The sequence below is a fragment of the Hemiscyllium ocellatum genome, chromosome 33 (genome assembly GCF_020745735.1).
Source record: "Hemiscyllium ocellatum isolate sHemOce1 chromosome 33, sHemOce1.pat.X.cur, whole genome shotgun sequence".
NCBI classification, from domain to species: domain Eukaryota; kingdom Metazoa; phylum Chordata; class Chondrichthyes; order Orectolobiformes; family Hemiscylliidae; genus Hemiscyllium; species Hemiscyllium ocellatum.
In genome coordinates this window covers 8,074,597-8,194,105 of record NC_083433.1, presented here as the reverse complement: position 1 = coordinate 8,194,105, position 119,509 = coordinate 8,074,597, and the positions used below count along the sequence as shown (strand labels likewise).

The 119,509-nt window shown below is 45.1% G+C and overlaps 3 protein-coding genes across 3 annotated transcripts; 1 reads left to right on the top strand and 2 right to left on the bottom strand.

The window, feature by feature from the left end:
- Window positions 1–53,851: 53,851 nt before the first annotated feature.
- ruvbl2 (RuvB-like AAA ATPase 2) lies at window positions 53,852–82,248 on the top strand. Its single transcript, XM_060849333.1, has 15 exons — window positions 53,852–53,914; window positions 55,736–55,790; window positions 56,601–56,656; window positions 58,159–58,300; window positions 59,771–59,900; window positions 60,926–60,992; window positions 61,525–61,631; window positions 62,514–62,607; window positions 69,072–69,195; window positions 71,155–71,249; window positions 71,396–71,514; window positions 72,927–73,046; window positions 77,714–77,843; window positions 78,564–78,678; window positions 82,091–82,248. The coding sequence occupies exons 1-15, from the start codon at window positions 53,906–53,908 to the stop codon at window positions 82,114–82,116; spliced, it is 1,389 nt and encodes a 462-aa protein (XP_060705316.1). The 5' UTR covers window positions 53,852–53,905; the 3' UTR covers window positions 82,117–82,248.
- Window positions 82,249–84,693: 2,445 nt separating this feature from the next.
- On the bottom strand, window positions 84,694–90,137 carry LOC132831464 (lutropin subunit beta-like). Its single transcript, XM_060849625.1, has 2 exons — window positions 89,976–90,137; window positions 84,694–84,924 (listed from the first exon to the last, which is right to left on the bottom strand). Exons 1-2 carry the CDS (start codon window positions 90,135–90,137, stop codon window positions 84,694–84,696), a joined length of 393 nt encoding a protein of 130 aa, XP_060705608.1.
- A 14,734-nt stretch (window positions 90,138–104,871) lies between these two features.
- LOC132831196 (stabilizer of axonemal microtubules 3-like) lies at window positions 104,872–116,292 on the bottom strand. Its single transcript, XM_060849210.1, has 5 exons — window positions 116,194–116,292; window positions 110,402–110,602; window positions 108,993–109,154; window positions 107,420–107,547; window positions 104,872–105,280 (listed from the first exon to the last, which is right to left on the bottom strand). The coding sequence occupies exons 1-5, from the start codon at window positions 116,290–116,292 to the stop codon at window positions 104,872–104,874; spliced, it is 999 nt and encodes a 332-aa protein (XP_060705193.1).
- Window positions 116,293–119,509: the final 3,217 nt, after the last annotated feature.

Below are 119,509 nucleotides of genomic sequence, written 5' to 3'. Positions count from 1 at the left end.
ACATGCTTCTTGACATTTAAGGACCTTGTCCCATACATGGGAGCGAGAAGAGTTTTAATTTCATTCAGAATTTACCAAAGGCATCAAGAAATCTTGACAAACACCACACCAATTAAAGTAACTCCCACAGAGGGCAGCACCCCGTCACCGAGTCCCCCTGTATTTACACATGGAGAGTCCTTAACACTGCTCCAACTCCCTCAGAGCCAGCTCTCAGAGTGAACAGAACCTCTGACACTCCTGTTTATTAAAATTTAACCCCCACACTACCGCCTAACTGCGGCAGTGCTTATTTTTCCCCAGCACCCACGGTGTGTGTGTGCAGGTGTGAGACACAGTGATAGACACAAAGTGCACAAATCTTTATTCAATTTTCACCATCAGGAAGAAAGGAAAACACCCGAGTAGCCAGTGACAAGCCGTGCCCTTCACAAAGGGCAATGCTGTGTGATCAAACAGTGAAGGGGAGGGCAGAGACTAAATCAAAATAGAGTTGGAGGGGGAAATAATGCACTCCACTCCCTGCGGCGCCCACCTCTCCCTGAACAACTCCAGGGTGTTGGTGAACACCGCGTGCTCCTTCTCCAGGGACCCCCAGGCCCTAACATAACTGCGGAAGAGGGGCAGGCAGTCGGCTCTAACGACCCCCTCCAATGCCCGCTGCCTGGACCTGTTTATGGCCAGTTTGGACAGGCCCAGGAGCAGACCAAGAGGAGATCCTCTGACGTATCCTTTCCTGATGGGCCAGGTTAACAACCCCAATCAAGGACTTCATAGTCAACAAAGTTTACCTGGTTCCAATCACTACAGTTGGCCTTGAACTGAGAGACTCACTGTCATTATACAATCAGTTCTGCAATAACTAGTGTTTCTTCAATGTGAATTGGCTTTAATGCAATCAACATTATTTGTAGAACGCGGACTTTCCTCACTCTATTGGCTACAGGGCGATTCCAGTCCCATTGGTTTAAATGGTGCAGTTATGATGTGATTTTCTTACAACGTGGGATTGCATGGGAATGGAACTATTGCATTATATCAGAACAGGCTGCAGAGGGTGGTGGAGAATCACCCACATTGCTGTGGGTCTGGAGTCACATAGGAATCAGACCAGGTATGGGTGACAGATTTCATTCCCTAAAAGGAACGAGAGATCTCGTTGGGTTTTAATGACAATTGACAATGGTCACACACTCACCATTGGGGCTGCCTTTTACTTCCAGGTTTCTAAAGCTGGCATCCAAACCCACGTCCCCAGCACCTTCGCCCGCGGCTCTGGATGACTGTAACCCTATTGGAGTTGTTACTTTGCCACAGTTGCTCTTTTTTCCACACGCTGCCCCAGTTAGTTGGGAGCTACAGAACAGATGGGGAAATGAATAATCAGATAACGAGTGACAAACGTGACAGCAAACAGATTGCACAGCCCTCCTCAGGCAGGGGCTGTGTGAACTCCAGACAAGTACGGAAATGTGTCACATTTCTTCAAAGATGTAAAAGTCTTTCTCTCTTCAAAACACAAATAACATGTACACTGACTGAAAGACATGAGCACTGCAGCTGGGTGTGATAAAACGCTTCCCTTTCCCCAAAATAAATGATAAAAATAAAGGAATTTTATTTTTTCTCTCTTCAGCTCCACTCTTTCACATTTTACATCTCTTTGTCTCCTCCTCACGCACCATCCTTCCATTTTCTCCCTATTTTTGAGTTTCCGTCTCAGTCTTTTCCCTGACTTTCCTTTGTATGTTTTTCCCAGCCTTCTCTTAATTTTTCAATTGCCTCCCGTGTGATTTTATTTCTCTTTTTCCCCACCAACTCCCCCCCCCCACCCCCCACCACCACCACCCCCCCCCCCCCACCCTGAGCTCTTCTCTCTTTCCTTCCTTCTATCCTCTGAGGGCTCATGGAGCTGTCTCAACAATAATAACTTGCATTTATATAGCGTATGAAGTGGCCCGACAGGATGCTTGACATGAGCATGATGAAACAAAATTTGATTCCAGGATATAGATGGGGGGGGGGAGCACAGTAAGTGAACAGTTGAACATGAGATTGGGCAAAATTTTGGATTTAAAAGAGGGCCAAGAGATAGAAAGGTTTGCAGGGAATGTCAAGAGCTTGGGACTGCGGTAGCTGACGGTAAGCTGCCTATAGTGTATTGAGATGTTTCCAAATTTTTTAAAGGACCACCATAGAAAGCATCCTATCTGGATACATCGCAGTGTGGTACAGCAGCTGCTGTTCCCAGCCCCATAAGAAACTACAGAGAGTTGTGAACACAACACAGTCCTTCACACAAACCAGCCTTCCACCCATTGACTCCATCTACACTTTCTGCTGCCGAGGAATCAAACAGCCCTCCCCATCAGCTATACTCTCTTCCACTCTCTTCTGTTGGGTAGAAAATATAAATGTTCGTACACACCGACAAACAGATTCAGGTACATTTCTTCCTCGTTGTTATCAGACTTTTGAACAGGTCCCTTTAGTGTTAATGTTGACCCCTCTCTCTCTGGAGGAGAAAGTGAGGTCTGCAGATGCTGGAGATCAGAGCCGAAAATGTGCCGCTGAAAAAGCGCAGCAGGTCAGACAGCGTCCAAGGAACAGGAGACTCGGGCACAATTCCTGAAGAAGGGCTTATGCTCGAAACGTCAAGTCTCCTGTTCCCTGGATGCTGCCTGACCTGCTGCGCTTTTTCAGCGGCACATTTTCGGCCCTCTCTCTCTGCACCTTCTTGGCAGCTGTGATATTGTATCCCGCACTTTGTTCTGTTACCCTGATAGGAGAAGTCCTGAAGAAGGGCTTATGCCCGAAACGTCAAATCTCCTGTCCCTTGGATGCTGCCTGACCTGCTGCACTTTTCCAGCAACACATTTTCAGCTCTGTTACCCTGACACACTTATATAGTACGATCTGCCTGTAAAACACGTAAGAAAACCCTTTTCACTTTACCTTGGTACAGGGTGACATGGTGGCTCAGTGGTTTACACTGCTGCCTCACAGCATCAAGGACCCAGGTTCATTTCTAGTATCAGGTGACTGTGTGGAGTTTGCACATTCTCCCAGTGTCTGTGTGGGTTTCTTCTGGGTGCTCCGGTTTCCTCCTACAATCTAAAGATGTGCTGGCCAGGTGAATTGGCCATGCTACATTGCCCATGGTGTTTAGGGATGTGTAGGCTAGGTGCATTAGTCAGGGATAAATTTAGGGTAGGGGAATGAGATAACTTAAAGTATTATCAGTATATAAAAAAAAGTGACATCTCAGCTCAGACAATGCATTAAAGGTGGGAGCTTAGATTCTGTATGTATCCCAACCTCTAATCCTTAGACTCTAACCTCACATCTTTAATGCTTTGTCTGAGTTGAGATGTTACCTTTATTATATATACTGATAAAACCTCAAGTTATCTTGAGAGGGTCAGTGTGGACATGTTGGGCCAAAGGGCCTGTTTCCACATTGTAGGGATTCTATGACATGTGATAGTAATAAATTAATTCAATTAAAATTGGGTAGCAAAAAAAGGTGTTGAGGCTGGAGATCAATCAAAAAATTTCAGTGTTTAAAAGTCACACAACACCAGGTTATAGTCCAACAGGTTTATTTGAAAATGCAAGCTTTTGGAGTGCCGCTCTTTCATCAGGTAGCTAGTGGGGCAGGATCATTGGACACAGAATTTATAGTAAAAGATCAAGATATCGTACAGCTGACACGATGTACTGAACAAACCTAGATTGCCATGAAGGCTTTAATCACTTAGAATGGCGATGCAGGTTTCAATTAATTAATATGTAAATCCCAGAACTATTTTCAAATCACATTCCCGAGATAACTTAAAGTATTATCAGTATATAAAAAATGTGACATCTTAGCTCAGACAATGCATTAAAGGTGTGAGCTTAGATTCTGTATGTATCCCAACCTCTAATCCTCAGACTCTAACCTCACATCTTTAATGCTTTGTCAGAGTTGAGATGCCACCTTTTTTATATATACTGATAAAACCTCAAGTTATCTTGGGATTCAGGTTTGATTCCACCTTCAGGCAACTGTGTGGAGTTTGCACATTCTCCCCGTGTCTGTGTGGGTTTCCTCCAGGTGCTCTGGTTTCCCCCCACAGTCCAAAGACATGCAGGTTAGGGTGGATTAGCGGTGCTAAATTGCCCATAGAGTCCAGGAATGTGCAAGTTAGATGGATTAGCTATGGAAAATGCAGGGTTACAGGGATAGGATGGGGTGGGGGGTGTCTAGTGAGATGCTTCCCAGAGGGCCAGTGTGGACTCAGTGGTCCGAATGCCCTGCCTCCTCGCTCTAAGAATTCTATAGTTAACCTCCCGTCATGAGGTAATGTTTTGACGTCTTTCTTTCCCAGTGTTATGGGGGGAGGGGGGGAAGGGGGCAGGGAGGGGGTGGGGGGGAGGGTGATCCAGTGGATGTTGCTCCAAAAACAGTGTGGAAGACTTCTCAAAGCATTCACTCCACAATTCAGAAAACAAGCCTGTGTCCACGAAACCATGCACATCGCGAGACCTCAACAACAACGACTTGCATTTATATAGCACCTGCGACTTGCATTAGGAAGATCCAAAGAAGGAGAAAGTTTGACCCGTTGGAAGGGTTATCAGAGCAAGCAGCCAAATGTCCAACCAAAGTTGAAGGCTTTAAGACAAAGAGAGAGACAGAGACAGACAGAGCGGTTTAGACAGGGATTTCCAGACATTATTGGCTTTGCAACTGAAAAAAATTTTTTAAATCAAATATGCGTTGCAGGTTATTACCTCCCAGCATGAGTTTACTATAAAATCATGGTAACCTTAATCCCAGAGGGAAAGTTGCCAGGTTGTACAGACCATTTATCTGAACTTCACTTATTTATCAAAGTCATAATGCTGGCCATTTCTACAAATTATTCTTTATGTAAGAAGGGGTAAGCCTACAGTAATTGACGGCATTATGTTTACAGTTCAGCCAGAAAGTCCAGGTTGCCGTGGCAACCTGCACGTTGACGGCCATGTTGGAGTCTGGAGTTACAGATAGTGATGGTGGAGGCAGCAATTCTGTCCCCATGAGTCTCTCCCACCAGTATATGTTGCAAGAATTGGCTGGCTGGTGTTCAATCTCCTGGACCATGTTATAACACTTCCTTCCATGACCACCAATTCTTGGGAGTGTGTGACAATCACCTCAAATCAGGAAAGTCTGGATCCTGTGCCAGGGCCACCTTCAAGTTCCTGGGACAGGATGGATATACAAATGCCCAAATTAGAAACAGGAATAGGCCCTGCAGCCCTTTGAGCCTACTCTATCATTCTACAAGATCATAGCTGATCTGATGGGTGGCACGTTGGCTCAGTGGATAACACTGCAGCCTCACAGCACCAAGGACCTTGGTTCAATTCCAACCTCAGGTAACTGTCTGTATGGAGTTTGCACGTTCTCCCCGTGTCTGCGTGGGTTTTACCCAGGTGCTTTGGTTTCTTCCCACCATCCAATGGCGTACAGGTTAGGGAGGATTGGCCATGGGAAATTGCCCCTCGTGTCCTGGAACGTGCAAGCTAGGTGGAGAGTGCTAGCCATAGGAAATACAAGGTTACAGGGATAGGCTGGAGGGTGGGTTTGGAGGGTCGGTGAGGACTTGCCAGGCCGAATGGCCTGCTTCCACACTTAGGGCTCCTATGACCGGTCATTCTATGACCATGGGCTCAACTCTTCCCAGTCATGCCTCATCCAATGAAGACTCTCTCCACTTCTCACCGAAAAATATTTGGTGACCCCCACCTCAACTGCCATCTGGGAACATGAGTTCACAAACGTACACTGCTCTGCAAAAGGTTTCTGGATCAGAAGCTGAAATGCGAATGAGTATACCACCAGACTTCCCCCAAGATTAGTCATTAGATTTAATTAAGAAATAAGAGCAATCGCTGAGCTACTCAGTTTATTGTCAGTTAACAAGCCAGATATTAGTGGGCAGCACGGTGGCACAGTGGTTAGCACTGCTGTCTCACTGCGCCTGAGACCCAGGTTCAATTCCCAACTCAGGCGACTGACTGTGTGGAGTTTGCACATTCTCCCCGTGTCTGCGTGGGTTTCCTCCGGGTGCTCCGGTTTCCTCCCACAGTCCAAAGATGTGTGGGTCAGGTGAATTGGCCATGCTAAATTGCCCGTAGTGTTAGGTAAGGGGTAAATGTAGGGGTATGGGTGGGTGATGGGTCCGTTTGGACTTGTTGGGCCGAAGGGCCTGTTTCCACGCTGTAAGTAATCTAATCTAATCTAATATTATTAACATGTCGGGCTCCCCATTGTTCCTTAGCTGTGCCAACTACTGTGTTCAAAGGTAGCCCTGTGTCCCCAACTGCATTGATTGCGACTCAGCGGTTTGTCCTCATTCAGAAGCCTCTTGAGTCACAATAACCCGAGACTGCAGCTCATGATGTCGCCTGATGCCCCTCATTGCAATACTGAGGCAGCGCTGCCCATCGAGAGGTACCATCTCACGAATGAGATGCTTAGCTTTGATAAGCACCGGAGGTTAAAATGTGGGTTTGAGTCCATAAGACCACAAGAATCAGGAACAGGAGTAGGCCATTTCGCCCCTCAAGGCTGCTCCACCATTCAACAGGATTGTGGTTGATCCAACATTCCTCGCATCCACTTTCCTGCCATTTTCCCATAAGCCTTAATTCCCCAAATCAAAGACTATAAAACTATAAGACCACAAGAAATAGGAATATGAGTAGGCCATTCAGCCCCTTGGGCCAGCTCCTTCATTCAGTAGAATCATGGCTGATCCAACATTCCTCACGTCTGCCTTCCTGCCCTTTCCCTGTAACCCTCGTTTCTCTGACTGATTGAGAATCTATCGATCCCAGTCTTAAATATATACACAAACTCTGCCCCAACAGCGCTCTGTGGCAAGGAACTCCGAAGACTCTCAACCCTCTGAGAGAAGAGATTCCTCCTCATCTTAGTCTTAAATTGATGCCACTTTATTCTGAGGCTGTGCCCTCTTGACCGAGACGAAAGTGAGGACTGCAGATGCTGGAGATCAGAGTCGAGATTAGAGTGGTGCTGGAAAAGCACAGCAGGTCAGGCAGCATCTGAGGAACAGGAGAATCGACATTTCAGGCAAAAGCCTTTCATCAGGAAACCTCTGGTCCTCGACTCTCCCATGAGGGGAAACATCCTTTTAGCATTGGGCCTGTCAAACTCCTCAAGAATACGTTTCAGTGACAGCAACTCTCATTCTTCCTTACTCTAGTAAGTAGATTTCCAAAACATTTAACCTTTGCTCATAAGTCAATCCTTCCATTGGGGATCATCCTGATGAACCATCTTTTGAATCAATATCTTTCCTTAAATAAGGGGAGCAAAACTACTCACAGTGTACCCGGCATACACTTTTCTGATTGGGGTTTTATTTTGTCCCAGACGTCTTCAAAATCTCAACAGACCTGTTCCCAAATCATCAGCCAATTATCCCTTAATTTTCATCTACTGTCTAGTCCATAGTTTCCTCTCATCTCAGGCATCCCTGCCAGACCCTGTTCAATGACAATAAAACTCTTCACTGAACGTTAGGAAATCGTCTGCATGACAATGTTCCTTTAACAAGGTTAAGTTGTCTTTGGTTTTTTTTCAAAGGGTTGTAAAGGCAGAGGTTCCAATTAATCTGGGTAAGGGGCTTTGCTAATGGCTAACAGATACTGCCTGAGGCAATAATCAGGAAAAAGGGCTTTTAGGTTTGGTGTGTTTTTTTAAAACACTTGCACAATGAAAGGGGAGTGGCCGGTTCTCCCAGTTCCAGGATTTTCCTAGTTTGGTTTAGTTTTCAGTTTGAAACTGCTGATCAACTAAAACTGCCGGGGAGAAAGGTTCCCAGATTTTTAAAAATTCATTCACGGGACAAGGGCGTCTCTGGCTAGGCAGCGTTTATTGCCTGGTCTGGAGTCACGTGTAGGACAGACCAGATAAGGATGGCAGCTTCCTTCCCTGAAGGACATTTGTGATTAAACGGAGGTTTTCTGACTGACTCTCTCTCTCTCTGACATCTCTCCTGTAAGAATTTATTTTACCTTTTTGCCAAGGGGTGTATGTCTGGAATGTTGCAGGAAATCTGGACAGCTCCTTGTTAAAGTTACAGGGGATATCACATCAGCCAGGTTTTCAGATAGGTTATGCTATTCTATATTATGTTCTCTTTTGTTCATGTTTCATTCGGTAGTCCAAAGATAAATACTGTTTTGTTTAAAACTGAGTGGTTTGACCAGCTGTATCTCTCCTGGAATATTAACCTTCCAGCAGCTTAAAACAATTAGAAAAGCTAGGGTCTCAGCTACCCTCTTGAAATGTTTGGAGGGGGTTCTGGCCTGGTTTAAAACACCTGGCAGCTGCTTCAAAGAGCAGACGGAGAATTTTCTCTTGTTTCCTGGGCCCATGTCATTCTCTCAATCAGAAACACACTCGTCATGACCACACTGCAGTTTGAAAGACTCTGGTGTATTTACCCAGATTACCAGATGTCTTACATAACTCGAAAAAGCTTAAAAATCACACAACACCAGGTTATAGTCCAACAGGTTTAATTGGAAGCACTAGCTTTCAGAGTACTGCTCCTTCACAACGTGGTTCATCAGACAACCCCCTGATGAAGGAGCGTCACTCCGAAAGCTAGTGCTTCCAAATAAACCTGTGGGTCTATAACCTGGTGTTGTCTGATTTTTAACTTTGTACATCCCAGTCCAATACCAGCATCTCCAAATCTTGAGAAAGCTTGTTAGGAGGACAAAGAAGAGAAATTGAGTTTTCTTTTGGTTTGGAATTATGGATGTATTTATTAATTTTTAAATAAGCACCAACAAGTATCTGCAACTGACCTGGACTAAGGGTGACTACTCCACAAATGCTACACACACACACACACACACACACACACACACACACACACACACACACACACACACACACACACACACACACACACACACACACACACACACACACACACACACACACACACACACTCCACATCTGAAACTCCCAGATTTGACTAAAATATTGGTGGTGGAGAACCTCAGCTGCTGAATTTGCCTGACACCCATATTAGCAACATGGTGTTATAGCAGAATCACACAATGTGGAGTCCTGTAACTTCCAGTTGCTGGGTGATACAATCTATAGGGCAAGTTACCTTTCAGAACAACACAAGGAACTCTAGTAAGCTATGGGGACAAAAGCATCTTATATAGATACAACACTTCTTTGAGGCAAACTATAGGGATATAGTACATCATTTAGAGATTCATTATATGCTTCATGTTGACTATGGAAGTAAGGCTCTGGAGTAATTATAGCATGCACGTGCATCCTGTAGAGGCTAATTGTGTGGTATCGCAACACATACCATTGATGTACATTTGTTGTGGACTAGAGACGCATGAGACGTTTGAGAAATCTATGTGTAACAGAGTCTTATAGTGATACTCCAGTAACTAACCTTTCACCACCCTCAAGATATCTTGGATGAGTTTCCATTGGCTTTGGTTAGAGGGGTACTTATTCTCCCACTCTCTCTCTCCCTCTCTATCTATCTCTATCTCTCTCTCTATCTATCTCTCTATCTCTCTATCTATCTCTCTCTATTTTACAGAGCATACAATTTACAAATGAAGGCTCCTGTGGTGCAGTGGGAGCGTCCCTGCCTCTGGGACAGAAGGCCTGTGTTGAACTCCTACCTGCTCCAGAGGTATGGACAGGTTGAAGAGCTATGAGCATTAGAACAGCTGGAATACACAAATGGGAGTTACGGTGACAGATAGATAGTGTCCCTACCTCTGAGCCAGGAGGCCCACCTGCTCCAGAGATACAGACATTAAAATTGAGAGGCTGATTAAAAAAAAATCTTTATTGTACAAATGGGGGTTCTGGTGGTCATGTCCCTACCTCTGAGCTAGGAGGCCTGGCTTCAAGGTCTACCTGCTCCAGAGACATGAACAGGTTGAAGACGAGTGAACATTGAAATGACTATAATTTACAAGTGGGGATTCTGGCGATAGAGTGTTAATGTGGCCAGAGGCTTGGCTTCAGTTGCCAGCTGGGCACTGAGCAGGTGGATAAAAGTCTGGCACTAAAAATCACCAGTAATTGTACCCGCTGCTGTCGGCTGGGTAATACATGGGGAAGTTGTTGTTATATACAGGCCCTGTGCGCCCAGAACTGAACCTGGTGGCTGCCATGTTGGACTCCAGGTAACCGTAGGCTGGCTGGAAGAGGCACTGGGGACCGTCGCCCGCCATTGGGGGAGGGGGGTTGTTGTTGCTGTTGTTGCCACCAGGTCCTCCCCCGGGCCCCCCTCCGACCGGGGTGAGGGGCTTGGGCGGGTTCCGCGCAGTGTACGAGTACTCAGGCACAAAGGACCAGTAACCGACCAACGGCGCGTACGTGGCCCGGATGTAGGCCTGGCGTGGCACGTACTCCTGTGCCATTTGGCTGTAGTTGTAGGGATTGGTGGGCCGCACAAAGCAGCCAGCCTGCTGATAGGCTGCGGGTTGCTGGTGGGCCACCCGCATGGCACGAGGCTGGTAGAATGGTTGGTGCTGGGCGTAGCCGGGGGTGGATGGTGGGCCAGCTGTGGGCCCGGGGGCAACCGGTGGGTAGTTAATCAGCGGAGGCCGACTAGGCAGTGGCAAGGTGCCACCGGGGAAGCGGCCGGGGTATATGTATTTGCCACCTCCACAGTCGTACGGGGCCCCGAGCTGTGGCGGCTGTGCATTTGTGCCGCCCCCCGTCGAAGCCACGCTCTTGTCTGGGTAGGCCCCATGCTCCATGCCTGCACTCTCTGCCTCAGGCAGCAGGCCGCAGCCAAGGCCCCGGACCTCGACCTCCTTCAGCCCTGGCGGAGGCTGTAGGCCCTGCCCGCAAACGGGGTCCTCGTTCCCACCGCCAGCCACGCCCTCTGAACCGGACGCATCCAAGATGGCACGGATTGGAGGCACTGGTTCACCATCTTGGTTGTCCGCTTTCTCCGGGCCCGGGCCGTCCCTCTTGCCAGCCTTGGTGCACTCCTCGTTGTGAGTGAAGGCCATCATCTTGTGAGCTGATTCCTTCCCTGCTTCGCCGCACTTGGCCAAACCGAACTCTTCCCTGAGCTTGGCCGCCGAGACATCTCTCGCCTTGCCCGATTCCTTGGCATTTCCCATCCTAGCAGACGGCACCGTGCCCTTCAGAGCATGGCGCGACGTGCTGTAGCTGTGCTCGGACTTGACATATGTGGCACCCGGCGCCCTCTCCCTTGGCTCTGGAGAGCTGGTGCCGGTTGATTCCTGTCCTCCCGGCTCCTTAGGGTAGGCCTCCCTCTGCCCCGTGCACAGCAGCTTGACCAAGTCGCTGCCAGCCTCAGGGAGCTCCTGAATCCGGGCGTCCGAAGGGGTAGCGCGGCTCCCCGCCCTCAGGGGGAGCTCATTGTGACGCTCGAGCGAGACAGATTGGCGGCTCTCCACCTTCGAGGATGGCACCAGCTCCTCACACAACTTGGCAAAGACAGGCAGCTGCCTTCGGGCCTGCTCGTCCTGGCTCTCGCCCGAGCTCAGGGGTGGGGGCGATGCTTCCCCTTTCTTGTCTCCGGCAGAGCTGAACATGTTGTTCTGGAGGAAATCCTTAATGATCTGAGCCTCCTCCATCACGACCTTGTTGTCGGGAGCCTCAGCCTCGTTGATGTGCTTTAGGGAGAACTGGGCCAGGAGTTGGCAGATCTCTTTGTTGGAGGCCACTGATTCCCCCGTGCTCACTTCGAGCTGAAGAACGTCCTTCGGACCGCACTGGGTGGGTCTCGGTTCAGCCCCTTCCTCCTTGACCGGGCTGCCTCTCTTGGGCAACTGCTCCGCTCCGCTGACAGTCTGCAAAATATTGTTGAGGAAGTTGTCCTTGTCCATCAGTTCCACACCGGAGCCTTGTAGCTCCTTGTCCCTCCTGACTGAGTGGTCCACGGTAGACGTTGCCTGGCATTTCTCGTATGGCTTGGGTTGTTGGAGACCCATGTTGGCGTTCTCTCCCATGATACTCAAGTATTCCAGATGCACTAGGAGAGATACGTCATCCTTACCACTGCTGTCTGACACCTTCTCGTCCGGGGTGCCCTTGGCGGTTTCATCGCCACCCTCCATCTCCAGGTCAACCTCGGTCTGGTCAGGCTCGGGCTCCTTCGTCTCCTTTTGGTTGGCATCGAGTTGGGCCGAGAGTTGTTGGACACGTTTCCAGATCTCATAGCACGTTTTGTCCAGGCCGTCCTCGGGAGTGTCCTCGTGAATCCAGGTGTAGCGCGGGTACGGCCCCAGGGGGAAAGAACACTTGGCATCTTTCTGGGCGTGGACCACCTCGAGCTTCGCTAGCATAATGCAGGGGGGTGCCCTCCAGGGGGGCTGTGCGGCCAGTGGGCTATGAGCCAGGGGAACCACGGCAGGTAATCCGTCTGCGTTTGCTTAACAGGCCTACTGTTACTGAGCAACAGCCTTAAAACTGTAAATAAATAGGTACGACCTCACAATCTTGCACTCTGCTACAGGGTTCCGTGTCTGCAGAGCTCAGAATGTTAATGAAGGTCTTGCCGTTTGTGACGAGGGTGATTTTGTCACTGCATTTAAAAGGATGCTGTCAGTGAGGTCACAGTGAACATTAAAGAGATTGGGGAATGGCTCCTTCGGAGAATTTGGAAAATACCTGTGTTAATACCCTGTGGCACACCTGATGTCATTGAAATGGGTGTCTAATCGGTTGTAAGGTGAAAAATAGGAGTAGCACTAGGCCATTCGGCCCTTCAAGCATTCTCGGCCATTCAATGTGATGATGGCTGATTATCCAACTCAGTAACAACCATGGAGAATGCTGGAGAAACTCACCAGGTCTGGCAGCATCTGTGGAGAGAGAGAGAGAGAGAGAGAGAAAGGGAGAAAGAGAGAGAGAGAGAGAGAGAGTTAATGTTTTGGGTCCAGTCTGTCTCTTCTTCAGAACTCAGATCCAACTCAGGAGGAGTCTCTTCATCCAGATTATAGCTCCTGAGGTCTAGGAACATGGCCCATGAGGGTAAAAACCTCATAGGGGCCATGCAGGTGCCAACACAGGCCATTTGACTTATCGAGTCCATGCCAGCTCACTGGAGAGCAGCCCAGATCTATCTCCCGAGCCCCTGCACATTCATTTTCCTCAACTTCCCATCGAGTTTCCATTTGAAATCATTCAATGTTTTCACTCCCATCCACAGCAAGTTCCAGGGCATTAGCACTCAATGTGTGGAAGAAAGGTTCTTCCTCATATTGCCTCCAAAGTAAACTAACCCTATGACTCCTCCGTCCTGACATTCTCATTTAACATTCTCCCATTTCTGGAGGCATTCCAGTAACTCTCCTGAACACCTTCTCAAGGACACTCACATCCTTCCTAAACCATGACCAGAACTGAATGCAACATACAGTTTGGGCCTGAGCACAGCTTTATAAAGGCTCTGTGTCATGTCCCTCAATGCCTCCGTTTATGAAGTCCAAGGTCCCATACTAACCTAAGAATTGACTCTTCAAGTCTGCTCCTCCACTGAATAGAATCTGATTGTGGCCTTGACTCCAATTTCCTGTCTTCCCATAACCTTTGACCAGGTCAACCTTGACTATGCCATAGCCATGGCTAACCACTCCTTCAGTACGATCTGCTATCTTCAAATGTCTCCAGACCCACAGCAATGTGGTTGAATCTTAACAGCCCTCTGAAACAGTCCAGCAAACCATTCAGTACAAGGGCTATTAAGGATGAGCAACAGATAATGCCCTTGTCAATGATACCCACATCCTATGAAGGAGTAAAGAAGACTAGTCTGTTCTCAATAACCCACCTACTATTGAAAATGTTTCCTCCCTACTTGCTCTATCAATGAGGAGCACCACGTTAAATACCTTCTTAACCCTGTTTATTCAAAAGGGAACCAACTCAGACTCTCCCGTCTTTCCGTGTAGTTGAAGTCCTCCATTCCAAAGATCATCCCGGAAAATCTTCTTTGCACCTTTTCCAAGATCTTGATGTCAGAGAGCCCCCTACAGTGGAAGCAGGACATTCGGCCCATTGAGTCCACACTGCCCTTCCAAAGAGCATACCATCTATCCTATGTGCTTTCCAGCTAATGTGCAGTTCTCTAGAATGGGACATAATGATGTAACTAGTGATTTATTAAGGTTTATCACAAAGCTAGTCTCTTTTTTTTCTAAAAGCTGTTTGTTGGCTCAAGGAGACTCAGTCCTTGATTTTTTTCAGATGGGCAATAAACAGGGCCAGGCTCCAATCAGTCTGGTTTGGTACAGAGGTGAAAGGGATTTTGAAAGGCCTTTTGTTTAAATGTAAACAGATGAGACTTCAGGCCAAGGTGGTCATGCTTTAGAAGTGACCTGTATAAAGAGAGGGGAGTGGTCAGCTCTTTAGCTGATCTGAGCTGTTTTTGGTTCAAATTCAACAGGGAGCAGTGTGGAAACGCTCTCCCTTTCTGCCCTTCAACTTCAACCTGTAAACATGTGTTCCATTTATACTGGTGTTTGCTTATTGGGACTGTTGTGTATATTTAGAACACCATAATTAAGTCTAGTTGGATAGACTGAGTTCTGTAGGGGTTCTTTATTCTGTTCTTTGTTTCTCATTGTGTAATTTTGTGAATAATTTTTTTTGTCTCTTTTAAAATCTAGTAGTCAACCTAGCTATCTTACTCAGGGTAATTTTCACTGTACACTTACCAGAACAAATTGCAAAGTTAAGTCTAGGGCTTCCTGCTTAAGAATGTTTTGAGTGGTCTGGCCTAGTTTATAACACTCCCTTGATTTTAATCTTGATACCTCTGTTTAGTCAGCACCAAAATGTTTGAAGAATTTTGGAGACTTAACTAAAGTTGTACCACATTTCTTTCAGCTGACCTTATAATGGACTAAAATCAAAACCCTTTCCTTTGTAAAATTGATCCCATGGTTACTTTTTGCCTGGGTCACTCATTACAGTGATCTCACTGTTGCTAAATCCTCCATCTTCAACATCTGGGGTCACCATTGACCATAAGTCTAACTAGGAGAAAGTGACAACTGCAGATGCTGGAGATCAGAGTCGAAAAGCGTGGTGCTGGAAAACCACAGCAGGTCAGGCAGCATCCGGGGAGCAGGAGAGTCGACATTTCAAGCATACGCTCTTCATCAGGAAGTCTAATTGGACGAAGCACATAAAACCTGTTATGACAAGAGCAATTTAGAGGGTGAGAATTCCAATGCAAGAGAACACCTCCCAATTCCCCAAACCAATCCCCTCATTACAAAGTACAATCAGGAAAACTCTCCATTTGCCCAGACGTTGCAACAACATTCAAGAACCTCAACATTCTACAGGTAAAAGCAATCCACTTGGATCAGCTTCACATTCCCCACTTTCAACACTCACTCCTTTCACAGTCAGCACACGATAGCAGAATGTGTACCATCAGAAACTCACCAAGACATCTTGACAGCATCTTTCAAACCTATGGCCTCTACAGCTAAAACGATGAAGATGACAGATGCATGGGAACATCACTACCTCCAAATTCGCATCCAAGTCACCTACCATCCTAATTTGGAGCTGTTTTCCTGCTCCTTCAATGTCACTGAGTCAAAATCCATCTCTAAATGCTGTAAAAGGTAATGTGAAGAGGTTAAAATTCAAATTGCATCGCCTCAACTCCTTCAACTGATGTTTCATGCACACAGTGTGTGGAGATAACAAGTTCTATGTAGCTTTTGGAGGAAGCAGATACAAGTGTACCATCTCCCTAAAGTCCTAGTCATTATGCCTGACCAAACATGGTCATACTTTTTGGTTTTTTTTTCTTTATTCTTTCATGAGCAACACTGGCAAGGCCAACATTTAGTGTCATAGAGCTGTACGGCACAGAAACAGACCCTTTGGTCCAACTTGTCCATGCCGACCAGATATCCTAAAGTAATCATTGGCCAGCGTCTGACCCATGTCCCTCTAAACCTTCCAATTCACATATCCATCCAGATGCCTTTTAAATGCTGTAATTGTACCACCCTCCACCACTTCCTCTGGCAGCTCATTCCATACACACACCACCCTCTGGTGAGAAAACATCGCCTCTCACATCTCTTTCAAATCTTTCACCTCTCACCTTAAACCTTTGCCCTCTATTTATGGGCTCCCCTACTATGGAAAAAAATACCTAATCTATTTACCCTATCCATGCCCTTCATGATTTTATACACCTCCACATGGTCATTCCTCAATCCCCAACGCTCCAGGGAAAACAGCCCCAGCTTATTCAGCTTCTCCCTATATCTCAAACCCTCCAACTCTGGCAGCATCCTTGTAAAACTTTTCTGCACCCTTTCAAGTTTCACAAAATCTTTCCTTTAGCACGGTGACCAGAATGGAATGCAGTATTCCAAAAGTAATCTAACCAATGTCCTGTGCAGTTGCAACATGACATCCCGACTCCTATACTCAATGCACTGACCAACAAAGACAAGTATCCCAAATGCATTCTACATGATCCTGTTTATCTGTGACTCCATCTTCAAGAAACTATGAACTTGCACTCCAAAGTCTCTTTCATCAGCAACATACCCCAGGACCCCAACATTAAGTGTATAAGTCCTGCCCTGATTTGCCTTACCATTTCCTAATCGTTCTTGAACTGAGAGACTTGCTAGGGCTTTTCAGAGAGCAGATAAGAATCAGTCACACAGGTGGAGCCTGGAGTTACAAGTACGCCAGATCAAGTAAGGACGGCAGATTTCCTCCTACAAAGGGCATTATTGAACCAAATGGGTTTAAATGTCATGCACTAAACCTTTTTATTATCTATAAATGGTGCCTCTTCTGTAGATACCCTACAGTGTTGAATCCGCCACCACCAATCACTAGATAGCTTGCAAAGACAAAGGAGGATTGGTGGCAGTGAACTGCTTCAAATAGCCCTTACCGCTCCCCCCCCATCACCGCGCCCCCCCCCCCCCCCCCAAGGGATAACACACTGGTAGATGTGACAAATGTCACATGGCACCAGGAATGGTCACCTGGAAATCTACCACCTTAACAGCATTGGGGGTTAACCTACACCACATGGACTACAGCAGTTCAATACCTTTCCAAGGGGACAATTAGGGACAGGCAACAAGTGAATAAATAGATATAGGCTTTTGCCAAAAACACTTGCATTCTAGGAACATGCAAAAAAAACAACGTAACGCCCAAGGAATGAATTTTCTGAATTTTGATTTGATTTATTATTGTCATGTGTACTTAGGTACAGTGAAAAGTTTTGTTTTGCATGCAGTACAGCAGATCATATCATACAGAGTGCAATGAGGGTATCAGAACAGAGTGAGGCACCATTGAGGCTGAAGAGAGCAGAACGACCATACGAAATGCAAGAATAAGATCTACTGCAGAGAGACGTCGCAAAGAGACGTCATGCATCAGCGTTCTTTCGAATCCAGGCCCCAGGAAATGTGCATCAGGCAGTGTGTGCTCCCCTGAAGTGGTGCGAGTAATTACGCTTGTCAAGTGCAAGACAGGGTCTTCAGCAAGCTGAGGTTGGCTGGTGGAATCGAGTGGGGAGGCAGTGGGTGGGACAGAGTGTCATTTGCTGACAGACGGTTCCACCACTTGCCAGAGGAGTGACAGGTGAGGAATAAGCAACGAAACGTGAGCACAGTGGCTGGCATTATTCACGCAGTGTGTGTGCATGATTAAGCTGGGAGAAGGCTTGCTGAGAGGAATCTCATTAAAACACAAACCAGTGAAACTTCCAAGAACATGTCCGACCATTTGCGTCACTCACTCTCTCTTTGATGACTCTCTGATCATCACAGTGCCCTCCTGCCTCACTCTATCCACCTGAGATAGTTCATGTCTGAGAGGAAAAGGTTACCTTGTGAGGAACGGAGAGTTCTAGCAATTAAGGACTCTTACTGCATAACGTCACTGCCCACTCACTCAAGTTGAACCATTTTCAAATCATATAGCGTTTTCTTTCTTTCGATAAATTGTCTCCCTGGTTCATTCACCAAGAATGCGCTGACATTTTTCTTTCCCCCCCCCCACCACAATGGCAACTTCAAGGATAATCCTATTTTTTAGAATGAACCCAAGAGACATAGAATGGAGGCAGAGATTGGGCACATGCTGGGGGGGAGGAGGCAGCATGGATAATGCAGCAAGGATGAATTTAATTTTCTGGCTGCTAAGTCTCTCTGACTATTGCTGCTGAAGCCAAGCCTTAAGGCTATGGGTCATCTTGGAACCTTCTTGGTCATTAGATACAGCCACCATCAGCCTGGGAGGACCATTCTGTCATTAGACAGAGACAACATGGCAGTACGGTGGCTCAGTGGTTAGCACTGCTGCCTCACAGTGCTAGAGACCTGGGTTCAATTCCAGCCTCAGTTGCTGTCTATGGGGAGTTTGCATATTCTCCCCGTGTTTGCATGGGTTTCCTCCAGGTGCTCAAATTTCCCCCCCACTGCCCAGGGATGTGCAGGTTAGGTGGGTTGGTCATGCTAAATTGTCCCATCTTGTCCAGGGATGTGCAGGCTAGGTGGGTAATCATGGGAAATGCAGTGTTACAGGGATAAGGTAGAGAGGTGGGTCTGGGTGAAATGCTGTTGGTGGGTCGGTGTGGACAGAATGGGCCAAATGGCCTACTTTCACATTGTCGGAATTCTTTGAGCTGGCTGTGAGTTTAAGTTGAGGGTCAACATGCTTCAGCTGGGGGTCAAGCAGAACGTAAGTGGTAACCTCAGCTGGGTGGGAACTGTACCAACGTTGTTGGCATCACTCCATATTGCAAACTCAGCCAATTGCATTACTCGACCCCCATTGTTAGGGAACCTCCTGGCCATCATCACAAGCCTGACACACCTACCACTTGTCATTTCCTTGTATCAGTTGCTCAAGGGTCATGCATATCCTTCACCAGGCAAGTAAGTGGTTCGAGAGACATACTGCAAAAGGTAACAGGTCGGGGTGGCCCTTTGTGGCTTTGCCAGGACTAGGCCAATCAGCCCCTCGCACCTGCCCTATCGTCCATTTACCCAACTTAATTCCCTAAGTCAGCATGGCCCCTTCTGGCTAAGGTCATCTTTCTCACCGCGCTCACTCCCAAGTTGTTTAACACTCAATGGAATGCAAGGATGCTCATCATAACTAGAGCTGTCCCAACACACCTCACCTCATTTCCTGTCTTCACAGATCTCATTGCCCCACACATGAAAGACCTACAAAAACCCATGGGTTGGTTGAAACTGTTTGTGCTGCCCCTCCCTTCCCCCGCTGTATGGTCATCCCTTCAACCCACCCACTGCTTGCCTCCCATGTCAGTGCCCCCTATAGAGCAAGATCCCACCTTCAGGCATCCGTTGGATCTAGGAAACGTGGGAAGTCACTGAGACGTTCTTTGTAGCTATCTCCATCTGCCGAATAGTGCGTTTTGAAATACCACAATGAGCATAATCCCTGATAAAGGGCTTTTGCCTGAAACATTGATTTCCCTGCTCCTTGGATGCTACCTGACCTACAGTGCTTTTCCAGCGCCACTTTAATCATGTCTCTGATCTACAGCATCTGCAGTCCTCACTTTCGCCTCATATGATTCTCCTGCTTTCTCGCCATTACAACCATCTCAATTCGATGCAGTCGGTTGGAGGAGTGGGAAACTACATCCCGACATTGAGGCTATTAATGCATTCGAACCGACCACTCAAAAGGGAGAATCTCCTCTCGCCATTCAATGCCTGTTTGGAAACTGGGACTTGGAGCTCTCAACTGTCGTCAGGAAGCTCATTGCTGTCAATCCCACACAACTCTTCCAATTCTCTCACCATTGTTCATATCAGTCAGGGTCAGGGGAGATTCTGCATCTAACTCCTTGCTGTAGCAGGCCTAGGGTGTTTGATAGGAACAGGTCAGGGAAGCATTGCCTTCAATTTAAAAGACAATAGGAATTTTGTTTCTAGTTTAAAAGAGTAGAGGGAGGTTTATTCTGTATCTATCCCCATGTTGTACCTGTCTCAGGATTGTTTGATAGGGACAATACGGAGAGCTTTACTTTCAGCGGAAAAGAGTAGAAGGGGCTTTACTTTGTATCTAGCCCTGGGCTGTCCCTGTCCCGGGAGTGTTTGATGAGGGACAGTGTAGAGGTAGCATTATTTAGAATCTAATCCCATATTGCCCTTGTCCTGGGAGTGTTTGATGGGGGACAGTGTAGAGAGAGCTTTACTTGGTATCTAATCCCACATTGTCTTGTCCTGGGAGTATTTGATAGGGATAGCATAGTGGGAGCTTCACTTGGTATCTAATCCCATGCTGTCCCTGTCCTGAGAGCGTTTGACGGAGGACAGGTTAGAGGGGGCTTTACTTGGTATCTAATCCCATATTGCCCTTGTCCTGGGAGTGTTTGATGGGGGACAGTGTAGAGAGAGCTTTACTTGGTATCTAATCCCACATTGTCTTGTCCTGGGAGTATTTGATAGGGATAGCATAGAGGGAGCTTCACTTGGTATCTAATCCCATGCTGTCCCTGTCCTGAGAGCGTTTGATGGAGGACAGGTTAGAGGGGGCTTTACTTGGTATCTAATCCCATGTTGTCCCTGTTCTGGGAATGTTTGACTGGGGGACAGTGCAGACAGAACTTTACTTTCAGTTTAAAAGAGTGGAGGAGGCTTTATTCTCTATCCAAAACAATGCTTCCCTGTCCTGGGAGTGTTTGATGGAGACAATGCAGAGTGAGCTTTACTCTGTATCTAATCCCATGCTGTCCCTGTTCCGGGAGTGTTTGATGGGCGCAGTGTAGAGAGAGCTTTACTCTGTATCAAAACCCTTTGCTGTCTGTCTCCTGGGAATATTTGGTGGAGACAGTATTGAGGGAGCTTTACTCTGTACCTAACCCCATGCTGTACCTGCTGCAGGATTATTCAGTGGGCACAGTGTAGAAGGACCTTTACTCCGTATCAATGCACATGGTGTTCCTGCCCTGGGACTGTTTGTTATGGGACAGTGTGGAGAGAGCTTTACTCTGTATCTGATCCCATGTTGTCTCTGTCCTGAGATTGTTTGTTGAGGACAGTGCAGAGATAACTTTACTTTTGGCTTAAAAGATTAGGAGAAACTTTATTCTGCATCTAACCCCATATTATCATTGTCCTGGTAGTGTTTGATGGGGACAGTAATGAGTGAAGAATGCTGAAGAGAGGTGCAAGTTGAAGCTAGTGAAGCAGTGCTGAGGCAGCGCGTCCCTAAGCCATTTCGACAGGATTCTCATTAAAAATGTACCAGCTCATTGATCCGATAGATGATTCAGCAATTATTACACAGTGTTCCCTACAACTTCTGTTTGACGAATCATTTTCTGTTCTGTAATGCACCGTTTTCTTTAAAGTCCAGGTCTCAAGGTCAGTATGGAGTCAATGCTGCCACATACCATCAATGCTCTTCCTGGAATTTCAACAGAGGTAGTTTCAATTCTAAATGTCAAAAGTAAATTTGGATTTTTAACAATATATGTTAATGATATAGAAGATGGTATCAGCAATAACATTAGCAAATTTGCTGATGATACTAAGCTGGGTGGCAGGGTGAAATGTGATGAGGATGTTAGGAGATTACAGGGTGACCTGGACAAGTTAGGTGAGTGGGCAGATGCATGGCAGATGCAGTTTAATGTGGATAAATGTATGGTTATCCACTTTGGTGGCAAGAACAGGAAGGCAGATTACTACCTCAATGGAATTAATTTAGGTAAAGTGGCAGTACAGAGAGATTTGGGTGTTCTTGTACACCAGTCAATGAAGGTAAGCATGCAGGTACAGCAGGTAGTGAAGAAGGCTAATAGCATGCTGGCTTTCATAACAAGAGGGATTGAGTATAGAAGCAAAGAGGTTCTTCTGCAGCTGTACAGGGCCCTGGTGAGACCACACCTGGAGTACTGTGTGCAGTTCTGGTCTCCAAATTTGAGGAAAGACATTCTGGCTATTGAGGGAGTGCAGCATAGGTTCACAAAGTCAATTCCTGGAATGGAGGAATTACCTTACACTGAAAGACTGAAGCGACTGGGCTTGTATACCCTTGAGTTTAGAAGACTGAGAGGGGATCTGATTGAGACATATAAGATTATGAAAGGATTGGACACTCTGGAGGCAGGAAACATGTTTCTGCTGATGGGTGAGTGCCGAACCAGAGGACAGAGCTTAAAAATACGGGGTAGACCATTTAGGACAGAGATGAGGAGAAACTTCTTCACCCAGAGAGTGGTGGCTGTGTGGAATGCTCTGCCCCAGAGGGCAGTGGAGGCCCAGTCTCTGGATTCATTTAAGAAAGAGTTGGATAGAGCTCTCAAAGATCGTGGAATCAAGGGTTATGGAGATAAGGCAGGAAGCGGATACTGATTAGGAATGATCAGCCATGATCACATTGAATGGCAGTGCAGGCTCGAAGGGCTGAATGGCCTACTCCTGCACCTATTGTCTATTGTCGATTGTCTATAAACAAAAAAGACACAGGGCCATGAGGCAAGGAGCATCGGGGTGATTGGACAGAGCTTGCAGCAACATGATGGACTGAATGGCTTCATTTCGTGCTATGGATTCCTCTCATTTTATCAGAAGAGAAATTAATTCCAGCCTTAGTTTTGATCCATGTTCAGACAGGAATCTCACACATCATGTGATGAATTTTCACTGGACTCGAAACGTTAACTTTGTTTCTCTGTTAAATGTTGCCAGACCTGCTGAGTTTCTCCAGCAATTTCTGTTTTCGATTTCAGATCTCCTGCAATTCTTTGTCTCATTTTATTGCACATCATCCACTTTAGTTACAATGTTGGATGGGAGGTGACAGCTAAAACGATCAAGATTTGTCCCTTGGTGTTCCTGGACAACCTTTCTCTCACAGTTATAGAGTCGTACAGCATAGAAACAGATCCTTTGGTCCAACCAGTCCATGCCAACCACGTTCCCAAACCAAACTAGTCCCTGCACCTCCAAACCTTTCCTGTTCTTGTACCTGTCCGAATGTCTTTTCAATGTTGTAACTGTACCCACATCCAACACTTCCTCGAGTAGTTCATTCCACAGAAGAACTGTGCGTTAATTCAGCTCCTTCCCTGTGTTTAAAGCTAAGTTGGCCTTCATCAACCAGATTAAACATTGCCTTCCTTTAGATTAATCCACATCCCTCACAGCTGAAGCTCTGAGAGAATATGAAATTGCCTCTACAGCCCTGCACTGAAACATTGTACGTTGTGATCCTATCCCTACACCATGGCTTTATCAGATTGGATTCCTCTTCCAGTGCAAGGGATCTTAACACTGGGCATGAAACTATACCTGATGCCCAGAGGCAGTGTCAGAGAATTCCAGACAGATACACTCCTGCTGAAACCCCGCCTACCCCATATTAGCTGACCCTATCAACGGGAACCTTGGTCTCCTTCCACTCTATGGATGGCACGGTGGCACAGTGGTTAGCACTGCTGCCTCATAATATCAGGTCCCAGGTTCAATTCCAGCCTCGGTCGACTGTCTGTGTGGAGTTTGCACATTCTCCCCGTGTCAGCGTGGGTTTCCTCCGGGTGCTCCGGTTTCCTCCCACAGTCCAAAGATGTGCAGGTCAGGTGAATTGGCCATGCTAAATCGTCCATAGTGTTAGGTGTCGTAGTCAGAGGGAAATTGGTCTGGGTGGGTTACTCTTCGGAGTGTCGGAGTGGACCGGTTGGGCCGGAGGGCCTGTTTCCACACTGTAGGGAATCTGTGTTGTGGCACTGTTCGCCGAGCTGGGAATTTGTGTTGCAGACGTTTCATCCCCTGTCTAGGTGACATCCTCAGTGCTTGGGAGCCTCCTGTGAAGCGCTTCTGTGATGTTTCTTCCGGCATTTATCTTCTCACAAACCTTGTAGGGTATCTAATCTAATCTAATCCTCCTGTGAAATGCAGCCACCAGTTCCCAAGTGTGACCCTACTTCAAAGTCTCAGTCTTCATAGAATGACTACGGAAGCAGGCCATTTGGCCCATCATGTCCACACTGACCCACCGAAGAGCGTCTCACCCAGACGTGACAGCAGTCAGCAAGAGACAGAAGGGCTCCACAGTCACCTCAGACGTGACTCAAAGCTGATGCTGCAGTGTAGGAATTAGTATCTCTCCAGCCTCCCTCATTCTCCCCCTGCGTATTCTCCCTGTAACAATTCCCTTTGTTTCTCCTTCTTACCCGGGTTCAGTTCCCGACTCAGGCGACTGACTGTGTGGAGTTTGCACGTTCTCCCCGTGTCTGCATGGGTTTCCTCCGGGTGCTCTGGTTTCCTCCCACAGTCCAAAGATGTGCGGGTCAGGTGAATTGGCCATGCTAAATTGCCCGTAGTGTTAGGTAAGGGGTAAATGTAGGGATATGGGTGGGTTGCGCTTCGGCGGGTCGGTATGGACTTGTTGGGCCGAAGGGCCTGTTTCCATACTGTAAGTAATCTAATCTAATCTAGTCATCATTCATTCCTTTATCGTTGCACTTTCAGTCTCTCTGTTGGTTCCTCAATCGTTTTTGTTATCCATTCATGTGATGAAGGCATCGCTGGCTGGGCAGCATTTATTGCCCATGCCTAATTGCCCAGAGAGCAGTGAAGAGTCAACCACATTGCTGTGGGTCTGGAGTCACATGGGGACCAAACCAGGCAAGGACAGCAGTTTCCCGTCTCTAAAGTGAACCAATGGATTTGCTCAACAATTGGCAAAAGGTTCATGGTTATCATTAGACTCCTAACTCCAGACCTTTATTGGATTCAAACTCAACCATCTGCCATTACAGGATTTGAACCTGGGTCCCCAGAACATTACCTGGTCATAAGACCATAAAAACATAAGAAATAAAAGCAGAAATAGGCCATTTAGTCGGTTGTGCCTGCACTGCCATTCAATAAAATCATAGCTGATCTTCGTGTGGACTCAGCTCCACCTATTCAACTGCTCACCACGACACTTAATTTCTTTCCTGTTCAAAAATCTATCTGTCTTTGCCTTAAAAACATTCAATGAGGTAGGCCCTACTGCTCCGCTGGGCAGGGAATTCCACAGATTCACAACCCTTTGGGTGAAGAAGTTCCTTCTGAGCTCAGTCCAAAATCTGCTCCCCTTTATTCTGAGGCCATGCCCCCTCATTCGCCCACAAGTGGAACCAACCTCCCTGCCTCAATCTGGGTCTCTGAATTTACAGTCCAGCCCCTCCCAGGCCTTCTCAGAATACCTTTACTTTCAATTTCGCTCATTTTCCACCTGCCATCTTTTTCTATGATTCTGGATCTTTCCGGCCACCTGTCAGCACCGAGTGGCCATGGCTGAGTGCTTTGGGCTGGCGGGCGGGGGCGAAGCCTGGCACAGAGGTGGCGATAGTCACGGCCAGACTGTCCACCCCTTCCCAGGAGAAGGATGGGTCTCAGGTCCCTTTCCATACAGGGTTCAGTTGAGGCCAGTCCAGCAGCACCAGTGGAGGGTGAGAACAGGGGTTCACCACTGAGTGGGCGGTCAGGAATTGTAACGATGGTTGGACAGCGAATGGGTACTCTGAACAAAAACGATATCAAACTATTGCAGTGTTATCATCAGGTATAGATTAGATTCCCTCCACTGTGGAAACAGGCCCTTCAGCCCAGCAAGTCCACACCGACCCGCTGAAGAATAAGCCACCCAGATCCATTTAGCCCTGACTAATGCACTTATCACTATGGGAAATTTAGCATGGCCAATTCACCTGACCTGCAGGTCTTTGGATTGTGGGAGGAAACGGGAGCAAACCCACGCAGACACGGGGAGAATGTGCGAACTCCACAAAGTCAGTCCCCCCAGGCAGGAATTGGGTCCCGTCAAGCAGCAGTACTAACTACTGAGCCACCCAAGTATCAGGTATTCCAGATAGTGGCAGCTCTTTGCAAATAGCATGCAAAACAATACTTTTCACTGTATCTCGGTGCACAGAGTCGTACAGCACAGTACGAGCCTTCGGCCCAACTAGTCCATGCCAACCATAATCCCAAACTAAACTAGTCCCACCTGCCCATATCCCTCCAAACCTTTCCTATCCATGTACTTAGAGTAAAAAGTGAAGTCTGCAGATGCTGGAGATCAGAGCTGAAAATGTGTTGCTGGTTAAAGCACAGCAGGTAGGCAGCATCCAAGGAACAGGAAATTCGACGTTTCGGGCCAGAGCCCTTCATCAATTCCTGATGAAGGGCTCTGGCCCAAAACGTCGAATTTCCTGTTCCTTGGATGCTGCCTGACCTGCTGTGCTTTAACCAGCAACACATTTTCAGCAGCTATCCATGTACTTACCCAAGTGTAATTTAAACATTATAACTGCACCTGCATCCTCCACCTCCTTTGGAAGTGCATTCCTCACATGAACCACTCTGCATAAAAAAATTGCCCCTCATGGCCTTTTTAAATCTTTCTCCTCTCACCTTAAAAATATGCCTTTTGGTCTTTAAATTCCCCCAATGTTGGGAAAAGACACCTGTCATTCACCCTGTCAATCTAAATCTAGCCTAGTCTAACCTCTCTTTTCCTTTATGTTCACTTCTTTTTGCTCTCTTCCCTGTATTTTTTTCTGCTTTTAACAGCTTCTAAGTCATTGGTTGGTTTGTCTATTCCCTTTCCTGAATTGTGTTTCTATTTTGCTGTGTGTGTGTCTCTCTCTCTCTTTCCTTTCTCAGCCTCTCATCCACCATTTCTGTCATTAACTCTCTCCCACTCCCACTGGCCTTTCTCTCTTTTTGCCTTGCGCCCTTCCCTTTCCCTCTCTTCCTTCTGTCTCTCCCTCTAAATTACAATTACTGTGCATGTTGCCTTTCTCTGACACTCTATCCTTTCCTTGCCGACCTCACTACCCCCTCTTTGGCATCCTGTTATAGGAATGTGCCTGCAGCCCGCTGTATGGAGGGCAGGAACAGCATGCATCATCTTCCACTAATTAACGACTGGTGTCTGACAGTTACACAGCCGGGAACAGTGTACACCACCTGAGGACCAACACGAGAGCAGACGCCACCCCCCTCGGGATTTAACACCAGAGCAGCGGACTTGCAAAGTAAAATCCTTCCCCCAATCCTCTGATGGTGTGCGAGACTGACGCATACAATTCAGAAACACAAAACCACTGACACACAGACACACAAACACACACATTTAAACACACACGCACACACATACACACACAGACACTGACACACACATGTACACAGACACACAAACACACACACACACATACAGACACTGACACACACATATACACAACGCGCACACACACATACACATGCGCACACACACACATACACAGACACACACGTACACAGACACGTGCATATGCACACACAGACACTGACACACACATACACACACACACACACAGACCCACACAGAGACAGACAGACAGACACACACACACACACACACGCACACACACACACACACACACATGGCTGTGACTGCATAAAAAACTTACTTATTTTAGTTATTCTTTCATGGGGTGTTGGTATCTGATTTGATTTATTATTGTCTTTGGTTACAGTGAAAAGTTTTGTTTTGTGAGCAGTACAGGCAGTTGATACCATACAAAGGTCATAGGGCAAGCGAGGAATACAATATTATGGCTGCAGAGAAGGTGCTCACAAGGTGAGATCAATGTTAGATTTGAAGTTTTGAAAAGTACATACAGTGGGGAAGAAGCTGTTCTTGAATCTGTTAATACGTATATTAAAGTTCTTATATCTCCTGTCCAACGGAAGAGTTTATAACCGGGTTGGGAGGGATCTTTGATGATGTTGGCTGCTTTCCTGAGGCAGTGGGAAGTGTAGATAGTGTCAATGAATGGGAGGTTGGATTGCGAGATGGACTGGGCTGTGTTCACATCTCTCTATAATTTCTTGCAGTCCTGGGCAGAGCAGATACCATACCAAGCCATGATTCATCCAGATGGAGTGCTTTCTATGGTGCTTCTGTAAGAATTGTCAATCTCTGGAAACACCAGCATTTATTGCTGATGGAGCTGGGTGGTTTGCTGGGGCCACTTTAGAAGGTGGTTGAACACATTGATCTAGAGTCACATGTAGGCCAGACCAGGTAAGGATGGCAGATTTTCTTCCCAAAAGGACATTAGAGAATCTGATTGGATTTTTCCACAATTGGAGGTGTCATAGCACTGTTACTGAGATATGTTTTCAATTCCAGAATTACCAATTGAATCCAAATTCCATCTGGTGGAGATTTGAAGATGTCCCCTAAAGCATTTGCCTGCAATCTCTGAATGACGACCTTAAAGGCATGACCATCTCCTCAGCAATAGGTACAGGCCAGTGTTAGGCCCTGTGCTTTCTCAATTTAGAACAAATGGGAATTAGACTGAGAACAAGGTCAAAAAATATAAAATGCAACTACCTGGAGAAATAGCCAACAAAAGCAGCAAAAATGAAATCAGGCAAACCTTAAGAATTGGTACGGTGAGAGAATTGTTTTTATTCTTTCATCGGCAAAGCCAGCAGTTGTTGCCCGTCCTTAATTGCCTCTTGAATTAAGTGGTTTGCTGGACCATTTCAGAGGGCATTACAGAGTTAACCACATTTACACTCAAGAGGGTGATCAAGTTGGCGGGAGAGTTTGACTGTGGTGCATCATTGAGTGTGAGAAAGCTGGATGAAGGCTTAATTGAAAGAGAGACATCCTGTCAAAAGCCACAGGCTGCAATCCACAGGGAGTTACTGGATCTGTGCTGATGATTCTGCCTTTCCACCTCTAACATAGAAAGGAGATCAAATGAGGCGTGCAGAGCAGAAAATCCACGGTTCGATCCCCCAACCTGCCCTTATCTATCATTGTTGCTTGAGGTTTACAGTAAGTACCAACCAGGTCAGGCACTGATTGGCAACATTCCATTCTTGGCACGTACAAGGAGACAGACCAAGGCAGGCTGTTTCACATCCATTCATGGGAAATGGGTACCACTGCCAGCATTTATTAACCATTACCAATTGTCCTGGGAGAGATAGTGGTGTGCTGCCTTCTTGCATGTGGTGTTAGGGATGCTGTTAGGGATGGAGATCCAGGATTTTGACCCAGTGGCACTGCAGGAATGGTGATATATTTCCAAGTCGGGATGGTGAGTGGCTTGGAGGGAAACTTGCAGAGGGTGGCGTTCTTATGTATCTGCCTGTCCTTCGAGATGGTAGTTGTTGTGGATTTGGAAGGTGCTGTCAAAGGAGCCTTGGTGAATTGCATCTTATAGATGGTACACATTGCTGCTGGTGGTGGAAAGAGTGAGTGTTGAAGGTGTATGTTGGGCTACACATTTTGATGAGTAATCCTCTCACCACTTCCCACTGTGTTGGAAGAGTCTGTCCACACTGTTGTTCTGTGGGGCAATATTGCTGCCACCATCTTCTTTTAGGATAGGGTAGAATACAGCCTACTGGTCTGGTATAGGAGAAAAAAAGTCACTTGTTGGTTAAAAGAGAAGAGGCCCATTTCTTTAAAAATTTGGAGTTTATTGCAAATTGGCAATTAGGTACAAGTTACAATTAGCGAGTTTTGAGAAGATTTGTTGAGGTTCTGGATGTAGGTTTGCTCGCTGAGCTGGAAGGTTCGTTTTCAGATGTTTCGTCACCATGCTAAATAACATCTTCAGTGAGCATCCAAATGAAGCTTCACGGGAGGTTCACTGATGATGTTACCTAGCCTGGTGATGAAACATCTGAAAACGAACCTCCCAACTCAGCGAGCAAACCTACATCCACAAGTTAAAATGATATTAAAAATTCAAAGTTTGTGCGAAGATTTGTAGCTCAGGTGCTTGTTGTAGTGGTTCTGTTCGCCGAGCTGGAAGTTTTTGTTGCAAACGTTTCGTCCCCTGGCTGGGAGACATCATCAGTGCTCTGGAGCCTCCTGCTAAGCGCTTCTTTGATGTTTCTTCCCCATTGTGAGCAGAAGAGGCAGGAAGCAAGCAGGAGAAGACAGACAGCCCAGGCTTTCAATGAACATCCTTCGCGTGATATTTAATTTCTTAACACCACATATTGGCGAAACCAAGCACGGGTCAGTAAGTGTGTAACTCAAAGCTCAGGGGAGGGAGGGAGCAGGTTGGAAATAATCTGCCGGAAGAAACATCAAAGAAGCGCTTCGCAGGAGGCTCCAGAGCACTGATGATGTCTCCTAGCCAGGGGACGAAACGTTTGCAACAAAAACTTCCAGCTCGGCGAACAGAACCACTACAATGATATTAAAAATATTGTTACCGAGTACACGAGGTGGACTTGATAGTAAGTCTAAGTCTTTTGCAGTTCATCCCAAACATCTACATATCATAGAATCCCTACAGTGCAGAAAGAGGCCATTCAGCCCATTGAGTCTGCACTAACTCACCCTTTCTCCACATTCCCCATGGCTAATCCTCCTAGTCTACACATCCCTGAGCACTGGGGGCAATTTAGCATGGCAAATCCATTTAACCTGCCCAACTTTGGACTGTGGGAGAAAACTAGAGCACCTGGAGGAAACTGTCAGAGACATGGGGAGGATGTGCAAACTCTGCACAAACAGTTGCCCGGGAGTGGAATCTAACCCCAGCGCTTGAGGCAACAGTGCTAACCACTGAGCCACTGTGCTGCCCAATATAGCATCATTATAGGTAATGTTTAAGGCTCTTATAAAATCACAAGGGGCATAACAAGGTGAATAACAAGGGTCCTTTCCTTCGGGTGGGGGAGTTCGAAACTAACGGGCTTATTACAAAGGCGAAAGGAGAAAGATTTTAAAAGGACTTGAGGGACTACATTTATTTTTACACAGATTGGTTTATTTCTGAAATGAACTGGCAGAGCAACTGATGAATTATAGCGTTTAAATGACACTTGGATAAGTATACGTGTAGGAGGGATATGAAGGCAAGTGGGGCTAGTTTAGTTTGGGAACATGGTCGACGTGGATGGTTGGACCAAAGGGTCTGCTTCCAAGTGTTATGACTCTATTAAGCCTGTCAAAGGCTTACAACCGTGACCACAGTCCAATTGGTTGTGACTACAGTCCAATAGCCTGCATTGGAGACAGTGGGTAGAAAATGTTGCAGGTCAAGTTACAATTGGAGATTCAGGAGTTCGTTACACAGTCCCCATTGTGAGCAGAAGAGGCAGGAAGCAAGCAGGAGAAGACAGACAGCCCAGGCTTTCAATGAACATCCTTCGCGTGATATTTAATTTCTTAACACCACATATTGGCGAAACCAAGCACGGGTCAGTAAATGTGTAACTCAAAGCTCAGGGGAGGGAGGGAGCAGGTTGGAAATAATCTGTCAGATGAAACCCAGGGGAGGAGATGAAAACAATGGGCTAAACGGTAGGGGAGGGGGAAAGCTTTTAAATATTGCTTGTACAACCATTGAACTGGGCACATGCCGGATGCAATGAATGGAGATTGATGTGAGACCTAATCCCACTCAGATGCAGCCTCTAAGTAGATTCACCATCGTTTGCCAGTATCAATTCTTTGTTGATTTTATTCCCCACTTTGTTGGTTAAAAGCAGAAGATTTACGGTCTCAGGGTTGACCAGCTGTTACCTCTGAAAATTAAAATAAGCTTTGAGTTTAGAATCTGGTGGAATAATTTACAGGGCTAATACGTTTCCAGCCACTTTGAACCGGATGGATAGGTGTCCTGCACCATCTTGTGTCTGCAGCGAGTTACTACAAGAGCTGAAAATGTGTTGCTGGTTAAAGCGCAGCAGGTCAGGCAGCATCCAAGGAACAGGAAATTCGACGTTTTGGGCATAAGCCCTACAGCGAGTTACTACAAGTCAGGGATGAAAGACTGCATTTAATACAGAAAAAACAACAGAAGCAGAAATTGCTGGAAGAGCTCAGCAGGTCTGGCAGCATCTGTGGAGAGACATCAGAGTTAACGTTTCAGGTCCAGTGACTCTTCCTCACTGGACCCGAAACATCAACTCTGATTTCTCTCCACAGATGCTGCCAGACCTGCTGAGCTTTTCCAGCAATTTCTGCTTTTGTTTCTGATTTATACCGCCCGCAGTTCTTTCGGTTTTGATTTTGCATTTAATTAGCATCTTTCCCAAACACGGGGTGCGCCAAAGTGCTTTATAGCCAACAAGGTTCTTTCAAAGCTGCAGACACTGTCGTAATGTCATGAAAAATCACACAATGCCAGGTAATAGTCCAACAGGTTTATTTGGAATCACTAGCTTTCAGAGTAGAAGCTAGTGCTTCCAAATAAACCTGTTGGACTATAACCTGGTGTGTGATTTTTAACAAAATAATTAAGATGAGTGTTTTTTCTTAAAGAGGGTTGTAAGTCTTTCCAACTTTCTTCCTCAAAAGTCAGTGAAGCCAGTGTTTTTGAATGTTTTTGACATAGAAGTAGATAGATTCTTGAAAAACAAATGAGTGACAGATTATCAGGCACAGGCGGGAATGTGGAGTAAGCAGAACACACACACACACACACACACACACACACTCTACTACAGACATACACACTCACGCAGGCTCTCTCTCACACACTCACATGTACACTCCCGCACACACCCTCTCACAGACTTAAACCCCTTTACACTCACACTCATACGTACACACACTCTATCACAGACACTCATAGCCGTGCACCCCCCCCCACACACACACACACCCACATGCACACACCCCCAACCACATGCACATATACACATATAAGTTTGTGGGGTGAATTTGTACTTGCAGAATTACATTTTTATTTGCTCAATAACTGCATGAATCCATGTAAGATTCTGTAAATTTCTTTTTAGATTAGAATCAGTCTGAACGTTGTGGCACAGACAGCCTCACACAGGGCAGCTCACACCTTCAATGCATTATCTGGGCCAACATGACACCAATTGTTAAAGTTCACTTGAGAATGCAACTTTTTTTTAAAAGTTTTGCAATTTACATATGAAAGAACTGAAACCAATATGGTCATTCTAAAAGATGAGAGACTTAACAAACAATCTAGGTCTTGTTCAATGTATAATTTCAGTTACATCACACTGTAAACTTGTGTTATAAATTGTGTGTTACAATCTTATCTCCACAACCACCTGATGAAGGAGCAGTGCCCCGAAAGTTAGTGCTTCAAAATAAACCTGTTGGGCTATAACCTGGTGTTGTGTGATTTTTAACTTTGTACATCCCAGTCCAAACCGCCATCTGAAAATCATGTCATAATGTAGGAAGTGCCAGGAACCAATTTGCACAAAGCAAGTTCCCTCGTTGAAATAAAACCCTCATTTGTTTTTTGGTGTTCTCCTCTAAAACAGCGCAAAATAATTTTTTGAATGTCCATCTCGGAAGGCCTCCACTGAATTTCTCGTCTAAATGTCAGCACCTGCAGTAGTGCAGCACTCCTCTGGTACCACCCTGGCATTGTCAGCCTTGACTTTTGTTCCCTGGAGTGAGACTTGAACTCACGATCCTTTCACGGAAGCAATATCGCTGGTCTGTTAATCCAGAGACCCCAGGTAATGACGTGGGGTCCTGGGTTCAAACCCTACCATGGGCAGATGGTCGAATTTGAATTCAGTTTAAAAAAATAGGAAATCTGGGAATTAAGAGTTTAATGATGACTGCGAATCTATTGTTTGGGTAAAACTCATCTGGGTCACGAATGTCCTTCAGGGAAGGAAACTGCAGCCCTTACCTGGTCTACATGTGACTCCAGACCCACAGCAATGTGACTGCTCTCTGGGCAATTAGGGATGGGCAGCAAATGTTGGCCTATCCAGCAATGCCCTCTCCCATCCCATGAATGGAAAAGAAACACACTTTACTGCGTGTTGAGGAACAAATTGAAGAAAACAGGCAGTGGAGGGGTGTCACACAGCATTCGCAGCTCAGACCTGTCTAAATATTACACTAGCCACTCTCCATGGTAACAGTTAGTATAATATTTATTTGCACCATTGTTGCCGAGTTAAAAGAAAAACATAAAATACATTTCAGAGAAATATCTTCACTGAGCTTTCGGACATTGGTTTCAGCTGAATCTCGTCGTGGGTTTGAGGTGGAGACGCTGGATTTTTCGCCTCCCCCATTGGCTGATTCAGCACTTTCTGTGAGGTCACATGGTTTGCCTGACCCTCTCGGCCGAGGTCAGGGGTCAGACTCCCATAGAACCGGTCCGGGGGCTCCACCGTAACATCAAGGCTAAGAACTAGGAGCAAGATGATAAGTATAAAAATAGTGAAAGATCTCCAACATGCAATTCTCCCCTTCCTGTGACTGGAGCCTCATTAGCTCAACTGCTCTCATAAGTAAAAACACCTCAGCCATCTCCAAACTTGGACTGCACTCTCTATCTGACACACCAGGCAAAATCTTCTATTCTTGGAGGTGTTTAATTAGGCAGGGGTACTTGGTTGAAAAACCTTCCCGCCTCCACCAGAATTAAGTCCTGTCTGGGAAGGCCCAAGGTCAACCCTCTTGTCCAGCCACCAATTAAAGACTTTTAAGTGACCGCTTAAGGACTACTTAAAGGGCCATCTACAGGCCGATCTGATAGCTCAATAGCTGCTATCCTGTTGCAGTCTTCTCTCACACAGAGAGTATGCAGTACAGAGCTTTAAGAGACATGGTCATGATAGCATCATCATCTCATGAAATATAATCCAAGGGGTAGGGAGTCTCAGTGACCATCTTAACTGGGGCCACTTGAAGCATGATTGGTTCTGATTGAAGCTTGAAACCAAATAGCTCAATATTAGCTCAGACAACAAAGGACTTATCCTTTTTAGAGGATTCTCTACAGTGTGGAAGCAAGCCATTCAGTCCATACAGACCTTCCAAAGAGCATCCCACTCAGACCCACCCTATAACCCTGCATTTCCCACAGCTAACCCACCTAGTTTGCATAATCCCCAGATACTATGGGCAATTTAGTAGGGCCAGTCCACCACAACTTGCACATCTTTGGACTGTGGGAGGAAACTCGAGCACCCAAAAGAAACCCACACAGACACGGCAATTCTGTGCAAAGTCCATGCAGACAGTCGTTTGAGGCTGGGATCGAACCCAGTTCCCTGGTACTGTAAGGCAGCAGTACTAACCACTGAGCCACCATATCCCCCCCACCTAACAACGGGCTGCGATAACCACCCATTAGAATCATTCAGTACAGAGGAAAGACCCTTTGGCCCATCAGGTTTGTACTGGCAAAAATATATAACCGTTGTCCTATATTAGCAGTGTCCAGTTCTTGTGTCACAGGAGGTAACACAAGTTTTATCTGGTTGTTCCCACTGAAGGCAAAAAGCCCACATCATGGTGGCAGAGTACTCCAAGGTCAGCTTGACATATTGCTGGGGTGGGGGCTATCCTTTTATCAAAGAGGTCAGTGCTTGATTGACAGACCAGACAATTGGGGTCAAAGCAATGCCAGCTGGGAGCCACTCCCCTTCCCAGGCTCACCAATGCCTAGTTCCGCCCTCTCACCCCCAGCATAACCCTACCACAGTGGGATTCGAACCTTTGACCATAGGACATTGGTCTGGCAGCCTGGATTACGAGGGCAGTGATGCTACCTCGACACATTCCCCCCCCCCCACACCCCAAAGCCAGAGTTGGCAACCCAATGTGGTAAAGGCCTGGAGGCACAGGCCCAATTTTGTAGCCTGGCCAGTTGTCCCGTACCTGGGTCGCTGTTGTAGAGCCTTTGGTGTGAGAACGGGTCATCCTTTTGAGTCCTGTTGTAGATCAAGTAGACCAGCCCGAACACCAGAAGCAGGACAACCACTAAACCAATGAAGATCCCCAGTGTTTTCCCAAACTGTCCCTTCTTCTCGGTTTCTGGGTTGTTCTGTCCTAAAACCAAAGTCACAATGTCAATCATCTCTCAAGGTCATCTTTCAGCCTCCCAAAGACTTATGTTCACAGAGGAATTATGGCAGAGAAAGGCCATTGAGTCCATTAATTCAATGCAAGCTCCCCTGCACAGTATTCTGAGCAGTCCCAATCTCTATCCCCATAGTCTTTCAAGTTTGTTTAACCTTGTGTGCCCATCTGACTTCATCCCGAAATCACTTATTGTTCCAGTTTCAATCGCCCTCATAGGTAATAATTTCCAGCTTATCAACAGGAGATGATGGCCTAGTGGTATTAGCGCTGGACCGTTAATCCAGAGACCTGGTTAATATTCTGGGTTCAAATCCCACCATGGTGAAAGTTGAATTCAAAAAAAAATCCAGAGTTAAGAGTCTCATGATGACCAAGAAAAACCCATCTGGTTCACTAATGTCCTTTGGGGAAGGAAACTGCTGTCCTTACCTGGTGTGGCCTACACGTGACTCCAGCAATGTGGTTGACTCTTAACTGCCCTCTGGGCAATAAACTCTAACCTCGCTGATTATTCATTTAATGAATGAATAAAAGCCCTTGAACTGAGCAGCTGAATTAGCTATATTGCTGTGGATTTGGAGGTTAGACCAAGGAAGGATGGCAATCTTCTTTCCTAAAGGATATCACTGAATCAAGGGAAGGCAGTGGCCTAGTGGTATTGTCGTTGAATTGTTAATCCAAAGGCCCAGGTAATGTTCTGGATTAATGCCCCAAGTTCAAATGGCAGAGAATGGAATTGGAATTCAATAAAAATCTGGAGTTAAGAATTTATTGATGACCATGAAACCAGAAACATTGTTAATTGTTGGGGAAAACCCATCTGGCTGACTAATGCCCTTTATGGAAGGAAGCTATCACCTTTACCTGGTCTGGCCTGCACGTGACTCCAGACCCATAGCAACATGGTTGACTCTTAACTGACCTCTGAGCAATTAGGGATGGGCAATAAACACTGGCCTAGCTGAATATTCACCCAGTGAATAAAAGAAATAAGTTTTTAACAATTCATCGTTAAATACATTTTTCGTTGTTTTTAGATTTTGCCATCTATCTTGGTGGGATTCAAACCCCTTTCTCTGAAATGACAATCCAGTGATAATCTCACGTCACCACCAGCCCAAACCTTTCCCTGATTTACCTCTTGCCTTGCGACCGGAGACCTTTCCCCTTACAGGCTATCGTGATCGTTAGATCTCAGGGTCCACCCAATCGAGTTTCACAGCCAGCACCCGGTTACACCCGGTGGTGTAACAATGCTCACCATCTCGACATCACAGGACTCTCTCTGTGACCCAAAGGGACCACAGCATTAGGTTCAATCAAATCAGGATCCGTTCCCTCTCCCAGGGTGACTGTGATCGTTGGGGGTGGGGTGGGGAATTGTGACCGAGAGAGTTAGGGGTGAGGAGGTAGCCAGTGAGACCTGGAGGTGTGTTTCAACACAAGAGAGCAGGAAGCTGAGTGATGTTGAGGCCACGATTAGTGGGACGCAAAGGATGAGGATTAAAATCATCTCAAACCTACCACTTACCTTGTTGAGTCACAACAATGCCGATGGACAACCTAGACTGGCTCCAATCACTGAAGCTTACCTGGCAGAGTCTCCCTGTGCCATCCTCAAGAATATGGGATTCAACGTGAGGGGTAATCCCTTACAATGAGGGACCATTGGTCAGGTTGCTGCATACACTTTCTCTCGCTCTCTCAAACACACACACACACAGGCACACACACACGTACACAACACACACACACACACACACTCACTCACACAAACTCATACACACACACACACACACACTCACACAAACTCATACACACACACACACACACACACACACACACACACACACACACACACACACACACACACACACACACGCACACACACAGATAGTCTCCTTCCTGCGGCTCACCTCCTAGGTTAATTCATAAAGGCGAAGTCACCACTGTCCCAGAGAACTAAATGTCTTCTGTCTCACGACAGAAATGATGGCTAGTGGTGGTGGAGGAGGGCGCGGGGTCGAGGTGTTTGGTGGTGGTGGTGGTAATTTCCAGATGACACCAAAATAGGTGAACAGTGAACAGTGAAGAAGGTTACCTAAGGTTGTGAACAGATCTGACAAATTGGGTGAATGGGCTGAGGAATGGCAGACTGAATTCAGTTTGGATAAATGTGAGGTATCGCATTTTGGTAAAATAAACAAGGGTAGGACTTTTACAGTTAATGGCAGGGCTTTGGATAGTGTTGTAGAACAAAGAGACCGAGGGGTTCAGATACATTATTCTTTGAAATTTGTGTCACAGGGTGACAAGGTGGTTAAGAAGGCATTTAGCACGCTTTCCTTCATTGTTTTGAGTATAGGAGTTGGGACGCCATGTTGAGGTTGTACAGGATGTTGGTGAGGCCACTTCTGGAGAACTGTGTGCAGTTCTGGACACTCTGTGAAAGCAAGGATATTATTAAATTGGAAAAGATTTACCAGGATGTTGCCAGGAATGGAGGTTTTGAGTTATAAACGAGAGGCTGGATAGGCTGGGATTTTTTTCACTGGACCGTAGGAGGTTGAGGGTTAACCTTACACATTTATAAAATCATGAGGGGCATAGATAAGGTGAATGACAAGCATCTCTTCCCTAGAGTGCAGGAGTTCAAAGCTAGGGGGACATATTTTTAAGGTGAGAGGAGGAAGATTTAGAAAGGACATGGGAGCAATATTTTTACACAGAGAGTGGTTCATGTGTGAAATGAACTTCCAGAGGAAGTGGCGGATGCAGGTACGGTCATGACATTTAGAAGACATTTGGATAAGTACATGAATCGGAAAGGTTTGAAGGGATATGGGCCAGGAGCAGGCAAGTGGGACTAGTTTAGTTTGAGGACATGGTCTGCATGGACTTGTTGGGTCTGTTTCAGTGACTCTATGACCGGCAATGGAGCATGGGCAGGAAAGTGGGGTTGAGGCTGAAATGGGACCAGACATGATCATATTAAATAACGAAGCAGACTCAAGGGGCTGAATGGCCAACTCCTGCTCCAGTTCTTGTAATGAATGTGCACATTGCTATTCATGGGAGCTTGCTGAGCGCAAATTGACAGCCACTCCTTCTAACTTACGCAGCAATGACCATACATCATTGGTTGTAAAAGCGCTTTGAGCCATCCCGAGGTGATAAAAGGTGCCTAGGAAAATGCAAGTTCCATTGAACTTAAAATGGCCCCCAAACAAAATGGCACTTAACCTGGAACAGCGGAGGGGTCACAAGAGAGGTGCCCGGTTTCCCAGGTGGTTCCTGCCAGTGCTCCAGTCTGAGCGGGTGGGGATCCACTGGACATGGTGGACAGGGTAGCGGACGGCGGAGTCTCCTCAGGCCCATGAAGTGTAGGCCAAGGCTCTGTGTTCTGAGCGGTCGGCCTCATGGTGGTGTCCGTCTCAATCCCGGAGCTCTCGGTTTGCACCGCTGGGGGTGTGTCACGTGGCCCCTCGGTGCTGGGTGGCATCTGGCTGTTGGCGGTGGAGGAGCCATCAAGAGGGACGGTGGCGTTCCTTGGGGAGGCCTCGGTCTGGTTTGACGTCGCGCTCTTGTTGGCTGAGGAATTGCTTGAAGCTCTCGGAGTGGAATAGACAGTGGTGTTGACAGTGAAGAACATGGTGACGCTGGTGTAGCCAGTTGAGGGGGCCACAGAGACAGAGGAGAGGCTGCATAGCAGCATTGCAGGGACCAAGTGCACCCAGGGACTCATGGTGCTGTGGCTATCCCCTTGGACCCGATCCTGTGGTTTCTTGACACCCTGAGGGCCTAAAATGGAGGAAGACCAGACACAATAATGGATCGCTCCGTATTGCAATTCTAGCATCATATCCTTTTTTTAAACTCACTCACACAATGAAAGCATCACTGGCCAGGCCAGCCTTTATTACCTATCTCTAATTGCCCAGAGGGCAGTTAAAGGTCATAGAGGTGTACAGCATGGAAACAGACCCTTCAGTCCAACTTGTCCACACCGACCAGATATCCGAAACAATCTAATCCCATTTGCCAGCCCTTGGCTCATATCCTTCTAAACCCTTCCTATTCATATACCCACCCAGATGCCTTTTAAATGTTGTAAGAAAATCCCATACTGCGTGGAAGCAGGCCATTTGGCCCATCGGGTCCACACCGACCCACCAAAGAGCATCCCCCCACCCCCGACTCTATCCCTGTAACCATGCATTTCCCATGGCCAATCCAGCCTAACCTGCACATCTTTTGGGAGGAAACCCACGCAGACACGGGGAGAATGTACAACTCCACACAGGCAATCGCTCAAGGGTAGAATTGAACCCAGGTCCCTGACACTCCATTCCACCCACAGTGCCACCCACTCACATGCCAGCCAGACCAGGTAAGGTTGGCAGTTTCCCTTCCATAAAAGATATGAGTTAGCTAGATGGCTTTTTCTCACAATCGGCAATGGTTTCACAGTCATTGTTAGATCCTGAATTCCAGATTTTTATTTAATTCAAATTCCACCATCTGCCATGGCAGAATCCAAACCAAGTCCCCAGAGCATCACCTGGGACTCTGCATTAACCGTCCAGCAGTAAAACCATGAAGTGATCATCTCTCCTGGAAGGATACCTGAGGCATTCACACTGATGGATTCCATTAATGGGTGACCAAAGACTAAAAGGAACATCCAGCATTTCTACAGCACCTTCAAATCCTTTGGAATCATAGAATGCCTACAGTGTGGAAACAGGCCCTTCAGCCCAAGTTCATACTGACCCTCCGAAGAGGAACCCACCAAGACACATTCCCCTATCACTCTACATTTCCCCAGACTAATGCCGCTAACCTACACATCCCTGAACACTATGGGCAATGTACTAGAGCCAATCCACCCTAACCTGCACGTCTTTGGATTGTAGAAGGAAACCAGATCACCCAAAGGAGAATCCACGCAGACACAGGGAGAATGTGTAAACTCCACACAGACAGTTGCCCAAGACGGGAATCAAACCCAGGTCCCTGGCGCTGTGAGGCAGCACCTGAAGAAGGGCTTATGCCCGAAACATCGAATCTCCTGTTCCTTGGATGCTGCCTGACCTGCTGCGCTTTTCCAGCAACACATTTTCAGCAGTGTTAACCACTAAGCCACCGTGCCATATCCAACCCCTCCCGCCCCACCCCATAGCCCACAGCATGCTTTTGAAGTTTGGACAGTAGGAATCACAGCGGCCAATTTGTGTACAGCAAGCTCCCTAATTGGTTAGTGTCCCCAGAATATTAGAGTCAAGTTTAGAGCGGTGCTGGAAAAGCAGGAAAATCAACGTTTCAGGCAAACGCCCTTCTTCAGGATGAACGGCTTTTGCCCAAAATGTCGATTCTTCTGCTCCTCGGATGCTGCCTGACCTGCTATGCTTTTCCAGCACCGTTCTAAACTTGACTCTGATCTCCAGCATCTGCAGTACCCACTTGTCCCAAGAATATTAGCCTGGGCCTCTGGATTACCAGCCTGCTTTGAGGAGAAAGTGAGGTCTGCAGATGCTGGAGATCAGAGCTGAAAATGTGTTGCTGGAAAAGCGCAGCAGATCAGGCAGCATCCAAGGAACAGGAGATTCGACGTTTTGGGCATAAGCCCTTCTTCAGGATTCCTGAAGAAGGGCTTATGCCCGAAACGTCGAATCCCCTGTTCCTTGGATGCTGCCTGACCTGCTGCGCTTTTCCAGCAACACATTTTCAGCTCAGTACCAGCCTGCTTTGCCAATCTCTCCCTATTTGAGACCATTCAGCCCATTTTGGGGTAACAGCATTGGGGGTTAGGTAATGTCCCCAGGACAGAAGAGGAAGAACTCTTCTTCTGACTAGTAGAAGTTGTTGGGACAGCCAGGACCCCAGCTTTAAAGGCTCAACCCAAACGTCGGCAGCTCCGACAGTGCAACACTCTCTCGGCACTGTTTCTCAAAGTCGAGAATATGGTAACACAGTGATGGCTGGTGGGACGGAGGGGAACTTTAAGAGAATTCATCCCGAGAAATGCTGATCGAGAGACATCGTCCATCAGTCCCACTGAACTAGAATGTGGTAAAGGTCACCCTGCTGCTATCTGGGAAGGATTGACAAAATGTGCAGCAAGGAGAAATACATTTCTGCATTATTCTGTTCAGAATTGGGGAGGCAATGGCCAAGTGGAATTATCACGGGACTGTTAATGCAGAGATTCAGCTAAAGTTCTGGAGGGACAAGTTCAAATCCTGCCATGGCAGATGGTGGAATTTGAATTCAGTAAACATCTGAAATTAAGAATCTAATGATGTTGATCTGGTTCACTAATGTCCTTCAGGGAAGGAAACTGCCATCCCTACCTGGTCTGGCCTATATGTGACTCCAGACCCACAGTAATGTGGTTGACTCTTAAATGCCCTCTGGTTATCTAGGAAGGGGCAATAAATGCTGCGCTAGCTAGTTACGCCCTCATCTCATGAATCTCATAATTTAAGAACATTTGAAAAGATTTACAAGGATGTTGCCAAGGTTGGAGGGTTTGAGCTATAGGGAGAGGCTGAACAGGCTGGGGCTGTTTTCCCTGGAGCGTCAGAGGCTGAGGGGTGACCTTATAGAGGTTTATAAAATCATGAGGGGCATGGATAGGGTAAATAGACAAAGTCTTTCCCTGGGGTGGAGGGGAATTGGGTACAGACTAGAGGGTATAGGTTTTGGGTAAGAAGGGAAAGATTTGAAAAGGACTAAGGGGCAACTTTTTCTCGCAAAGGGTGGTGCGTGTATGGAATGAGCTGCCAGAGGAAGTGTTGGAGGCTGGTACAATTACAGCATTTAAAAGGCATCTGGATGGGTATATGAATAGGAAGGGTTTGGAGGGTTTTGAGCCAAGTGCTGGCAAAGGGGATTTTATTAAATTAGGATATCTGGTCAGCACGGATGAGTTGGACTGAAGGGTCTGCTTCTGTGCTGTACTCTATAACTGAAAAAGAATTGACAACTGGCTTTCCAGATGGCATTGGGATCAGGAGTGAGACCTCATCCCATTCCCCCAAACCTCGACTGGATTTAATCAGGAAGTAACAGCATATCACAGAGAATACTGAGATCAACACAGTCTTCTAGATCTAGCTACTGACAAATAATATTTGCACTGAAAATATTCTTAGAGTCATAGCGCTTTTGCAGCACAGAAAGTGGCCCTTCGGTCCATTGTATCTGTGCCGTCTATTCTAATCCTAATTTCCAACGCGATGGCAATTCATCCCCAATTGTTCTTAAATGTCTTGAAGATTCTTGTCTCCACTACCCTTTTCATCAGAGAGTTCTAGATACGAGTCAAAACATTTTTTTCTCAAATCCCCTCGAAATCTCCTGCTTCTTATCCTAAAATTGTGGCCCTGGTGATTGAGCTAAAGGGACAGAGTTTCTCTCTATTTCCCTTTTCTTGATCATGGAATAACTAAATCCGTGTCAGCAGCTAAGGGGCACTGTCACAGAAATCAAAACATCAAAATAAACTGATCAAATTAAAATTAACATATTCTTTTGTGAGGAAATCATGTCCTCCCGCCCCAACTGTTACAGAAGGGAACCAGAGTTTTACTTTTAGAGCAATTTATGGTACTGACAAGCTTTATATTCCACATTTATTAATTGAATGCAAATTCTATGAGATACCTATGTGCGATGCTGGGGCAGCATGGTGGCTCAGTGGTTAGTACTACAGCCTCACAGCACCAGGGACACAGGTTCAATCCCAGCCTCGGAAAACCATCTGTGTGGAGTTTGCACGTTCTCCCAGTGCTGTCTGGGCGCTTTAGTTTCCTCCCACAATCCAAAGATGTGCAGATTAGATGGATTGGCCATGCTAAATTGCTCCATGATGTCCACGATTAGGATAGGTTGGTGTGGACTTTATGGGCCGAATGGCCAGCTTCCACACTGAAATTCTAGATTCGAATCCATGTTACCAAAGCATTAGCCTGACTCTCAGGATTAATAGTTGAAAAGTGTGGTGCTGGAAAAACACAGTAGGCCAGGCAGCATCCGAGGAGCAGGAAAATCAACGTTTCGGGCATTAGCCCTTCTTCAGGAATGAGGCTAGTGTGCCAAGCGGGCTGAGATAAAGGCTAGGGGGAAGGGAATTTGGGGGAGGGGTGCTGGGAATACGATGGGTGGAAGGAGGTGAGGGTGAGGGTGATAGGCCGGAGAGGGGGTGGGGGCGGAGAGGTCAGGAAGAAGATTGCAGGTGCTGAATCCGGGGGTTGGGAATGAGATAAGGTGGGGGTAGAGGAAATGAGGAAGCTGGAGAAATCTATATTCATCCGATTGGTTGGAGGGTTTCTAGGCGGAAGATGAGGCGCTCTTCCTCCAGGCATCGTGTGGCCAGGGTCTGGAGATGGAGGAGGCCAAGGACCTGCATGTCCTTGACGGAATGGGAGGTGGAGTTAAAGTGTTCAGCCACGGGGCGGTTGGGTTGGTCCCTGAAAGTCCCTGGTGAATCTGCTTCCACTACCCCTTAGAGACAGCCTTCCTGAATGTAAATATACTTTGATAAAATGTGGAGCTAGAAAAGGCATAGCAGACCAAACAGCATCAGAGGAGCAGGAGAGTCGATGTTTCGGGTATCAGGAGTCCTGATGAAGGGTCCCATCCAAAACGTCGACACTGCTGTTTTGATTTGCTTTGCTTTTTCCGCGCCACACTTTATCGACTCTGATTTTCCAGCATCTGCTGCCCTCATCAAGTTTTAAATAAATTTCTCCTCATCTCTCATTTTTTTGCCAATGACCTTGTATTTGTGACACCTGGTTAATGACTCTCCTGTTAATGGAAACAGTTTCCTCTCACTTGCCCGATCGAAGCCTCTCAAGCGAAACGCATGTCCCAGAGGTGTTCCCTGAAACATTCCGCAAGTAGGCGGCCTGTCTCCCCAATGTAGAGGAGGCCACATCATGTGCAGCGGTTACAGTAAATGATGTGTGTGGAGGTGCAGGTGAATTTGCAATGGATATGGAAGGATCCATTGGGGCCTTGGAGGGAGGTGAGGGGGGGAGGTGTGGGCGCAGGTTTTGCACTTCTTGCGGTTGCAGGGGAAGGTACCGGGAGTGGAGGTTGGGTTGGTGGGGGGTGTGGACCTGATGAGGGAGTCATGGAGGGAGTGGTCTCTCCGGAACGCTGTAAAGGTGGGAAGGGAAATATATCCCTGGTGGTGGGGTCTGTTTGGAGGAGGCGGAAATGACGGAGGATGATATGATGTATCCAGAGGTTGGTGGGGTGGAAGGTGAGGACCAGTGGGGTTCTGTCCTGGTGGCAATTGGAGGGGCGGGGTTCAAAGGCGGAGGTGCGGGAAGTGGAGGAGATGTGGTGGAGAGCATCATCGACCATGTCGGAGGGGAAATTGTGGTCTTTGAAGAAGGAGGCCATTTGGGTTGTTCGGTATTGGAATTGGTCCTCCTGGGAGCAGATGCGACGGAGACGAAGGAATTGGGAATATGGGATGGCGTTTTTACAGGGGTCAGGGTGGGAGGAGGTATAATCTAGGTAGCTGTGGGAATCAGTCGGTTTGTAGTAAATGTCTGTGTTGAGTCGGTTGCCCAAGATAGAAATGGAGAGGTCTAGGAAGGGGAGGGAGGAGTCTGAGACGATCCAGGTAAATTTGAGGTCAGGGTGAAAGGTGTTAGTAAAGTGGATGAACTGATCAACCTCCTCATGGGAGCACGAGGTAGCGCCAATGCAATCATCAATGTAGCGGAGGAAAAGGTGGGGGTGGTGCCAGTGTAGCTTCGGAAGATGGACTGTTCCACATATCCGACGAAGAGGCAGGCATAGCTGGGGCCCATGCGGGTGCCCATGGCAACTCCTTTGGTTTGGAGGAAGTGGGAGGATTGGAAGGAGAAGTTGTTAAGAGTGAGTACCAGTTCAGTCAGTCAAAGGAGGGTGTTAGGGGAAGGGTACTGGTTGAGTTAGCTGCACCCGATGTGGTCTCCTCTACATTGAGGAGACAGGCTGCCTCCTTGCGGGATGTTTCAGGGAACACCTCTGGGACACCCGCACCAACCAACCCAACTACCCCAGGGCTGAACACTTTAACTCCTGCTCCCACTCCATCAAGGACATGCAGGTCTTTGGTCCCCTCCATCGCCTGACCCTGGCCACACACGCCTGGAGGAAGAATGCCTCATCTCCCGCCTAGGAACACTCCAACCACACGGGATGAATGTCGATTTCTCCAGCTTCCTCATTTCCCCTCCCCCCACCTTATCTCAGTCCCAACCCTCGGATTCAGCACCACCCTCTTGACCTGCAATCTTCTCCCTGACCACTCCGCCCCCACACCATCTCCCGCCTATCACCCTCACCCTCACCTCCTTCCACCTATCGTATTCCCAGCACCCCTCCCCCAAATTCCCTCCCCTCTACCTTTTATCTCAGCCCGTTTGGCACACCAGCCTCGTTCCTGAAGAAGGGCTTATGCCCGAAACGTCGATTCTCCTGCTCCTCGGATGCTGCATGGCCTGCTGTGTTTTTCCAGCACCACACTTTTTAACTCTGGTCTCCAGCATCAGCAGTCCTCACTTTCTCCTAGTTGACCTCAGGATTAATAGCTCAGTTCAGTAGCATTTCCACTACTTCACTGTTAACCACTCCCCTATACCAGCATGAAACATTTAAGGCCATTCAGCCCACTGCGCCCGTGATAGCTCTTTGACAGAGCCCCAAACCTCAGCTCTTTTCTCATACCAAATACTTATTCAAGTCCTTTTGAAAGTCCCTGGTGAATCTGCTTTCACCACCCCTTAGAGACAGCCTTCCTGAATGTAAATAAACTTTGATAAAATGTGGAGCTGGAAAAGGCATAGCAGACCAAACAGCATCAGAGGAACAGGAGAGTCGATGTTTCGAGTATCAGGAGTCCTGATGAAGGGTCCCATCCAAAACGTCAACACTACTGCTTTGACTTGCTTTGCTTTATCCGTGCCACACTTTATCGACTCTGATTTTCCAGCATCTGCTGCCCTCATCAAGTTTTAAATAAATTTCTCCTCATCTCTCATTTTTTGCCAATGACCTTGTATTTGCGACACCTGGTTAATGACTCTCCCGTTAATGGAAACAGTTTCCCCTCACTTGCCCGACCGAAGCCTCTCAAAATTTTGAACACCTCTGTTCAATCTCCTTTTCCCCACTTCTGCCCCTAAGGGCAACAAGCCCAGTTTCTTCAGTCCCCTAAAGCTCCCCAATTCTGCTGCCATTCCAAAATAATTCTCTCGCACATGGGTTTTGATGGAAGGTCATCAACCCAATGGGTTAACTCTGTTTCTCACCGCAAAAAGCCTACCTAACCCATCAGAGTAATAACTCCAGCAGGAGAGGCCTTTCCCAGCTCTCTGTCAAACAATCAGCTCAAACCCATTTCCCCCTCCCGGACTCCCCAGTCCTATCAATTCCCTTCCCTGTACATCCCTCTCATTTTTATCGCCTCAGCTTCCACCAGCCTCATGGGTTCCAGGGTCAATAGCACTCCTGCATAGAACAAATCTTCCACTCATCTCCACCCGATTGCCCTCTGTCTCTCACACGCACACTCAAAGTTTCAAACCTGTGTCTCCAGTCCTTGTGGTGAGAACAAGCTTTTCTTCATCTAGCTTGCAGCAATCTTGCACGCCTCGATCGAATCTCCTCCCAAACACTCTCAGGGAATCAGCTTCTCCAATGTTTCTTTCTGTTTCGACCGGAGAAGGCGTGAACTTTCATCAATGCAGCCGTGACTAACCCCTGTGGGGTTAAGGAATCACTGTGTCCAGGAAGCCTGCTCCCCACTGTAATATTTGGAGGCTTATACTCCAACAGTGAATGCCTTCCCCCTCCACAGATATCTCAGCTAAGCCTCTCCCTCATACTCCAAGCAAGGGTGACATCACCTGGAACTCAGTGTCTCCCTGGTGACCCGTCATGGAGGATAGATGGTTGCAAGAACAACAACACACAAGAGAAAAAGTAGCGGAACAAATGAATCAGTGGCAAGTGGCAACGAGGGAATTGGGACACTCAAACTTTAAAATTTCCTTCTCTTTTTTTCCTTTGGTCAGTCCCGGGATTAAAGATAGTCACAGTCGGCGGAAAAGATGGCAAGGTCACAATTGACTTGCTGCTGATTTTGTTGACATTGTACTAATTCATTTCATGCACAGTCCCTTCTGACAGGTGCAATTCTCAGTCCAACGTTCTTGCCCCAGTCCAATTTGAATCGAAATCCCAGAGGCCTAGAGTCATGGCAATAGTAATGTCAGATATCTCATCGCTTTTACATTGAACACAGCTCATTTTCATCTGGGCCTGGGCAGCACGGTGGCACAGTGGTTAGCACTGCTGCCTCACAGCGCCAGACACCCACGTTCAATTCCCACCTTGGGCGACTGACTGCGTGGAGTTTGCACATTCTCCCCTTGTCTGCGTGGGTTTACTCCGGTTTCCTCCGAAAAATGTGCAGGTTAGGTGAATTGGCCACACTAAATTGCCCGTGGTGTTAGGTGTAGGGGAATGGGTCTGGGTGGGTGCGCTTCAGCAGGTCGGCGTGGACTTGTTGGGCCGAAGGGCCTGTTTCCACACTGTAAGTAATCTAATCTGCTGGCTTGTAATTTAGTTTAACGAGAGATAGGATTTTAAATGATAAATAAATAAATCACAGTTCAAACGTTTTACATCGGTGCCTTCCATCACCTTGGGGTGAGTTAGAAAAACATTTTTGACCTGGTGATGACGATTTGAAGTGGAAACATTGCTGCGATACAGCAGCAGCTGATCTGTCCACAAGATCGCATAAACAAAGAGGTACTGACCCAGGTAATTTGTTTCTGTGATGCTTGGCAGATGGATAAATATTGAAGTCAAGATTAGAGAGGTGCTGGAAAAACACAGCAGGTCAGGCAGCACCTGAGGAGCGGGAAAATCGATGTTTCAAACAAAAGCCCTTCATCAGGAATGATCCTCATGATTCCTGATGAAGGGCTTTTGCCTGAAACGTCGATTTTCCTGCTCCTCGGATGCTGCCTGACCTGCTGTGTTTTTCCAGCACCACTCTAATCTCTAGCATCTGCAGTACCCACCTCCGCCCTGAATAAATATTGAACCTGAGCACAAGTGAGGCCTTCCTTTGAAGAGGTGGCAGAGGTTCAAGTTCAGCTTCTTCCCTGCTGTTATTAGACTGCCGAATGGACCTCTCAAATTTCAAATCTCATGTTGATCTTGCTTTTTGTGCACCGTCTCTGCAGCTGCAATTTGATATTTCTCACTCTGATCTATCACCCTATGATCTTTGCATTGTATGATCTGCCCACAAAACCAAACTTTTCACTGTACCTCGGTACACGTGACATTAATGAATCGAATCAAATCAAAAATCTTTGATGTCTGTTTGAGAGGGCAGGCTGTGGTGGGAGGGGGGGTCTTCATTTGGCCTCTTCATCCAAAAGTTAGCCCCCCCTCCCCACTGACAGTGCAGTGCTCCCTCGCTACTGGTGCCAGAGTTTCAGCACGTTTTTGTGCTCAGGTCGCTGGAGGGGGCGCCTCGAGGGAAGACTTAAGACGTGGCTCACGCCAAATAATACCATTCTCCCCACAGGAAGCCACCCCCAGAATAAGACAAGAAACCACGGCTGCTGGAGATCTGAAACAAAACTGAGAAACTGCTGGAGAAAGGCCACAAGTCTGGCAGCAGCCATGGAGAGAGATAACAGCGTTAGTTTTTCAAGTCTGCTGACCCTTGTTCAGAACTCCGCAAACCCTGCAGTCCCACCCAGAAACCTGTAGCCGGAAACGTTTGTGCTATTACTGTAGGGTGGCTCGGTGGTTAGCTCTGCTGCCTCATAGCACCAGGACCCCAGGTCCAATTTCAGCCTCAGATGACTGCGTGCATGTAGAGTTTGTACATTCTCCCCATGTCTGCTTGGGTCTCCTCTAACTAGTCTGGTTTCCTAATACAGTCCAAATGTTAGGCGATTGGCCATGCTAAATTGCCCCATAGTGTCCAGGGACGTGCAGGCCAGGTGGGTCAGCCACGGGAAATACAGGGATGGAGTAGGAGGGTGGATCTGGAAGGATGTTCTTCAGAGGGTCAGTGTGGACCTGATGGGCCAAATGGCCAGTTTCCACACTGCAGGGATTCTATGATTCTAGCCTTACCTAGCCTTAGGGAGGCACTACCCGTCTGCTTGAATCTTCCTTGATCAGAAAGCTGAGGAAGATGAGACTTAAGGCCTCACCTTCACTGACCACTTCCCCCTCCCTACAAAGAGATCCTCAGGAATTTGCCTCTCAAAGACATAGAAAGCTATGGATCTCCAGCCTCGTAGAGGAACTGTAGGGAGTAAGAGGCCGGAGAGGATCAGACCTGGCCTAACTCTCTTCTCCCTGTATCAAAACCCAACACCGAAGCACAACAATCACCATGGCAACACAACGCCTGGAGACGCTACGGGAGGCTTGTTTGTGCAGTGTGACTAATGTATTGTGTAATACCCTAGGTTTCAACAGCATTAACTCTTTCAGAGCCAGATTTGACCTGATCACATAGCTGAACGTTACTAATCTCCTGTTTGACCTGGAATGAATCTTTACTTCATAACCTTGAAAAGATTCAAGATTCCCAGGGCTATATCACTTAAGGGAATGTGGATATAATGAGATGATGGTGGTAGGCTTGAATATTGTGAAAAGACAGAAACTTCTCACTTTACACAGTTCAGGACGAAATGCAAGAATGCCAAACTTCCAATCATCACAAACCGTTTATACCACAGGAACAAAGGAGATCATGAAATCCACAATGCCACATTTTTCCAATGAGGCAGCTTGCTGATTCATTTAACTTTAAAGAGTGAGATATACCGTACAGACTAATGGAAAAGATGGTGTATCACTGCACTAGAATATCACAGGGCTGGATTGATACTTTGATGGCATGGGTTCAAATCCACAACGTGGGATTTAAACTCTGAAATGCAAAGCTAATTGTGGCACTGGTGATTATGATTCTTTTTAAAAAAAAACATATGGTTCATTTACCATCCTTACATGAATTGAATTGAATTAGCTTTATTGTCACATGTACTCACATGAGTATAGTGAAAGGTTTATACATGGCTACTGAGCGCGCCATCTTAGGTACAAAGATTCCATAGGTACAATTCTTAATTGCAGAATAGAGAAGTGAAGAAAGAAAAATTTCATTACAGCTATACACAGTATAACCATAATTACATTACAGCTATACATAGTATAACCATAATTACATTACAGCTATACACAGTATAACCATAATTACATTACAGCTATACATAGTATAACCATAGGTCATATAAGCAATAAGCAAAGTTAAAAAGACAAACATCACAGTCCCTCTCCAAAGGCCCTTCACAGCAGCAGACCAGCACAGGGGGGTCCTCCATGTGGTCTGACCACTTGCGACCACTGCAGTCCACACTAGGCCACAGCCCGCGCTTTGCACTGGGTCCCTGGTCACTGCCGGCCTTACCTGATCTGGCTTCCAGATCCACTGCAAAATTGTTGTCATAATAGCATTAGTTCAAAGGCCATTTTATTCCTCATTCCCTTTCCCCAACTTACTGGCCCTTTCCTACAGTACAGTTCCACTGACATTGACCTTCGTCAGGTAACACTGGACCCGAAATGTGTTTTTCTCTCCAGAGAGCTGCTGAGTTTCTCCAGCAAATTTTGTTCATGTTTCAGATTTCCAGCATATGCAGTTCTTTTATGGTTTTAGATAAGACTGGGTTCCCAAGGTAGAGAATACAGCCACGCAGAGATGGCTGATGGGAAGAAGGGGACATTCAGAGAATCCATCACGAGAAATCCTGATCAAGAGATACTCTCTGTCCCACTGAACTAGAATATGAAAAAGGTAATCCTGGTGCTATTATGGAAGGATTGACAAAATAAGGAACAAAAGCTGTTCTCCTTTAGCTGATGGTTGAAAGACCAGAAGTTGCATATTTTAACATTGTGGGCAAGAGATGCAGGGGGAATATAAGGAAGAACTATGAATGGCATTGACTTAGAATTCACTGCTTATCAGGGTTTTGGAAACAGAGATAATTTAAGGAGTAAATTAGATGGGCACTTGAGAGAAATAAATTTGCCTGGCTACAGGAATAGAGCTGGGGAATGTGACTGGCTGGATTGCTACCCAGAGAGCAATGGGCCTAATGGTCTCCTTGGAAGCTGTAATGACTCTATGACAAAAATAGAATGATAGCAAGAAAGAAATAATAAATATGTTTATCGAGGACTTTCCAATGCTCAGAGCAAGACTCAAAGCATTACATAGCCAAAGGATAGCTTGTAAAGTGTCGTCAATGTTGTTACTTAGGAAAACAGTTGTAGATCATGAGGAATAAACATTGACCTATTGATGGGAAATCTTCATACTCATCTTTGAAGCAGTACTGAGAGTCATTTACTAGTTCAGATTGACATCTTATCTAAAAGACAGCACTTCAGATGGTGTAACACTCCTTTTATATCACTCTGGTTCAGTATTCAGGAAGGCTAAACCAGACAGAAGCAGGGTACTGTGGATGCTGGAAATCTAATGTCAAAATCAGAAAAGGCTAGAAAATACTCAGCAGTTCAGGCGGCAGACAGAAAAAGCATTAAGGTTTCACGTTGATTTTAATGTTATCCTCAGATCTTGATTTAAGACTTTGTCATTTTTAGCTAGTGCCTGGTACCCTTATTGACTCTGTAAATTCAGCCCAAACACAAATACTTCTCTCTTCTGCATCCCCTTCACATGGAATTATCTTACAATTGAGCTCGCAACACAAAATCACAGCAGTCAACACAACTGGCTCATGTCAGGGATTCTGCTTCAGAATAACCAGCATACCTTATCAAAATTACCTTATATACAACATTAATATTGATTCCAAGACTGAGGTTGATACATCTTTAGGCCTTAAGGGAATCATGGGTTTCAGATGTTTTATTGAATGGTGGAGTCAATTTGAAGGGCCAAATGGGTCACTTATATTTATGTTATTATAGAAATTTGAGCTACAGAGATTAGCCATTATCTCCTTAAACTCTATCTTCTCTTTTCCTAAACCCTTCTCTTAGTGCCTCGCTTAGAAATTACTAATATCCCATACTACTGAAGTGTAATAGATCTCCAGGTGGCTTAGTGGTTCGTGCTGCTGCCTCACAGCACCAGGGACCTGGGTTTGATTCCATCCTTGGGTGACTGTGTGGCGTTTGCATGTTCTCCCTGTTTCTGATAGGTGCTCTGGTTTCTTCACGCAATCCAAAGATATAAAGGTTGGATGGGTTAGGCATGGGAAATACACGGTTATAGGGATTGGATGAGTGGGATGCTCTTCAGAGGATCGGTGCAGACTCAATGAACTGAATGGACTCTTTTTAACACTATAGTCATTCTATGAAATCCCAGCCATCAAATATTTTGGAAATCAAGAGAACTTATTTCAGTAATCCACTTCAACCCCACAAACCTCCAATCAAGACACCCCCCTTTTATTTCTTGCCTCTTTGAATTCCCAACAATTGGTCCTACACTGGGAGCTAAGTATTCAGCTGCCAGTAGACTCCAAAACTCTGGAAGTCATTCCCTCTCCCTTTCCATGTTTTAATCTCCTCCTTGTAGATCTTGAGGCCCATGATCAAGCTTTTATTCATCTGCTCTAACGTGATTCAGAGTCATACATTGTTCTACAATCAACTTGAGAGACACTTTGGGAGGTTTCATTGCGTTAAAGGCGCTAGAGTATGGTTTGGACAATTTGTTGTTGATTGTGATGATGTTTAGGCTGTGGGAAGGTGGGGAATGGCCCGGAACTGAGTTTCGCTGCTTTTGTTTCCTAGTCGGAGCCGGGCGGGTGGTGCAACCGGAAGTGCTGTCGGCGGTTGGAGACCGGTGGCAGCAGCAGCATGGCAACGGTGAGGGGGGAGGGGAGACAAAGACAGAGAGCCCCCCTCCCGGGGGTGGGGGAGACAGAGACCCCCCGGGGGGTGTGGGGGAGAGAGAGAGCCCCCGGGGGGTGTGGGGGAGAGAGAGAGCCCCCGGGGGGTGTGGGGGAGAGAGAGAGCCCCCCCCCCCGGGGGTGGGGGAGACAGAGAGGCCCCCCGGGGGGTGTGGGAGAGAGAGGGGAACGTCATTATCATTCACCGGGGACCGGGCGAGGGAGGGAGCCGCGCGGCCGCAGAAGGTTCGAGATCCTGGTCCCCTTCCCCCCACCCCCCCCTTACCCCGATACAACCCCTACCGCCCCCCCCACCTGTTTGAATAGCCCCCTGCCCCCCCACCTGTTTGAATAACCCCCTCTCCCCTCCCACCTGTTTGAATAACCCCTTGCCCCCCCCGTTTGAATAGCCCCCTGCCCCCCCCACCTGTTTGAAAAGCCCCCTCTCTGATAGCACCTCACAGTCAGAGATGTACAGCACAGAAATAGACCCTTCGGTCCAACTCATTCATGCTGACATGATATCCCAAACCAATCTAGTCCCACCTGCCAGCACCCGGCCCATATCCCTCTAAACCCTTTCTATTCATATACCCATCCAAATGCCTTTTAAATGTTGTTATTGTACCAGCCTCCACCACATCCTCTGGCAACTCATTCCATACACGTACCACCCTCTGTGTGAAAAAGTTGCCTCTTTGGTCACTTTTATATCTTTCTCCCCTCACCCTAAGCCTATGCCTTCTAGTTCTGGATTCTCCCACCCCAGGGAAAAGACCTTGTCTATGGCCTTGTCATGCCCCTCATGAATTTATAAACCGATAAAGTCACCCCTCAGCTCCGACGCTTCAGGGAAAACAGCCCCAGCCTGTTCAGCCTCTCCCTGTAGCTCAAATCCCCCAACCCTGGCAACATCCTTGTAAATTTTTTCTGTACCCTTTCAAATTTAACAACATCTTTCTGAAAGGAGGGAGACCAGAATTGCACACAATATTCCAAAAGTGGCCTCACCAATGTCCTTTACAGCCGTAATATGATCTGTACTCTGACCAATAAAGAAAAGCATACCAAACATCGTCTTCACTATCCTATCTACCTGCGACTACTTTCCTCACCGTTTTGAATATTGACCCCCCCCCCCCCCCGCCATGTCTAACTTTAGGGGAGTTACCTGAAGTGTCAGTGTAAACTGAGTGCTCAGGCCCTGGAATGAGGATTGAGCCCATGATTTTCTGTCTAGGAGACTGGGGGCCATCAACTGCACGAAGCAACTGCTTCTGATTGGGGCTCGAGAGATCTGAATCAAAACATCAAGCTGTTCCGTTGCTGAAATGTGACCTTTTGTCTGGCCTACGACTCCCACTCTGAACTTCAGTCTTGTAAAAGCAGGATTTAAACAAGGAACCACATCAGACATTAGACAGCTGCCCTTCGATCTGTTTACAGCTGACCAGTATACTTTTATTTAGTTTATTCATTTCAACCCAAAAGAGCCCCTATGTACACTCGGGTTGCACTTCTTACAGAGTGGTCAAGATTCTGGCAAAACAATTCCAAGTATCAACCCACAGTCTGACATTAGTTGAGATAAGAAATTCAAACAGTTGATACTGAGTTGTATAACGTAGATAACATTGGTAAGAGAGTAGTATTAATGTATTACAAACCATCATTCGAGGAAAAGATGTTTATTGATTCAGTTGTGTTGCGCCTTAAAGTTACTGTGTGACCTGCTTGTCGAATTTTATGCTATAATTAAAACTTGTCCCTTTTTCAATATGTGCATATTGACTTTCAGACCACAGCAACAAAGGTTCCTGAAGTTAGAGATGTCACCAGGATAGAGAGAATCGGTATGCTTGTTTTTAAAATTTATCCACTGTTTAGTTTCTTTCCTCCACTGCTGGAGTTTACAAAGTTAAAAATCTCACAACACCAGGTTATAGTCCAACGGGTTTAATTGGAAGCACACTAGCTTTCAGAGCGACGCTCCTTCATCAGGTGATAGTGGAGGGCTCAATCGTAACACAGAATTTATAGCAAAAATTTGCAGTGTGATGTAACTGAAATTATACATTGAAAAATTGGTTGTCTCTTAAGCCTTTCATCTATTATTAGCCATTCAGCTCATTGAGGCCACACCTATCCTCCGAAGAGCATCCCAGCCAGACCCAGCACCCTACCCTATTCCTGTGACCCTGCATTTCCCTTGGCCAGTCAATCTAACCTGCACGTCTTTGGATTGTGGGAGGAAGCCGGATCACCCGGAGGAAACCCATGCAGACACTGGGGAGAACGTGCAAACTCCACACAGACAGTGACCCCAGAGTGAAATCAAACGCGTGTCCCTGGTTTCTGTGAGGCAGCAGTGCTGAACACTGAGTCATCATCAACCACTGAGAATCATCTGAAAATTCTAAACTGGGCCCATCTTATGTCCATCAGATAGTGCTTTTACCCGCTGAGATACTAGGAGAGCATCACCTGGTCTATTTCAAATTCAACTCAACTTTAGATGTGTCATCTGCTGTGCATACACCTGTGTTTCATAGTCACAATTAACATCAAAACCTTATTTAAAAAATCAGATTGTTGAATGTAAAATTAAATTATATTAAAACTCAATAATTTGTAATAACATAGCAACTTTCAACTTTCTACAGGTGCCCATTCGCATATCCGTGGCTTGGGACTTGATGATGCGCTGGAACCCCGACAGGTACTGTGCAAAGGCACTAAGGCAGTGGATTAGTGAAATTGAAGGGTATTACATTGTTCCTTGCAGTAGCTTGATCTGAAGCTGGGTCCTCATACTAGAACACAAACACAACTTCCCTGCACGTTTCTTTCCTATTGGTGTAAGTTAGGTACATTTCCATCTGTGCTGACAGTGTTTCCTGTACCTCTTCCAAATGGCTGTTCTTGAAGCAGCCTGTTTGACTCCCATGGTGTAGAGGTGCTGGGGTTGGACCTGGATGGACAAAGTTAAAAATCACAACACCAGGTTATAGTCCAACAGGTTCATTTGAAAGTACAAGCTTTCGAAGCACTGTTCCTTCATTATGTAACTACCTGTTGAAGGAGCACTGCTCTGAAAGCTTGAACTTTCAAATAAATCTATTAGATTATAATCTGGTGGTGTGTGATTTTTAACTTTATATTTGACTCGCTGCCACTCCATTATTAAGCCTAATACTTGTGTGAATTAATTTTCCGGTAGAGGTCACTGGTTAGCATTGAACCCAGAACTTGACTCCAAGACTGGCCATTTATTCTCTAAGCCTTTTATCCTTGTCAGTTTGCTGTGTTTAAGCAGGTGATATTGGAAGGAAGTGTTAAGTTTTCTGATCAGGTCACTTGTGAAATTAGTTTGTCCACCTTGACCAGTTTGTAGTGGATGTTGGCATTGGGTCTGGCACCTGGTCACACATAGGGCAGAGCGTGATAAACATTACAGTGCCGTGAACCCTATTGACCATGACTGGGAAATAATACTGAAGAAAAGCCTGAGGTTCTTAATATTTATGTATTCCATTCCTCAGGATTATTCCCCCATCTGTGTGAGCACAGAAGAGATATTTGAAAAGAACATGAAAGGAAATGAAGGATGTGAGGCGGTAATATGTGCCTGTCAGCACTGCTTTAAAAAAAAGCCATCAAATTGGAGTTCCCTCACCAAACTGGATGTGAGAGAGGCTGAAGGCTCATCTGCCTTCTATTTAGTCTGTTCATTGGGTTATTACTGACGTAGTAGCCTGTTATTTCAGTAGCTGCATCAATATTTCCTATAGTGGTAGGTGCTACACTCCTAAAAGCAGCAAATGCTGTAACAGGACATTCGGGCTGGGAATTCTATGTTTAAAGGAATGCTGCGTTCAAAGGTTTGAGAGCACAACTGCAGGCCTGCATTGATTAATCAAAAATGAGAAGCACCAGTGAGTTGGTAGATGCTGGGGAAGGATGTTTGAGACCCCGTTCAGTGAACAGACAGGTCTGTGGAGTTGCAGGCTTGTTATCCTGAGTATACAGATATTTCCCAGAGGGAGCGACAAAGTGCCTGCATTGCTCTGCAGATATTTTCACTTTCCATCTCACAGCCCCCTCCCCATCCCACACCACTGCCAAACATGCAGTTACTTGTGACCCAGGGCACCAGGCTTGCCTATTTAGTGTGCTGTGGATGTATCCTGACTGGAGCTGCTCGTGATTCTCTTGCTTCAGGTCTCTCAGGGGATGGTGGGCCAGCTCAGTGCTCGACGTGCTGCTGGAGTCATTCTTGAGATGATTAAGGAGGGAAAAATCGCTGGAAGAGCAGTCCTTATTGCTGGCCAGCCCGGAACAGGAAAGACTGCCATTGCAATGGGTAAGATGGTTTACTGGCATGGTGCTGAAATCGAGTACTTAATTTGCTTTTGAAGTTGTTCAGAAATACTTGACTTTGTAATGTACCTGATGATATCTCAGCAACATCTCCAAACAATTCCCACTTGATGCTTTCTGTTAAAATGTAATAGAAATAAATACAATTGGTCCAGTCAGCTCTTGTATAAACATGAAGTACCACCTGATCTGAATCAAATTGCCAGCTCTCTGTTGATTTGAGGATGAAGTTTACTTGGGTATATGAGTTTCTGTCATCAGTTTTCATGGACTGAGTTAAAAATCACACAACACCAGATTATAGTCCAGGTGTGTTTGGAAGCACTAGCTTTTGGAGCATTGTTACTTCATTATGTAGCTGTGGAACAGGATCATAAGACGACAATCTTGTCTAGGTGGCACGGTGCTCAGTGGTTAGCACTGCTGCCTCACAGCATCAGGGTCCCAGGTTCGTTTCCAGCCTTGGGTGACTGTCTGTGTGGAGTTTAGCACATTCTTCCCATGTCTGCGTGGGTTTTCTCCGGGTGCTTCGGTTTCCTCCCATAGTTCAAAGATGTGCAGGTCAGGTGAATTGGCTATGCCACATTGCGCATAGTGTTAGGTCCATTACTCAGAGGGAAATTGGTCTGGGTGAGGTCCTCTTCAGAGGGTCAGTGTGGACTGGTTGGGCCGAAGGGCCTGTTTCCGCACTGTTAGGAATCTAATCTAATATATCATTTCAGTTGCATGACAGCTGTAATCTTTTGCTATAAATTCTGATGAAGGACCAGTGATCCGAAATAAACCTATTGGACTATAAACTGGTGTGTGATTTTTAACTTAGTCCAACACTGGCTCCTTCACATCTTGACCTTTGGACACAAGGTCACAGGGTATCTCGCAAGGTAGTGGGATTGCGAATGCAAAATCTGCTTGTTGTTCTCTGCTGTCACTTTGCTTCTATTAAAATATTTGAACTTGTGACTTGATGGACAAGTCCTAATCATTCTGAACAGTTCTAAACTCCTTCCAGTTACTAATGTCACTACTGCCATACTGCAGTATTTGTCCTCCTCTGGAATGAGAATCGGGAAAAAATTAAGACATGTTGGAGTGATGCCTCTTGGTTATTAAGACAGTGTCCAGTCCATTGGATTCAAGTTTGCAGGAGTCTTGCTTGAATGCTTGTGGAGATTTGTAACTACTTCTTGAACGATGGCTGATCTTGCACCCACCTTACCTTGATCATTCCTTTATCAGTCTTTGTAATTAAGTATTTCCTCAACGTTTTACTCATTTTCTGACCATATCCCGCAGTTATTGTTTAGCTTGAAATAATACTTAGGATTAATCTTTTCATTTGGTGTCTTGCATTTTTCTGTAACATCTGTCTGAAATGTTAACCTGTCTAAAAAAGGCTGCACTGTACTTTCTGCCCTTGTTATAATTGCAAATATCTTATTGTGTTCTTCAGGGATGGCTCAAGCTCTAGGACAGGACACTCCATTCACAGCTATTGCTGGCAGTGAAATTTTCTCTCTGGAGATGAGCAAGACAGAAGCCCTAACTCAGGCTTTTCGCAGGTCCATTGGAGTCCGGATCAAGTAAGCGTAGCCTGCCTTGTTTGTTTAAGAGAGTGTTATACTAGCCAATCGTTTCTGTGTTTCTGCTATATCAATGTTACTAAGGTCATTGTTCCTCTGAACCAATCCTCTCTTGTTCCCTGAGCTGTAGATGTATTGTCCGATACTATTGTTCTGTTCCCCAACTGTATTGAAATCAAGACTACTTCCATACAGTAAAACTCAAACTGCTCATCCTTTTACTTTTGCTCATTGATGCTCATTACTATGTTTCTCTGGAAAAAGATCAATATTGTTGGACAATGTATCTACACTTGTGTGACATGAGTTGTTGGCAGATCCTTATGAATCAGAATATTTGTTGAGCAGTAAGGTAGGCAGTTACAAAAATGAGTTAAGTAATGGTCACAACCAAAAGTGACATTTTTGCGTATCAAATTATGAAGGTGAGAGGCATAATTACCAATCAGGAGCCTGCAAGATTTGGCCTCAGTAATGTTCTCATCCATCTGACTGTGAATGAAATTGATGTTTAATCATTGTGCAAATACAATATTGCTGGAGAGAGAGAGGGGGGTTGGCTTTTCTCCCTTTGTCCATTCTTTAACAAACTACACGGTGTATCTTTGCTTACTGGGAGAAGCATATGTTACAGTATTGGACAGTGCTTATGTTCATCTCTGTGCTCATGTTTATGTGCCTTCTGTTCAGTCAGTCAGCCAGTCTCTCTCTCTCACTCACTCACTCGGCAACAACAGGGAAATCTTCCCTCGATTTCAAAATAAGTCCCACCTTGTGTTGTTTTTGAGTCCTCACCCATACCTTTGAATGCCCGTTAATGCTGGAGGAAGATACTGTGATATAAACAGATGGATACCAGATTTTGATGTTTGGACAGTTAGAATTTGCAAGTGCTGTAGCTATATGATGAAGTTTGTGAAGCAGTAAAAAGGTGCAGCTGCAATTGTGTACAGTTGATCCATGAAAATCTTGTACTAATTTAATATGGATTTATTTTAATCAACTTTTTTTTTCACCCAAAACAGAGAGGAGACTGAAATAATAGAAGGGGAAGTTGTGGAAATTCAGATTGACAGACCAGCCACTGGCACGGTAATTTCAGACTGATGAATGAAAGTTGGAGAAATTTTATAATTCAGTAGGCTTAAGACTATATAATTTTTCCTTCATTCTTTCATGGGATACGAGTGTCATAGGCAAAGCCTGCGTGTCTTGTCCCTTCCTAATTTTCCTTGACCTGATTAGCTCTCTAAAAGATTTCAGAGGGTGATTAGGAGTCATCCACATTGCTGTGGGCCTAGAGTTACATGTAAGCCAGATTAGGTACGGGTGTTAGAATTCTTTCCTGAAAGGCATGAATGAATTGGATAGGTTTTCACAGCAGTTAATGATGGCATGATAAATAACTGAGACTAGCCTTTCAATTTCAGATTTATTAATTGAATTTGAATTCTACCAGCTGTAATAGTGTCCCCAGACCATTAGCCAGGACCTATAGGTTACTCATCCAGTGACATTGCCACTGCATCTCATTCTTTTCTTGTCCTATTTCCCATTCCCCAGTTCCGACATAATTCTTGAAGATTGGCCAGAAGCATAATCACGTGTACTTTCTTTCTCACAGGGTGCAAAGGTTGGAAAGCTAACCCTGAAGACTACAGAGATGGAGACAATTTATGACCTGGGGACGAAAATGATCGAATGTTTGACAAAAGAGAAAGTGCAAGCTGGGTGGGTAATGTCTCACATTTAACTGATGAGAAATATTGTGATTGTTCCCTCGGATGGTCTGCATTGCTTGCCCATCCCGGTTGTTCTATTCTCAACCTTCTCCAGTTCTTCTTTCTCTACCAACCCCTTACCTGAGCTGCAGCAACATATAAAGCTGATCAGGTGTTGCCTATGACGTCACTGTAATAACTTGAAGTTCTGTGAGGGAGCTATATTTATCGTTATGTAAGTGGTGCTGCAACTTGCCTACTTCCCTTTGTACTGTCCTCGAGGAGGCATCCCCTGTTGGTGATCTTGCCATCTGCTCAGGTAGCTATTTTCCAAAGCACATGCACCTCCAGATGTTAGACATCTGAACGAGAAGCAAGATTGAGCCTGGAGCCAGCTATGATGTTTAAGAAGACGATAACTGCTCTGATCGTAACCACAAATCCACATTCCTGTCCGTGTCCGCGACAAGGTTTCACCCCCTTGCTGAACAATATCTCTCGATCTGATGCTGCTATTGCAGTCATGTTTTAGTCACAACCCTTCTGTAAATGCTGCTTGAACAGGAGCATAACAAAAGCCTGGTGAAAAGGAGTCACAATTATACAGCACAGAAACAGACCCCTCCGTCCAACTTTCTGTTTCCACGGGTGATGACATTATGGCAGAGAGTTTCATTTTGTCTGATGGGTCACAGATGTGGTCGAGCCACCGGGATGAGTAATGTCCTAATTTTGATCGCTTTTTTGTGTTGGCTAGTAGGCCTTGGTTGGGGGAGCATCTTCAATTCTTTTAAAATTAAATTGTACTACTTCATATGGGATGGAGCCCAAGGTTTTTAACAGCTATCTGATATAACTAATGGTGTAACTTTGATTTCCCTGCTTTTTGTAGAGATGTGATTACCATTGATAAAGCAACAGGAAAGATTAGCAAGCTGGGGCGGTCCTTCACGCGAGCTCGTGATTACGATGCAATGGGAGCCCAGGTACGTCTTCTGTAGTTGGTGTTTTTTTTGGGTGGTTTACTTAAAACCCTAGCTGCTGGAGAACTGAGACACTGAATGTTTTCAAGAAGGAGTTAGATATAGTTCTTGGGGCTAAAGGGATTAAAGGAGACAGAGGGGACAGGTTACTGAGTTGGGTGATCACATTGAATGCCAGAGTAGAACTACTCCTGCTCCTATTTTCTGTTTCTATGAGAAGCTCCTACTGAAAATATCAGTGTGCATGTTAACATTTAGTGGCAGTTTTCAGTGGCTCGGGTGGAGGGAAGGAAGCTTCACCCTCTCACACACGTAGACCCTATTGAGATTTTCAGTTAAGTCCATCGCACCCTTCCTCTTGAAGAGCAAGAGGAGATTTGGAGAAGAAGATGTTGTTAGTGACTGACTAGATGATATGTTTCTCTGTGTGTGTTTGTTGGATTACACTGGACTGTTAAATTGTCTATAGTTGCATATGTTAAATTAGGCAGCAAATGTCTTTCAGAGATTTACAAGAGTTTTATTGTAAATCTATAGTCTAAAACAAACACCAGTTTCTATCTTTCCTTTCTGGCCCTTCTGTGTCCAAAAAGAAGCCATCTCCTACTAGGAGCTGTAGGAACCCAATTTACAGTTTAACTGATCACCAAATTACCCGATCGCCCTGTAATCAAATTGCACACCCTTCCAGGGCAATGTAACAATAAAAAAAAGAAGCTGAAACAATGGTCGGAACTGAATCAAAATGGAGTTGGGAGGGGTGGTCATAATAAACTTTCAATTTTAATTTTAAATTGGCGGTTTCACAAATTAAACAACGAACGAATTACAGGCACTGACCACTGGGACAGTGCATTAAAACCAAAGGGTAGAGAAAAAGGGAAAGGCAAGATCAAAATGGACTTGGAAAGAGTGCGAACCAGCTGTTTCTTTAAGGCAGTGTCTGTTGACACTGTATCCGCAGAGCAACTGTGTGTGTGCGTTCACTCAGAAACATGTGTTTCGAGAATCATCGAATCATACAGCACGAATATAGATCCTTCGGTCCACTTGTCCGCTCCGACCAGTCATCCCAGTCTGTTCCAATTCCATTTGTCAGCATTTGACCCATATCCCTCTTAAACACTTCCTATTCATTCACCCATTCAGATGCCATTTAAATGTTGTAATTGTACCAGTCTCTGTCACTTCCTCTGGCAGCTCATTCCATACAAGCACCACTATCTGCATGAAAACGTTACCCCTCGGATTCTTTTTAAATCTTTCCCCTTTCACCTTAAACTTTGGACTCCCCCACCCTAGAAAAAAGACCTTAGCTATTCACCTTATACATGCCCTTCATGATTTTATAAACTTCTGTAAGATCATCGCTCAGCCTCCGACGCTCCCAGGAAAAACACTGAAACGTATTTATTCTGTCCGTGTGACTCAAACCCTCCATTCCCAGCAATATCCTTGTAAATCTTTTCTGCGCTCTCTCAAGTTTAACAACATCCTTCCTGTAGAAGGGTGATGAGAACCGAATTCAGTATTCTAACAGTGACCTCACCATTGTCCTGTACAGCTGCAACATGATGCCTCAACTCCTACTTTCAAGTGTTCAGACCAATAAAGGCAAGCATGCCAAACACTTCTTCACCCCCCCTATCTACCTGCGATTCCACTTCCAGGGAACTGTGCACCTGCACCTAAAGGCCTCTTTGTTCAGCAGCACTTCCCAGGGCTCTACCATTAACTGTACAAGTCCTGCCCTGGTTTGTCTTACCAAAATGCAACACCTCACACATAGCTAAATGAAGCTCCATCTGATCAAGGTCCCATTGGTACTCTGAGATAGTCTTCTTTACTGTCCACTTTACCATCTATTTAGTGTCATTTGCGAGCATACTAACCATGCCTCCGATATTCACAGCCAAATAAAATCCAGCGAAGTTATTTGGGTGGAACTGAGAAATAAGAAAGGGATGATCACCTTATTGGGATTGCATTATAGACCTCCTATTAGTCAGAGGGAAATTGAGAAACAAACTTGTAAGGAGATCTCAGCTATCTGTAAGAATAATAGGATGGTTATGGTAGGGGATTTTAACTTTCCAAACATAGACTGGGACTGCCATAGTGTTAAGGGTTTAGATGGAGAGGAATTTGTTAAGTGTGTTCATGACAATTTTCTGATTCAGTATGTGGATGTACCTACGAGAAAAGGTGCAAAACTTGACCTACTCTTGGGAAATAAAGCAGGGCAGGTGACTGAGGTGTCAGTGGGGAAACACTTTGGGGCCAATGACCGTAATTCTAATAGATTTAAAATAGTGATGGAAAAGGATAGACCAGATCTAAAAGTTGAAGTTCTAAATTGGAGAAAGGCTAATTGTGACGGTATTAGGCAAGAACTTTCAAAAGCTGATTGGGGGTAGATGTTCGCAGGTAAAGGGACGGCTAGAAAATGGGAAGCCTTCAGAAATGAGATAATGAGAATCCAGAGAAAGTATGTTCCTCTTAGGGTGAAAGGAAAGGCTGGTAGGTACAGGGAATGCTGGATGACTAAATAAATTGAGAGTTTGGTTAAGAAAAGGAAGGAAGCATTTGTAAGGTATAGACAGGATAGATCGAGTGAATCCTTAAAAGAGTATAAAGGAAGTAGGCTTTTACTTAAGAGGGAAATCAGGAGGGAAAAAGAGAACATGAGATAGCTTTGGTAAATAGAATTAAGGAGAATCCAAAAGGTTTTTACAATTACTAAGTAACTAGGAGAGAATAGGGCCCCTCAAAGATCAGCAAGGCAGCCTTTGTGTGGAGCCGCAGAAAATGGGGGAGATACTAAATGAGTGTTTTGCATCAGTATTTACTGTGGAAAAGGATATGGAAGATATAAACTGTAGGGAAATAGATGCTGAAACCTTGCAAGATGTCCAGATTACAGAGGAGGAAGTGCTGGATGCCTTCAAACGCATAAAGGTGGATAAATCCCGAGGACCTGATCAGGTGTACCTGAGAACTCTGTGGGAAGCTAGAGAAGTGATTGCTGGGCCTCTTGCTGAGATATTTGTATAATAGATAGTCACAGGTTAGGTGCTGGAAGACTGGAGATTGGCTAACGTGGTACCACTGTTTAAAAGGATCGTAAGGACAGGCCAGGGAACTATAGACCAATGAACCTGATGTCGGTGGTGGGTAAGTTGTTGGAGGGAATCCTGAGGGACAGGATGTACACTTAAATGGAAAGGCAAGGACTGATTAGGGATAGTCAACGTGGCTTTGTGAGTGGGAAATCATGTCTCTCAAAGTTGATTGAGTTTTTTGAAGAAGTACCAAAGAGGATTGATGAGGAGAAAGTGAGGACTGCAGATGCTGGAGGTCAGAGCTGAAAATGTGTTGCTGGAAAAACGCAGCAGGTCAGGCAGCCCTTCCTGAAGAAGGGCTCATGCCCAAAATGTTGATTCTGCTGCTCTTTGGAGGCTGCCTGACCTGCTGCGCTTTTCCAGCAACACATTTGCAGGGCAGAGCGATTGATGTTATCTATATGGATGTCAGTAAGGCATTAGACAAGGTTCCCCATGGGAGACTAGTTAGCAAGGTTAGATCTCACGGAATGCAGGGAGAACTAGCCATTTGAATACAGAACTTGCTCAAAGGTAGAAGACAGAGGGTGGTGGTGGTGGAGGGTTATTGTTCAGACTGGAGGCCTGTGACCAGTGGAGTGCCACAAGGATCAGTGCTGGGTCCTCTACATTTTGTCATTTATGTAAATGATTTGAATGCAAGCATAAGAAGTACAGTTAGTAAGTTTGCAGATGACACCAAAATTGGAGGTGTAGTGGACAGCGAAGAGGGTTACCTCAGATCTTGATCAGATGGGCCAATGGGCTGAGAAGTGGCAGATGGAGTTTGATTCAGATAAATGCGAGGTGTTGCATTTTGGGAAAGCAAATCTTAGCAGGACTTATACACCTAATGGTAAGGTCCTAGGGAGTGTTGCAGAACAAAGAGACCTTGGAGTGCAGGTTCATAGCTCCTTGAAAGTGGAGTCGCAGGTAGATAGGATAGTGAAGAAGGCATTTAGTATGCTTTCTTTTATTGGTCAGAGTATTGAATACAGGAGTTGGGGGTCATGCTGTGACTGTACAGGACAGTGGTTAGGCCACTGTTAGAATATTGTGTGCAGTTCTGGCTTCCTTCCTATCGGAAAGATATTATGAGGCTTGAAAGGGTTTAGAAAAGATTTACAAGGATGTTGCCAGGGTTGGAGGATCTGAGCTATAGGAAGAGGCTGAACAAGCTGGGGCTGTTTTCCCTGGAGCGTTGGAGGCTGAAGGGTGACCTTATAGTTGTTTACAAAATCATGAGAGACATTGATAGGATAAATAGACAAAGTCTTTTCCCTGGGGCCGGAGAGTCCAGAACTAGAGGACATCGATTTAGGGTGAGAGGGGAAAGATATAAAAGAGACCTAAGGGGCAACCTTTTCACACAGGGTGGTGCGTGTGTGAAATGAGCTGCCAGAGGAAGTGGTGGAGGCTGGTACAATTACAAAATTTAAGAGGCATTTGGATGGGTATGCCAATAGGAAGGGTTTGGAGGGATATAGGCTGGGTGCTGGCAGGTGGGACTAGATTGGGTTGGGATATCTGATCGGCATGTACGGTTGGACTGAAGGGTCTGTTTCCATGCTGTATATCTCTAAGACTCTAAATCACTTACATAAATAACAAAAAGCAGTGAACCCAACACCAAATCTCGAGGCACACGATTTCCCATGCACACAGCCATGTTGACTGTCCCTAATCATTCCTTGCCTTTCAAATAAATATAATTCCTGTCTGTCAGAATTCCCTCCAACAACTTACCCACCACTGACGTAAGGCTCACTGGTCTATAGTTCCCTGGCTTTTTCTATAGCCTTTCTTAAATAATGGCACCACATTACCCAACTTCCAATCTTCCGCCATCTCACCCTTGGCTGTTAATGATACAAATATCTCTGTAAGGGGCCCAGCAATCCCTGCCCTGGCTTTCCACAATGTCCTGGGGAATGCCTGATCAGGTAAAACACTGTCTTTATGTTATGTACAAAGCCCACTCTGTGCTTGTACACAGAACAAATGTGACATTGAAACAGGATTCGGCAGAAGAAAAGGATTGGTAGGGGAGGGGGTCTCTCTGAAATATGAATTTTTGGGTGGGGGAATTTACTGTAGGGGGTTGAGAATGAATGAGGTTGGAAGATGGGGCAGGGCATGGATGAGGCTGGAGGGATGGATGAGGGTTGGGGGGGTACTGTGAAGAGAATATGGATGGGGAGTAACGATGGAGTCTGATGCTCCCTCCTTCCTTGTCTGTGGTCTGGTCCTTGCCCAATCCCTTCCCCGTTCACAGATGCATATGTTAATACGCATACGCATGTCTGTGGGGAATAGCATTCTTTCTCCTTGGTGTCAGTGAATGAATCCTTGTTTTACAAAACACCAATATCACTAATTAAATTAATAAGTTAAAGCACTGCCCACTAAGTATAAGGCACAATTAACAAAATGGAAATGTAGGGAAAGACGGAGGGATTAAAGTAAAATGGAATTGGAATTGGTGGGAACCCAAATATTCAGTGTTTATAAACTGATCTATCCAGATGTGTTATGTCATACCTCTGAAGTTGGGACTTGAACCTGGACCTTCTGGCTGAAAGGTAGGGACACTACCACTGCACCGCAGAAGTCTAACCAGGAAGCAGTTGTTTTGTTTTAAAACTTTCACTTTTTCATTGGCGGTCCCTTGCAGATGAGGATGACTCTCTCCCATTCTTAGGGTCTGTCCGTAGATGGCTATACAGACTGACGCAGCTGTCGCAGACTCTGTAACACTTGGGACAGAAGGTGGTTCCGGGAATGGGTGTGTGTGTTTTGCCCTGGCCTCTGCTTTTTCAACGCCTTCCCGGATGCTCCTCCTCCACTTCGGGAAATTTTGGATAAGTGATTCCCAGGTGTCTTCCACTAATAACCCTTGTCACCAGCAAATTGCTATTTATATAAGCAGTGCCCAGCAGGAGTGATGAGAGGGAAGGTTAGGGAATTAAAATGGATTTGAAGAGGAAGGAGCCCAACTCTAATCACCCTGTTCCAACATGTTGTGACGCACATCCAGGGCAGGTGGGGAGTTGAACTCACACCTCTTGACCCAGAGGTAGGGACACTACCACTATTCCAAAAGTGTCCTCACAGAACCCAGCTCTTTCTATTTTAATCAACCTATTTTCAGATGTATTGTGGCATGTACCAGCTGCTCTCCATCATCTCTGGGGCTGCAGAAGAAGCCTGCATTTCTAACACTGACAGAATAACTTGCTGACAATGCTGACGTAGGCTCACTGAGTTGGTAAAATTGCTCCGCTACCTCAGGAAACCAGGTGGGTGTGAATGGGAAAACAAAACTGAAATCAAAAGATAACCTTGTCAAAACATTCCTTTCTGCAGACAAAATTTGTGCAGTGCCCAGACGGAGAGCTTCAGAAACGGAAGGAGGTGGTACATACAGTGACATTACATGAGATTGATGTGATCAACAGTAGGACACAGGGATTTTTGGCTCTGTTCTCCGGTAAGATTTGCTCCGGCCTTTCAGCTCCGCCAAGGGCAGCGCTGCAGATTGTGAAAGATTAGGTGCTTCGAATGTGTCCCACAGTGCCTCCAAAAGATAGCCATCGACTGAGTGCAGGGCTGTGTCTGCGCTGCAAGCTGATCTCAGGCTTCCCAGTGGCAGGGTCACTTCAGTTGATCTTGGAACCTGTAGGCTGAGATGAAAGGAGATTTGACCTGGACTCCCACCTAGTCTTTATTCATTAACTTCAACTTCCTAACACCCCTTCCTGCCAACTAAAACATTTTGTGAAATTAAGATAAAAATGGAATCAGGCTCAGATTTAATGCTCTTCTGCCAGGTTGCATACATTGCTGTAACACATACTTACAATGTTCATCTGGCTAGATTTGATTGACATTGTCTCTGAAACACACAAACAGAGGTCCACCAGCTTGTTGCCCGCATCACGGGAAGGATGAGTATACAAAGTGAAGGTAACCAATCATCAAGCAAGCTGATAATTGCAGCCTAAAGCTCAGCATGAGAGGCAGAAAGAAAAATACTATTAACCTGCGCTATGCTTTGTATAATGTGGTACTGGAAAAACTCAGCAGGCCAGGCAGCATCCAAGGAGCAGGCGAATCGACGTTTCGAGCATAAGCCCTTCTTCAGGAATCGGGCTTATGCCCGAAACGTCGATTCTCCTGCTCCTCGGATGCTGCCTGGCCTGCTGTGTTTTTCCAGCACCACATTTTTTAACTCTGGTACTCCAGCATCCGCAGTCCTCACTTTCTCCTATGTTTTGTATAACCTTTGTACGCACATCCCTCACTGCCATGTAGGATTTCACAACCCAAATCATCATCATAGCTGTCGGATCTGTTGTGGCTTGGGTGCAAAATCCTAGCAAGCTGCACTTCACTGCTATTTTACTGCCTCTTTATTTTAATTATTTTTGTCCCTGCAGCCATAACCGTAGTGCTCATAGGTCAAAAGATTTTCTACTGTATCTCGTGAGCCCCATGGGTCTCGAACACAGTATGACTAAACTACAGCCTGTGGTCCAGATATCATCATCCCTTTCCTGATACATTGGCAAACTGTGCTCCAAACACAGACATAGAATTGTACAGTACGGAAACAAACACTTCGGTCCAACTCATCCATTCTGACCAAATATCATAAATTAATCTAGTCTCATTTGCCAGCACTTGGCCCATATCCCTTGAAACCTTGCCTATTCATATACCCATCCAGATGCCTTTTAAATGCTGTAATTGTACCAACCTCCACCATTTCTTCTGGCAGCTCATTCCATACACACACCACCTTCTGCATGAAAAAGTTACCCCTTACATCCCTTTTAAATCTTTCTCCATTCACCTTAAACCCATGCCCTCTAGTTTACAACTCCCCCACCCCAGGGAAGAGACCTTGATTATTCACCTATCCATGCTCTTCATGATATAATAAACCTTTAAAAGGTCACCCCTCAACCTCCAACCCTCCAGGGAAAATAGCCCCAGTCTATTCAGCTTGTCCCTATAGAGGAAATCCTCGAACCCCAGCAACATTCTTGTAATTCTTTTCTGAACCCTTTCAAGTTTCAAGACATCTTTCCTATAGCAGGGAGACCAGAATTGCTGTCTCAATTTTGTTCCTATTTCATATTTGTTGGCTTTGACCTGTTTGATTTTCACTGGTCTGGCTGATGTTGTGGCACAACAAATGTTCATTCTCTCCAAAGCCCTAGTTGGGCCATTGGCATTGTTTTGCCTCTTCTTTGGGTAGTTTCCACTGTCCAGTTTGTCCTCATTCTCTGATATCTTTAAAGGCAGTTTCTCCTTCAATCTTGTAGTTATTGATACCACTCAATGATACCGTTACTGGGAGCATGGATTTCAGCGCTGTGCATCCATGTCAGTCACAGAAGCACTCAGCTTAGATAAGCGTTATCAATATGCTGCATCTCCACAGGTGATACTGGAGAAATAAAGTCTGAAGTTCGTGAGCAGATCAACGCCAAGGTGGCTGAATGGAGGGAAGAGGGAAAAGCAGAGATAATCCCTGGGGTGAGTGTGCAGTGAAGTGAATCCGGTTCTTTCACTCCTGTTACTTTGTTTGGTGTGATGAAGATATGGTCCTTCATACTGGCCTCCCTCATGAAGTGTTACTGAAAGTACAGCACATTGACTGGTCTTGTGCTGGACTTTTCCAGGTGCTGTTCATCGATGAAGTCCACATGCTGGACATAGAATGCTTCTCCTTCCTAAACCGTGGCTTGGAGAGTGACATGGCCCCTGTGTTGATCATGGCAACGAACCGCGGGATAACCAGGTACGACCACATTGTCAATGAAAGCTGTTCAAATATTTTCTTTGTGGGAGGCCCAGACGTGTGGCTGGATCCACTAGTAAAACTGTAAAGCCATTTCCTATTAACCGTGAGTTGCTGAAGCACTGTTAGCACACTTGCACCACACCAAAGCTGAGAAATCTTTGCCATTAGGATTTTAGAAAACTACCATTTGGATTCTTCTTTCCAACCTTGAAGGATTTTCTTTATATATATAAAAAAAAAATCCATTTGTAAGTTGACTGATGGTAACTCTGATTAGCTGCTTCTTGGGCTGTAACATGGATTTCTGGACAATTGTGTTGAAAACAATTGGAACACTCAGTTTCACAGCCCTTGTTTCCAGCGTGACTGTCTGACAACCTACAAAGCCACTCAAGGAGCAGCTTAATCCAAGCGACTGTCAGTCAACTGATAGCTCCAACAAATAATCAATTTTTAACAGTGAAGTGTCTAAACGAAAATGGGCACTTCAAGCTCTTAGCAATGGAGTGCAGTGGGGAGCAACAGGGGGAGGGAAAGACCTCGTTGCTCCTTAAATCAGAGATTCCGTTTGTCTCAGGCTCGGCTGTTGCAGCCTCTGCAGTCACACCTCATAGCTGGAGAAGTGAATCAGAGGCAGAAACGAAGGTTGGTTAGCTCAGGAGTTGCAGACTGGGGTGTGGATGGGGCGCGTGTGAGCAGCAAAGTCCTTGAGAGGTCACGTGTAGTGTAGGAGTTGGAGATCAGGAGAAGCGTCGAGGAGGACAAAGAGCAGTGGGGGCAGGGCATGTGATTTGAGCAGGAGTCGATCATTAAGGCCCTTAATCCTGCTCCTTTGTTCTATAGAATTGTGAATGTTCCGACATTCCTCACGCCCACTTTCCTGCCCTTTCCCTACACCCCGTTTCCTACTCCCTTGTTCTATGAAAGTCAGGGAACGTTGAGGAGATCAATCCAGGACATGATAACAAAGAACGTTATAGAGGTCAGAATGCTGAGGTCGTTTTGGGGATTTTAACACAGTCTTGAAAGTAATAGAAGATAGACAAAAGGAACTCCTGGATTTCTACATATTTAAAGAGGCCTGTGCATTTATTAAAGATAATTAACAATGCTTATACCTACACAATTCCTTGGTAAAAGAAATTTTCAGGACATTTTTGTCTTCAGCCACTTTTTACATGGGGTTCAGTGGTTCAAGAATACTGCTCAATATCACCACCACAAGGGCAGTTAAGGGGGGCACAACAAATGCTGGTGTAGCCGATAATTCTATATCCTGTGAAAAGAATTTTTAAAATCCATTTGAAGCAAAATCATTTCACAATGCTAGGCTGTGAAACCTTGATACATTGAAATATAAAACAGTGAGAAAGGGTGTGCATTTTGCTCTAATATCTTTTGTTTTTCAGGATCCGTGGTACAAACTACAAAAGCCCTCATGGAATTCCAATTGACTTGCTGGATCGATTGGTAATCATCTCAACATCACCCTACAACGAGAAGGAAACAAAACAGATCCTCAAGATCAGGTGAAGCTTTCAGGGTGTTAGGAAAAGTGAATGAGAAGCTTTGAGTTTCTTTTAAAACTACTGTGTAGCATAATTGTAGCAATCGGTTTTGAGATTGATGTCTTGATTAGATTAGATTAGATTACTTACAGTGTGGAAATAGGCTCAACAAGTCCACACCGACCCGCCAAAGCGCAACCCACCCATACCCCCTACCCCTACATTTACCCCTTACCTAACACTACGGGCAATTTAGCAATTCACCTGACCTGCACATCTTTGGATTGTGGGAGGAAACCGGAGCACCTGGAGGAAACCCACGCAGACACGGGGAAAACGTGCAAACTCCACACAGTCAGTCACCTGAGGCGGGAATTGAACCCGGGTCTCTGGCGCAGTGAGGCAGCAGTGCTAACCACTGTGCCACCGTGCCGCCCAAGCACAGCAATCATCCAATTGTGACCATCTTTGAAGAGGTCCCTAGATAAAGGGAGGGCAGTTCAGTTACTGTATTAACTTGCGTCCCACACTCTTGTACCTTTCAGTAGCTCTCACCAAAATTGTTATAACCGACCTCAGCACTCCAGGTTAAGGAGAGACCATTTTCTCTTTGACTCACTCGAACACAGCATTCAGACTCTCATGTTTTTCTGCTATCCACCAAGGTTGTGGCTAATCTATGACGTCAATAACTTACTTTGATTCCATATCCCTTAATAACCTTGACCTAGCAAAAAAAAAAAATTAATCTTAGACTTTAAATTTCTGGTAAAACTAGGACTGACTCTTGGTAGGAGTGAGTAAGGAAGTGTTTCTCAAATGCTCTCCTGAGTGGTCTGACTTTGATTTTAGATTAGATTACCCACAGCATGGAAACAGGCCCTCCGGCCCAACAAGTCCACACCGACCTGCCGAAGCACACCCACCCAGACCCATTCCCCTACATTTACCTGCACCTAACACTGCGGGCAATTTAGCATGGCCAATTCACCTAACCTGCACATTTTTGGACTGTGGGAGGAAACCGGAGCACCCGGAGGAAACCCATGCAGACACAGGGAGAATGTGCAAACTCTACACAGAGAGTCGCCTGAGGCGGGAATTGAACCCGAGTCTCTGGCGCTGTGAGGCAACAGTGCTAACGACTGTGCCGCCCACAATGTAATGTCTGTATGTAATGTAATGTCTGTGATGGACCAAGCCAGACCCCCTCAGCACATTTCAAGAAAGTGGCCCAAACTCTAATTTTGCCAGTTGTTTTAAGCAGGTGGAAAGTGGATATTCCAGAAGATAATCAGCTGATCACACCACTTAGTTTTAAACAAAACAGAATTTAATTACAAGATTACCGAATGAAGCACAAACAGAAGAGAAAAGAATACTGAATAACTTAACCTCTCCAAAAACCCAACAGATCATCCCAACTTAATGATGCTGTTCCAAATACTTGCCACAGTCCCCATAAACAGCCTTTGGCACAAAAGGTACAATCAACCACAGGGTCTTGCAGGAGAGATGTCAGAGAGAGAGGGAGGATCAGCCTGCACCTGCATCTTTGGGTCCAGCAACTTTTACAGCTGCCTGACTGCTGTCAGTGAACAGCCAGAGTGCCAGAGAAAAGCTGAGCTGGGAGAACTGCTCACCCCCCTTTCATTGTACAAGGGTTTTTTTTAAAACTTGAAAGCCTTTTGCCTGAGGCAGCATGTGTTTAACTCTAATCAAATTGGCTCTAAAACCCATCAACTTAGACTTTGCAGAGTCTGTGTCTTTTACGACCTCTGAAAAAAAACCAAGGACAACATAACTTTATTAAAGGAGCAGCATCATCTCATGTCCCTTTGTGAATGTTTCAGTCAGGCATCTTGACTTGTTTTTCAGTGACCTGTATTTGCTTTACCTAAATGAGACTTAAAACCCATTTATATAAACAACGAAAAGCAGTGGACCCAGCGCCGATCCTTGTGGCACACCACTGGTCACAGGCCTCCAGTCTGAAAATGAACCCTCCGTCACCACCCTTTGTCTCCTAACTTCTAGCCAATTTTGTATCCAAATGGCTAGCTCTCTCTGTATTCCATGTGATCTAACCTTGTTAACCAGTCTACCATGAGGAACCTTGTCGAACGCCTTACTAAGCTTGCACAGACAACGTGCATCCTCTGCCTTCATCAATCCTCTTTGACACTTTTCCAAAAAGCTCAAGTTAGCGAGGCATTATTTCCACACACAAAGTCATGTCGACCATCCCTAATAAGTCCTTGCCTTTCCAAATACAAGCAGCATTCAGATTCTCACACTTGTTCTGCCATCTAGGAGGCTAAGGAAGTGATTGCTGGGCCCTTTGCTGAAATATTTGTGTCATTGACAGCCATGAGTGAGGTATTGGAACAATGTAGGTTGGCTAACGTGGGGCCACTTTTTAAAGAAAGGTGGTTAGGAAAAGCCAGGGAACTGTAGACCAGCCAGCCTGACCATCAGTGGGACATCAGGTGTGTAGACCAGCCAGCCTGACGTCAGTGGGACATCAGGTGTGTAGACCAGTCAGTCTGACATCAGTGGGACATCAGGTGTGTAGACCAGTCAGTCTGACATCAGTGGTGGGCAGATTATTGGAGGGGATTTTGAGGGATAGGATTTACATGTATTTGGAAAGGCAAGGACTTATTAGGGATGGTCGACATGACTTTGTGTGTGGAAATAGTGTCTCACTAACTGGAGTTTTTTGGAAAAGTGTCGAAGAGGATTGATGAAGGCAGGGGGATGCACGTTGTCTGTACAAGCTTCAGTAAGGTGTTTGACAAAGTTCCTCACGGTAGACTGGTTAACAAGTTTAGATCACATGGAATACAGGGAGAGCTAGCCATTTGGATAGAAGTTAGGAGACAAAGGGTGGTGATGGAGGGTTCATTTTCAGACTGGATGCCTGTGACCAGTGGTGTGCCACAAGTACCGGCACTGGGTCCATTGCTTTTCATTGTTTATATAAATGATTTGGATGTGAACACAGGAGGCATGGTTAGTACGTTTGCAGATGACGCCAAAATTAGTGTAGTGTACAACAAAGAAGGTTACCTCAGATTACAAAGGGACTTGGATCAGATGGGCCAAGGAATGGTTGATGGGAGTTTAATTTAGATAAATGTGAGGTGCTACACTTTGGTAGGACAAATCAGGGCAGGACTTATACTCTTGAAGGTAAGGTCCTAGGGAATGTTGCTGAACACAGGGACCTTGGAGTGAAGGTTCATAGTTCCTTGAAAGTGGAATCACAGGTAGATAGGGTAGTGAAGAAAGCATTTGATATGCTTGCCTTTAATAGTCAATGCATTGAGTACAGGAGTTGGAAGGTCATATGTTGCAGCTGTACAGGACATTGATTAGGCCACTTTTGGAACACAGCATTCAACTCTGGTTCCTCTGCTATAGAAAAGCTGTTGTGAAACTAGAAAGGGTACAGAAAAAATTTACAAGAACGTAGCCCAGAGTTGGAGAGTTTGAGCTATAGGGAGAGGCTGAATAGGCTGAGGTCATTATCCGTGGAGCCTCTGAGGCTGAGGGGTGACCTTAACAAGGTTTATAAAATCATGAGGGGCATGGATAGGATAAATAGCAACGGTCTTTTTTGCAGGGTGGAGGAATCTAAAACTAGAGGGCATAGGTTTAAGAAAAGAAGGGAAAGATATAAAAGGGACCTAAGAGGCAACTTTTTCACACAGTGGGTGATGGCGTATGGAATGAGCTGCCAGAGGAAGCGGTGGAGGCTGGTATAATTAGAACATTCAAAAGGCATCTGGATGCGTATATGAAGAGGAAGGGATATCAACCAAATGGGAGTAGATTAATTGAGGATATCAGGTTAGTATGGCCAGGTTGGACTGAAGGGTCTGTTTCTGTGCTGGGCATCTCTGTAACTGTATAACAAGATGTAGGCACCACCTGTCACGGCATGAGTGTCTATCTGAATGGACGTAGAGGATTGTAGTGTTTGTGAACTTGTTGTACACTAAGCACATTTGTTATTGATCTTTTCCCCATAGTCAGACATAATCCAAACAAACTGGGGAGCAAATGATGCCCAGGGTGAGGATTTCGACTTCTTATGTTACTATGAGCTCCACCATGACAGTGATGAATTAATTACCCATTAAGTCAGAGATAAGAATTCTTCTCTTCCAAGGTTGAGAGTCTTGAATTCTCTTCTTGAAAAGGCAATGGAAACATTCTTTGAATACCTTTAAGTTAGAGGTAGATAGATTCCTGCTAGGCAAAGGGATGAATGGTTGTCAGGTGTGCACTCAAATGCAAAGTAATCAAATCACCTGTGATTATACTGAATCATGGGACTGTTTGGCCTCCTCCTGGTCCTAGTTTCTTACGTTTATAGTTCAGTTCCCCCCTCCTCAATGGGCAGAACAGATTGTTTGGGAGAATTAAATGATGATCTTAGTCCTTAACTTTCCTTCAGCTGTTGCACATCCTCAATCCATGTAGTGTAGCCCGGGAACTCAACAACGTTCTGTAACTCACCACCTGCGTAACTGCAGACACTGGCGTACCTATGTGGCCACTATTATATAACACAATCAAACTGTCAGGGAAGGAAATATGTTTATTGAGCACAGCCACATTTCTCTGTATTAATACAGCAAGTCATCTGTTAAATGTTGCCCCACCCCGGTTATGTACAGGTGTGAAGAGGAGGATGTGGAGATGAGCGAGGATGCGTACACTGTTTTAACACGGATCGGCTTGGAAACGTCACTTCGATATTCCATCCAACTGATCACTGCTGCTAACCTTGTCTGCAAAAAACGAAAGGTAAATAGTGAACAGACGTACTTCCTACAAGTTCTTTTTAAATCTTTCTCTATATCTTCCTGTGTGCAGTGAGAGGTATGTTGTACTTACCCCTTTGGGGGAGCAGGTGTCAGCATTGGGCACTTTTGGATCAGGTAGAAGCTAATAGCTACAAAGGATCCAACTCCAATCTACAGACAGGAGCGCGTGCACGGACACACCTGCCAAATGCAGAAAATCCTTTTATTGTGATATTATTCCATTTCACTCAGTATTTCTCCTGTTACCTCACTGACATTGTTAAGTGGTAAGGGATCACAAAATTCATCTCTGCTGGGCTGTGTAGACAACAGAAAGGAGTCTTTTGCTTCGTCTATGTAGATCTTTGCTTCTCAAATGTTTTTCACTGACTCCACTTAGAGGCTTGAAAGTTGTTGTGAACCCACTGTAAACACTGTGAAGGTGTGGAGATGCAAGAGGAGACCTAGCTTGGCCAGGGTTGGGGAGGGGGTGTGGTGGTGGGGGAGGAGGAGCTCAGCCCTTGCTGTGTTGAGTCTTGCAATCCCACTTGATGTCTGAACTCCCACTTTGGGTACTCCTGGAGCAGATAGGCTTATTTCCAGAGATCAGAAAACTCCTCAGTCTGACTTTCCTTTGTCTTATCTAATAACTCTCACCGAGCGCACTCTCTCTCTCTTTTTAGTTCCAGTAGCCATTTATTTCCTCTTTTCTTTGCACCAGGGGACAGAGGTACAAGTGGATGACATCAAGCGGGTCTACTCCCTCTTCCTGGATGAGTCACGCTCGACACAGTACATGAAAGAGTATCAAGATGCCTTCATGTTCAATGAAATGAGTGAGTTCACTTCAACAGCAATTTATTAATAAGTGAAACCTTGGCTGTTACACTTTGACCAGAGGCTGTGGGCTATAGTAGCAGTCACCCAGAACCTCTCCATTGAGGTACACAAGAGTAGCAGAGTTTGGCAGCTGTAATATAATATGAAGAAAGGAAGTTATCCAGTTTTTGATGGAAACAATAGAAAGGCAGATTATTTCTTACATGGTGAGATTTTGGGAAGTGTTGATGCCGTGTTCGTGAGTCAGTAAAAGTCAGCAAGTCAGTATCTGTCAGCAAGCTTGCAGATACAGCAAGCAAATGATATGCTGGTCTTCATCGAAACTGGAGTAAAGCTGCAGTTTTACAGAGAATTGGTGAGACTACACCTGAAGTACTTTGTATGGTTTTGACCTCCTTATTTAACAAAGGATGTACTTGCCATAGAAGGAGTGCAGTTGGGGTTTAGCAGACTGATCCTGAGGATGGCAGGATTGTTTCTACCAGGAGAGACTGAAGAAACCGGCCTGTATTCTCCAGAGCTTTGAAGAATGAGAAGTGATTTTACTGGAATTTAGAAAATGCTTGCAGGGCCTGATAGATGGCTATAGATATTTTCCCTGGCCGGTGACTTCAGAACCAGGGCACAATCTCCGAATAAAAGCAAAGCCACATGTGACTGTGTTGAGAGGGAATTTCTTCACTGAAGGTGGTGAATCTTTAGGATTCTGTACCTTAGAGGGCTATGGAAGCCCTGCAGTCAAGCATACTCAAGACAGAAATGACATCAAGATACAATCATATAAAACAACCGTTCATAAATAACACCTTCTTTCAACAAAAAAGATCACTTCAAGACACCTGTATGGAATGAACTGTTGGAGGAAGTGGTAGAGGCTGGTACAATTACAATATTAAAAAATATCTGGATGGATATATGAATCGGAAGGATTTAGTGGAATATGGGCCAAATACTGACAAATGGGACTAGATTCATTTAGGGTATGTGGTCGGCATGGACAAGTTGGGCTGAAGGGTCTGTTCCATTGCTGTACAACACTGACTCTGTGACCACTTGGTGATATCCTTGCTCTGATCAATTACAGCATGACCTAGGGGATGTGCTGCGTACTTGAGTCTTGCCCAGTGCTGACTGCTACACAGATTATTGGCTTGTTCACTCACCACTGAACTTCCATTTCAAGCCTAAGCATAAGAATCAATCAAGAGACAACCACCAAAGGGATTTCAGATCAGAAACCTGCATACACATCGTGCAGAGATATAAATCCAGCAAATCTCACAGACTAGGCTGGAATACCCTGATCACACTTGAAGAATGTAATGCTGGAAAAGCACATCCGGTCAGACAGCATGGAGGAGCAGGTGAATCGACATTTCGAGCATAAGCCCTTCATCAGGAATGAGGCTTCCTGATGAAGGGCTTACATCAATTCTCCTGCTCCCCGGATGCTGCCTGACTGGCTGTGTTTTCCCAGTGCCACACACTTTTTGACTCTGATCTCCAGCATCCGCATTGTTCACTTTCTCCCATCCTGATCACACTGCTGATTCCACTGTCGCAAAAACTGGGACTCATCAAAGCTGGATACTTCCACTGAGGCCACGGGACGGAGCTTCATGATAATGGCAGGGATACACCAAGATCTACGAGCAACAAGGAGGTCATCATTGGCTCAGCCAGCCAGGAGAAAGAGACCACCTTCCGTAAGCATGCAGCACCTTCAGCATAAACTGGGAAACATTCAAAATGACTGCTACATCACTTGTGGAGAAAACCCTCAAGTGTCTGCTGACAATGTCAGCTTCTGTGAAGCACTAAAATCTGGTCAGTGGACCGAAGGATCAAACCAAAATCCCCATGAGAAGAGTCGATGGCAAGATCACTGGTTGAATCACTAGGCCTGCTCCACCTGATGAGTGTTCCCTCATTGTTATATGTTTGGGAAGCTCAGGGGTTTGAGCTAGTGATGATGAAAAATTAGCCAAGGCAGGATGGTTTTCCCTGATGTTATTGCTCTGATTCCTCATGTTGGTCAAGTCATGGTGTTGAGAAGATACTGTTGGCGGAAGCTTGGTGCGTTGCAGTGGACTTTGAACAGTAGCAAGAGCAGCAAACAAGCCAGTTGCCCTGATCGAAGTAGTGTCGATCCTGTTGAGAGATTATTGCATTCCCACCAGCCTAATCAGCTGTAAGTATTTCATTGCGAGTTCACTGGAGATGGTGGTCCAAAGTGTGGCGCTAGAAAAGCACGGCAGGATGCCCGAAATGTCGATTCTCCTGATCCTCAGATGCTGCCTGACCTGCTGTGCTTTTCCAGCAACACTCTCTCGCCTCTGATCTCCAGCATCTGCAGTCCTCGCTTTCTCCCTCACTGAAGATGTACTTGGCGATCTCAGGTTGTGAGCCACTTGTCATTGTATCCAGCATCTATCCTCCTAATATAAAAGTTAATGTGACTAGTCCAGTGAAGATCCTGATCATCTCCAGGATGGAGATCGTGCTGGTGAAATCCAAAAACATTTATTGATTTTAGTTTTGTTTTGGAAACCACCATTGCCTGGCATTTAAGGTAAATCCTGTACCAAGGTACTGGAGGAAGAGGGGTGGTTCCATTTTAGATATTGTGTTAGCAGAAAGCTGTTAGGATTAAATCAGATACAGCACTGAAATTCCTTGGATCCCCATTGCAATTTGAAAGGATCTTACCAGTGGTGGTGCTGCCATGTATTTCAGGGTGGTAGTGGTTGTGCTAACAATGCACTCTTGGTAAGCTGTTGCTGTGCATCCTGATTAACCTGTCTGCCCTGTCTCACATGCAGAATGGCATCTGAGAGCAGCAGTGCATTGCACACTAGAAAGTTATTTTCATCTAGAAGAATGGGGGAAATGTAATAGGTAGATCTGGGGATCTAGCAACAATGTATGAAACTAGGTGTAACCGTTTTTAATCAGGCAGACAGTTTGAGGATTGCTGACCATTGTACAATTTCCTGTGCCTCCCTTTGACTGTTGCTTCATATTTAAAAGCTAGATGACAAAGACAGTGTTGTGTTATGACTACTGTATAATCAATGATATGTTAGGGAAAGTCTGGACTGACCTCATGTTGGAATATTCACTCACTACATCCAGCATGAAAGTGGATTGAAGTATTACATTGAAAGGTTTCTCTACCTGTCGGTTTTGCAACAGTAAAGACATGCAGCACATGTAAGGGCTTCTTGAGTTTGCAACCCTCACATGGAGGTGTTAATTGCACACTCACATCCACTCGCGCATTCTGTGTGTGTATGTGTTCTCTCTCTCTCAATTTGTGGTGGCATCCATATAGCAAGGAGAATTAGAAACTTTACCTCCATTGCCTAGGAAGCAGTTTTACACATTTCATGTTTTGTTCTTTTGCAGAAGGTGAATCAATGGACACCACTTGAGTCTCACTGTCGTGAAGGCTTGTAATGATTGAAAGCAATGATGTTTGATACAATAGAAACCTGATCACTTTGTTGAATTGATGCACATCTGTCAAGTTTTATCTTTTCCTGTAGTTGTCTTTTGTATAATAAATCCTGAAAAATTTAAATTTTGCATTTAACTTTGCTAGTGTTTTACTTCAATAACCTGTATTCAGTTGGTCATCGTGATTCTGAAGTGATGGTTAGAACAATGAAGATCCATGCTGTAGTGCACCAAGGGGCTGAAATGGGCCAATTTAATCAATACCATATTCTCTCTGTCAGTAAGAGGGACTATCCAAGGCTACCTTAGTGGAATAGAGTTCCATGGGAACCAACAATCCTTCCACTGTCTCATCAAGGAGGCTACTGGACATGAATACAAATGTATAAATGAGTATTGCAACTACTTAACCATGTTCTGTTTTCAGAATGCCACCCTGATGCTGTTTGGCTTAGTCTGATGGGGCTACTTAGATGTGTCCAGAGCCCATTCCATGCATCCAATGATGTAGGGTTTTCAGTTCCTGCTTGCAAGGTGTTCAGTAGGTTATGTTAGACTGTTTAAATAGTTCTGGGTGTAAGTTTGTTAGCTGAACTGGAAAGTTCATTTTCAGACGTTTTGCCACCATAGCAGATAACGTCGTCAGTGAGCCTCTGCTGGTGATGTTACTTCATGGTGATGAAACATCTGAAACGGAACTTTCCAGCTCAGCGAGCAAACTTACATCCAGAAACTTAACCTGTTTAAATAGTATTTGGTATTCCAAGATATCATCGTTCTGTGTTACCTAACAATAACTTGCACAAACAGCCAGTTAAAAGAGCTAAGTAACCTGTAATTTAAAATCTGTTTTTACTTCACATTGTCAGGTTTGGTCACTTTGCTCTAACACAGATGAAGAAGTCATAGGGTCCTAAATCACTGAGACAGGCTCTTAGGCCCAAACTGGTCAATGCTGACCAAAACGTCATAGAGTCATAGAGATGTACAGCATGGAAACAGACCCTTCGGTCCAACTTGTCCATGCCCACCATTCCATCCACACTAACCCTAATTCCCTGCACTTAGCCCAAATCCTTCTACACTTTTCCTATCCATGTGTTTGTCAAAATGCCTTTTAAATGTTGTTAATGTACCCGCCTCAACCACTTCCATTTCCATATGTTTCCACCCTCTGTGTAAAAGAAAAAAGTTGCCCCTCAAGTTCCCTATTTTTTTCCCTCCTATCTTAAACTCATGCCCTCTAGTCCTTGATTCCCCAACCATGGGAAAAGGACTGAGTGCATTCACCCTATCCATGCCTCTCATCAAGATAGGCACTTCCATAAGATTCCCCCTCAGTCTCCTGCGCTCTAAAGAAAAAGATCTTGGCTTGTGCACCCTCTCCTTATAACTCAGTCCATTGAGCACTGGCGACATCCTTGTAAATTATTTTTCTGCGCTCTTTCCGGTTTAATAACATCCTTCCTTTTGCAAGATGACCAAAACTGAACACAATGCTACTAATCAGTTCTGTGATTTATACAATTTTCTCACATGGCATTCTGTATTTCCAGGTGAGGTGCAGTGATGAGGGCAGACTCCTTTTACACAGCTTCATTTGGTTCTCATGGACAAGGTGGATGAGTGTTTGTGTGAATTGAAACTCACCCTCTGCTGCCGAATGTACCTTTGTCCAAAAGATCCTCTGACGCCTGCCATTGTTGCAGCAAGGAAACTGCGTTCACATAGCACCACACTCAGGAAACTGCACACATTTCATGTTGAACCTTGCAGCCCAGTGTCTTCCCTTCCAGTCAATGTAGAATGGTCTCAGACCCAGGCTCTTCAGCTGAGCAGACCATAATTTAGCCGAATACTCCAACTGAAGGAATAATTAACTGCACCCAACTCCATTTGGTTTGAGTTTAGGACCCTTTATTTTCAAACAGTCGGTATTTTGAAATTAAACATTGATTTATCGTGCTGCTGTTCTGCTGCATTAGGGACGAGGGGTCAGTGGCCGGAGAGGGGAAATACCACCATCCCAGTTACAAAATATTCAAAATGACATTGGTTGAGCCAGGAGAAATTTGTCAGTTTAAAAACTGAACCAGAATGTCTGTCTGGTTTTGCAGCTGTAAGACCCTACCCCTTTCCTCACTTTGTGTGACTTTTCCCCTTCCTCTGACCATATCTCTCTCTCTCCCCTTCATCGTCTTCCCCCTCCCACCATACCAAATCCAAAACTGCTGCCTTTATTTCATGGTAGCTCCTAAATTGTTTCTGAAACAGCAGTCCTGGGTGCATTAATGGGAGTTCGACCTATAAAACTATTCAAGTGAAATCTTTTTCAGATCTCACAGCATGTTAAATAAGCAGTGCCTTAACTGTTAACTACAGCTTAGTGCTGCCCTGAAGTGGGGGAGTGCAGGAAGAAACTGGAGCTTCTTTGGGATGTCACGAGAAGCCGGCTCTGACACCCAGAAGGAAACCCTGAATGAGCGAAAATGCAGCAGAAGACAGTACAGCAGCGATGAGCAGAGAGGTGATGGGTGTTGAAGAGGCACAGCTCACAACGACAGTGTCCTGGCACTGCAGAAGTCGGGTTTGATGCTCTGCACCGTGCAGTCGGTGTAATCCATTTTACAGAGGTTACATTCACAGCTGACTGCCACAGGGTAGGTGTAGGTGGAATCAACGCCCAGGGGGCAACCTGGCAGATTGATGGTCTCATAGTGGATCTCCTTGTAAGTGCACACATGCTGGTAAACTGACAGGAGAGGGCTCTTATACACTGATTCCTGTCAACAAAAGAATACATTTAGTTAGTCACAGGTGTTTCAACTGTTCTCCCCACGCAGCATTGGTTCGTATTTTATAGCCTTGATGAGAAAGTGTCTTAGTTTTAGTTTAAATCCCTTATTCCCAATCTTGGTGCGATCTTAGAATCTAGCTATACTTCCTATAATGTATCGCAGTGGGAAAATATACAACTTCAACTATTATTCATGATCATAGGACAAAGGAGCAGAATCAGGCCTTTGAGAATGCTCTGCCATTTGTTGAAATCATGGCTGCTCTGATCACCCTCAACTCCACTTTTCCCAATAACCCAAGATTTCTTTACTGAATAAAAATCCAGTTTGGCCCTGACTACATTAATGACACAGCCTCTATGTGGTAAAGAATTCTACAGATTCATCTTAGACAAGATATTCCTCCTCAACTCTGTCTTAAATGTGTGACTCCTTTTTATTCTGAGAGTATACCCTGTGGTCCTGGACTCTCCCACAAGGACAAACTTTCTGCCTTTATCTTGTCAAATCCCCCAAGAACCCTGTATATTTCAATAAGATCGCTTCTCATTCTCTAAATTCCAGTAAGGACAGGCTCAACCTCTCATCTGAAGGCATTTCCTTCCATACCTTGTATCAGTCCCATGAGCCCTCTCTGTTTTGCCTCCAAAGGCAGTGTATCGTTCCTTCGCTCAGGAACCTGTGGTCGTACGAGCCACTCAAAATAATGAACTCATCGTGGAGTTACGAAAGATGGACAATGACTAAAGCATGCTGGGAAATGGGAACCAACCTTGACCAAAGTGACTCTGCTAATCCACATGCTGAAGAATCCAGACAAGCTGCAGCTACCAACAGTTTACATCTATCAGTTTTGCGTGTTTTTAAAATTTCCTGACCTAACACCATCACCCCCACCTTCATCTATGATACATGCCTGAATTTGGGTTTGGTTGGTCAGGATGATCAGAAAAATCGAGGTGTTTGACAGATATTCAGGCTTATTCAGAGGAGGCTATGCCTGTACCTAAGGATCACCTTACCATCAACGTGGCTGGGTCCGATCGATCAGAGTGATGGAGCCTGATCGATCTATTGGAGGACACTCGAAACCCTCCGAAAAGGCTGCGAAGGCTTTGATATATAAGAATTGCCGCCCACACTGTGCTCAGGGTGTCACGATGGCTCAGTGGTTCGCACTGCTGCCTCATAGCGCCAGGGACCTGTGTTCGATTCCAGTCTCGGGCATTTGCACATTCTCCCCGTGTCTGCGTAGGTTTCCTCCCACAGTCCAAAGATGTGCATGTTAGGTGAATTGGCCAAGCTAAATTGCCCATTGTGTTCAGGGGTGTGTAGGTTAGGTGCATTAGGCCAGGGTAAATATAGGATAGTAGGGGAATGAGTCTGGATGGGTTACTCTTCAGAGGGTCAGTGTGGACTTGTTGGGGTGAAGGGCCTGTTTCAACATTGTAGTGATTCTATGAACTTGAACAGTAACTGCAAAAGAACTACTGAGAAGAGAAAGCACCCCTGAGATCATCAGGAGAAGACCAAGCATCTTCACCATGTGGAGTAAGGCCAAATTCTCGTGTGGTGATATATAATCATCCATAGTTAAGTTAAAGCACATTAAAGCATATTCGTAAAGTAATTTGTTAGTTTATAGTGTACTTTGTTATAGTATTACTTGTGTTAAATAAATATTGTTTATTATTCTTGAGTTGACTGTCCTTTTGCTGATGTAAGAGTTAAAGCATACTATGTACAGGTGCAACAAACCCATCACTGTTCACGTTATTCCAGCTAAAGCCTGACTAGTAGAACAATAGAATCCATACAGTGTGGAAACCGGGCACTTGGCTCATCGAGTCCACACCGACCTTCCAAAGAGCACCCCACCCACTCCAACCCTGTTCCTGTATCCCTGTATTTCCCATGACCAATCCACCTAGCCTGCACACCTATGGATTGTGGGTGGAAACTGGAGCACCCAGAGGAAACCCACGGAGACACAGGGAGAATGTGCAAACTCCACACAGTCACCCAAGGCGGGAATCAAACCCAGGATCCCTGGCACTGTGAGGCAGTAGAGCTGACCACTACCTTGTATAGTTTCAACAAAACTTCCCTATTATACTGTAATCTCTTTGAAATAAAAGCTAATGTTCTATCTGCCTTCCTTATTACCCCTTATTGTTCACGTTGTGAAATTATAAGCCAAGCTTTGGTTAACAGTATTTCATTTCAAGTGTTACTAACCACTAATGTTTTGAGCCCAAGGTGAGTTTGCACCACAGCCAGATCTGAAATGTGTCTTGTTTTAGATTTCATGGAATTACTTCCCACACCAGGAGACCCATCATATATGCATGTGGCAGCTCCATACAATCCAGTTACACCTTTATGTCCTGACTCTTCCCCATAGTCCTGTAATTTCTCCCATTCAAGTTTTTATCCAATCCCATGTTGACTCTGCTGTGCAACCCTTTCATTGTGCAATGAACTGCATTCTCTTCTCTCCAGGTTGGGTCTGGAGCTTCTTGAACATTTTCGTAGTGTGACTCCATTTTGAAATGATCTGAAAGTAGAGCAGGTGTGAGGAAACCAGATGGCAGGCGGTGAAGGATAGAAAGCCTGAAAGAGATGAAGGGGAAGAGCTATGCAGTGGCTATTGCAGCCTGTGAGCTTATGACCCCAAGTTTCACTTTGTGAAATCCTGGATTAGAATTTCAGCTGTTGGATTCAACTTAAAGACATTTACAGAGTTCTTTCCTAATTGTAGTAATTAACCCTACTTTCCAAACTTGCACTTCCTACTTTAATGCGAGGCTCTGTTTTTGATAATGACCCTGTCCTGGGAATGTCAACACGTCACTTGACCCACGAACAGTGGTTCCTGGCCTGTTTCCATCTGATACACACCTCTCTCGGCAATTTCCAGCAAAATAATTTGGATATCAGTCAAGAGTCAATTAATCTTAGGCTCATCTTCAATAGTGCAACTATCTCAAGAACCAGCAACTATTTAATTCATCCAATTCACTCTGTTAAATTCACATCACACTGGGATGCTCCATAAATGGAATCATAGAGATGTACAGCAGGGAAAAAAGACCCTTCAGTCCAACTCATCCATGCCGACCAGATATCCCAACCTAATCTAGTCCCATTTGACAGCATTTGGCCCATATCCCTCTAAACCCTTCCTATTCATATACCCATCCAGACACCTTTTAAATGCTGTAATTGTACCAGCCTCCACCACTTCCTCTGGCAGCACATTCCATACATGCACACCCTCTGTGTGAAAACGTCCATCAGAACCCTCTTATATCTTTTCCCCTCTCACCCTAAACCTATGCCCTCTAGTTCTGGAGTCCCCCACCCCAGAGGTTCACTTAGCTGATATATTATCAGTCTCCACCCTGCTTTTTTTTCACTAATTCACACAATGTGTGTGTCACTGGCTGGGCCAGCATTTATTGCCCATCCCTAATTGCCCAGAGGGCAGTTAAGCATCAACCACATTGCTGTGGTCTGAAGTCACATGTAGGTCAGACAAGGTAAGGACAGCAGTTCCTTTCGTGAGACAGAAGGGTCTTCCCGAATAATTGACCAACCTCTGAGAAAAAGAACAGGAAATTACATCACCATAGGAAATGACATCACCAACCCAAGGAAACCCAAACACATAAATGGAAAGTGGGCTACACCATCAGTGCCACATCTGGAGGCTCACTGAAAATGTCACCTAATATGGTGATGAAACGTCTGAAAACTAACCTTCCAGCTCAGCGAGCAAACCTACATCCAGAATTAATGATCGTTTAATGATCATCATTGGCTCTTAAGTAAGTTCCACCACCTGTCATGGCAGGATTTGAACCCAGCTCCTAAGAACCCAGCTCTAATGAAGAGTCATCTAGACTTGAAATGTTAGCTTGCTCTCTCTCTCCATGGCTGAAAATGTGTTGCTGGAAAAGCGCAGCAGGTCAGGCAGCATCCAAGGAACAGGAAAGCCTGAAGAAGAGCTTATGCCTGAAACGTCGAATCTCCTGTTCCTTGGATGCTGCCTGACCTGCTGCACTTTTCCAGCAACACATTTTCAGCTCTGACCTTCAGCATCTGCAGACCTCACTTTTTCCTCGAAGATTTATGCAAGTGGCCATTCTTAATACATATCATTGAAGCATCCAAACCCACAACCACTTCCATCTGGAAGGACAAGGGCAGCAGGTACTTGGAAACACCACCAGCTGCAAGTTCCCCTCCAAGCCACTCACCTCCCTGACTTGGAAATATACCGCTGTTCCTTCACAGTCATCGGGTCTAAATCCTGGAATTCCCACCCTACCAGCACAGTGGGTCAACCCACAGCAAGTGGACTGCAGCGATTCAAGAAGGTACCTCACTCCCAACATCTCAAGGGCAAATACGGACGGGCTATTAATGCTGGCCAGCCAGTGATGCCCAAGTCCCACAAGTAAATTAAAAACAGAAGGCTGTTGACTGTGGGAGGAATCACAGGGGATCCTATCCTAGTTCAAATCACCAGAAGCCAACATGAGATAAAGGAAACAGTGAACAATTTTCCTGTGAACCGCCCTAGAGTCCTTGAAACGAACTGAAGTGAGTCAACAAAGAGGTTGGGAGTTTATGGCCTAGTTGTATTTTCGCTGCATCATCAATCCAGAGAACCAGGTAATGCTCTTCAGAAAACAAAAAGAGCTGGACATCACAGCAAGTTAAACAGTGTCCATGGAGAGAGAGGAGAAAGTGAGGGCTGATGAAGGGTTTATGCCCGAAACGTCGAATTTCCTGTTCCTTGGATGCTGCCTGACCCGCTGCGCTTTTCCAGCAACACATTTTCAGCACCTGCATAAATCTACTGGGAAGACTCCTGATCAGAGGGGATCAGGTGAAACTGACAGAAAATGTGAAGAGGGTGGATGTAATGATGATGGCAGGTCACCCCACCCACACCCACCATCCCAGCTCGTACGTGCACAGTCACACACCCCTCTCCCCTCCGTCGCCCCCATTCTCCCTAATATTACCTTGGTTGGACAGTAGCCACTGCATATGGAGGTAGTTAGGGTCACACAGATGGGGCATTCATCCTTCTCGGCAGAGATCGTCACGTTGGTTGGGTGACAAAGGTGTCTGTTCTGGACATAGGGGAAGCACAGTGCAAGGAGGAAAATCTGAGACCACCACATGCTGTAAAAGAGAGATGTTATTCCAACAATGAGGGTATGTTTTCAGCCTGTAACTGATACCATCAGGTCAGGATGGGGTGGGGGCACAATTGCTAGAGCAGCTGATATGAAATATTCCTCATTCCCAGAGGAAAAAGCAGCGTACATCTATAAGTTCATAATGAGAACAGAAGGAGACCATTCAGCCCCTCAAGACTATGATACCATTGAACAACGGAGGAGGGGGAGTGGCATTTTTGATAAGGGATAGCAGCACAGCTGTACTGAGGGAGGGAATTCCTGGAAATACATCCAAGGAGATTATTTGGGTGGATCTGGGAAATAAGAAAGGGATGATCCCTTATTGGGATTGTATTATAGACCCCATAATAGTCAGAGGGAAATTGAGAAACAAACTTGTAAGGAGATCTCAGCTATTTGTAAGAATAATAGGGTGGTTATGGTAAGGGATTTTAACTTTCTGAACATAGACTGGGACTGCCATAGTGTTAAGGGTTTAGTTGAAGAGGAATTTGTTAAGTGTGTACAAGACAATTTTCTGATTCAGTATGTGGATGTACCTACTAGAGAAGTTGCAAATCTTGACCTACTCTTGGGAAATAAGGCAGGGCAGGTGACTGAGGTGTCAGTGGGGGAGCACTTTGGGGCCAGTGACCATAATTCTATTCGTTTTAAAATAGCGATGGAAAAGGATGGACCAGATCTAAAAGTTGAAGTTCTAAATTGGAGAAAGGCCAATTTTGACGGTATTAGGCAAGAACTTTCAAAAGCTGATTGGGGGCAGATGTTCGCAGGTAAAGGCACAGCTGGATAATGAGAAGCCTTCAGAAATGAGATAACAAGAATCCAGAGAAAATATATTCCTGTCAGGGTGAAAGGAAATACTGGTAGGTATAGGGAATGCTGGATGACTACAGAAATTAAGGGTTTGGTTAAGGAAAAGAAGGAAGCATATGTCAGGTACTGATAGAATAGATTGAGTGAATCCTTCGAAGAGTATAAAGGCAGTAGGAGTATACTTAAGAGGGAAATCAGGAGGGCAAAAAGGGGATACGAGATAGCTTTGGCAAATAGAATTAAGGAGAATACAAAGGGTTTTTACAAATACATTAAGGACAAAAGGGTAACTAGGGAGAGAATATGGCCCCTGAAAGATCAACAAGGCAACGTATATGTGGAACCCAGGAGAGGGGGGTGATACTAAACAAGTATTTTGCATCAGTATTTACTGTGGAAGAGGACATGGAAGATATAGACTGTCGGGAAATAGATGGTGACATCTTGAAAAATGTCCATATTACAGAGGAGGATGTCTTGAAATGCATAAAAAGTGGATAAATCCCCAGGACCTGACCAGGTGTACCCTAGAATCTGTGGGAAGCTAGGGAAGTGATTGCTGGGCCCCTTGCTGAGATATTTGTATCATCGATAGTCACCGGTGAGGTGCTGGAAGACTGGAGGTTGGCTAACATGATGCCACTGTTCGAGAAAGGTGGTAAGGACAAGCCAGGGAACTATAGACCAATGAGCCTGGCGTTGGTGGTGGGCAAGTTGTTGGAGGGAATCCTGAGGGACAGGATATACATGTGTTTGGAAAGCCAAGGATTGATTAGGGATAGTGAACATGACTTTGTGCATGGGAAATCATGTCCCACAAACCTGATTGAGTTTTTTGAAGAAGTAACAAAGAGGATTGATGAGGGCAGAATGGTACATGTGATCTATATGGACTTCAGTAAGGCATTCGACAAGGTTCCCCATAGGAGACTGGTTAGCAAGGTTAGATCTCACGGAATACAGGGAGATCTAGCCATTTGGATACAGAACTGGCTGAAAGATGGAAGACAGAGGGTGTTGGTGGAGGGTTGTTTTTCAGACTGGAGACCTGTAACCAGTGGAGTGCCACAAGGATCGGTGCTGGGTCCATTACTTTTTGTCATTTACGTAAATGATTTGGATGTGAGCATAAGAAGTATAGTTAATAAGTGCAGATGACACCAACATTGGAGGTGTAGTGGACAGCGAAGAGAGTTAATTCAGATTACAACGGGATCTTCATCAGATGGGCCAATGGGCTGAGAAGTGGCACTTGGAGTTTAATTCAGATAAATGTGAGGTGCTACATTTTGGGAAAGCAAATCTTAGCAGGACTTATGCACTTAATGATAAGGTCCTACGGAGTGTTGCTGAACAAAGAGACCTTGGAGTGCAGGTTCACAGCTCCTTGAAAGTGGAGTCGCAGGTAGATAGGATAGTGAGGAAGGTGTTTGGTATGCTTTCCTTTATTGGTCAGAGTACTGAGTACAGGAGTTGGGAGGTCATGTTGCAGCTGTACAGGACATTGGTTAGGCCACTTTTGGAATATTGCGTGCAATTCTGGTCTCCTTCCTATTGGAAAGATGTTGTGAAACTTGAAAGGGTTCAGAAAAGATTTACAAGGAAGTTGCCAGGGTTGGAGGATTTGAGCTATAGGGAGAGGCTGAGCAGGCTGGGGCTGTTTTCCCTGGAGCATCGGAGGCTGAGTGGTGACCTTATAGAGGTTTACAAAATTATGAGGGGCATGGATAGGATAAAAAGACAAAGTCTTTACCCTGGGGTCGGGGAGTCCAGAACTAGAGGCCGTATTTTTTTCGGTGAGAGGGGAAAGATATAAAAGAGACCTAAGGGGCAACTTTTTCACGCAGAGGGTGGTACGTGTATGGAATGAGCTGCCAGAAGAAGTGGTGGAGGCTGGTACAATTGCAATGTTTAAAAGGCATTTGGATGGGTATATGAATAGGAAGGGTTTGGAGGGATATGGGCTGGGTGCTGGCAGATGGCACTAGATTGGGTTGGGATACCTGGTCGTCATGGATGAGTTGAACAGAAGGGTCTGTTTCCGTGCTGTACATCTCTATGACTCTCTGAGTCTGTAACTTACCCACCATCAAAGTCAGACTCACAGATCTATAGTTCCCCAGCTTCTCCTTCCATCCTTTCTTAGACAAAGGTATAATATTAGCCACTCTCTAGTCAGTCAGCACCTCACCCGTAACTATAGATAAGACAAATATTTCTACAAGGGGCCCTACAATTTCCTTCCTAACTTCCCACAGACTTCTGGGATACACTAGATCAGGTCCTGGAGATTTGTTCATCTTTATATTTTCTAAGACCTCCAGCACTTCCTCTTCTGTAACATGAACAGTTTTCAAAACATCAATATTTATTTTCCCAAGTTCTCTAGCCTCTATTTCTTTGTCGACAGTAAAAACTGATGCAAAATATTCATTTAATATCTCTCCTGAGCTTCAACACAAATATGACCTCATTGATCTTTAAGGGGCCCTACTCTCTCTCTCTCGAGCTGCTATCTTGCTCTTAATGTACTTGTAGAATTTCTTTGAATTATCCTTGTTCTTATTTGCCAAGGCTATCTCAAATCCTCCCTTTTCATTCCTGATCTCCCTACTGAGACTGCCCCTACACTCTTGATGCTGCTCAGGAGATTCATGTGAACCCAATTGTTTATGTCTAATATATATTTCTTTTTTATTCTTGACCAGAACTTCAATATCTTTATTCCATTGTTCTCTAGTCCTTCCAGCATTACCTTTCACTCAGGAATGTAATCATAAAATCCCTACAGTGTGGAAACAGGCCATTTGGCCCAACAAGTCCATACTGACCCTTCGAAGAGGGACCCACGCAGACCCATTCCCTTAACCTACCACTCTACATTTACCACTAACTAATGCACCTAATCTACACATCCCTGAACACTATGGACAATTTCCAATGGCCAATTCACCTAACCTGCACATCTTTGGACTGTGGGAGGAAACTGGAGCACCTGGAGGAAACTCACACAGACAACGGGGAGAATGTGCAAACTCCACACAGACAGTCACCCAAGGCTGGGTTTGAACCCACGTCCCTGGCGCTGTGAGGCAACAGTGCTAACCACTGAGCCACAATACTGCTGCAATGGCTCTGAGCTCTAGCTATCACACTTTCGAAACCACCTACTTATCTATGAACTGTCTACCCCAATCAATTTTTGAAAGTTCTTATTTCATACCATTAAAATTTGCCTTACTCCAATTAAAAACTTTAATTTTGATGGAAGCCATATCCTCTTCCATATCTCTTTTAAAGCAAATAGAATGATGATCGTGAGACCCAAAGTATTTTCCTATTATCACTTCAGTCTTATTAAACAAGAGAAGGTCAAGTTTTGCTCCTTCTCTAGCAGAAACATTTACAAATTGATAAAGAAACTTTTCTTGAACACATTTAATAAATTCTTCACTATCCAAACCATTAACACTATGGCAGTCCCAGTCAGAGTTTGGAAAATTAAAATCACTTACTATTAAACCTTATTATTCTTACATATCTTCACATATTTGTTCCTCAATTTCCCTCTGACTATTGGGAGGTCTACATTACAACCACATCAAGGTGATTATTCCCTTTATATTTCTAATTTCAACCCATATATATTCACTGGACGAATTTTCAGAAATATCTTCTCTCCAGCATCTGTGGACCTAGTCGTTCCTCTACATGCAATCTCCAGGCTCTTTATAAATAAACCTACGTTTCCTGTTTTCACTTGTCTTTGGATAAATTTAAATGAGAATAAGTCTGCTTCCGCCCATTCCCCCCACCACATCAATGTTCCATGCTGCAGGGATACAAACTGAGTCTTGATCATCAACATACTACAGTACAACAATGGATCATGACTCTTGCCTGGATTTTACAAAGTATATATTATTAGAAATCTCTCAGTTGACTGTTCTGTCAGTTGCAGCAGTAATGTTTTCCTCAACCAAAAATCCCAGTTCCCCTCCTCTTTTGCCTATCTTTCTAATTTCCCTATTGCATCAGAAACCTGGAACATTGAGCTGCCAGTCCTGTCCAACCTTCAGCCAAGTTTCTGTAATAGCTATGATTTCCCAATTCCATGTTCCCAAACATGCCCTGAGTACATCAGCCTTACGTGGAAGATCTCTTGCATTGAAATAAATGCAGTTTAATTCCTCAGATTGACTTAGTGTTCTGACCTGCTCTTGCCTGTCTTTTCTCATAAACTTGTTCTTTTCAGACACCAAGGAGAAAGGGAGGACTGCAGATGCTGGAGTCTAGGAGAAAGTGAGGACTGCAAGAAGGGCTCATGCCCGAAACGTCGACTCTCCTGCTCCTTGGATGCTGCCTGACCTGCTGCATTTTTCCAGCAACACATTTTCAGCTTTTCAAACACCGAACCAAAGTTTTCTTCCCATCTCTTTAATCTCCTACTTTGGATGCCTCCAATCCGTTTCTCTGGTAGCTTACAGTCTCCCTTAAGAGAATTAACAAACTTGCTCCCATTAGTTTCCCTACATGATGTGAGACACACTGGTTTGTAATTCCCTGGTTAATCTTTAATAGCCACACATTAGCTGTTTTCCAGTCCTCTAGCAACTCCCCTGGAACCTGAGAGGAATTAAAATTCAGGGTCCGAGACCCTGAAAATCCCTCCCTTGTCTCCTGCTGCAGCTTGGGATACAACTCGTCTGGACCTGGGGATTTGTCCACATTTAAGCCACCAACACCGCTCCCCACTCCCCATTTTCACTCTCCCACCCTATTTAAAACTTTGGGAAATGATGTAAAAGTGAGTAATATATAATTGCCAAAAGCAAAATACTGCGGATGCTGAAAATCTGGAATAAAAATAGAAAGTGCTAGAGAACCTCAGCAGGTCTGGCTGCATCTGTGGACCTCATTCTTCCTCTGCATGCAATCTCCGGGCTCTTTATAATTAAACCTTAGCTCCTGTTTTCACTTGTCTTTGGGTAAATTTAAATGAGAATCAGTCTGCTTCCTCCCATTCCCCCCAGCACTGCTGCAGGGAACCAAACTGAGTCTCGATCAACATACTGCAGTACAACAATGGATCATGACTCTTACCTGGATTTTAAAAAAATGTGTGATTACAAATCTCTCAGTTGACTGCTCTGGAAGAAGTTGCACACAGCTTTTGTTTTTGTTCTTTTATATGGATATTTTCCACTGATGCCCATCTCCCGAGGATTAGCCCCTAGGGTTACCAGACAGTCTTGACTTGATATTTGCAATGAATCAGACACACTGACCTTTACCTTCCTCCCTTGATCACGGTGTTCCATTGCAGGCTTTGAAGGTGCATAACCAGTTTGAGATCACTTGCATTTATACAGCGCCTGATCTCAGAGGTGTGTATGGCTGGATCCCAGAGATCTCAGAGGTATGTATGGCTGGAATTCAGCGAACTCAGAGGTGTGTACAGCCTGAATTCAGAGATCTCAGAGGTGTGTATGGCTGGATCCCAGAGATCTCAGAGGTGTGTATGGCTGGATCCCAGAGATCTCAGAGGTCTGTATGGCTGGTACTCAGAGATCTCAGAGGTGTGTATGGCTGGATCCCAGAGATCTCAGAGGTCTGTATGGCTGGTACTCAGAGATCTCAGAGGTGTGTATGGCTGGTACTCCGAGATCTCAGAGGTGTGTATGGTTGGATCCCAGAAATCTCAGAGATGTGTTTGGCTGGTACTCAGAGATCTCAGAGGTGTGTATGACTGGATCCCAGAAATCTCAGAGATGTGTATGGCTGGTACTCCGAGATCTCAGAGGTATGTATGGCTGGATCCCAGAAATCTCAGAGATGTGTATGGCTGGTACTCAGAGATCTCAGAGGTGTGCATGACTGGATCCCAGAGATCTCAGAGGTGTGTATGGCTGGATCCCAGAGATCTCAGAGGTGTGTATGACTGGAACAAGCTACAGAGTTAGCAAGAGGCAAAGACGGATTTGAAAACATGCATTGGGCTTTGTTAAATGGAGTTGAGGCTGGATGGTCAATCAGTGGATAGTGTAGACAATTGTTTCTTCACATGATTAGGCCATTTTCACAGCATGGTCAGCTTTGGTCTCTGACCTTGAGTATTTCACATTAAAGACTTGATGTCACTGGAACTTTTCAAAAATATATTTTTATTGAAATATAGTTTTTTTTAATTATACAAACAGTACAAAACCACACAATTCAAAACAGTGCAGGAAAGAACAAAAAAACCAAACCTCACTCATGTACAAATATATATCTATATAGAAAAAAAACAAATAAATACAACTAAATACTATAACTAATTAATAAATAATGATAATACGGCTCAGCGAAACAAAACAAAACAAGACACTAGCTCTCGACGATCGAGAAAAATAATTTACATATATTCAAATATTCATAGTTCCTCCTCCCTGGATATCAGATTCATAAAAGCCCTTATTAGTGTGACAGGCAGATTTGTGTCCAGGTAGTCCAAAAAGGGCCACCACATCTTATAGAAATTCTCAGTTTTATGGTGCACCATACTTGTGAAAAAATTTAAAGAGATATGCTCCATAACTATCTTACACCTGCCCGATAACCCCGGGGGGTTCTCAGACACCCAGCCTAGCAGAATATTCATTCTTGCGTAAAAAGTAAGATAATTAAAAAGATTTTTCTTATGCGCATCTAAAGAAGACACTGGGCAGGCCAAGAAGAAGAGAAACCAGGTCAATCTCCACCCTTGTCCTGAAAATCTTCTCTATTACTCTTACCAAAGTACTCCAGTATGTCTAGTGCCCGTGCTAGGACCAGAGGCAATGAGTAAGAGTGCCCATACTCCCTTTGCACTCGGGACATGTTGAAGATACTCCTACTTTAAATTTTGATAAACCATCTGGAGCCAAGTAGACCCTGTGGAGAAAGCATGAGTCCTATTACAAATCGAGATCTTTTTCGTGTTTCCTCAAACATCCTTCCATGTCTCTGAGGAGATCTCAATGCCCAGCTCTCTCTCCAACAAAGCCATTCAGCCTCCTGTGAGGGACCACTCCTCAACAAGTGCTGACAGAAAGTGCATTCTTAGCACTGAGCATCCTCTTCTCTATGTCAGATCAGTAGGGATTAGTTAAAAGAGTCGTCCTTTTTTGAATGAAATCCCTAATTTGGAAAAAAACGAAAGAGGTCCCTGATAGGTAGCTCGTATTTCCGAGCTAACTGGGTCAAAAGACATCATCCTGTCCCCCTCAAAAAGTCACACAATCTTAGCTGCCCAGAGTTTAAACCCAGAGTTTACCATCCCTGATTAAAAACTCAGCATGCCAATATTGCCTTCACTCGGCCGCATTGCCCTCCATGCTTTAACAGTATTAATAACTGTTGAGTTGTGACAATAATCTTTAACTGTCCTCATTTTGTCCAACAACAGAAAGCTAGTCAGAGGGCATCCTGCCTGAACAGTTTCATTATCTAACCAGATTGAAACAGGGTTCCTATTCTGGAACTTTAGAGGATTAAGTCCAGTTCAAACAGTTCACTTTTAAGACATTCTTTTCCAAACAATGGTTTTAGCTAATAAACGAGATTGCAACAAATAATGGTATTATTGACAGAACAGTGTGAATGAGAAATGACAGTGATAGGGCAAATGCCTCAGCTCAGGGGAGCTTTACTCTGTGTCTAACCCCGTGCTGTCCCTGTCCAGGGAGTGTTTGATGAGAACAGTGCGGAGGGAGCTTTATTCTGCATTTAACCCCATGCTTTCCCTGTCCTGGGAGATCTTGATGGGGACCCAACGAACTGCAGATGCTGTAAATAAGAAACAAAAACAGAAAACTACTGGAAAGACTCAGCAGGTCTGGCAGCACCTGTGAAGAGAAATCAGAGTTGTTGTTCCAGGTTCAGTGACCCTTCCTCCAGGTCTGAGGAAGGGTTACCAGCCCCAAATGTGTAGAGGGAGCTTTATTCTGTATCTCACGCTGTGCAATACCTGTCCTGAGATTGTTTGAAGGGTAAGAGTGGAGGAAATTTTATCCCGTATCTAATCCACATAAAAGCAGCAAACAGCATCTCAGGTCAGACTGGCCCAGGAAGCCTGAATAAAGGGCACCTTTAAGCCAGAATGGATTTTATAAAATAAAACCAACGTAGCGAAAGATACAAATAATGGATGATAGTTGTTCTTGGCATCATATTGGCACATTCTATAGGAACTTTGTATTAGTACACCCTCGAGTTCCCCCTGCATATCCCCTGTACGTGGTGATACTGCAGGTTTAACGCTACAAAACTCTTCACTGGTCACACAATCAGTTAAGGGTTAACTGGAGTCCACATTATTGCTGAAGTTAAACTCTAATAATAAAGAGATGCAGCTAAGTTGTTCAGTCTATAAATTTAATCTGGCACCATTACTGCAATTAAACTGTCTAGTTTCACTAATCTCTATGAGATGCCCTATTTCCTGCAAGGTTAGACTATTGAACTAACTTCTTCAGAAATAGATTTAATGGAAAGCTTCCAGGATCAGGAGAATTTCCGCACCCATACTTCTCTATGACTCTATGACTCAATGATTTCTTTTGTAGCATCCTTGAGACTGTCTATTAATAACTTTGATCTCTCTTGTGTAAGGAAAGGAATCTAAAGTGATAACTGCTCTTCAAGTTTAATACTGGGGCAGGAGGCTGGGAGAACACAGCAAGCCAGGCAGCATTAGGAGGGACAGGCAGGAGGCTGGAGGAACACAGCAAGGCAGGCAGCATCAGGAGGGACAGGCAGGAGGCTGGAGGAACACAGCAAGGCAGGCAGCATCAGGAGGGACAGGCAGGAGGCTGGAGGAACACAGCAAGGCAGGCAGCATCAGGAGGGACAGGCAGGAGGCTGGGGGAACACAGCAAGCCAGGCAGCATCAGGAGGGACAGGCAGGAGGCTGGGGGAACACAGCAAGCCAGGCAGCATCAGGAGGGACAGGCAGGAGGCTGGGGGAACACAGCAAGCCAGGCAGCATCAGGAGGGACAGGCAGGAGGCCGGGAGAATACAGCAAGCCAGGCAGCGTCAGGAGGGGGAGAAGTCAACATTTTGTGTGTAACCCTTCTTCAGGACTGAGGGGGTGGGGGTAAGGGGAACTGCAGATAAAGGGGGTGGGGGCAGGTTTTGGGTGGGAAGAGGGATAGAGGGGTGAGGTGGGGTTAGGTGAACACATGGAGAAGGTACGACCTGGTTGGTTGATGGGAGGAATGAATCCGATTGGTAGCTGGAAGCAAGGGTCGGTCAGAGGAACGTTTAATGTACAAACTCAACTCACTCATGTTGAAAAATCAACTTTCCAGACCAGGTATTCAAATATTAGCTGCATTAGTCTACAGCTCACTTCAAGCAATCTCAGAAAAAGTGAGATGAGGGGTGTGGGGTATTGCAGAGAATGTTATATTACAGGCTAGATACAGAGTAAAACTCCTCTACATTGTCCCCATTAAACACTCCCAGGACAAGGACAGCACAAGTTTAGATACAGAGTAAAGCTCTTCTATACTGTCCCCATTAAACACTCCCAGGACAATGAGAGCACAGGGTTAGAGACAGAGTAAAGCTCCCCTACACTGTCCCCATTAAATACTTCCAGGACAGGGAACTGCACAGGTTTAGATACAGAGTAAAGCTCCCTCTATGCTGTCCCCATTAAGCACTGCCATGTCAGGGACAGCACAGGATTAGAGATAAAGTAAAGCTCTCTCTACGCTGTTCCCATCAAACACACCCAGGACAAGAACAGCACAGTTAGATATAGAGTAAAGATTCCTCTATATCATCCCCATCTAACACAGCCAGGGAAGGAATAGCACAGGGTTGGATACAGAGTAAAGCTCCCTCTAACTCTTCCCATCAAACACAGAGGTAGTAAAAGGTACAATGACCTTTTCTGAGTCATAATTTGCAGCCATATTTTATAATAGTGTGGAATTTGCTGCTTATCGTCGCTGTTGAAATAAGGCCCCGGATAGCAAGGAAAACACAATTGATCTTTGTTTGTAACCAGAGTGAGACACAGTAAACATTGGCAGCAACAAATTGGGGTTTTTGGGAAGTGCTTCCTTTTTAAAATTTATTATCTGGCGGCTTAGTGGCAGGAGGAAAAGGATGAAGGTCACTGATTGATTTTGTCATTGGAGGCTTTTGCCCAGTGACACATCACAGGATTTGGTGCTGGGTCCCTTGATGTTTGTTGTGTACATTAGTGACCTAGAGATGAATGTTGGAGGTTTAATCAGTAAATGGGCAATGGGGTAATAGTAAGGAGGAAAGCTTTAGACTACAGGACGATATAGCAGAGCTGTCAGATTGGCAGATCTGTGGCAAATGGTGCTTTATCCCGAAAATTATAAGATGATGCATTTTGGGAGGACTGACTAGGTGAGGGAATACATTTTCCACTTTTTAGTAAGGACTGTAATGTTTAACTTTTAAACTTTATTATCCTTATTTTCCTTCTTTGTACCTAAGATTCTGTAACTAGGTACCTTTATACCTAAGATGGTGCCATAAGTGACAACTTGTAAACTTTTCACTGTCCTTATGTGATTACATGTGGCCATAAACCTAATTCAATTGAATTGGTAAGAGCCTAGATTATACAGAGGATCAGAGGGACCTTGATGTGCAGGTCAATAGGTCCGTGAAGGCAGTGAATAGAGAAATAAGTTGGTTAATCATAGAATCTCTGTAGTATGGAGATTCAGCCCATTGAGTGCACACTGACTCTCTGAAGAGCATCCCACCCAACCCCACCTCCTATCCTATCCCTGTAGCCCTGCAATTCCTCTGGCTTGCATATCCCTGGACATTATGGACCAATTTAGCATGGCCAATCCACCTGAACTGCACATATGTGGGATGAAACCAGAGGAAACCCATGCAGATACAAAGGCATTGAAATATTTACGTTTACTAGTCGAAGTACTGACTCCTAAAACAAGGAGGATTTGATGGAGCTGTATATAACATTGGTTAGGCTGCAGCTAGAGTACTGCACAGATCTGGCTGTCACATTGTAGAAGGGCTGTGGCTGCATTTGACAGGGTCCAGAGGAGATTCACCAGGATGGGCTTGAGTGATTCAACTATGAACAGAAAGGTTGGGATTGCTTTCCTTTAGAGTAGGGAGGGCCTGATTGAAAATGGTGTACAAAGTTATGAGGGACACAGATAAGGAAGAACATTTACTCCTGAGTAGAGGGGTTCAATAACCAAGGGACATAGATTTAAGGTGAAGGGCAGGAGGTTTAGGAGGGATTTAAAGAAGAATCGTTTCACCGAGGGGATGGTGGTTCTCTGAAACATCCTGCTGGAAAGAATGGTAGGCCAGGAACCATCACAACGTTTAACAAGTATATAGATGATCATACAGCACATAAACAGACCCTTTGGTCCAACCAGTCCGTGCCTAACTTAAACCCAAACTAAACTAGTCCCACCTGCCTCCTGCTGGCCCATATTCCTCCAAGTCTTTCCTCAACCTGTACTTATCCAAATGCGTTTTAAACATTCTAATTGTACCCACATCCACCACTTCCTCAGGAGGTTCATTCCACACGTGAACCACCCCTCGCGTAAAAAATGTGCCCCATATGTCTTTTTAAAATCGTGCCTCTCACCTGAAAACTGTGCCCCGTCAATAGTCAAAGACAACTATAATTAACCCTATCTGTACCTCTCATGATTTAATAAATGTGAAAGCCCATTGTATACAAGCTTATCAGTGACATAGTGGTAGTGTCCCTACCTCTGAGCCAGGAGGCACTGGTTCAAGTCCCATCTTCTCCAGAGATGTAAGATAGCAAGGTCACATGCTGGTAAGTGGGACTAGGATAGATAAGTGTTTGAACACGATGGTGTAAAACTGTATTAGAGACAGCTGGGACAAACTCCATTAATGGTTGTTCCAGTTCCCTAACTTGAAGTGAAATGAGTCCGGGGAAAACATAAGAAATGGATGTAGGGTGGCTCGTTGAGCTGGAAGGTTCATTTCCAGACTTTCCGTCACCCTACTAGGTAACATCTTCAGTGGGCTTCCAGGTGAAGCATTGTTGATAATTCCTGCTTTCTATTTACATTTGGGTTTCTTTGGGTTGGCGATGTCATTTCCTGTTCTTTTTCTCAGGGGGTGGTAGATGGGGTTCTAACTTGATAAAGTTCTGGTTGGAATGCCATGCTTCTAGGAATTCTCGTGTGTGTCTCAGTTTGGCCAAACAAGTGGTCATGTTTTAGAAGTGACCTGTATAATGAAATGGGAGTGGTCAGTTCTGTAGCTGATCAGTTCAGTCTAGAACTAGTTGGGAGTTCAGCTCTGTGAAAACCAGCTGTGACACACTCTCTCTCTCCTTCTGCCCTTTTAACTTCAACCTGTAAGCATCTGTTCCTTTTTTTTAAACTGTGTATTAAGGGGGTTTGCTTGTTAGAATTGTTGTGTATATTCGGAACAGCATAATTAAGTCTAGTTTGGATAGACTGAGTTCTGTTGGAGTTCTTTATTCTGTTCTTTGTGTTTCATTGTGTAATTTTGTGAATAAATTTTAGTCTGGCTTAAAACCTGGTAGTCAACCTCGTTAACTTACTCCTGGTAATTTTCACTGTACACTTAGCAAAACAATTGCAAAGTTATGGTGTGGGGCTGCCTGGTTAAGAATGATTTGAGTGGCCTGGACTAGTCCATAACACCAGTTATCACCATTCTGCTCACAGGAACTAACTGCGCACAGATTGGCTTTGGTTCTTTCCTCCATTATAGCAATGCCAACATCTACCCGCACATTGGAATCACACAAAGAGCAGCAGCAGCAGGATTGATAGCCATATGCAGACCGGCTACCCCATTCCAAAGGTAGAATAAAGAAATCACACTGTAAACATCTCAGCTTCTCAAAGTTTAATCAGTAATTTCTGATCTATTTCCCTCTTCCCAATTGCAATGCAGTAGATTGATAGCTTGTGGACTCACTGCTATGAAGGCTCAGTCATTGAGTATAAGGGTTGAGATCAATAGATATTGACAGAGGTAGGAACAGTTAATCAATATGGCTTTGAGACAAGTGATCAATCATGATCTAGTCAAATGGTGGATGAGAGTCGATGGGCCGAATGGCCTACATTTGCGCTATTCCCGACATTGCCATGTTCCTACTGAAAGTTTGATCACTTAAAATAAAAACCCACAGAAATATATTTTAAACAAAGTAATCTGTTTATAACTCAATCTCCCTGCGTTGGTAAATGGCAGTATAATTAAAAAGGCTGGAACACACTGATTGATATGAGGTGAGGGTTTTTAAAGAAACTGACAAGAATCTATTGCATGAGAGGGATACCAAAGGGAATTGGCAATTCCAATTCAGGAAGGGGTTTGGGGAGGGGGCAACTGAATAAAATTCTTCAACATTATGAAGGGGTCTGACCAATGCGAAGAAACTGTTTTCATCAGCAAGAGGCTCGGTAATCAGAAAACACTGGTTTAATGGAGAAAAATGTTTAGTTGGTTGGTGTGGGGCGGAGTGAGAAATTATCCACGCAGCAAATTCTTGTGATCTGTAACATACTGCCTGCCTGAGAGGGCAGTGAGGCAGAGTCAGTACTGACTTTCAAAACGGAATTGAATAAATAATTTTAAAGGATTTGTTTTTCTAAAAAGAAGTGGGAAGAGAGCAGGAGCATCGAACGAACTGGGTAGCTGTTTCAAAGAGCAAGTACAGGGGTGAGAAGCTGAATGGCCTCTTTCTGTGACATACGATTCTATGTTTCAGATGCAGGTTTCCAAAATAATCTCCGTTGCAGAATCAGAACTAGGCACGCAAGGCAGGATTTTCTTCTTTCGTTTTGGAAGAGGAGGCACTACATTTCCCTTTTACATGATCACTGGCCGCTCATTCCCATATGACATATATTCTGTCTTGTACATGTGGGGAACAGACAGGATCTCCGGGGTTGAGCCTGCCCGGGTCATCACCCATGGGGCCTGAAACTGGTAGTAGAGGTCCTGTTTGCGCTTGACATCATTGGGTTGTTGGTACACATCCTGATACTGTGTCTTGAGTCCCCGATTTGGGACAGGTGGCAGGTGCCTGGGGAGAGGAGGAATTCTCGTGGCCGCTCGGAACACACTGGGGTCAGTCATCGGGCCAGGACCACGGACAATCCTCTGGGCGTCTTTGGGCAGAGGATTCTCCTTCAGCCCATGGCCCCAGGTCTTTGGGTAGTCTTCCATTTCCCAGTAGGTTGGTATGTCTTTCTTTGGAAAGCCTTCCAACTCCTCCCTGCAAAGGAAGGTGTGTGGGAGGGGGGGTGGAGGGGGGGAGGTGGGGAGTGGAAGGAAACAAAAACATTATTCAGGTCCCAAAGGTCAGGGAACTAGGAAAGCAGATAGGAAACAACCTGCAAAAGCTTCAAATCTGGAATAAGCATTTTAGGACAGACTTGACACAATTAGCTGGGAAACATTAATAAAGAAACTCAGGGATCAGAGTAAAAAGGAGTTGTAATAGTAAATTCGTAAGGTGACTTTAACAATAGTGAAATGCCTCCCAAGGCTGTTAAAAAAGAAAGTTTGGTACCAACCCACAGAAAGAGATATCAGAGCAGATAGCCAAATTCTTGGTCTAGGATTTATGCTTTAAGGGTATCTTCAAGGAGAGATTTAGGGAATCCTTCAGATCATGGTCAATCTAATAATCCTTATCTGCACATTCCTGCCTTTTCCCAATAACCTCACTGATTAGAAATTTATCTCAACCTTACATACTCTTAACAACCCAACCTTGACAGCCCTGTGTGGTAAAGAAGTCCACAGGTTCACAAGCCTTATGGGCTGAGGAGTGGCAGATGAAGTTTAATTTAAATAAATGTGAGGTGCTGCATTTTGGAAAGGCAAATCAGGGTAGGACTTATAGACTTAATGGTATGGTCCGAGGGAGCGTTTCTGAACAAAGAGACCCTGGAGTGCAGGTTCATAGTTCTTTGAAAGTGGAGCCGCAGGTAAATTGGATTGTGAAGAAGGTGTTTAGTATACTTGCCTTTATTGCTCAGTGCATTGAGTACAGGAGTTGGGAAATCATGTTGCAGCTGTACAGGACATTGGTTAGGCCACTGTTGGAACACAATGTGCAATTCTGGTCTCCATCCTATAGGAGAATGTTTTGAAACTTAGAAGGGTTCAGAAAAGATTTACAAGAATGTTGCCAGGGTTGGAGGCTTTGAGCTACAGGGAGAGGTTGAATAGGTTGGGGGTATTTTCCTTGGAGCGTCAGAGGCTGAGGGGTGACCTTATAGAGGTTTTTAAGATAATGAGGGAAATGGATAGGATAAATAGACAAGGTCTTTTCCCCAGGATGGGGGAGTCCAAAACTAGAGGTCATAGGTTTAAGGTGACAAGGGAAAGATTTAAAAGGGACCTAAGGGCAACTTTTTCACAGAGAGGATGGTACATGTATGGAATGAGCTGCCAGTGGAAGTGGTGGAGGCTGGTACAATTACAACATTTAAAAGACATCTGGATTGGGTATATGAACAGGAAGGGTTAAGATGGATTGTGAGCCAAATGCATGGACGGGTTGGACCAAAGGGTCTGTTTCTGTGCTGTACAGCTCTAAAACTCTATGACTGAGAGAGAAGTATTCCTCTTCATCTCTGTCTTAAGTGGGTGACCCCTTACTCTGAGATGATGCCTTCTGATTTTACACTTACCCCACAAGGAAAAACAGCCTCTCAGCATCCTGCCTGTTGAGCCATGCATGTTTCACTGAACTTGCCTCTCATTCTTCTGAGCTCCAATGAGTACAGGCCCAATCTATTCAACCTCATGTCATGAGAAAATCCCACTGTACCCAGTATCAGCGTAGTGGACCCTCTCTGAACTGCCTCCAATGCCAGTACAACTTTCCTCCTATAATGGGACCCAAATTATTCATAGCATTCCAGCTGTAGTTTTCCTCATCCCTTGGATAATTTTAGTAAGGCATCCAACTCCATTTTATATCCTGTTTCTTTTGAAGTAAAAGGGTAATTGATTCATTTGTCTTCCCTATTACCTGAATTTATGATTCATGGACTAGGATTCCCAAATCCCTTTGTGCTGCAGCTTTCTGCAGTCTTTCTCCATTTAAATAATATTCAGTTCCGCTATTCTTCCTGCCAAAGTGCACAACCTTACATTAACTTATGGAAATCTCTCTATAAACCTCTCTAAGAGTGTCTCCTCCTTTATGATGTTCCTTAAAAGCTATTTCTTGCCTCAGAATCGGGTTTAGTTCCTAACCCTCCTGTGCAGGGCCTTGGAATATCAGATGCATGACTTAAATATAAGCATTTGTTGTTGAAACATCATGGGGGCGAGATCAGATCTCCACATAGAAATATAAAATTTGAGAAGTTGATAATGTCACAAGGAATAAACATACTTCTTAAAGGCCCTGAAATCCTTGTTGGTTGTGGTTAAATAAATGTCGTTAAGTCGCAGAACATCTTTGTCTCGTACGTAATACTCCTTGCCAGCCAGGGCTGGATTCTCCGTGCTGGCAATGATATTCTGTGAAACGAACAAGTATTAGAGGTCATTGTGAATCTCAACTACTGACACTCAGAGCTCCTCAATATTGTGTCAGTATGCGTGTGATAGATCTTATAACATGAGGCATGCTAAGTCTAACATAACCCAAACTTAATCCCAAAGTCAGGAGAGAGAGTTTAAGTAGAACTGCACATGAAGGGGCTGAGAGGAGTGAGCTGGGAAGGTGGTGACTGGTCCAGCATGTTTGGAGAAATTCCTTTGCAAGGTAGTAGTTTGATGGAGACAAGGATATTTTGTGTCTGGATGACAACTGGGTCCATGTCAATGTCTGTGTGTGAATCTACCTTTGCAAATTTCTGCATGCGCATTTCTGAGTTTGCTTATGTATGTATGTGCTAATTGTCATGAGAGTGTGTATGTGTGTGTGTGTGTGTGTGTGTGTGTGTTTATCCCCTGCATGTGTGTCTCCATTTGGAGGGATGTCCATCTGTATACCTATGGCATGTCTGTGTGTCCTCATGTATCTGTGCATCTACAGTTATCTTTGTTTACTTTTTTGTGGGGATGTGGGCATTTCTGACAAGGTTAGCATTTGTTGTTCATCCCTAATTGCCCTTGAACTGCCAGAGGAAGTGGTGGAGGCTAGTACGACTGCAATGTTTAAAAGGCATCTGGATGGGTATATGGATAGGAAGGGTTTTGTGGACCGGGTGCTGGCAAATGGGACTGGATTAGGTTGGGATATCTGGTTGGCATGGACAAGTTGGACCTAAGGGTCTGTTTCCATGCTGTACATCTCTATGAGTATAACTGAATGGCTTGCTAGGCCACTTCAGAGGGGTAGATCAGTCATGAGTATAGATGTCATGGTCATCACTACTGAGGCTAGCTTCCAGATTTATTAATTGAATTTAAATGAGGAGTTTTGAATCCCTGTTCCCAAAGCATCTGCTTGAGCCTGGTGGATTACTAATCCAGGGACTTGACTGTGTGGTAAAGGGAGGAATTGATCTAATGGTATTATTGCTAGATTGTTAATCCAGAGATCCAGATGATGTACTGGGGATCTGGGCTTGAATCCCACCACTTTTTTTTTAAAAAGAATCTGTATTAAGAACCTAATGATGACCATGAATCCGCGGTCGATTGCCAGGAAAATTCCCATCTGGTTGAACAATGCCACTCTTACCTGGTCTGGCCTCCATGTGATTCCAAACCCACAGCAATGTGGTTGACCTAGCTGCCCTCTGGGCAATTAGGGATGGGCAAAAAATGTTAGTCTCGCCAGCTATGCCAATGTCCCGTGAATAAATAAAAAAGAATGGTGTGTGTTAGTGTTTTGCTCATGTTACTGCTTGCTTACTGTCTCTTTTGTATCACAGGCCATGGTAACGTATGAGAATGTATTGATGCTGTCAGCCACTTGTTATTGCCCAAGGTCTAATGTGCTTAGTGGTCCTTACTTTAGATGGTCCATTGGTGTGATGGTTAGCCAGATTGAACGGCTGAGGTCCAGCCTTAAATGCAGTGTCCAGGGTTTGTGGGAGTCTCCCGGTGTATTTGTCCTTCATTTCACTCGTTTGGTTCACCATATTCAGCGGAGTCCTCCAGTCTCGCCTGCTCAGCTGCAAGATACAGACGGTGCAAATATCTCTTTTTCCATTGGAGTAAATACAGATTCAATTACTCTCCCCTTTCTAACTGCTTATGAGAGCTAACATGAAATGAATCTGCTTGAGTCAATTCCAGTAAATCCATGGGACAGGAACTGCAGATGGAGATACATGTCTGAGGTTGAGTTTGAGACATAACACAGGGAGCTTCACACAGTATCTAACCCTGTACTGTCCCTGAATGGGAGTGTGAGATGGGGGCACTGCGGAGGGAGGTTTATTCTGTATTTAACCCCGTGCTGTCCCTATCCTCAGAGTGTTTGATGAGGACAATGTAGAGGGAGCTTTATTCTAAGTCTAAGTTTGTGCTAACCCTGTCCTCAGAGTGTTTGGTGGAACAGTATAGAGGAAGCTTTACTCTGTATCTTACCCCACACTGTCCCTATCCTGGGGGTGGATTGGTGGGGACAGTGCAGAGACAGCTTTATTTTCAGTTTAAAAGAGTACAGAAAGGTTTACTTTCAGTTCAATCGAGTGGAGGCACCTTTACTTTCAGTTTAAAAGAGTTGAGGTTGCTTTACTCAATATCTAGTCCCTTGCTATCCCTGCCTAGGAGTGTATGATGGGGTTGGTGTTGAGGGAACTTTACTTTCAGTTTAAAAGAGTAGAGGGACCCTTCATTCCACATTTAACCCAATTGTCCTGTGAGCACGGATGGGACCAATGTAGAAAGAGCTTTACTCCATATCTAACCCTGTATTGTCCCTGTCCTGGGAGAGTTTGATGGGGACAGTGTAAAGTAAGCTTTACTGTGTAGCTAACACCATGCTGCCTCTGACCTGGGAGTATTGGATGAGGACAGTGTAGTTGAAGATTTACTCTGCATCTAACCCTATGCTATACTTGTCTTGGGGGTATTTGATGATACTTTATACTGATACTTTATACAGATTTACTTTGTACATAAAAGCACATTGTAGCTGCCAATGGGGAGTTTGATGGAATAATGTAGAGGAAACTGTACTTTGAGTCTAACCTGCCCTTGCAGTGTTTAGTGGAACAGTGTAATGACAATTTTATCCCATTTTTCAGCCTACGTTGTATTTAGGTATACTGCATACAATAAGACAGGAAATGCTCTATTGTGAAGTGCTATAATTAATCATTACCCTGATAATCACATAGAAATGTCAGTAAACACCAAGTAAAACATTGAGTGTTACAAGAAGCAACGGGAAATCTTCCTTTGTTGACCTCACCTTTTCTGACAAATCCTTCATATAATGAACATTCCAGTGATTGGGAACTTTTATGTGGCGTGGATGGCCAAGCAGCCCTCCGATGGTCTTGAGATTATGAGTTGAGCCAGTAGTGGTTTCAAAGTTATTAAAAACCTCATCGTATGGATGAAGAGTGTCCTTTTCTCTCAGTTTCAGAGGGAGAGGATCTTTCAAAAATGACTGGAAAAGAAAGCAAAGCATTAATAAAGTACAGAGATTGTCTCTATCTTTCCCACGATGGACTGGATCTCCGATAAGATCCCTGCTGGAATATGACAGTTATCCTTAATATCTTTGTCAGAAGTCTCACACTGGGTTATAGTCCAACAGATTTATTTAAAATCACAAGCTTCAGGAGTGCTGCTTTTTCATCAGGGGAAGTGGAGAGAAACGCATAGACACAGAACTGATGAAATCATGTTATTCCAGCTATTGGTTTGTCTCTCGCCCCATGTCATTTTTGATTATCTATAATTATCTCTCTGCGTTAATTAATCGGTTCATAGTCAACCCTTCATTTATTATTCAGCTGTTGACCTTTACTCACACTGTTTGACACATTTGATCACCTAAGCAAAAGTGAGGTCTGCAGATGCTGGTGATTAGAGTCATGAGTGTGGTGCTGGAAAAGCACAGCAGGTCAGGCAGCATCCGAAGAGCAGGAGAATCAATGTTTCGGGCAAAAGCCCTTCATCAGCCTTTCCTGATGAAGAGCTTTTGCCAGAAAAGTCAATTGTCCTGCTCCTCGGATGCTGCCTGACCTGCTGTGCTTTTCCAGCACCACACTCATGACGTTTGATCACCTGCAAAGACATGTTATTCAGCCTGTCGACACTCCACCCACACTATTCGTATTTATCTGTTGACACTCTTAATTACCTAGAATTATCTTGCCATTATCTCTCTGCCTATAAATGCTGTGCCTGTGTTCTTCTCTCCACTTCACCTGACGAAGGAGCAGAGGTCTGAAAGTTTCTGATTTTAAATAAACCTTTTGGACTATAACCTGTGTTGAGTGAGGTCTGACTTTGTCCACCCCGATATCTCCCCATCATTAATATTTTTGAGGTAGAAATGTGGAGTATCAGTTCAGCTGTCCACTAATGACTCTCTAGGTATTTGACACTAGGAAGGTTGGACTCTGTTCTGAAGTCCTGCGTGCTGAATTTTTGATAAATGGCTAGGATTCAGGTGAAACCTACAGAAGCATAGAAAATCTATAGCACAGACCAAGGTCACTTGGCCCATTATGTCTGTGTCAACTAAATAAACTAGCCATCCATTCTAATCCCACTTTCCAGTGCCTAGTTAAAAGTCTTATAGGTTTAAACATTTGAAGTGTAGTTCCAAGCTCCTTTAAACTCTCAGAATTTCATTGTAAGTTATCGACCACAGCTTCTTCCAGCTCTTTGAAAAATCTAATCAATTAGTCCCTGCTCCCATATCACTGTTTGTCCATTGCCCTACAACTGTTTTCCACTTCAAGCATATATCCAACTCACCTTTGAAAGTTACTATTTTAATTTGTGTCCACTTCCCTTTCTGGCAACACATTCCAGATCGTAACCCATGAAGTTTGAGAAAAATTCTCCTCCTCCCTCTGATTGATTGTTTGTGGTTCAAATTGGTGGCTCAACATCACTATCTCAGGTCAATTGGGAATGAACAATAAAACACTGGGAGTTAGTTGCATTCTCTGATGACTTGAGGAGAAAGTGAGGTCTGCAGATGCTGGAGTATCAGAGCTGAAAATGTGTTGCTGGAAAAGCGCAGCAGGTCAGGCAGCATCCGAGGAGCAGGAAATTCGACGTTTCGGGCATAAGCCTGATTCCTGATGCCAGCAAAACATTTTCAGCTCTTTCTTCTCTGACGACTTGTTCAGATTTATATCTGCAGTATAACTTTTGTCTAAAGGATAGAAGCCTTTAATTTTAAACATCGATGGGCAAACTATCTTTGCTCATTTGAACACAGTTTGTGGGTGTCACTGGCTGGGCCTGTAAGTTAGGTAAAAACAGGGGCTGCAGATGCTGGAAACCAGATTCTCGATTAGAGTGGTGCTGGAAAAGCACAGCAGTTCAGGCAGCATCCGAGGAGCAGGAATATCGACATTTCGGGCAAAAGCCCTTCATCAGGAATAGAGACAGAGTGCCTGCAGGGTGGAGAGATAAATGCGAGGAGGGTGGGGGTGGGGAGAAAGTAGCATAGAGTACAATAAGTGAATGGGGGTGGGGGTGGAAGTGATAGGTCAGGGAGGAGGGTGGAGGAAGGTAGCAAAGAGTTTCAGGACATGGTTGAAGAGCTGCAGGGCAGAGGAAATGACCTGTATGTTGCCCATGAACTGAGTGGCTTGCTGCGACATTTCAGAGGACAGTTAAGTCACCATAGGGAGACCAGATCTCACATTGACAGATTTCCTTCTCTCAGTGGCATTGGTGAACTAGATGTGTTTTGTGATTTATATTCACCATTCCATTCCAGATGCATTAATTAATTGAATTTAAGCTCTCCATCAGTGGAATTTGAACTCATATACCTAAAGCATTAAGCTGGCGCTGTTGGGTGACTGTTACTACAACACTGTCTCCCCAGTACTTTGTGCAGAGTTCACCCTTATGTTTCAACTCTGAATGTAACATACAGCATGATACCTTGCAGTAAAATCCAATCCAACAAGGCATAGCCATTAAATAGCAGCAGTTATTGTATAGTGAATGCGAATTGTGGTTTATTTTCCTGATCTGAGAGAGACAGAAGTCACAAGTTAGTTTGCCATCTTCAAAAGCTAGATGATTCAGACAAGGAGCTAAGATTAGGGGGCTGGAATTGAGTTCAGGGTTGGGAGTTAGATTTGGGGCTACTTGAGATTAGATACCCAATAAATCCACTTTAGCAGTCAAAGATAAGTGGTTTTCTCACCTGCACACACACAACATGGGTGCTGGGAGAAAATAAAAAACAAAAATAAAAGAAAAAGAAAAAAATATATAAACAGGAGAATTGCCCTTTGACGTGAAGGGCACTGCTTTGTCACAAGAAAAATATTTTTTAAAAAAGTGGTTTTCTGAGCCAGCAGATCAGCCTCTGGTTTCAGTTAATGTTTGTCGTTTAGCCCAGCATTAGAAGTACCATTTAAGAAATCATAGCTGGAATAACCATTCATACTTAATGTTCATGTGACAGCAAAAATATGATCTGGAGGAGCCTATGTTAGACTGGGGTGGACAAAGTTAAAAATCACACAACACCAGGTTATAGTTCAACAGGTTTATTTGAAAGCCAGTGCTTCCAAATAAACCTGTTGAACTATAATCTGGTGTTATGTGATTTTTAGCAAAAATATGGTCAGAAACAAGCCAGGGAAGTTGAGCAGAATTTTTAGTATGTGAATTACTTTTTTCTGAGAAAATGGATAAAGGGCTTGGGAATCTATGTAGCTCCTTACACTACGTCCAGTCTTTGAGTAATCAACATACAAGGAGAAAGTGAGGACTGCAGATGCTGGAGATCAGAGCTGAAAAATGTGTTGCTGGAAAAGCGCAGCAGGTCAGGCAGCATCCAAGGAGCAGGAGAATTGACGTTTCTGGCATAAGCCCTTCTTCAGGAATGAAGAGGGTGTGCCAAGCAGGCTAAGATAAAAGGTAGGGAGGAGGGACTTGGGCGAGGGGCGTTGGGAATGCGATAGGTGGAAGGAGGTTAAGGTGAGGGTGATAGGCCGGTGAGGGGGGTGGGGGCGGAGAGGTCGGGAAGAAGATTGCAGGTTAGGAGGGCGGTGCTGAGTCCAAGGGTTGGGACTGACATAAGGTGGGGGGAGGGGAAATGAGGAAGATGGAGAAATCTGAGTTCATCCCTTGTGGTTGGAGGGTTCCTAGGCGGAAGATGAGTCGCTCTTCCTCCAGGCATCATGTTGCTATGGTCTGGCGATGGAGGAGGCCGAGGAGCTGCATGTCATTGGCGGAGTGGGAGGGGAGTTAAAGTGTTCAACCACAGGGTGGTTGGGTTGGTTGGTACGGGTGTCCCAGAAACGTGTTCCCTGAAACGTTCCGTACGTAGGCGGCCTGTCTCCCCAATGTATAAAAGGCCACATCAGGTGCAGCGGATGCAGTAAATGCAGTGTGGAGATGCAGGTGAATTTCTGACGGATATGGAAGGATCCCTTGGGGCCTTGGAGGGAAGGTGTGGGTGCAAGTTTTGCATTTCTTGCAGTTGCAGGGGAAGGTACCACGAGTGGAGGTTGTGTTAGTGGGGGGTGTGCACCTGCTGAGGGAGTCACGGAGGGAGTGGTCTTTCCGGAACACTGATAGGGGAGGGGAGGGAAATATATGCTTGGTGGTGGGGTCTGTTTGGAGGTGGCGGAAATGACGAAGGATGATACGATGTATCTGGAGGTTTGTGGGGTGGTAGGTGAGAACCAGTGGGGTTCTGTCCTGGTGGCAATTGGAGAGGCGGGGTTCAAGGGCAGAGGAGTGGGAGGTGGAGGAGTTGCGGTGGAGAACATCGTCTTTGAAGAAGGAGGCCATCTGGGTTGTTCGGTATTGGAATTGGAATTGGTCCTCCTGGGAGCAGATGCGGCGGAGGCAAAGGAATTGGGAATATGGGATTGCGTTTTTACAGGGGGCAGGGTGGGAGGAGGTGTAATCTACGTAGCTGTGTGAGTTAGTCGGTTTATAGTAATGTCCGTGCTGAGTCGGTCACCCGAGATAGAAATGAAGAGGTCTAGGAAGGGGAGGGAGAAGTCAGATATGGTCCACGTAAATTTGAAATCGGGGTGGAAGGTGTTAGTAAAGTGGATGAACTGTTCAACCTTCTCGTGGGAGCACGAGGTAGTGCCGATACAGTCATCGATGCAGCGGAGGAAAAGGTGGGGGGTGGTGCCAGTGTAGCTGCGGAATGTGGACTGTTCCACATATCCAACGAAGAGGCAGGAATAGCTGGGGCCCATGGCTACTCCTTTGGTTTGGAGGAAGTGGGAGGATTGGAAAGAGTTGTTCAGAGTGAGGACCAGTTCAGTCAGTCGAAGGAGGGTGTCAATGGAAGGGTACTGGTTGGGTCAGCTGGAAAGGAAGAAGCGGAGGGTTTTGAGGCCTTCGTGATGGGGGATGGAGGTGTATAGGGACTGGATGTCCATGGTGAAGATAAGGCGTTGGGGACTGAAAAGCGAAAATCATGGAGGAGGTGGAGGGTGTGGGTGGTGTCCCGAATGTAGGTGGGGAGTTCTTGGACTAAAGGGGACAGGACCGTGTCGAGGTATGCAGAGATGAGTTCGGTGGGGCAGGAGCAGGCTGAGACAATAGGTTGGCCAGGGCAGTCAGGTTTGTGGATTTTGAACAGAAGGTAGAAACAGGCAGTGCGGGGTTGTGGGATGATGAGGTTGGAGGCGGTGGATGGGAGATCCCCTGAGGGGATGAGGTTATGGGATGGTATCCCCTGAGGTGATGAGGTTATGTCTTTTCCTCTTTTAAATTTTTTTAAAATTAGATTATTTATAGTGTAGAAACAGGCCCTTCGGCCCAACAAGTCCACACCAACCCTCCGAAGGGCAACCCACCCAGACCCATTCCCCTACAGTTACCCCTTCAACTAACATTATGGGGCAATTTAGCCTGGCCAATTCACCTAACCTGCACATCTTTGTGATGTGGGAGGAAACTGGAGCACCCGGAGGAAACCCACACAGAAAGTTGCCTGCCGCAGGAATTGAACCCGGGTCTCTGGAACTGTGGGTTGCAGAGCGTTTTTGACGATTGTAGTCGGCAGTTTGTCCCACTTACTTTGAAGTTAGAGGGTGGGAAGTATCTGGCAGGGGTGTAATGTAGCGCGACGCCTGAAGTTGTTAAGTGCAGGTCGTGTCGTCTCTCTGCTGTGGCCATTGCTCTCCCCATACATTCCCAAAACAGAAACCTTTCCTCGTCCTGATTCCGCTCAAGCCCCGTCGGCGACTTTAGTGTTTGTTGCGTTTCCCTGGAAACGACGCAGTTCCAACGTTGGATACAATTTCCACGCCAAGGGGCTGCGGCCAGAATCGAACCACTCAGTCGGTAGAAGCTGTAAGCGTTGGAGGTATCTTTTTCACGCTCAATTACCCAAATTCCCTCAAATTAGCCCCTTGCAAGTTCGGAGATTCAGCGCTTTTAAAGCAGCACCCACAGGTTTGGAGTCGGTGGGTTTAGAACGCCGTTCTGTCTCCTAGCAAATGCAGGTTAACACCCCAAGGCTGCCTTCGGGAAGTGCGACCTCAGAATACCCTGGCGCAGCAACGCCAAATTGGCTGCAGGCATGCGGAAAAAAAAATTCAGGTTTTAAAATCCTGGACGAGCAGGAAGTCTGCAACAGGAGCTAAATGGAACGGCGCTCTGCATAAATTTATAAACTTGAATGGTATTTGTTTGTAGATACCGCCAGAACGACACTTACATATAAAATACACGACTCTGAACATTGCAAAAACAAACTGGAAGGAAGTTTTAATCCTTTGAACGCCTCTAGCCCAATTCACATTCTAAGCCAAAAATCACACAGCAGCAGGTTATAGTCCGACATGTTGCGTAGCCTGGTGTTGTGTGATTTTTAACTTCATCCACCCCACATCGGCTCCTCCACTTTCTAAGCAGCACTTTCTGCCCCTGCCAATCCATAGGTATCAGGACTTCGGTATTCTTTTTGCGAATAGTTCTTATGCATCAGTCTAAAAGCTTTGACCATTTTTTTCAGCAATTCTCAAGTTCTTTATTTTTTTCTTAGCTCCTGGTTATATATATTTTTTCTCTTTATCCCCGCACTACCGCCTAACTGCGGTAGTGCTTATTTTTTCCCCCAGCACCCATGGTGTGTGTGCAGATGTGAGACGTAGTGAGAGACACAAAGTGCACAAATCTTTATTTAATTTCCACCACCAGGAAGAAAGGAAACACCCGACTGGCCTCTAGTTCTTTATTAGCAACCAGTTGTATGCAAAGATTGCTGCTGTAGATATTAAAACATATACAAGTCGCTGAAAATATCTAACCTGTAGTGAGGCTACAGCAAGGATTAAAACAATAGAGATGCTTTGCTGGAATATTCATTGGATAAGACAGGGACCACTTTGGTCCATATTGCACCTCTAATGCAGAAATGCACATGTCGAGACACAGGAATTGAGTTTTTTTTTAAAGATTAGATTACTTACAGTGTGGAAACAGGCCCTTCAGCCCAACAAGTCCACACTGACCCGCCAAAGCGCAACCCACCCATACCCTTATATTTACCCCTTACCTAACGCTACGGGCAATTTAGCATGGCCAATTCACCTAACCCGCACATCTTTGGACTGTGGGAGGAAACCGGAGCACCCGGAGGAAACCCACGCAGACATGGGGAGAACGTGCAAACTCCACATAGTCAGTCGCCTGAGTCGGGAATTGAACCCGGGTCTCAGGCGCTGTGAGGCAGCAGTGCTAACTACTGTGCCACCGTGCCGCCCACTAGTTCTGAATGACCATTGATGGTGGGGGCCTGATCAAGAGTACATTGGAATTGGCAAGGTCCAGAATAATGCTTTCCAAAATGGGGTTGTAAGGTCCAAGGCAGTAATAGCATCAGTGATTAGATCTTCAACCAAGTTACAATGGCTGTGCTCCACCTCAGAGTTGTCACTAAAACTTAAGCCTCAAAACATGGGCACAGTGGGAAAAAGCTTGAGAAATACTGGTCTACAGATAAAGGTATGAAAGAGTGTTCAGCAGAATCATTTGATGTTATGAAAATGGAGGGGAGTGGTCTTGGTGACCTGAGTGTAGACAGGGTGCAAAGCACCACACTTTTCAACTGACTGTCTGGCTTCTGCAGTCCTCTCAAGTTATTGCAAAGTTCAAGTCAGGCAAACACTCAACTATCAACTGCTTGAAGTTGTTGCCTAGGAATTGGGACTTTTGTCTATTCAATACTTAGTTAATGGAAGTTTCTACTCATTCAATACTGGACATCATATCAAAGGATAAGGGTTCAATGTGGCAAGGCAGACTTGAGGTTGAACATCAGCCATGAACTTATTGAATGGTGGAGTAGACTTCAAAGGGCCAATCTCTATTTATGCCCCTTAGTACTTATTTGTGAACAGTACAGAAACACCCATATGGAAACTCATGTATACATCAAGTTTTCAAATGTCACAGAAGATATATATTAGAGAGGCTTGGAGTGAGTTAGAAGTACGAAAGGAACCAATTCCAAGTGGTGTTGTTGATCATAATCTTGGTTAGATTTGAAGGGAAACATAGGTAGGAAAACTATTGTAACAAGATCTTGTTTAAAAGGCCAGTCATCACAATAGCTGGAACTAGCAGGAGCTCTAGAGTTAAAAAGACCAAAGTATAGACTTTGGAAGATCTGACTGAGGTTTTCAAAATAATACAGAGAACTTGAAGGTGATAGGATAAACTGAGGCTCATGAATTAAAAACAACAGAGGTGTACAACAGGGTAAGTGTTTATTTTCTATTTGCAGATGATTACTAAACTCTGGAACATGTTACCAGATTGTGCAGGGGGCCATGTTTGCTGCACAGAAATAGTCTGGATATGCTCCTGGCTGAGTCAGGCATCACTGTGCATGAAGAGTGCATGCATTATTGGTGTGCTGTGCATCAGGATCAATATGGCAGCCTAAATTAATTTTTACCAGGAGTGGAAGAAAGTAAAATAAGCAGTCACCCAATTTCATTCCATAAGCCTGTGAGATACCTCTCCTAGACTACATGGTAGGCATTTGGATTGATGATAAAGTTTCAGATTAACAATGTATTAATTATAGCATGACAATGATATGTTCAATGTGCCAGTTAGCCTTTCTCTGCTTGTAAAATACAAAACCGGTCTAGATAGCTACACGTGTAGAGATCTGGTTTGTTGAGGTCATTCACAGCAATAGCACCATGGTCAATGCCCCTAGTTTTAAGGTTTCATAAATTGTTTGAAATATTAGTAAGTGCACAAGGTGCTCACCAGAATTCAAAGTAATTATTCGGAGAGGAATCTGACTGAAGAAACGCACTTTGAATCCAGGATACTGCAGAAAATGGCCTGATTTTGGTGACTAATTCCCACTTGA

What these genes read in the sequence shown, in the direction of transcription:
- ruvbl2 (XM_060849333.1), top strand. An exon ending in AAAGAGAAAGTGCAAGCTGG is followed by an intron (nt 61,632 to 62,513) that starts GTGGGTAATGTC and finishes TGCTTTTTGTAG; the next exon opens with AGATGTGATTACCATTGATA. An exon ending in ATTTTTGGCTCTGTTCTCCG is followed by an intron (nt 69,196 to 71,154) that starts GTAAGATTTGCT and finishes GCATCTCCACAG; the next exon opens with GTGATACTGGAGAAATAAAG.
- LOC132831464 (XM_060849625.1), bottom strand. Translation starts at nt 90,137, where the DNA reads ATGTGGTGGTCTCAGATTTTCCTCCTTGCACTGTGCTTCCCCTATGTC. An exon ending in GTGGCTACTGTCCAACCAAG is followed by an intron (nt 84,925 to 89,975) that starts GTAATATTAGGG and finishes TTTTGTTGACAG; the next exon opens with GAATCAGTGTATAAGAGCCC.
- LOC132831196 (XM_060849210.1), bottom strand. Translation starts at nt 116,292, where the DNA reads ATGGCCACAGCAGAGAGACGACACGACCTGCACTTAACAACTTCAGGC. An exon ending in TGAAGGATTTGTCAGAAAAG is followed by an intron (nt 109,155 to 110,401) that starts GTGAGGTCAACA and finishes TGTATCTTGCAG; the next exon opens with CTGAGCAGGCGAGACTGGAG. An exon ending in ACACCAATGGACCATCTAAA is followed by an intron (nt 107,548 to 108,992) that starts GTAAGGACCACT and finishes TTCGTTTCACAG; the next exon opens with AATATCATTGCCAGCACGGA.